The sequence below is a fragment of the Xylaria bambusicola genome (genome assembly GCF_022495145.1).
Source record: "Xylaria bambusicola strain CBS 139988 unplaced genomic scaffold F5B22scaffold_2, whole genome shotgun sequence".
NCBI lineage: Eukaryota > Fungi > Ascomycota > Sordariomycetes > Xylariales > Xylariaceae > Xylaria > Xylaria bambusicola.
Window position 1 is genome coordinate 462,650 of NW_025953555.1, and position 116,630 is coordinate 579,279.

Genomic DNA, 116,630 nt, shown 5'->3' on the forward strand with positions numbered 1-116,630 from the left:
CAGACCAGCTCAGCTTCTGCACTTCTAGCGTCTTTAGAAGTCCTCCATTGGATATACAGGCCATTGGGTATGATTCGCATTCTCGAACAAGGTATGAAAAAGCACTTAGTGCAAATTCACCTGCAGCCCAAACTGTTAAGGCATTGCACGACTCCGAGGAGGAGGAGGTGGCAATGTGTCGGCCAAATTTATTGGGCTGATTTGACTTAGCAATGCCTATATTGGATCGACCTGCCGCATTCGGGCAGAGTTAACAGCAGCTCATGCAAACTGCATTTGTGAGTGGTGACATTGGAATTTGAGCTCATCCACTTCCCTAGCCTGACCTAATGAACTTACATTGCTAGTTAGTCTTTCAAAGCGACCGCTAATATAGAAGAGCACATGTTGTCCGCGGAATTTACGTAAGATAGTCTGGCGTCAGCGTCCTCATCAACAGTTGTGTAGTAGTTCGACCAAGATCAGTCTGTTGTTGATCAGGTGAGATAGATGGGACGACTGAGCTTCACGAAGCCCGGGCGGTTGCAGAAAGCTGTTCATCGAAGGCATAAGCGTGAAAGATATCAAGTATGATACAAATTTTCGTGAGTGATATTATAGATTAGTATCGTGAGTAGGTATAAGTGATCTATCTGCTATTCAGAACCAGGGCCCTTAAATTTTCCCAAGTTTTGGTTACTCACGCAGGTCCTCGGTTATTCGATAGCCTCGAGGCTCCTTGTTCAGAGGAAGCTACGAAGGCATCTTGTATTGTACATCATCTAGTAGACATAGGGTACAATATGGTATTTGACTTGCTTCTTGTACTTGACCCAGTCGTCACCGTACTTCTTCGCACACGCAACGTCGTCTCTGCCTTCACGATGAATGAGGAGAACAGCAAAGTAGAGGACGTAGAAGTACGTAAAAATAATACCCCAGCCCCTCGCCTGATCCTGAACAACAATGCGCCCATCAAGCATCTTGGTAGCATGAGCAGTTGCGACGGTGCTGCCAGCAGAAAGAATGGTGTAACCGGAAATACCCGTCGGCAGGCTGAATGGAGATGCTTGCAACCAGTCTCCGAAGTAGTTGATGTGGCGAGACTTACCCCACCAGCCGTCAGTGAGAAGCTTTGTGCCTCGCTTGGTTTGAAGATATGACATCTTGGCCACTTTAGGATCGTTCGGGTTACCGCGGAAGAGATTCTTCTGAGAGTTCGCAGCTCGGAAGATATATAGACCAGTAGCAAACACAGCGCTAGCAGCAGCAACACCCGTCCACCCAAGGTGAACTGGGTAGATGGATAAGTAGCGCGCCTGGGTCGAATATAGGAAAGGCACCCAAGCAAGGTCACCAAATGACAGCATATAGCCGAAACCGTCAGTAGTGATATCCATCATGGTCATAATTCCACCCTCAAGATACTGTCCATCGAGCACATAGAAAGCCTGGAAAGCAGAGACAAAGATGATGCTATCGGAAACATAGCCATAAGTCCGATATTGCTTGGCAATGAAGGCCAAGTCCATGATAATCCACCCAGTAAGTCCCTGGCGCATCTCGTTGAATGTCTTTAGATCAATCTCGCCAAAGAAGGGCAGCGTAACACGGGGGTTCAATTCACGGCCGATGTAGAAATCGTAGATTAGATTCCCAGTGTGACCACCAGCGGCAAGCTCGCGCATGTCCTTGTTTGGGTAGTTGGTGTCGACGCTGAAACTCTTAACGTAAACAAAAATAGCTTGCACGGTTGAAATGAGGATGTTAGCGGTCAGCAACTGAACATAATTGTCGGCTATGTAAGTCCAGACAATGAAGTCGGCACCCTTGAGATATGTACCGACGGCACATATGGCCAGGTGAACGAGAGTGGATGAGAAAGCTATGGGGTTTAGTAAGCGACTGCGTTAAACATGCTGCATAATGAAGTACAGACCGTTCATGCGATATTTCAATGGACGGCCATGTTGCACCAACTTGGTTCCAATCACCTCTTCTGCAGGCAGGATCCTCCATAATAGCAAGCTGAAGAAATGATATCCGAGAGTGACGCCAGTAACTTCCCAGCTGTGGAGGCCGCTGAAGCCGGGCCAGCCCACTTCGGCCTTGAACTGTTCAAGACTGAAGCTGCTAGGATTCAGCAGGGACGGAGCTGGACAGCCGGAAATATCATTGCAAGCAAATGCGAACGTGTAAAGAAGCAATGGGAGCCCAAACACGATGCCGGCGGCGCCAATTCTGAGGTTCTGTGTGAGCAAAGGCAGACGTCATGAGGAGATTCCAGCACTTACGGGCCGCCAAACTCGTACTGAGGCGCCATGGTAAGGTCAATTAAGTCGACTCGGGCACGATATAGACCAGACAGACAGGTTCCTCTACTTGGAGCGCAGATGTTCTTGAGTTGGTGATGGGGACACGACGATTGACGGAGACAGGCTTTGCTTAAATGTTGCAGCGCAATAAGGGGGGAGAAGGAACGCGATCCGCCTAAGAGGCTTGGCGCGCGTACAGCTCGATCTCGTACTCGTACCGATCATCGTCGTACGTGACGGAAGAGTAGCTTTCCGGTGGTGATGACAATTACAGTGACAATTACAGGATTACAGGTGTCCCTAGGGCCCATTAGGGTCCAATTACAGTGAAGGTTTTCTGAATACGCCGTGTTCATTGGCTGCAATAACTGGAATACCGGCAATTGGTGGGTGGTGAATTAAAAATCACCACCTAAGCCACACTCTGTCAGGTACCTACAGGTGTACTCCGTACATTAGTAGGTACCCACCTACCTAGTACTGTAGATACCCGCTAACGCATCGACCGCAGTATATTTCTCTTTTCGGTCTGGTGTTTGTTAGTAAGAAGCTGCTTAGTCAAAGATAGCGACGATGCCATCGTCACAAAGCTAGAAGAGTTGAGTTTCGACGCAGGAACCGCTGTATGTTCCCCTTTTGGGCAACCCTATATACACTGCTTAGTTATTGAAGGACGTCATGTCTATTATGAATGGGCACACAATGCCATGGCGTATACTAGAAAGATTGAGTATATAAGGGGGGAAAATGGTCACTGAGGATGTGTCTTCAAAGTTGCATGGACTCGAGCCACAACAAGAACGTCCCAAACTGACAATTCTTCATTCGATCACCTCGGAAACTTCCATAAAACATGTCTTATAATCAAACCCATGATGGTCTTGTTCTCGTTGGAACTCGAGTTCCATACGAAGTCCGCCAATTTCCAACAATACCACCAAAGGGGGACGAGATCAGAGTCAACATCAAGTGGACGGCTTCTACACCCCTCGACCTTCACCAGGCCGATGGTGGACTCCTCGTCGAGCCCCCGATGAGGACAGGATCGACCGGCGCCGGTATCGTCGTCGAAATCGGCCCTGACGTCAAGCATTTCCAGGTCGGCGATAGGGTTTTTGGGTTTGCACACCAAAAGCCCGAATGGAAGACCCATCAAGAGTACGTTACTGCGCCTGAATGGGTGTTTGGAAAGGTAAGCAAGCTCGTCCTAACCCTTGAATACACGAGAAAGTAAAAAGGAAAACGAAACTCGTATTCGGGAGGCTCATCAAGCGGGACTAGGTACCAGAAGGCTTTTCACTTGAACAAGCTGTCACATTACCTGAGAACTTAGTTACGGCATTTAATACCGTCTCCACAGACTTGAAGCTGCCAACCCCATGGCCCAAACCATTGGGATACTCGCCTCCTCGGGCCAACGATCGCATTCTTATCTGGGGCGCTGCCTCCTCGGTAGGACAGCTCATCATCCAAGTACTCAAGTACTACGGATACAAGCACATTGTCGGCACCGCTTCACCTATCCACCACGCCTACCTGAAGAGAATTGGCGCAGCAGAGATCTATGACTACAAAAGTCCCACGGTCGTCGACGATCTGCTACGAAGTGCACAAGGGGGCGAATCTCCGGCCTTCCCGCTCATCGTCGACTGCATCGGCTCACAGGAGCGGACCCTAACACCCATATCCAAAGTCGCGCAGAGCGGCAGCACGGTCGCCGTCATGCTTCCTGTGATCTTGAAGCACGCCAGCGACGAGAATGCCCCCGAGTACTCGATGGACGCCGGGGCTAGCGCTGCGTGGGCGACGGGTGTGCACGTATCAGGCGTCAGGACTCATTACTACTGGAAGGTGAGTTCCCGATCCTGCCAACAAGACCGAGTTGGCCTGAACCACCATTGGGCTCTATTGGAATCCTTTTCCCTCAGTTGTGAGTGATGATAGCTAACCAGGAGGTCGCCACAGAACGAGATGTTCCGGGAGAAGCTTCAGATCGAGATTATGCCTACCTTGCTCGCCCAAGGCATCGTGGAACCTAATCGGTACCGAATTGCAGATGGCAAGACGCTGTTGGAGAGGGCAACGAAGGGATTGAATGCTATGCGGGAGGGCGCGAGCGGCGAGAAGGTCATTTGGAGAGTGTCCGATGAATGAGAGGGGTCGGCCACGCATCAGGGGGAATGAACAATAGTAAACTTGTGTATCATGCCGGTCGGGTCGGTAGTCTTGAAGCTGTATACTCATCCAGGCATCCATTAATATGCGAACCAGCTATCGTTCGCCGAGATAGGCGTTGCCTTGTCGTATGATCATTACAAAAGTCTGGCCATCATTTCTATTCTCTTCTCCCCTTTTTCTTTACATTACCATATATCCTACCGCTTCTCTTGAATTAGGTGTTCTATGACATTCCGGATGAGTCGACGGGGATCTGCATGTCTCAGCCGTTTTATCTCGGTACACTAGATCCTGCATCAGGCTTCTTCATGCTCTTCTAGCTTTCCGCATCCGCATCCCCCATGCCGTCCGTCCAACATATCACATGTGCGCCCCTCCCCACACCTTACCTCCGTTCGGAGCCATCTCTGCAACTCAATTGCGAGACATGTCTGGGTAGCTTACTGTTAATCTCAATAACATTTAAATGGAGCTGTACGATGTGATTTTCATGCTAAGTTACGACATAACGAAAAAAAAAAAAAAAAAAAAAAAAGGTAAGTTTTTGGGAGAATGACAACTGGATGTCACAATCGCATTGCAAATTATGCTATTACTATGTATCCTCGTGACCCCTATATGCACAGGTTTCCGCTCTCCCTTATCTTTCGTAAGACTGTTGTCGTACTGTTAATGTTTCACGTCATAAGACCCTGTGTTTGCGTATTGTTCTGCCTGTTCTAGACATTCCAAGTAACGATACGATTATACAATATCCGTGACAGTGTATACCTCCCTGTTTTGCAACTCATGATACAGACCCTGTCGTACAAGCTATTCGCGTCTCCGGAGAAAGCAAAAGTGCGCTACATACGCCTCAAGGCGTGCGAGGGATGTTGACTCTCTGGCCGCTCCCAGGTATTGCTAGGATCATGGGTAAAGGAAACGTCGTCCAGCGAGTACACGATGTATATCTTGTGGCTTGCCTGGATCATATGACTTCTTGATACGACACGGCAAGCTATACCAGCGAAGGTATGGTGACAATGGCCAAACACAGAAGGGCGTAACCTACGTTAAGCTTAGGAAAGCTGTGCCAATAAGTTGCCACCACCGTTATCGAACGATGCTTGCTTCAGGCCACGTTCCAATCCTTAGTCATCGCCGAATCATGGACAGATTTCCCCTGGGTTAGTATGTAATCTAATAGGTAAGTCGGCTGCCTAGAAGAGAGTCTCGTAGTACATAGTATATCGGGTGCGAGAGGCTCAGTGTGGGTGGGTAAGGTGTGTCTGGGTCGCATAGTAGGCTACCTATGAGGAAATCTCTGACCGTTCCCTATCTCCCACCGAGCGTGTGATAAGTAAGGGTTGACGATGTATTCAAGAACAGTGCCGTTGTGTCTAGCTCGGCACGGACCTTAATGACGGCATTTGGTCATCGGACACCCTGCACAACCAGATGAAGCAAGGCAGGTGGCATCAAGATTTCGAGGCCGCCAGAGGGAATGTGGAAAAACAAAGTCCTAGATATGGAGAAGGGTTTGGGGATAGGTGTCTGCCCACTTGCCAGATGCAGATCGAATACATGGCCTGGACGACGTTCTGGAACCGGGGATGACTGTGGGCATCTCATAAGGCAGACGAGCCGCGGACTACGCCAAGGTGCTTTGATGCAATGGGAACTACCCACTACGCGGAAGAGTCATACTTAATAGTCGGTATGATCACCCGTGCGATTACGGCGGGGTCAAGGGTCCGCGGGGCACACGATCGCTTGTGTCTCCGTACAGTGGCCGGCGCATTCATTGTTGTTTTATGACCACAGATGGTCGTAGATGGTCGCACGCAATTGGGTGTAGAGGATGCGATTGATTGATGGCGGGATGATACAGTAGAAGAATACTTTATCGTACCGTACAGTGCGCACTGTAATGGAAGGGTGTACTTACTTGATCCCTTGGTGGCATAGAGGTACTGCTGCAGTACCGATGACAGCAGTAATAACAGCGCGTCAACCAAGGACTTGGCGTGCGGCTACTAGCTGGGTACTTGGAGGACGCCTAGAGAACCTACCAGTACATAGTACTACGTACTCTCGTTATGCCTTAGGTACTCGACCCTCTTGGCAGCCTATCGTCGACCACCAAAAACAGGCAGCAATGGTAGTGGCTGTGCGAGGATCCAATCAGCATCGCCAATTCCGCCGCCCTCAGGATCGTCTGCGATAGGCAGCCAACCCTCGACTCCAACCCTCAGAACGAATGTCATGTCATGTCACGCTCAGACATGCGGGCGGGATTGTCGATGGCAGCACCCCGCAACCGTCTTTGGCGGGGTTCAACTTTTTTCTCCAATTGACTCATTGACTTTGATTTAGCGTCTAACCGTCCATGTTGCGACAAGCCAAGCGTCTTGCGCGACTGACTTGAGTTGAGTTGAGAATCAATGGGCATATCACAGCATCATTGGGAATCAAATCTCCAAATTAATTTTCTTGATTGATATCGTTAACTGCTCGCTTCGCTACTAACCAGACAGCTCAGCTAACATGACACAGAATCTATACATATGCTCGTAGCCCAATGCCTTTCCTTCCACACACTGGTATAATTGGTATCATCTAATACGCGCCTGTTGTTGCAAATCCAAAGAAACCCGATATTTGGGGGCAGTGAACATGACCAATTGCTAACCAAACGCCCAAAAGTTCCCATCTAGTATAGTAAAACATCGCAATATGCTGAATATCTGTGTGTGTGTGTGTGTGTGTGTGTGTGTGTGTTTTTTCATGTGATTTTGTGGTTTTACTTGTTTTTTTTTTCTTTTGTTGAGTTTAGCGATACTGCTTAAACTCGAAGCGATCCTTCAGTCGCCTCCGCTGAGCTTCGAGTTCACGCTCTCGTTCGCGTTCTAGTGCTGCCTCCTCTTTCATGCGCATGCGCTCTTGCACCGCGATGGTGGGAACAATGGCTACCGAGCCACGTCGGTAGCGGGGTGGGCTAGATGGAACCTGTGGTACTGGCGTTCGGTTTGCGATTGCTTCATTCTGGCGTGCAATCTCGGTTTCCTTCTTGCGTAGCCGGTGTTGGTCCCCATGGTGTACACTAGAGGATCGCCGTGGGCGACGCTCTTCTCCCGACGAGCTTGTTTTGGATGAGCCCTGTCGGCGGTGGCTCTTGGGGCGTTCGTTAATGATCTCTACGTGGACCGAAGCCGGGCGCTCGCGTGAGCGTTCGTTGTCATCAGCGTCGCGGTAGTTAGGCTCGTATGTGTCGTAGACGCCTGATACAGGGCTTTGTGGTACATTGTGCTGGTAGAGTGGTGGTGTCCGTGATAGTGGTGAGCTACCGAGATATACTAGACGATCCCCGCTGCCGTCTCTCTTGTGTTTTGACGACCGTCTCCGGCTGACCTCTACTAGATTGTGGTCGTTAATGTAGGTGCCAGATCGGCGCTTGCTAGAACGGTCTGAGTCGGAAGTATAGTCTGAGTGGTAGGACAATGGGGGCGTTGGCGGCAATTGGCCATGGCTATATGTTGAGACTCTAGGTTCGCTTCGTCGATATCCTGGGGGGTGGCGCAACTCCTTCGTTTTCTCGCAGAACTGTCCGCGATGTGATTTGTGGCAGAAGTCTCCCTCGGTCCAGGTGAAGATGCGACCATCTGGCCGCATCTCGGAGAAGATCTCCTTCACGCACATTGTGTTTTTGGGTGTGATGTGGTCCTGTGTGGTGTTGTTGGGTGGATGGGGCTGAATCACCCGTGGACGCGGTCGTGAGGTTCGAGGGGAACGAGGTGGGTAGGGATGCGATTCAAAAGTAGGTTCTTGTTGATCGCGTTTCTGTCTTTGTTTGTATACCGAGTTGTTGATGGTTACTCTCGGTGCCGAAGCCACGACAGCGTCGGGAAACAGTCGCTGGGAGGTCAGGTCGGTGGTCGGGGGTCGGTATCCGAAGGGGGCAAGCCGGAAGACACGCGAGCAGACGATCCTTTCTGTCGACTAGGAGTGTAGAAGTGTAGAGATGGGAGTATTTGGTATACTAGTAGTAGTAGTATAGGAAGCTGTTGGCTGTGGTTATGAGATTGGGTAGACAGGATGGGTAGAGGGGGAAGCGGGCCTGACCCTGAATTAAATATCAGAGACGAGGAGGAGGAGGCCATCTTGTAATTTAGTATTTTTCGCGCGCAGCAGCAGCAGGTCAGGCAGGTCAGGTTGCAGGTGAAAGTGTAAGAAGCAGGGGTTCACTTTCGTTCGCTACCTGAGCTCCCTGGTTGACCCATGCTCTCGATGCTGGACGCTTGGATGCCTGGGAGAGGCCCCCCTGTCAGGCAGTGTACCTAGCGCAGTACCTTGCTGCACTAGCACTGGCAGGTACGTACTAGTACACTAAAAGAGAACGACACTAGGCAGGGCAGAGCAGAGCAGGGGTTGATGGATGCACTAGCATGGGTCTGCGCACCACTGTACAGACTGTAAATAGGTACATCAGTACGCTACCTAGGTACCTAGTGGACCGCAGCACCGAGCTAACGGAAACGGAAAGGTGCATTGAAATGGACAGAACCGGGAAAATACATAGTAAACAGATAGACGGACAACACCCACCACCACAGCCATGCGGCGGTGCTCACCTCACCTGGCTGTCTCTGTACTTACTTACACACAGAGCAAGGAGGGCCGGCCGCTGGGAAGTATCCGTACACCAAATCTAGTATGTCGGGATACTTACCACGACCCTGGCGAGCCCTGGGCGTCCAAACACCGGCGGCCTGGCGGAACGTCATGCAACGGGTACATCGTAGTAATGATAGAAGACCGAATATTGGGGGGGATTCCAATTCCCTGGCCGTGGAATAGCGTGCTGTAGAAACAAGAAACATTCTGGACGAGTTCCGAAAGCCAATACCTAGCATGTGATTCATGTTACCTAGTGCGAAAATGGACAATTAGAGAAAGACAAAAACTGCCAAAGTACGCACAGTAGGTAGGTACCTACCTAGGTACTGTGCTCTAGGCCGAATTCAACACAGATGCATCCCCAGTCCCGTCCTGACTAACCATCGGTGTTGACTCACACCCGCCGCCTCTGTTCCAAGATTCGACTTCGTATCGTATGTCAGTCGTCAGTATGGATGTAAGTAAGTGGGTGCAGGTGGCGCGCACAACCTCCCGCTCTGAACTACCTACCTTACTTGCCTACTACTAGTATGTAAGGGATGTAAGGGATGTGTGTTGACTCGACTACTGTCGATATGCAGCCGAACACTCATTCGGTCGGACAACGAGCAGTGAGTGGTGCCCATGCTCTCCATGTGCAGGGCGATATATTGCAAGTCGTGTGGTGCATCGTGTAGTGCATCGGTTCGCAGCATTAGGGCAGTATGCCTACACCTACATACCTACCTACCTACCTACGACGTACTTACGTAGTACAGTGATGCTGAGTTTCACCCTTGATGTAGCATCGAGATCAAAGCGAGTGTCACCGCGGCTCGATCGAGAGACCAGAGAGGGCTAGACGACGAGATGGTATCATTGATATGGTACTGGGAGGTGGGTATGGCAGAGTATGGCATGCAGCGACGCTGGCCTGGCAACATCCGTCATTCTGCATCGTCGTCGACTGCCATACCGCACCTAGACAGTGATCGCGTACCAGTGCAACGGGTGGCAGCGTCGCGCCGTGATTTGCTGGGTGGGTGGAGGAATGTGGAGGAATGCACAGCCAACCCGCGATCGAGGAACGACGATGGCGTCAATTGTTGGTTCGAGATTCTGTAGACGCAGTTTCACTCTACTGTACTGTCCGCCGACTCGAGTCCTGCCTAACCTACTCACTCATACGAAGTAGTACATTTTGCATACAGTACAGACATACTGCCTACTTACAGTGCAATGCACAAAGGCCAACACTGCCCCCGCCACGATAAGTCAGCTAATAGACCAGGTTCGCAGAGCCGCAAATCAGACGAAACATGCTGTGAGCCGTAGTAGGTAACTCTAATGCTCCATGCTCAAGTAATTCTATCAGGTCCTTCGAATTGGCAAGCGCCCATCCTGCGGCCAACTGACGAGACCACCGTGCTGTATTGGCCACCTGCTTTCTCGCATCAAAAAAGAGAGCCGAGCAGAAGGAAGGGCGGGTGCCTAGTTGGGAGCAGCGCAGATGGGGCCATAATAGGCATTACCTATTCTACCTATTCTAGTTTCCTCACGTGGGCCGCTCGAACAGTGATCACCGTAAGAGGACGGATTGGAAGTCTACCGGTACTTTTTTTAATACTTATGCAGGTAGCATTTGGCGGACTTTTCTCTGATTTGCACGCATGAGTACTGTAGGTGCATGTCTTAGTAGCATTACTACGTAGGTATGATTAGGTTGTGTGTTATTACATGCATCCCCTTTCATATTTGGGCAGCCAATTGATCATGGATGAAAGGGTATCTGAGCAATAAAAACGATTCATATGGTTATGCATAACAAAACCACTGGCATCATGCAGCTCCTACAGTAATTGCGTGTATGTTTATTTCCTAGGTTAGCTGCCTGCACATGACTCTACATAGCTGTGGCTTCGTGTAAATGGTTTGTGCTACCTGGTCAATTCGGCTGATCCCCTGTTTGGTGGAATCGGAACTCTGTTGAGGTTGATCTCATACTACCTACCAGAGTACCTACCTTGCCGGCAGACAGACGTGGTAGCAATTATTACTGATTCTAAGTGGCTATTGCATAACAAAGGAGCACTGGTGTTCCTTGGAACTTGTGCAGCGTTGTGTGTGTGGCGTCATGTGTGTCGTCGAGCCGTCAAGTCGTCGTCAAGTCGTCGCCGACGTATATGCATCGTGCAACCAGTTTCTGGCCGTGGAAATGTTTGCCTATCTGGATGCCTTGCGGCTACTCCATTCTCCTTGCACTTAGTCCCGCGTCATTAATTGCCACTTCTCACCAAATAAGTACCCTTGGACCCATTAGGTGCATCGGATGGGTATCACGTTGAAGATACTCGGACGGACTCGGAGAGCCGAATACTACACGTAGACGCATATCGATAGTTGCTGTGTCGCGAAGAATGAACTTGCGTACTTGGACATGGGGTATGTCATAGGCCTCGGTTGGTGGTATTCAAAGCTCACTGACGACCCGACCCTCGACTTATCCAAGGGTTGATGGCAGTCATACAGGCAAGTGCCGCCACCAATGGAACAATGAGGCTTTGCTCGCAGCGAAGGATTCCTGCGGCCCCCAAAAGCTGACAGCATGGCCATTAGCTAACCATTGGCGCCCTCCCTTCACCCCATTATTTCGCATGGGCGCCACGATTGAGAGGCAGCCGACGATCGTGAATAGCCATGTTCATTTCAGAAGACAGAAATAAAGCGATTTCTTTTTTTGAATCTAGATGAATATCAAGTTCTTGTTGTTTGCTCGTCTTCGAAACGAAGATGGACGGGGGAGGGTTCTGGAACTCCACCAATTCCATGCGGAGACGAGATTCAGCCCTGCTAGGCTGATTTCACTCCATTAATAATCATGGTAGGTATTACATAACAATACCTTTTCCCAGTATGTACTTCGTACTTACATACCTACCGTATGTACACATGCTCGACATGCTAGGGACAATTTCGGTTCATGCGCCAGCATCCAAGCGGTCTAGTCCCAGTGGGTGGACCGACGAAAAGAACTTGGCAGATCATCAAAGTAGGTACCTAGGTATGTATGTTTTGCATAGAGGCTGAGCATAGGTTCTGTAAAATAAACAAACTGCTGCTTGTCTACATAGTAGTCCAGTATCGAATTCCCATTGCCCAATCGTGTGTAGCTTCATGGCCAACCATGGCCTCGTGTTTTGCAAAGCGCCGTGTTGGTTTCAATGTGGCTTCCCAAAAGGCCCAGCCGGCCGGCCAATTCTGATCATCGCTCACCGATCACCAGCATTTTGCACATCTAAGTACGCTTCTTCTCGACTACCCGCAGTGCCGTGGTTGCATGATTGTCTCTCATCGGCATCGCACCCCGAGCTAATCAAAGATCACAGGACTTTGACCTAAACGACCCTATAGCGTGGTGCCAGCGTTTCTGTCTTGTGATACAGCATCACTAGTCCACACGTCTCGTTGCGTCCAGATTTCCAAGTCAACTGTCTCTCAGCTCACTTACGCGTCATCATAATCTACAAAGTGTAAAATCCTACTCGCCTTTAATACCTTCTACATGGTCGCCGGTCTTTGGCTAGGCTGCCAGCCATGTACCGTCTAGTCGCACATTTGCCACCCGTATCAATGGGTTCGGACAGTGGAAATTTCCATGTTAGCCTGTTTGCCTTGGAACTTCTAGCGGTCAATGATGAGGCTGCCCCCTTTGATATTCCTTGGCAAGTAACTATCCGGACCCGGATCTACCTCTAATGTCTAGTACATACACAAATAACAACATATGAGTTCGGGAGGCGGCATCCCGAAGCCTCCTTTTCACAGATACGATCGGTAGCATGGAATGCCACCGCAAAAGTTGTCCAGAAGTCCCCTACATGCAACGTCCCTTCCAACTCTAGACGCTTGTGCCGCTGTACTGTCTGGAGTCATATCTGCTTAGTTTCAACCGCAACAGCTCGGCAAGCAGCATAATCTTCGTCAACATGGCTAAGTCGAACTCAACTCCACGCAAGACTCGCCTCACTTCAACGTCTGGTGATTTTTGGGCTTAATTGAGGTTACCTTACTCCCGTGACAACCACAAAGTCGAAAGCTGTCAAACGTGATACCTAGTACCTGGATCCGGAACCGCACACACGTCCCTTTGCTAAAGACGCGCGTTTGTGATATGATGGTCAGCCTCCTGAAAACGTAGATGTAGCTACTTCGAGATAAAAGAAAGCGCACCAAAACGCCGTAGCATCAGCTCTCGCTGACGGCATGCAAGGCGAACCCCGAGGTGAGATACAGTGTCTGGAAATATGCATCTATTATCGTGGCAGACTTGCCTCCATGATGTCTCAATAGTGTTACATGTTGTCTGACAATCTATCTACGTATCAGGAGTTAGTGAGGAATCTAGACGCCGAATGCAATATACATTAAGCCTTTGTGATTGATCTTCTCGATTCGGCTGAAGACGAAGTTGCAGGTTCAATGATCCCTTGGGGGTTGGTCTGAGAGCCGCAGTCTCCGAAGCATGCTGGAAAACTAACTTCCGACCATCTGTTGGAAGCTGAGAGCTGAGACAGATCAAATTTCTATTACATACACACAGTCAACGCAGGCTCGTGATGAGTTGCTTGGGTTAAACCAGAGTCTACTTGTATGAAGCGTTTACGCTACTAGTTCCCTGCCAGTGTTTATACCTATAATCCGCCCATATTTCATGTACGAGTACATAATAGAGAATCCTACATTCTAACATTACTGCTAAATTTGCATCGAGAAATCTCGGTGTGGCTTATGGACATTGAGTTTGTATATCGAAACTGGGAGGCTAGATTGTCAACAAAAAAGTTCCATTGGTCGTCTGTCGGCATCCCCTTAAAACCATGATTATATAGAACTATGCACATGCACATCACCACCCCTGGCAATGGATGATTCGTGCTTGAGAGTCTCCAAGAGGAATTTGAACCTATGAAGGAACACCCCAACTGCGTGCTCCGCACCCCTCGAAATACTACTTGGCGGTCTCTGGAGTTCAACCCCACGGCGAGGCGCAAACCGACATCTCAGGGCTCTAGAACTCCCACACAGGCATCTATACCCGCATCTTCTCTCCAACTCTGCCCTCTCACCGCTATTGATGGCAAGAGCCGATAGGCGCGAAAGTTTCTGGCACTAAACTGACTGCATTCAATGTAAACATACGGGTTTCCCAAGAAGCACTCCAATGTTTCGCGAATAATACCCCCGGCTTCCCCGGAGCAATATAGCCCTTTCCTCACCCGTTGGCTACTCGCACGGATATCCTCTCTCAGCAGTCGAACGCATATTCTTCATTGGAGGTCGGTGGGGAAGGTTGAGTTGCTATCCCCATTCCGATCTTAGCATGATAATAAGGGCTACGAGGAGGAGCATGTGTGTTCCTCGTCCGTGCGTCATGTATAGGATGGATCAGGTAAAGATCCAAAGGCCACGGAAACATGAAAGATCCTGATGGCGATATTCCCGATGGACTACATGCCCTATTTCGAGCCATTGAATGGTTCGCGCCCTGTTTGCGAAGAAGGCAGATGACCAACGCACTGCAGTAGTATTGCATCAGCACATGTTCCTAAAAACCCTGTTCTTGTTCTTGACCTGTGTATATTGAAGAGTAGTTGGACTCAGCAGCTTCCGCTTCTTCGATCCCTGTACTTCGCCAAAACGAGTCAATATGTCTGCTATAATTCGTCTTGCGCCGAAGCTCCTGTTCGCAGTGCCACACGTATTTGTCAGCTACTCTGATTTATTCCTAGCGTCAAACACTGCTCGATGAGGCTTTCTTCTTGGTTGCCATTTCCATGCCTGAACTAGGCCATTTTGTTTGCTACGGTATTTTCGTCGTTGGTGATATAGACCAGCTCTTGTCTACTTATTAGCCTGAAACCCTTTTAGTAAATTTGATTGATCCTTCGTCCTTTTCACGCAAGGATTAGACGCATGGGAAATGAAGCTGGGTTCTGTGACAAATCTCGGCTTTGTATAAGTAGTACCGGTAAGTTGCAACTACGTGCTTACTCACCCAGATCTTCAAGGAGATTGATGGTTACGCAACGCCACATGTGGCGTTCGAGAAGAATGTTGTGGCGTGACCTCACGCTCACATCGAAAGCGTTACCTAACATCAGCTTCAGCCAGTACCAGGTCGTACTCCTCACCAAAAGACTTCAGATGATGCGCTGGCAGATTTTTGTCGATGCTTTTTAGTGAGTTACATTATGTCATCTTTACTGGAGACATTGGGTTCCCCTTTCGATGTCAGTTTCTCAGAGTGTCTTCGTCATGAGATCTTCCACTCTAACTCATTTCAGCACAATAAACTCCGATGCTAGATGAGTTAGCACCGAAGCGTCTTACTGACAAAGCGCGCGGAAAGCGCTTGGCGAAGCCAACAATCGTCCGGCTTTAAGTAACGGTCATAGGCGATTCAGGCGATGCCAAGCAACCGACGCCGCCCATGGCACCAAAGGTAACCCGGCTTTACGTCACCTTAACCCCGGACGCAGGGAGATGCTTAAGGGATAGCTTACTTAGATATACAGTTCCCGAGAGAGCGGGAAGATTGGTAATGGTGTCATCCAAGGAACAAGTAGATCGATTGAATGACCTTAACTCCGTGTTTGATGTCTCAAAATATAGTAATTCATATTCAATATACAGCTGTATAAATATGTTAAGAGCAGCACGAAGATGTAGACATTACGTGCACAGAAGCAAACCAGTTTAGCTCAGAGACTAGAGAATCAGCTGTTCTTGTTACAATCAATACTTTGACAAAATGGCGAGCACGATAGTACTTGTTTCAGGTTCGTTCTGGAGTTTTTCCCAGCATGCCCGAGTGGACCAAGCTAACTAGATATTAAAGGCGGCAACAGAGGCATCGGCCTACAAATCGTCAAGGTACTGCTCGAATCAAATACAAGCAGTGACGGTACACCATACCACGTCTACCTCGGCAGTCGTGATCTGCAGAGAGGTAAAGACATTGCAGCAGGACTGTCAACTAGCCATGGAAACACCGTTACGGCAATACAGTTGGATATCACATCCCCCGAGTCTGTCAACGCCGCCGCCGCCACAGTGAAGGCGGAGTCCGGACGTCTGGACGTCCTGATTAACAATGCGGGCGTGAACTACCACGATATCGAAGACGAGGCCACCAAGATGCGCACACTTTACGACATCAACGTGATAGGAACTTCCAGGGTGACCGATGCATTCAAGCCTCTCCTGCTCACCCAGCCAGCCGAGTCGAAGAAACAGAAGCGGATCATCCACGTTACAAGTAGCATGGGATCCATCGCGTCGCGGTTTAACCCGGATTTCGAGTTCTATCACCAACCATATACGGCATATCGGTGTACGAAGGCGGCGCTGGGCATGCTTACTGCCTGCCATGCCTATGAGCTTAAGGACCACGGGGTTAAAGTCCACGCGATGTGTCCAGGTTGGGCGGCGACTGAATTCGGCGGTGGTGATCCTGCGGTAACTAAGGAACTAGGTGCTATCGATCCAAGGGTGTCGGGCCTCACCTGTCTGAGTATCGTGGAAGGCAAGAGGGATCACGAGAGCGAAGTTATAGTTAGCAATAATGGCGAAACCTTTCCATGGTGAAGCACACTAGAGCACCATCAGTCCCGACAAGCTAGCATCTCTACCATCTATAAATAAAACTTCAAGAGTTGTTACGTTACACTCTAGCGGAAGTTGAAGAGTTTACCGCGCCAATGCTCTTCGGGGTAGTTACTCTCGCATGCTGAAAGTGATGATGAACATCGAATCAGGCTGTGAGGGGTCGTTAAAGTTCATAGACTTTATTCAGTTACCAGCGTGATCCAAATGTATCGATAAGACTAGCTAGAACGACACCAATCTCCCGAGCCTGATGATCTAGATAAATATGAACATTAGATACCTATGTAGGCTATTCCGAGCGTCGCTCCTAGTCACGTTCTGCAATAGGAAGTGTCTCATGTTTATGCTTCGAACACTTTACTCCATTACTGCTCCTAGAATATGCAAATTTACTGATTGAGTATTGTTCTAGCTCATGTGGTCGAAGCTATAAATAGTCGACTCTTAGTCTCGGGCCTCATCCTACTTGTAGCGCAACAGGTAACTTAGGCGGCTCAAACCCCGAAGGCCGTGGTCTCAGAAAAAGGTTATGTGGTAGCAATATTTTCATATTAGTCTACACATGATAGCCACTGAGGATCTGTATGTTCTAATGTATATAATCCAACGCTACGCTAGGGGTACATGCCAGCCTCCAAGGGACAATCCATTTCGTGTCTGCATTAACATGACGTGCTGGGTTGTTACCACAATACCTGTATATTTTCCAGGCACGTATAGTTTACACCTCCTCATTGGCGACTGCCTCATATTCACCTCTCCTTCGTGCAGTGCCTAGCCCCATTGCAGATGGACTCTCATAGACTTCCGTGTAGTTGATGCGCTCTCCCCCCAACATGGCGTCGCCGTTTTCCCTACGTCCAAACATGGGTGAGGAATCGCACCAGAAATCGCTACAATTTTGCAAGTAGCCCTTGCTGTATGGGTTCTTCTTTCGGCGCATTTTATTTCCTGTTGCGGCGCCACGGCCGGTAGCAGTTTCAATGAAAGTATCAACGCCAAGTATCCGACTCCATTGCTGCAGGAAGCCTCGATGATGTTTGTGCCCTTTGCGTGCTCCAAGTGGATCATCTGCCGCTGATGGGGGAGCCCCAAAGTTTGGATGGCTGGGGTCTAACGGTGCACCTGTGCTCGTGAAGGCCGAGCCATGTGCCCCGGCACTTCCGTCTTGAATGCCGTACATATTTTCATAGGTTGTCATTGCTCGCGCAACTTGTATGAATTGTACGAATATGAGCATGCTGACCCATGTGAGCTGCGCAGTCGCCCAAAACCCCATCAAGACCGTGTATGGATCGGCGTTGACAACTTTACAAAGAGATTCAGCCAGGACCAGACATTCAGATGACGCGGACTTCGACACTTCTGCGAAGTAATAGTACAACAGCCAATCGAACGCGAGGATGCCGAAGATCAAGCTGACTAAGTAAATAAAGAAGTGGCGGTGATTATTAATGCCAACACAATTGTTGACCCAAGGGCAATGACTAGTAAGGAGTTAGTTCAATATCGCGATAGTGTTTTATCATAGGTCAAACTCACTGATCGTGCTTTGCAACACACCGCTGACACCGCCTGCAATGTTTACTTCGAAGAGGTGTGCGTATCATACAAGTTACACAGAAATTCGATTCATCAAATTTCCATAAGTGTAATAGCTCATCGATCACGGCCTTCTGCTCCGCAATGCCATTAAGTTTAGGGACAAAGCCGGGATCGAACGTCATGGAAGCGGTATAGAAATAGGCTGTAAGTGAATAAAATATCAAGAATAATAGGTTGATGAGTGGGTGGCTGGCATACGTCGCTGATCTATGTTAGCCTCTCTACATGAACGGGAAGCGATAGATGAACATACCTGAAACTACAACTAGTAGCCATTGAACACCAAGCAAGAACAGAGAAGCAGCGAAGATTCCTGCTAGCCATGGCTAAACCCAAGTTAGTGCGTGATAAAATAATTTTGAGATGGGAAGAAACATACCGTTTTATGAAGCTGTCTCATATCTGGGGGCGCATATGCCAATACTTGATTTACAGCCCATTGGATACCGAAAACGACGAACAACGCGAGGAATACGGATATGAATATTGGCAAACGCGACAATATCATAAACTCAACCCAGAGCATGAGTGTTGGCAAGAGAAACAAGAATTTGCTCATGAAACTTCGCTTGTCTTTGAGAAAAAAAGACGAGCCAGGCCACCACGGAACTGCTGCATGTCCGTCTTCATCATAGCCACACTCTCTCAACGCACGATGCCAAGCACCAGAAGTGTTCAAGTCCTTTGCTGTTATCGCAGGGGTCTTGCCTGTCTGCGTTTTGGCGAACCGATCTGAACCGTACTCGACGAGCTTGAGAATGCACTGGAGCGACCCTTTAACCAGTGCCCAATGTAGTGCCGTGAATCCCTGCTCATCGGTCGCGTGCACACTCGCGCCCCATCGCAAAAACAGGTCGACGCATTGTGGGAATCCCTTATACGCAGCCCACATTAGACTCGTATGTCCATATGCATCGGCCACGTCGACCGGTATTCCCTGGTGTAACATGAGAACCACCAGTAACACATTGCCGTTAAACGTGGATATGTGTAGGGTATTGTAGCCTTGCGCGTCTGTGATTAGGGGGTCGGCCCCATGCTGGAGTAGTAGGTCTACGGTGTAGTAATTGGAACGCTGTGCAGCCCATTGGAGCGGTGTCGCAATGGAGTCGCCTCCTTTCTTGTTGATATCGGCGCCCTTCTCAATCAAGAACTTGCATAAGGCATACTGGTTGTTGATGGCAGCCCACTAAGTAGTCTAGGTTAGCGACACTGGTCTGGGGATGGACGGACGAGGGAGTACTACATACGTGGAGAGGTGTTATGCCTTCTTCGTCGGTGTAGGTAGCATCGTACTCGGAAGACTCAAATAGTTTCTCCATGCCTGCTACATCCCCAACGCGGGCGAGGTGCATTATATCAGGCTGCGCAGGAGGCGCATCGCCTCCTGGAAGGTTGCCCATTTCCATGTCTTGCGAACTCAGCTTCGGGGTCACTGCGCTGCCTTTCGCAGAAGGCTGCGCAGGTGCGCCAACCGAAGCACCGTTCGGCAACGCACTTTGTGCCATGAGCTTTTGAGCGGCCTCGTCGGAGGGTGCTGGAGGGTGTTGATAGTTGATCAGGTCGAAGCACGGATTCTAGAATGACTGGGATTCACACGAGGTTGGAGCTACGGGCGGTCGTCAGTGACGCTATCGGTTCGAGGTTTGATAGCACAACGTTCTTGGCGTGGTCGGCAGGATTAGATATGATATGTTAACAATTGGTATTTGGCCATGTACAGAGAAGATGACAAGCAGGCGGCAATGCGGAAGCGGTATGCGACATGCGAAATGCTACGCTTATGATTAGGTTGGTGATGCCGTGGGAACAAACGAATACAATGCTTTAGGAGGATTACAATGCCCTCGGCGTAAGCAGAAAGAGGCTGGGAAGAAAGAGTCAACAACAACACCCTCGGAACGCTTACTGCTCATGAAGATCAGAAATAAAGAAACATCAAACGCGAGTTAGGATCATAAAATCTTACAGTACCTACGGTAGTCTGTTCAAGATAGCAGCAAGGGCCTACCTAGGTTGTTACGTAGGTACGTGGTGCTGTGCTAAGCCACTCCTCTCCGGGTGCAACGGCACAGCCGCCTGCAAGCTAGAATAATACCTACCTATGTACTAGGTAGCTAGAATTAGGTAGGTACATACCTAGCACATGGTCTTTCGTACCCTGGGCGACTTGGTCCCTGAAAATCGCCATTGTTTCATTTAAGGCTGCTGCTCGAGTCCCCAGAAAGTGCCATCTATTTTCACTTGTACCTCCATGTACGTAGTACTTACTAGTAGTGTACCTATCTGATTAGGGGAGTACCTAGGTACCTAGGGATTGGACAGTGTTTGACAGTGCATATACAGTGTTAATAACGGCTCTGAAGAATGCCGCCTTGGCACCGATAAATATCGATAAGTCCATTCATCAATCAGGTCATTGATTAATTCATTATCAGCATGTTCCACTTCCCACCACGTCACCGACATCTTTCGACATGGCCATATGTTGAGATTGCGATTCCTAAATCACTTTTGACGCGAACAGGCATGAGCAGCTCAATCTGCTCCTCAGCCGAAGCCCATAAAAGGAACGGATACCCACGCCCTATATTGTTTGCCTTGGGTAGTTAGAGCGCCAGATTCCATCTCTCACTATCCCCTCAATCCGGGTGACTTCAGCCAACATGTCGTCCTCACCCTCAATGCTGGAGCACCTGAAACAGGCGCTGGAATACATCCTCACGCCATCAGTGCCCGTAATAAGCATAGGGCTATTGATAGTCTTCATCGTGCCGATCCTCGTCCATATCTTCATTACACGTCAAACGCCGTACACGAGCTTACCCTACGTCCTCCTCGCGGGCCCAGCAGGCGGCGGCAAGACCTCGCTGCTAACACTCCTCGAACGCGGCGATGCAGCTGCCGAAACGCATACCTCGCAGGCGCCACATGCCGTCGAGCTCACCGCATCCCAGGACGCCGGCGCATCGACATTCCGGGAGGCGGCGCGCGAAGACGCACCAGGCTCGCACAAGAAGTTCCATCTCGTCGACACCCCGGGTCACGGCAAACTCCGAGGCGCCGCCCTCGATCAATTAGGCGGGGATGGCAAGACCGGCAAGCCACAGTTCGGCGACTCAACCATGCTGCGAGGCGTCATCTACATGCTCGATGCCGCGACGCTGGAGGACACACTCGCAGACGCCGCGACGTATCTGTACCAGGTGCTGCTCACTTTGCAAAAGCGCACAGGGTCTGGTCACACTTCGCGGGCGCCGAACGCCGTACATGTCCTCATTGCCGCGAACAAGCTGGATCTGTTCACGGCGCTGCCGGCATCGCTCGTGCGCAGCAACCTCGAGTCCGAGCTAGGACGGATACGACAGTCGCGCAGCAAGGGACTGTTGGACTCGGGCGTCGGCACCGATGAGATTGGATCAGAAGAGCAGGACAGTTGGTTGGGCGAGTACGGATCGGAAAAGTTCACGTTTGCCCAGATGAGAGAGTTTGATATCGAGATCGACGTCATTGGTGGCAGCGTCTTGGAGGCCAATGTCGACAAGTGGTGGGATTGGATTGTAGGCCGTATTTAGGGTCATGATGTGGTGAAGTCTCACCCAGTCCGAGAATAATTAATTAATTAAGAGCCGGAGAGCATAATCATAATTACCTAGTGCGAGCATGAAACCTTCCAATTATCGCGTGATATGTGATATTCAGTCACACGTCGACTACCATTAAAAACGACATGATTCTATTTAACCACCGCTTGGGTTGCTAGAGGCTCAAAGTGAGCTATACCTATTATAAAAGCTGTCGCGCTACAGTAAAATCTTTTTGTGCAGAGGTTGAGTCTGCTCTCTATGATGACTTGGTGTGAACCAGCCAATCTAGATCTGCGAGTTGATGCCACTAGAAAACTCCATATCCCAATCTACTCCTGTTGTATACCATGCATTCCTAAACTCCAAAGCTTGCATACCCCGCCACTGTTTCCGGAACACCGATTAAGCCACGCGTAGAGTGGCAGAAATAGTACCAAAAACGAGAAGAAGAGGAGAAATGATTCGAATTTTTAACACCCAGGCAGTATGACTAAAGTCTTACGCCTTAACTTGTTTGACCATCCAAGTGAGGAGATCAACTTTTGTAACGATAGCCACAGGCTTACTGAGAACCTGGCCCTTGCCACCGCTGGCCTCCGTGACGACAGCGGCACTGTTCCATTCGAAGAAGTTGCTGAGCTCCGTAAGCGGGGTGTCGAGGGTGATCTCAACAAAGTTGCGCCTCTTAGCTCCCTTGCCTTCGCGAGAATCCGTCACGACCTCGTCAATCTCTGAGAAGTCGAACATGATGTCGCTGACGGGACTCTGCCCTGTGGCTCGACCCCGTGAGATGTAGCTCAACAAGTTGCCCAATGTGACGAGTCCCACGAGCTTGCCACCGGGACCAGATAAGACCGGGAGCTGGTCGAAACCTCGGTCTCGCATCGTCTCAATTGCCTCGGCGCACACGGTTGTGGACAAAACTGACGTCACGGGTTTCAGGCGCAGGGATCGGATTGTAGCGCCGGCATATGGGTCGCCAGACTTCTTCGTGGCAGTAGATTTATCACTACCGCCGTTTTCGGCAACGGCAGACTTGGCTGCATCATCCGCGGGTAACAGGAGATCGTTGGCCGCGAGCCAGTCATCGTCAGCGAATTTGGTCAGGTAGCTGCGGATGCTGTCTGGGAGCACGACAACAACTACATCGTCCTTGCCAAGCTCGAGGTCTTTCGCCGCCCTTAACATGGCAGCCATGGCACTCCCCGAACTTCCGCCAACAAGCAAGCCTTCCTCTGCAATCAGACGGCGGGCAAGCTGGAAGGACTCCTTATCCTCCGTCTTATACCACTTGTCGACCTTGTTCTGGTCCAAAACAGCTGGGATGAAGTCATAACCTATACCCTCAACCTTGTACGGATCATCCCGGTGCTCATCATTCAGAGCCTCTGGCAAAGCGAGAATGCTACCTTGGGGATCGGCCGCCACGACCTTGATGTCCTTGTTATGCTTGCGCAACCCATTGGCCAATCCCGTGATGGTACCACCAGTTCCGGCACCGGCGACAATACAGGTGATCTTTCCGCCAGTCTGGGCCCAGATCTCTTCGGCAGTACCGAACTCGTGGGCGAGCGGGTTGTTCTCGTTAGAATACTGATCGAGTATGTGTGCGTTCGGGATCTCTTTAACGAGGCGTCGCGCAACTCCAATGTGACTCTCGGGGGCATCCCAGGCGGCCTGGGTGGGTGTGCGGATGATGGTGGCGCCGAGGGCTTTGAGGACTGAGACCTTCTCGGCGGACATCTTCTCGGGGAGTGTGATGATAGTCTTGTATCCCTTCACGGCACCGACGAGGGCCAGTCCAATTCCGGTGTTGCCGCTTGTGGGCTCGATCAAGGTGTCCCCGGGCTTGATACGTCCGCTGCGCTCGGCTTCTTCGATCATACGCAGGGCGATGCGGTCTTTCACGCTACCACCGGCACTGAAGAGCTCGACTTTCGCGTAGACCTGGCACTGGATACCGTATGATTGGGGGATCTTGTTCAGCCGTACGAGAGGCGTGTTTCCTATGATCTCGGTTGCCGACTGAACGGTTGCAGGGCGAGGGAGAACATGAGCAATGCTCGCGCCGGAAGCGCTTGTACCATTGGCGGAAACCATTGCTTCGTCTTGATGTGTTAGAGCAGGTATCCAATAGATGGATTAATTGGATGCGGTGAATAGGCGGGAACGAATAAGCATCGATCGAAAGAGAAACTGATATATCTAAGTACCTAGGTGAGTATTGGACCTCAAGACCCTCCAGGTTATATATGAGAAGACCGAGACTGGGATAAAGTTGTGGTAGTGCAGCTCCTATCAAGAGTCAGGTGAAAAATGCCATCTTCAGGTGAAATGGCGAGCATCTGAAAATGGCTCAGGGAACCGCCACCTGCTAGGAAAAGCAGGTCAGTAGCAGGTGATGAATGACCAGCAAAACTTACGAATGCCGAGACAGTACCCCGCCAAAAGCCGTCAATATGCGAGCCATGGGCAGAATAGAAGCAGAACTTACTATACATACGGGTACATCAGGTGGGGTCCGGGAGGTGAATTTCTCTTGGCCGTAGGGGTTCATTCTCCACTGTATTATATGTATCCGATAGGTATCTTGATAGGTAAATTATTGCCCGTATGTACCTAATGTACCTCATCTACATGTATGGACTTGAACTGCCCAGTCTTCCCACCTTGGGCCGAAACGATGAATATCAGAAGTTTAGACATTATATACACACTACTTACTTAATCTTCACCAGACTAAAATCCTACTATGTGCTTAACTACACATGTAGGTAGGTAACGTAACATAAAACTGTTTAAGTGACACTTGAAAAGGATTTCCTGGATAATAAAGCACAACTGTCTCCATTCAACTAGGTACCTACCTAAGTAATTAGTCCCGAGTCTAATAGTATTAGACTGAGATTGTCTGAGACACCTACTACTTAGGTACTCATGGTTGCGATCGAACTTCACAAGATGATTCGCGTCTTGCAAGATATGATCGAGGCACCCGCAGAAACATTGATTAGACTAAAGGGGGTTTGTTCTAGGAACTTCATGCTGTTGCTTGTGAGTAAAACAAGTATGACCTATGGTTTCGACGTCATCTCTTGTTGCACTTTCCAAGGGACTATATTAAAATATAGTCTCTTTGAAATGTCCTAATGCGGTCAACGTGCAACTGCCATTGTTAAGGCTGTTTGGACTGCCATTGCGAGATTGGTCCTATGATTCCATAGATATACAATACTCTCTCTCTATTCTACGTCCGTACTCGCACTCCATATAGCTGACGTTGTTCACGAAGACCAACATACGAGGGAGTGGAACAATATCGTGGCTCGAATGTCCCCTGACCTACGCAGCTACTTGGAGTACTGGCATCACTGGTACAACATCATTGTCCATCGTGGAGCAAATGTCATACCACGAGTGACGCCCCAATACCCAGTAGATTTTATATCCGACGACATCAGATCCCCGCCCTATCCCCGAGATATCAGCGACACGTGGTATTGCGCAGCACTCATCGCACTGATACTAGCTATCCAGCATGGCGCTGATAATGCTTGGCTATTTGAGGCGGCCTTCCCCTATCCGCTATGGGCAGGACGTGTTGTTGGCAGAGCTCTTCTGACTGTAGGCGCTGCGGTTCTGAGCACTCTGAGCTTCGAGATTATCGGCAGCTTGCTAAGCACTAGATTCCTTGTAGTCATGACGAGAATCGAGGATTGGGTTTCGAGTCTTCTCATCAAGCACCTGCGGTGGGGAGAGGTTGATGAAAACGGTGAACCCCAGCGAGATGAGAATAATAATTTCATCTGGGTCATAGACCCAACGAACCAAAAGGAATCCATACGAGACGCAGTCCAGGCACTAATATTCTTTGCGTTCGATTATTTTACTACATCATCCCTCGAGATGGGCAACCAGATAACCCGATTATTTGTTGAACGAGTTATTGGTCCGGTCCTATACTTTCTTTGCTCAATACCCGTGAACTTTGTGCCCAACCTCCTCTCGTGGTTATTTCTTCCAACCCCAGGCTTAGACTCGATTCGAGATCCAAGGACGCTCTGGTATGAATACGGGATACCTGTTTTGATCCAATTCTTGCCGTTGGTACTCCTGTGGCTTCTTGAGATTCTATATATGGCCAAGACCGAAAGATTGGCTATGGCAGGCTTACGTGTAATCGATCCTTTGATGACCATCAAATGGCATCTTTTCAGGGCGACAGAAATGCACTTGTTGTCCTACACAGTCTATCAGCTAGTCTGTGGTTGCATGGTATTACTGAAATCGGTTCTACCCCAGGATAGCTGGTACATCACATTTATCGACGGCCCAGCGATACCCTTTCTTAGGAAGATCATTCCCAACGGCAAAATCCTTGCCGCTGCGTTACTATTATATTCAACGATATCTAAACTATATTTGCAAGTTGTTTCAACTTGTCAGAATCAGGCAACCTCAGAACTGAAAATCTGACCAGTTCCAATATATCTGTGTACCTATATACCAGACTGTACTAATGAAGCTTATCGCATAATGTTTAGCCAAACATTTTGCCCCTTACTTCTAAAGGAATACCATCATACACAACTCTTTCAGGGCTTGAAATGCATAATTACCGGGATACTTGATTATCACCTCATACTACTTTAACGAACTTGAAATCTTGTTCGTAGATAAGGATAAATGGCACTTGAAATTCAAATATTATCATCTATTATTCGTTCTCAAAAATCGACACAATGTAAAATTCAGAATAATGCCCTCTTACCAACCTCATAATCTCCCGATATTTACATCTCATCATGTCGCACCCACTCATACGGATACATTCCACCTCTTCGCGACCCTCCCGACCGAACTTAGGATTGCGAGAAACGAATCTAGGAGGTAGTAGTTGGGACTCTTAGGGGTGGCGGCGGCGGGATATTAAATAAGCAGATAGAAACGGCTTTCGGCTTCTGACTATTTCCTACATTGTCGTTTTGTTCACTTCCTGAACCCGATAAACCATTGAGAAGTAATTCGCTGCAATTCATGGATTTCCGAGAGCGTTGGCTAGATCTAGCGGTGTCGGACCTCTGGTGATATACCCGTTTCTTTATCAGTTGGACTAACAAAATTTTGACATCTCTCGCTTCACGTTTCAATGACACTGCCTTATAATATCCACATCGCGGCTGCTCAAAGAGAATTATGTGCCCATAGAAGTTTTACGTAATTGAGGTTTTGGTTGCGTACCTATGTAACTTGTTCACATGATCTATTTAACAACTGCCACAATAAGGGGATGGCACCATCGCTATAAACCAAGGTATACACTCCCCAAAGAGACACAAATACAAACGAAATGCTGGTGATTATATCCAAAGACTTGTAGAAAGAGAAGCCACACGAATGCTTCATTATCCAATTCGCTTGTGTCCCGTGTCATTCCTTTTCATTACCATATACCCCTAATCCAACGCCCAAACTTCGCCTAAAATTCCGCATAACCTAACACGTGAATCTCCTAATATGAAGACTTGATCACTATCTTAACGAGTCCCGAAACTGCCCACAACCCTTGTGAAGCCCTTCAATTTCTTCTTATTTTCTGATCGGGACATTGACAGAGTGATTGTAGTAGCGGCGATTGCAATGGATAACGGCAGGGAGGTCGCGAAATACACTTTGAAGGTATAGCCACTGATTTCATTCACGTTTGACTGCATCGAGAGAATACCGGCAATGAGACTTAGTGGAATGAAGAAGGTTGCCAACCATGTTAGGCGACCGATGTTTCGGTTATCTTGCAAGCTGCGCTGCGAGTTATCGATTGATATGACAGCGGTGACAACAGCTGTAAGTTGGTCGATCCGGGTCTGGTATTCCTCTAGCTGTTCCTTGATGCGTTTGAAGTCAGCGTCGTAATGGCTGATCAAAGTCCGCTGTGCTTGATTTGGCATGCAGTTGACCGTCGTCGGAGAATTGGTTCGGCTTGATCCTTCAGTTGAAATACTCTCTAGGGTAGCCACAAGTGTCTCAATTCGACTGGAGAATTGATCGATGTGCCGCGTTGTTTCGGAAACCATCTCACGGTAAAGCGGTACGAGCCGCCTCCACATGTGTAGCTTTTCTAACATATTCGCAACTCCCACTTTGCTAAGCCTGAAAAATTCAGGCTTGATGATCTCCCAGTCCAATTGGTTCAGCCTTGTCTTGATGTAGTCCGACATGGTGATCCACTCGGAACAGATAAGATGTAGCAGAACTTGAATAGGGACAAGCGCTTGTGAGGTATCATTAGCAGTGCCATTTGGGCATAGGTCCTTTTGCTGAGCCCAAAATAGAAAATCTTCAAAGAAGTCATCTTGCGCGGGAGGCTTTGGAGCTCCCGGCTGATCGTATGCGGCCGATACTGGCCAGAGTGGACGACGACCACGCCATAACGGAACTCCTTGAGTGACAGTCGGATCCAACAGAAGTATGCCTAATACCCAATCTCAATCGTTATGCACTTAAAGACAGGATTGAAATAACTACTCACCCACGGCCATTCCCTGCTGGAGATGTTGGGGCTGTATCCAAAACGTTGCCCTCGATCTTGTCAATCCCACGATTGCTCCGTCTTTGTCCCAAACCGACTTGTTACTCAAGTCGTCATCTACCCTGCGCATGATGTTGAAGTTATCTGCCTCCTTCGTTGCTGCTTTGAAGCTCTCTTGGCGATTCTTGTGACGGTATTCCTCGTTGACATCGAAGTATCGAGCAGTAACGTATCTTAGCTGCGTCCAGTTCTGGCACCTGCTCACAATATCGAGCATTGGTGGATTTCTCCAGCGATCGCGGACATTATACCAGGCAAAGTCTGCAATGTGCGCTCGAAAAAAGTCTGGCTCAATATCAACTATAGTGGTGAGTAGTCAGCAGTTATTTCTGCAATACTGTTACGAGGGTTTGGATGGACGATGGTCTAATGAACCAATAGTCGCAAAAATCTCTGCAGGACCAGGTCCAGCTAGATACCTACATTTCTGACCCAAGATCTCAATAACGTCCCTTGAGAGATCCTCCACTACATATAGCTTGAACTTGAGACTGCTGTCCTCATCGTCACTATTCAAGCTGTCTCTCAAAGCTTGGGCAGAAGTATAATTCTCTCGCTTCACGCCAGTAGCGTGGTAGTTCAAAACTGCAATATTAGTCTTCTCAATGCGCCTCTTACGCTCTTCCTCTCTGCTTGATATGTCTGCAGGGCTCAACACCATATCAGTCTCTAGATCTTTCCAGCGCTGGGGGACTGTTCCAATGGACATGAACTCAGTCAAGAGTCTAAGGTGGATCCATCCAGCTTCGGATAGTCGTTTGACTCGCGCCAAGTATGGGTAACGACTTAGCGTCTTCCTAAAGAGTTCGCATTTGTGAGTGCTAAGTCGAATGAGATGGGGTTGCGCACGTACTCGTCTACAGCCCACCTCGCTGCGAGCTCAAGGTACGTTTTTTCGTCATCGTGGGCTTCTCCAATTCCGTCGGCGTTGGCTTTGAGCTCGGGCCTCCACCAAGGATCAGATTGGATACCGTTTCTGTGTCGCAAAACTCCCATTGTGGCCCTTCAGATACCAACATATTCGAGAAGATTACATCTAGACACGTAAGGACTGGTGTTGAATATCCAGAGGCTTATTTGTAATTTCAGGCCTTCAGTCGATCCATCCCGTCGGTTCGCCTGCTAGGTACATAATAGTAAGAGCGGCGTGCAGCCACAGTCATCAGGGATTGATCGTTCGCTCGCTGCTGGTTCCCTCTCGAGTGGCTTGGGGGCGGCCACTGCGTAAGAGTGCAACGCTGGGCTGGCGAATTAGGAACGCTCACGTGTTAGCCATGGCCCCCTTTCTGATAGAAAGAAGACACAGAGCCTCACGCTGTTTCAGCTTTTGCATGATTGAGGCGCCACGAGAGCAAATGAAAACCACCCCCTGTCGGTCACATTGACCATCTAATTCTAGGTACCTACAGTAGGTATGTAGCACGCTGGGCTGTCGAAACAAACTGTCGAGAACTGTCAAGACTCAATAGCGTCTATTAATAGTTTCTATACTGCCCGCACACTGTGTTTGTATGTTACGACGTACAGCCGGCCTCCCTTCTCCCTCGAGCTCCTACGTGCGCAGATATGATATGTACTTACCTAAGGTTAGGAGGTAGTCATGCAGTCCGGTCAGGCGGCAGCGAGCCCGTTCGAGACACAATATATCGTCTCAAAGCCGACGTTTTCTGTTGGTTGGGGTTTTGGCGCGTCTATCTCTTGGTACACAGCCTGTAAGTAGGATCAAGTACCCCTCAGTCACATTAGCGTCCGTTTCGCGCCTCTTTACCTCTTCCAAATGCCGGGAAAGGAATTGGTAATTAGATAAGACTACAAGCAGACGATATATCATCAGAACAAATATGTTATAAAATGGCAATCCTGCCTACCTACGTTTCGCAAATACTCATATAGTAGTCAACTGAAGCACCTAGCCTACCTAGGATACCATATGTCGCTTGTCGTGTGTATCGTGACATGTCTAATACTTCGTAAAGTAACCCCTCAATTCAGATGACACCGACCTTGGGCATTTCCTACACGCTGTTTCGATGCGAGTTGATGTACAACCGCGACAGAATCACATTGGCCTCTAGATAATTGGATACTTACTGATCTCATTTATCCGCTCTAAGAACGCTGTTCAATGAGTTAGTGGCTCTTAGGGCCCTGTTCTCTGTACCCGACGTCTATCTTAGTGACTGGAAACGCGACTGCGCTAAGTAAAGCAAACACCACTTACAGGTAGGTAATATCGGGAGGGAATCAAGTCTGGCGAAATGTGATCATGTTCCACTTGGGCAATGAGCTGAGATGACTGGCTGTTGCTTTGTGACAGCCCAATATCAACGCCACACGTAGTGTAGAACGCCACCAGGTACCTACAACGACTCAAACATCTAGACCTCAACAAGACGTCGATTTTTGCAAAGGAAAAAATGGATGAACGATGGACTTGGCTCACGGTCTTCTCTTACGACTGCACTCTAGTGTACTAGTATACCTATATATACGAAGTAAGATTTAGTACAGGTATCTATCGTCTATCACGGCCTAGACTGCGAGCTGAAACTGCCATATCGCGTATCAGACGATCACATGTCCTCATGCAGATTGAGTGATAGTTTGACTCAAAGCAACAACCAAGCGGCCTCGCTATTCATTCCCCCTTTCTGCGGCTATTGTAGACCTTCGGATGATGAGACGGCTCTAGGTTGAGACACCTTCAGCTCGTGGCCGCCCTGAAGCATCTTTATGCAGCTGGCTGCACTGCGCCTCAGTCCCATTTGACCTGCAGAGTAAGTACCTACCTACTGTAAGGTAATGAGAATACCTATAGCTGGGTGCCGTGAGAGAGGCATCATAACAAACCTATAGTACTGGTAATGACGATCGCAGACTTGCACATATCCTTAATTGCAATGCGTGGGCGCACCAACTCTATATATAACATCACTATCAATCGGGTTGACTTCTGAGTCTTGGAATCTGGAGTGATGCACTAGTGTCGAAAATTCATCCGTGCTTACCTACCTTGAAGTAAACCTTGCCATTTCGAGACGTGGTGGGATTTTGGGCAGCATTTGATTTACTATGTAAGAAACAAAACCACGATGCTTCGTTGCCCACAGCAGTGTTCCCACATATCATCCGCTCGGTTGCTTTTTGAATCTCGAGATGTGGCATATACCACAATAGAACTTCATGCCATCTGTATAGGTAGCACTAAACTGGCGCTCCTTGTACAAGCTGCGGAACGTACCCACGTTGGTGATGTTTACCTACCTACCGGTATGTAGAAAACACCTGGTATAGTACATAGCGCAACCGCATTTACTTGCTCATTCAAAGGACCCAAAGTCCAAACTCGGCTGTCTGGACCTTTACAGATCAATTGACCTAAACTCGACCGAACCGCCCTCCCTGGTCAGTTATACATGTGAATTCTGCCCTGCCAAGGCGCCTCTGTGGTCTTCTCGCTTCATGTGCCAACATGAGTGGTTGCGCGAGCTGAACGACTGCTGAAAAGGGCATGAAGCAGTCGTCCAGCCTACATATCGCACGAAATTGACCGGTCCTGCTAGTGCCTGCAAGTCAACATGGCAAGCAAGCCCATCCATGAGTTCGAACTGCGGCTGAGGCGCTAGTCGATCAGCTAGGCAAGCCTTCAACTCGTCTCATTCCCATATGCTCGTTCTCGTTCGCTGTCGGACTGCCTTATTGCCGGCCGGCGTATCATGCCAAGTCCCAGATGGGATAAGGTACATGAGCGGTTCTATTCGATCTTGCCTGCGGATGGGCTGACAAGTCGTTGGGGTTCTCGTACAAATAAAGCGAGGCTCGCTGCTTGGCTCCGTTGGCGTTCGGGAGCTATCACTTCTCAAGTACATGAGCCTACCAGCAGATAACGGAGCGCAGTTTTAGACAGGTCAACACACGAAACACACACCATCATTCGAGTGAACAGACTTCGATCACAATGGAGTCAGTCAAGAAGGGTGAAACCCTCATCGCGACTCCCAAATGGTTCATCGGCCTGCGAGTTGCGCAGATAGTCATTTCTTTGATCATTGTAGCCTTGGCTGGCTTCTTCATCCACGGCTACTATCATGATGCTTTAGGTATTGCGATAGCGTCTGTAAGTAGCACGTTTGCATGCCAACCTCATTACTAAGGAGCAGCCAAAGAAAGACATCTGCGATCAGTGGCTAACCGTTCGTCTTCTATTAGGGTGTTTTGACGTGGATCATCGCGCTGTATGCGATCCTCACCGAACATTCGGCTGGGTGTCGCCCAGGTTACAACACGTGGGCGGTTCTGTCTTTGGACTTCCTCATGATCGTTCTCTGGTTGGCAAGCTTAGGAGCCAACGCTGCCTTCCGAAGCAGTTTCATTTATTCAGTTAATGCCGATTGCTACTCGGATGGCTCGACCATAAACTCTGGGCACTGTGTTGTCTACAAGCGTGCAGCTGTCGCAACTCCAACGGGCCTCGCTGTGCTCTCATCTGTGGCCGGTGTCAGCGCCATCCCACTTCTCCTCTTCGTCGTCACTTTCGCCTATGTTGCTCATTTCTTCCGTTTGGAATGGGCAAAGTACAGCAGCGATGTCGAAAAGGCCTCCGGTCTTCCTACTGCCACTCCCGTCCAAGCCGCTCAATCCCAAGCCTTTATTCCCCAGCAGCAACAGGCGCAACCTCAGTGGGCTCAGCAACAACACCAGCCCACCAACTATGCTGCGCAGAATCCTGCTTATGACCCCTATATGCCACAGCAGAACACCGGATACGCCGGCGCTCATTACAACCAGCCCGCAGCGCAAGAAGTGCAGGGCAGCCCTTATACCCCTCAAGGCACACCAGCTCCAGGTCAACCATACTACCCTCCGCAGTAAACTTTATTGGAGCTTTTGGTTTCTCGACTAGGGTTGGCGAAAATATGCATAATGTTTCCTTCAATTTATCAGATTAGACGCATCGCTACTTATAAACGCATGATGCTAGCAAGGCGTTGGGGTGATCACAGTTGTATGGCTAATAATTACTAAGTAAAAAACAATGAAAACAGTTCAAATACAATGGCCATTAATAAGAGCTGTCATCTCAGTCTATTGTCTAGTAATGTTTCACATCTAATCAGGATAATGCAGGTCAGGTAGTGTCTTGTCGTATGGGAGTAACACAGAGCAATCTATGTGTAAGGATCACATGACTCTCTTAACTCTACAATCTGAGACCTCACTTTAGACCTTGACGGGACTCTATCCAAGCTATGTGATGTTTTTGCTGTGAAGTTTTAACAGTAATCTGTATTGAGGGACGAATACCCTCCGTCCGCTAGTAGTGCTTGGCTCGACACTCCAACGTTCGTCTTACATTTTAGAAGATTCATCACACCAATGATCAAGCTGAAGTCATAGAAGTATGACACCCCCAGTTCTTGGCGGCGTATTCATAAAAACGATTCAACTCTAGCCGGTCTTTATAGTCCATATCAGTTTGGCAGAGTCTATCTTTGAACTCATCGAACGAGAGGTAAGGATATAACATGAACGTTCTCGTGAGGTTGACTCAAAGTATGTTTCCACTATGATGTGGTGTATGAGACGAATGGTGAAAATCACATCTTCTGAGTCGACCAGGCCGGCACAAATCAAGATCAACAACTCCTCACTGTAATTAGAGATTGTAGATCATAACATCGGTAACGAAATCTACGAGTTTCTCGTTGGTTACGTGTGATGTTGGAGATACAGGCTAGGAATGGTGTAAGTGACTTTAGAATGTAAAATGGGATCAAAGAGCAGTTTTCTTCTACGCAAATGTCTCTATAGGCTTTGCGGATAGATCGCAGCTCCATCCCTAACACAAAGCTCTTAGTTATCATGTAATCTTGCAATAGATAGTAGTAATGATTGAAAGAGAAAAAAAAGTTGTTAAGAAAATTCCCTAGCCATGTGTTACTACACAGATTCTGTGAAACGATGTAGATCCTGATTCCCCTGGTCTTATTATAAAGACCATATACTATATAGGAGACACATAGAGGTAATTTAATTCACCATGGAAATGCCATAAACTATGATTGATATTTAGAAAAATCAAACATTATTATGATAGCAAGAAAGATCTGCGTATTGACACAGCAGCCATACTGATATCACACTTATTTCCCATAGATACCCTTGGTCTTAACGTGGGATTGTTAATTTAACGATTTATTCAGTGAAGGTTGTAGATGACTGGTTCTGATAGGGTAATTGGGGGAGGAGTTCCAATCGTCCGGAAATGGGAAGCAGCGGTGTACATATTGCGGCTTTTGACACAAGCCAAAAAGCTGCTGAATCATAAGTGACTAGATCTCATCCAAATCTATGTTGTATCCGCATATATTAGTCCGCCGCATCCCACTATTCAGTCTTGATAGTGTCCCTTCCAATTACCGGTTGACGGGATTCCAGCTGAAGTATACGGGATAGGTTATGAAGCATCCGTGCTCAGGGAGGTATGTGCCGGTCTGGAGTGAGGTGCATCCTCGACCAGAATATGCCCAGGTACCACCGCTGATAACCTTAGCGCTGCCACGAATCTCGACATCCTGGCATCCAGTAGTCGTCAAAACGATCTTCTCTCCCGTACAATCCTCGCTGTTGGGGTAGAGCTCAATATTGATTTCTGCGGTGGCGTAACCGAAAAGGGCCAGAACAGCCGCGGTTATGAAGGTTTGCGTGCGCATGATGATTGGCAGAATGTTTGACAATGTTGTTCGAAGTGCGAGTTTGATTACATGCAAGTGATTGACTCCGCGACGGCCAAGATAGAAAAATGATAGTGCTTCCAGGCAGTTTATAATGACTAGGTTCGAGAGATGGCTATAGAGGAATCGCTTTTCCTTTCCTACGTGAGATTTGCTTGTCCTTGAGGAATAAACGTGTGCGCCCTTATATACATCACTATGAAACTTGGTTCACTGATGGCTAACATCCTTCGCTGCTTGGCATGTTAATGCTTGAACAAATGCCACCGTTTACTCCGCATTGACTGTTGCCTCCTCAGGTAGGTATTTGGTAAGGATGGAATTACACGACAGCAGGCTCTTGATTATCGGTCTTGCCGGTGCGTATCTACCGATTCCTTTCCGTCGCGGTGAGGAAACATTTAACATATTGAGTAATTTTACCTCGTAGTGATTCCACTTAGGAAGAGACTAAACTAGGCCGTCTTAAGCTTTCTTATTGATTGATTTGTAAGTATAAGCAGGGTATCAACCTGGCTAGTCATGGTCCTTATCGTCTCCATCTTGAGGAATTTTCGTTACAGATTGTCTTTCGGTGTAAAAACCCTGCTTTGAGCGGAACGGGTGATACACACCGGGAGACAGCATGCTGGACCTATTGCAAGGCCTTCAATTTCAACCAGTACAAAAGCAAGGATTCGGAGGGAGTGTCATTATTAGTGTTATAAATAAGGTATAATCACTAATTAGCTATTAAATAACTAGGCGGTAAAAGGACTTAATGAAGTTATAACTAACATACAACAATGGCTTAATTATTAACGAAGAAACAGTCTTGATGTAAAAAGAGAAGTACTAAGCTAACGTTGAAGACCCCGAAGGGGGTATAGAATAGAAATTCCTATATACATGCAATATTCCACCGGGCATGGACACCGCGCCGGCCTCTCCTAACTGATCAGTTCGAGCGACGCCTCATTTTTTCATTGGCAAGCCTGTTATAAGCTCCCCCCATTACCGATTCCGGTTGATATCGACAATGATATTGCTCTGACGCTGTAGGACAAGAATGCTCATCATACCATGAAGGTTAATGAGGTAGATTCTCCCTGCAGTATTGTCTATTCGGATTCTGGTTGGTGACTTGCATGGAAAATGGAAGGCACCGATTCGAAACCCACAGAGGTAGGCGGGCATGAAATGACGAACGTCGAGGGGTTTGCTTAAAATAAATGGCAAGAATATAACACTAGAGATATTGATGTAAATATGTTCCGCAATCCCTCAGTCCCCCAGGAGTTTTCGTGTAAAGTACAACACGTTTGTTCGAAGGGATTCTTGCAGGCGAGCATTCCTCATGCTAAGGCAGAAGCTAGCCTCGAATTCCCTGATCAAGTTCTGGACTGACTCGAGAATGAATCCGTATATCAAGGCAGCTGAAACTTCAGCAACTTGACTAGGGGCAAGGGTGTCCTCATCAGGACCTAACTTGGCATCAAGGACTCACGCAACGGTGATGTAACGATCAGCAGATTTGGTAGCACGATAGTTGAATAGATGAATATCATGGAGATAATGACCACTTTGGTCACGTCACGCTCATGCTTGTTTCCCAAGGCATCTCTTCCTTACCTCAATTCGCTCGACCTGTAACAAGAGTTGGCATCTGGATTTGGAATTGGCTCTACTCAAATACAATAAGTTTACTTAACGGCTGCTAAGGTCTACTTGAATGTTCTATCCATGATCTTGGCCTGCTTATGTGCAATAGGGCCAGTGAACATATTCTTGACAGGTTCTCGGGGCCTGCACGTAAAAGGTGGACAGGGTATTCGGTGCGTGCAACACGAATCCGCTTGCATTACGTGTATCCCACACACACGTCGTTGTATACATTTTGCTCAAGCCCGGCAGCATCAGTGGGGATGTAGTTGAGGTAAGTAGCGTAGGAGTACGTCCACCTCGGGTCGTCCAACTCAGTCTTCCACATCCAATAAACCCAGCCCGACATTCCCGGCTTTTCGTAGAGCTGTTGCTGGGCAGTCCAGAACTTCTTAAAGAAGTCGGCATCTTGCCACTCGACGCCGCTCGTCATACTCCACTCCCCCGTGATCTCGAATGATTCGCCATTCACGACACGTGAGTCTCGGCATGCGCTCTGCATCAACGCGTCTCGGTTTCCGTTATCGCTAACTCCGAATCCTATGTAGTTGTGGTCGTCGAAGCCTGTCATGCTGTCGCCTGCTACGACTGAGTTGCTGCGCGGGTCACCTGACGACCACTTGGACGACATGAATTGCACGTGCAACTTGCGGTCGTTTGACACGCCCAGTGCAGCCTCTTCAGAGCGCACGGCCTGGAGCGCACCGGGATAGAATGAATCGATCATGCCTGGAACCTATAATACACGTTAGAGTCAGTAATTTCCAGATATGGAAGGGGTTCGTGTTTCGGGAGCATGTAGGAGTAATAAGGACCGAAACTGGTGGGAGGAGGAAATATATGACTCCATAGGGAACTAACCTGACCAGGGGCAGGGTACCGTCCGCCGCCATCGTGCATTGAGACAGGTTCGTTGAGCACTTCAAGCATACCAACAGTCGAGTACGCTGGGTTTGTGTGGATGCGGTTTGTCATCCACGTGAGCCACCTCTTTGCGCGGTCATAGTTGTAATCATTGAAAAAACCGGCTGGCGATGGGTTTTGGCCGGTAAACACATCTTGCTGTTGACCGCCGGGTGCACCGTGCAAATCAATGATGACATAGATGCCCAGATCGGCGGCCTTCTGCACGACGGCATCAAGGTAAGGTAGCATCCGGTTGCCATCAGCGAAAGGCTCGCTGGCCGCATCTACAATGTCTGTGTACGACCAGTAGCCAATGGGAATGCGTATCGTGTTAAGACCAACATCGTGGACTGACTGCACCGTGTCGGGAGTGATCCAGGTAGCCCAGTGCTTCTCGAAGGCGGCGTTGCCGGCCTCGCGGTTCCCTCCCGAGTAGTGTTCCCGCATACAATCAAACTCGCTGACCGAAGATCCACACCCCATGACGTTGGACCATTCGTTGTGCATGAAGAATGGCTCTGAGATCAGCCATGCTAAGGTTGTGTGAGTTTTCAGAGAGGTTTTTTGGTAAAGTTCATCGGCTAGCATCACTTACTCCCCAAGTTGACGCCACGAATCTTGGTTACACCACCTGGAAGAGAGGGCTGGAATCGCTTGCCCAATTTCTCGAATTGTGCCGTCATATTGAAGGCGGCGAGATCGCGGTCCTCGGGCAGCCACGCATAGGCGGCGCCCACCAGGAAAAGGGGAGCAAGTTGTGAGCAGCGCATAGTGATCCTAACTGCTGAGGGCTTGATGCTTCTGAAGCAGACAACTAGTAGACATGGATGCGACTGTCGTCCCTTTTATATCAGATGTCACGGCTATACGCGTTCTCCAACATATGCCATCTCGGTCCGACTGTAAGGCTACGTTAGCCAAATGACATATTCTAGCTTCCGTATTCAGGACAGCCTTTCCCCAAGCTTGGGGCTACCCTTTTAGGTTACCCCAGTTTACGGATTGTAGAAGGTGGCTTTCAATGCCTTACTTACATCAGTCATGATCAGCGGGCCTAAGGATATACTAGGAGCAGAACGGCAACTTCAACTACTATGATGAAAAGCGACAAAGAGGTTACTGGCATGTGATGGCGCCAACTTGCTTACTGCGATGCCCCTGATAATGTCAAGGCCTTTGGCTGCGAAACAAATCTAATGGCTACAACAAGAAGGTGGTCAGGGAAGTTGAAACTTGGTATGACGGCACCGCCACAAATTACAGAGCGGTGTTGTTTGGGCTGGCGCCACTTGTTAGTCCCCTGAGCAATTAGGTACCGGTACTACGTACTACACTCCATCATGAATAATAAAGCCAATTTCAGCCTGGATTAAAGGAATAAAGATGTTATAATTTTTTTTATAGTGATTTAGGTATCGGTCCTTGAATTGTGTCAAGGTTTCTCACTTGTACATGGTAAGCCACATTATGCGCCTAGGTAGGTACGTACCTTACCTAGCCACATCTATGTGATGGCCGTCTGTTTACAGGTAAAGGTCATGTTTTGCAGTCCTGACCTGTGTGTTGACATAAAATCTTGTAGGAGTAGAAAGTTCATTGTAAATGCCAAATCGCGAGATTCCAGCCGCCGTAAAAGCCAGCCGACGAGGTTGGTACCGATGTGCTTCTGTTCTCTTACAAGACGTATCATTTTTGGTCAACTCCAAGATGCCTCCTCTGTGGTCGTGTGATTGGGTGGGTTGCCAAACCCCAGCCGTTCAACGGGCCGGGGATTGTTTGCTCTGCGACAGGCATCTTTGCCAGACTCACTTGCGGGACCAGTGGCATACGTGTCCGAAGCCAGAGGTAAATGCTTTCAGCACCTGAAAGTCCTTGCTCTGCTCCATAAAATTATTATTGATCATCGCGATCAGACGAACTGGAACGAGTACAGCGCTCGGTATGCAGCAGCAGAGCCCCGGCGGCTGGAGGAGTTGTGTCGGCGGATCGACGGCGGGAAGCTATGCGCGCGCGCGTCACAAGTGCGCAGTGACACCAACGTGCCATGCGCAATTGACCTCTCCCCGAAGAACCTTTCGACCATGATGGGCGGGCAGAACTGCCATGCCGAGGTTGTGTTCGCGGACGGCGTGGTGTGGCTCGCGCGATTCCGGCTGTCCAGCCCCGTATCGCCGCCGCTAGAGGTGCGTGACTACGTGCTGCGGAGCGAGGCCACAACCATGGAGTTTCTGCAGCGCCACACACGTATCCCCTCTCCGCGCGTGTTCGACTGGGCCTGCGAGTCCGATCCGGCGAATACGGTAGGCGTTGGCTATATCCTGATGGAGAAGCTGCATGGCACGCCGCTGGACTGGCAGGGCGCAACGACTGCGCAGAGGGAGAAGGTCGTGCGGCAGCTTGCAGACATCATGCTCGAGATCGAAAGGCACCCTTTTGACAGGCTCGGATCGCTCGTGGCGACGACGGCAATGTCTGAAGGCGAGATGGCACCGCCGGCGGCGGCGGCGGAGCCCCAGATACAGGTGCAGGGTCTGGCGCAACATTCCACGTTCCGGTCGGGCGAGGACGATCGGCCGCTAGGGCCGTTCCGCTCGTCGCGGGAGGCCTCGCATGCCCTCGTAGAGGCACACCTCCGGATGATCGCTGGCGGTGAGATTGGGACGGCCGAGAACGCGGCGGACGTGTTTCTGGCCCACCGGTTCCGACTCGACGTTCTGGATAGAGTCTGACCACAGCAGTAGTGGAGGAGGACGAGAAGTTCTTCCTAAAGCACGCGGACGACAAGGGCGACCACATCTTCGTAAACGCCGACTTCGATATCGTGGGCGTCATCGACTGGGAGTGGTGTAGCACCGCGTCGAAGGAGGAGGCCTTCTCCTCGCCGTGCATGATGTGGCCGGTCGCAGCGTTCTACGACGGCTCGAACGAGCTGGCGGACGAAGAGCTGCTCCTGGCCCGCGTGTTCTGCGAGAGGGGCCGCGAGGACCTCGCCCGCTGCGTGCTCGACGGGCGGAAGGTGCAGAGGTTTTTGTTCGCACTCGGTCCTGGCGGGGCGTCACACGAGGACAGGAGAACGTTTGCCTGTCTTTTCATGGGTCTCAAGCAGGCATTCGATCCGGGGCATGGTGGCAAAGAAGAAAAGCGAGGGAGAGAGGAAGAGTGGGAGGTGTGGAGAGCAAGAGCGCTTGTGAAGTGGGAACATGACGGTTTGTTGCAGGCTATACTAAAGAGGAAATGACAAGTCGCCGAACGATGTTTAATTGTCAAAAAGAGAGCAAGAAGTAGAATACATCAAGACCCTACCTAGTCTTTGTCTGCGATGTCCTGTAGTGGCATGACTATCTGTTTGCTGGCGCACATCCCTAAATCGGAAGCCTCGACAACACACGCCTGTGGACAGCCAATACTCAGTTGCTGGAAATGATGTAGTGAAGGCAAGGCGATCGAATCAAGTGTCATCTCGCCGAGAAATAAGGCATAACGGATCCTGCCAAAAACCCTGGACATAGGCCCATGTCCTTGTCCGTCATTGGCGCCTGTCTCGTTCAACCTGCGTCACGAACCTTGACATGCTTGTCCACTGGTCCGCCATGTGCCTATTGGTTGGACAGAGCCTTTTTTTGGCTCGGTGATAAGGCACACGCCATGCTTAGATATCGGACCTAGCCTTGGAGACTCCTCTCCTGTTGGAGATCACGAAACCGACCAACAGAAGAGATGACATTGTATGCTTGATGCCCAGCTAGGCAGCTACCTTATTACGATGCTGGCCCATTCTTCCAGCATCTTATGAACGCTTACCTCCTCTTCCCTAGCTGTTGAGAAATATCTTGCCCTTAAGCGTATTCGGAAGCTAGTTAAGCAAACCGTAGGCACTTTATCGTTCGAGAGCTCCAATTGCTTTTCACACGGCCGGGGAGTTAATATTTAAATAGGAGTAGCATGTAGTATCTGTTATTTGGTTAGATTTGGAAGCTGGCTATGGTTGGGAGGGGTTTTACCTCGTGTCCGTGAGATTTCTTCGGTTACCAATGCCGACATATGTGCGGCATTTCTGCCATTGGTTGGGATATGTGCGATCGAAGCGAGAGGAAATGAAAGGAACGAGGGGGAGGAGGATGAAATGCAGAGTCGAGGCCTCGGGGCAGAGCCATGGAAAGTATTTATCATGAACAATTGACCTCGCGAGTCGAGCAGTTGGTACGGGCAGTATACGGGGGTTGCCGGGGTTGCCGGGGTCAAGGGACAAGGGGGGCCGTGCACCGGGTTTTGATTGGCGGAGAAAGGGGCTGGCTGGACCGAGGCCGACCACTCAGAAAACGGAAGCGTCGACATACACTCTTGCCATAAGACCCTAGGTACGTTTACAGAGCCGTCTTAAGATATATCGCTTCCATTTTATAGTCGTGTTGTCATACAAGTCACAAACTGGGCGCTCTTTTATATGAGTATGTTATGAGTTACTAATGATCAATAACCAAGTAAAGGAAGCTTAGGAGCCCGTGAAACTCTATAAAACTGATGCCAATTGCCCGAGCCGTATTCGCGCTCAGCTAGGCTTCCCGGAGGTCTCGATTGAAGAACACTGCAGCAGAAGTGCAACATCCCAGCGGCTCAAACATACCATTTTATAATGAAGAATGTCAGGGCAAAGATCCATTCTTTTCATCAGAATGGTCTCTCGTCGGAAAGATATTGTCGCAAAACATAAGTAGTAGCTCAACTTTGCACGAGATCGAGGTAGATATCACCTCAAGTCACATACTCAACAACCTATATCTTCTTTTTTTACGCCGCAGCTGGTTTTTCAATTCGATACAGCACTTTTGCCGTGTTGAAGTAGCCCACGTATTCTACGTCTTCGTCGGAGCCCTCAATATCGTAGTGGTAATGACCTCCAGCGTTCCGTCCCGGTACCGGGGAGAATGCATGTGTATGTTCCATTCGAAGATCAAGGTTACCACCTGGATCGGCCGAGTGTAGGACTGATAGACACACGATAGGGCCATCGAAAGTGTGATACGTCAACCAGTTATTCAGCTTCTCGTGATTCTCAAATGGCAGGTCCTCTTCTTTTGGGAAGTCTGGCATGATGTGGTAGCGTGCCTTGCCTGAATTCACCACAAAAGCGCCACCAAGACTAATGATATTCGAATCGCCGTAAGCTGCAGAGAGTGCGTTTCGAATGCACTCAGTGAAGCTCTTGCCAGCCCCGATTCGTTTCCGTGCCATAATCTTGAGCACGGGTCCGGGCTCGCCGAGTGACCCGAACAAATTGACCATCAAAGCACAGTCTGCAGACAAGCTTCTCTCAACGGTAACGGTGCCATCGGCTATCTTTGCAAGCCGTGTTTGATTGTCGATGTTCACAAACTGACCCTCCCACTTCAGATTTGGAGCAAGTTCACAGTTCTGACCCACTACATGGAATGGACCAGCGCCGGCCCCGATCAAACTCCCTCTCTCTTGGCTCATTTCCATAGCCGAAGCAATCTCAGTTAAGGACCAGGTGGTATTGAACCTAGGACGAGGGAATAGATTCTGTCGGCCTCCAACATCTGCTACTTTCTCATCTCCCGAGAGGCCTTCGGTAGCTAAGTAAAAGGGAGCATCCCGGAGATCAGGGCATTGGACCACTCTTACGGTGGAGACCTCATAGTTAGAGGCGAGAGGCACCTTGAGCTTCTCCGCGAGCTCATCGAGCCCAGGAGGTGATAATAAATACTTTTGAGCGTCCATTTCGCATTCGGGATAGGTACAGCAAGTTTCTAACACGGCGGTATGGTGTGCACGGAGTCGGGATTTGTGTATAATACCGACGATGCCCGTTCTGTACCAATGCAATGGAAAGATTGACCAGCTCTAACCCGGAGTAGCGTCCCCGCAGAACTTCGTTCCGCATAGCATTATCGACGTTAAGAGCCCGCCAAGCCCGCCCGAGATATCCTAGAGTTTCGGCTGAGCGGTGGACCTTTCCGGACCTCCTCAACGCTGGTCTTCCCGTGTAAATGAAGCCGTCTTGATGTAGATGCAGCCTCACATACATCCGTCATTCCACCGAATTTCTTACACCTTGCATGGTGCCACGCCACGCCAAGTCAACAGGCCTACGCAACTCACTACGTCTAGGGTGGTCAGAGAGACAACGATTAATGTGCTTGCTTGGTTCTATCAGTCAGTGATTCGTATGTCTAATCACCTGCCCAACACCACGCTCCGAATCGGTGGGTGATTGAACTCATAACTGTAGAGACCATTACGGAGTATAGCGACGAGGTAAACAAAATAAAGTTGCACCAGGATGGCATCAGGCAGACACCTCCCAAGCCACCAGTTTCTAATTTCTGCACCCCTGGTGGGGCAGCTGGATTCGGAGCGCCGCCTGTGCTACCTTGTTGATATCGCGTCGGTGTGCAGTATTCAGCTCCAGGTTTCCTTTAATAACATCTCAAACCCCCAGAATTTCAAGGTGTGCTGAGACGCGACGACTTATTCACAGTCTCTGGCTATCACCGAGTAGTTAATCAGTTGATCTATGCAGTGATCGTAACAACGCGCGCCATCTAAGATGCAGTCAGGCGGCGAAAACGATGGGCTAGGTCTTCGTTATCTGCTGTGTCAGTACCCCATACGAAGCTGCATTTTCCGTTATTTAGACACGAGGAGCATTCTCAATCTGTGTCGAACCTCATCGGCTTTTCGCGGAGATATTTACAGTTACCTTTGGGACATCAATGAGAAACTGGAACGCTTTTTCAGGAATCCTACGGCTTTCCGGACCGCGCTTGGGCGCGCCGACGGCCTGATAGCAGGTAGCTTCGCGCTGCAATTCTTCGCCAACAGGTTCTGGCCTGAGTCGGACCTGGATATCAACCTTCGCGACGGTGAGGGGGTCGAAATTTTGGGCAAGTATTTGGTCGAGGCCGAAGGCTACGAGATGGTCCGAAACCAAGACCTTGAAGTCATCGACTACGATCAATTCATCCGGCTGAGAGATATAGAGAAAGTTTGTCTCATTCGTAGCTCCGAAGCTTTTCTCTGCAGTGCTTGCTAACGGCTTCACAGATCATCACCTTCGCCAAAAGTAGGGACGGCAACGGCTCCTCACCGGAGCTCAAAGTGCAGCTGGTTGCTACTAAGAATCACCCTATAGTGGCTATTCTAGGCACCTATTATACGTCGTGCATCGTGAATTTCATCTCCTGGAACAAGGCTTACTGCATATTCCCTCGCGCGACGCTGCTCTACGGCGAAACGGTGCCGTTGACAGAGCCGTGCGACTACGACGTCGCGCTGCACAACAAGTATTCAAAGCGCGGCTGGAGAGTGCGTACCCGTTCCGTGAACTTCAAACCAGGTAGCGCAAACCTCCTACGCGGGGATCTTCATCCACTTGGAACCTGTCTCAACGTGGACCGGCGCATCGGCGGCAGCGATACGTGGACGATGAAGCTCGGCACTGCTGGTGTGGCGCCACCACCACAGCCGGATTCGGTGCTCGACTACTCTAGCTTTTCCCTTTGGGTGACAGGGGGGGTGCAGTTAGACGATCCTTTAGCAGGTACGTGGGTTGAAAACAAGCCCCTTTTGACCCCCGTAGAATAGACATGACAGGCGATATGAGTAAGAGATAGAGCACAGCATTTACCTACTATTCCCGTGCGCTCATATTCCAAGAAGCTTCAACATCACTCGATCCAGAACACGCACTAACACCAGTACCTGAACAGATGGCTGCAGGGTTACCATTAACATAGAGATATTCAAATCACCGTCCTTGCGCTACCAGCACACATATGGCAGTCTTCGGCCATTTTGGTCCTTTGTGGGCGACGTCTTGGTGGGGAATCTACACGGGCAGCTGAAGACCAAGATGATTCGAAGTACAGCCGAATCTATAATATCTACATCATGGAGAGTCTGGGATTGCGAATTCGTAAAACCTGATGGTTGGGATTATTGGGACGACTGGATTCCTGAAGCATTTGAAGCGTTCAACGCCACCTCATGAACGTGGCTTGACCGATGACCTTGAAACACCCTGGTCGCGGGCCTGGAATCGTTTAATATAATGATTTTGCATACTTTGTGCGTTGACAAGCCATAATTTAGGGGATACTGTGTCAGATGAAAGATGGGAGTGCCACAAGGATATTCTGTCAACGAGACGATTCTGAATGGGTAGTTCCTTTTCTAGCAAATTTGTACGTGAACCCTATAGAGGTCTAGTACGACTGGAATTCCAAAGAGCTAGCGGATGGGATTACGCAGAACTTCTCCCGAGCTTGGAATTCCAACATGAAAACGACGCCTCCGGTCACTATTGATACACTATCCACCAATATCCTACCGTCCTAATACTCCAAAGCACAAACAGCACACCCTATAGCAACCAAGCCTGTGCTGTCTAGTTGACAGGCTACCACTCCATGTTCGTTGCTGTAAGTTGGGTGAAGCAGTAAGAGTGGCGGGATCAGAACGCCAACTCAACCAATACCAATACCAATACCCACCGTCAATGTATAACGCAGCGAGCCCATATCTTTGTTCAAATGTGAATTTCTTGGACTGGCATGGCTTATATTATGTAGCATCATTTTTAGATGTTGCTGTGTCGAGCTCGTTTGCGTCCACTTGCAGTTCCAGGAGTCATCTTTTCGTTTCGCTCGCGCTTGAGCTTCTCGTCGAGAACACGAGCTAAAAAGAGATTAGTATTAAACTTCAACGTACTGCTACTGCAGCTTGGCTCGCTACCGTGATAGCAGAGCAAGACTTACTAAGTATATCGTATCCAAACTGGGGGAATTCCAAGCAAAGCGCGCGGAACTCGTCTTCGGCTTCGGCGCGAAGAGTGTGACTGCGAGTGGCCCAGAAGTTTGCGACCGGTGCGCGGACCGTAGTATCGTCTTTGCTGGTATACTGGTAAATGTAGCGAGCGTAGGTGATCTCGCCCTTGGCAGTCGAATTGACGCAGTGGATCTTGCTGCTCGCTAAGCTCTTCAGTTTATCTACGCCGAACTTCTCGGCTATCGTATACACGCGCGCGTGCTTGAGCAGCTGTTCACCGGTTTCGTCGACGGCCGGCAGGGAGGGATCCTGCTCGAGCAGGCGCTGGCCTGGCAGCTTCTTGGGGAAGTAATCGCCAGTGTACAAGTACTCGAGGAAGCAGCCAACGGCATCAATTTCATCATTAGAGAGCTCAATTTGTCGCGGCTAAGGAAAAAGGCGGGCATTAGCGTGGCGCAGGCGCAACGCAGTCATCGCGCACAAGGAATATACCTAATAGAGGTATAGGGGCACTACTTACACTTCCGTCATCGGCAAAGGCGGCACATGTATCGGCGAAAAAGGGACTCTGAACCAAGAGGGCTTGGTGTGCAGTAAGAATAGTTTCATTCTCAGCGCTCCCAACGATCAAGGTAACGACAGGGCTGGTCAAGTAGCTGATGAAGGTAGTGCGCGGCTCCGACTCGCCTCCCTCGGCGAAGGGGAGCACTGTTCCTTCGTCACCGGCAGCTTCGTCCTCGGCGCCCTCAGCCATCTCGACATCGCCGCCGGGATTGGGCTGCTGCTCCAAGATATCTTCGGGGTAATCGTCGGCCATAGCAACGAATCAAACGACGTTCAACGGGGATGGAGAGGGTTATGCGCCGACGGCTTTGAATGTGGGGGGTAGAAGGGAATGTGGTGTCAGATTGCGACGAGTACTTCAACTCGCAGGCGCCTCGCAGACAATTCAGGATATGGTCAAATGACGGGGTATATTTGAAGGAAATGAATATGATTCAGATGCGACCTCATCTAGGACCAGGACAACTAGTTGTATCTGGGGAAAGAATGTGTAAAATGGGTAGAATGAGAGTGATACTAGGTTTGTGATAGCATGCGACTAGTGAATGACTGTAGTAGAAGAGGTGCAGTACACTGCCTTGTTTTGCCTTGTCTTTGCCTACCTACGCCAACAATAAGATTACGACACAGACACAGACACAGACACAAACGAGGCTCTTGAAGGAGCTGGCAGCGGGAGCTTGGACGATTGTGGATTGGATTGGCCAATGTCCGCGTCGCACACGTTGGCCGGACAAAATGGAGCGGTTGAGAGCTTCACGCGTTTCCATTGGCCTGTACCTCGAAGGGGGACGGACGTACCCGAGCAGGTGCTCACCTATGTACATGTACCTACGTGTACAGCATTGATAGAGAATGGGCGGCCGTAGCCAATACTTTATGCTGTAGCCAGCTAGAAATGAACCTTGGAAGGTTGTAGGTGGCCAGGTTGGTGGCCAAGGCCCTAGTCAAGCCCACTATCCGTTTGCACCCCCAGTACATACATATACATATGTATGTATGTAGGCACCTACGAGTAAGTAAGTGCTCACAGAATTAGAAGTAGCTAGCTGACAGCTGTGCCAGCTGTCTGCCACTTCGTCCTTCCATTGCCCATATGGACTGTTACATCTTTTGCAGTTTGCAGTGCTCAGGAGAGTTCCTGATGAAAGACTATGGTAGAGCAATGGCTGCATTGCATAGATGCCTAGCAGTCATGACTGACTACCTTGCTATACCTTCGGGGTCTCTGAAGTTGTATTGTAATGTCCAACACACAGAAATATAGATAAGAGGCAATATCAGCTTCATTCATCAATTGAAGACACGTCTTGGCCAAACAACATGTGATGGTCATAAAAATAGCCAAGGTTGGAAAGGAATCGATTACCCCACGCCTCAGCTGCTAGATCGCTTAGGTAGATAAAACGGCATATGAAACTTGCACTTGCGGGCTAAGAGGAAGATTTCGTGTCATCCAGTAGAAGATCTTGGGCCTATAAAAAGGGTTACAGGCATGGGCAGTGCAATCCACCGGCTCCCAAGGTAGGAGACCAATCCTTTGGGAGGACCCCAAGTGACAGTAGAGGCTGTCTTATCTTGCTGTATTTACACTCTTTCTCTCACTGGTTTCTCAAATTCACTGATCTGCCTGGCCAGTCAAAAGGGTGATGGGCCAGAAATATATTGTATCTAAGTGTACAATAGAGACTGCGGAGATAGGAGACACCCATTTTCAGAATACAGTTGTAGGTAGTTGGTTTGTGTTGATGAAAGACGTCATACCTTCAATTGTTTCTTTTGAACACATGTGATCAGTGCTTGTCAGTAGGCATGTACAGATGTAACTAGATACCTAGGTACATGCACAAAATGCAATGTCTTATAGATTATCAGAAGATTAGTTTTACACCTTTTTCTCTCTCTCTCTCTTTTTTCAATTTTAAAGCTATCCTTTCATAATGGTCTCCTTTATTGCTAAGGATCTTTATGATGACTAACCTGCCCACTGTACCTAAAAGTGGAAATCTTACACACATTGTGGTTGAACTAATTATAGTGGGATACTTCCAGTGGGTAGTAGGACCTAAATTGGTTAAGGCATTCAAGTTGGTTAAATTTGCACAATGCTCCAGTGTCGCACATGCGCTAGATGTCCCCTGTCTTGCGCACATCTGAGTTGGCAGGCGGCACTCACTCCCATTGTGTAACTTGGAACCCCCAGTTGTGTTTTATACTTAAAGTAGCAACTATCACCATTTCCTTTTTGATAGTGAGACATTTCATACACATTTAACTTCGTGAGATAAGACATGCTTAATGATACCTATCTTTATGTAGATAGTGAATTGGTATATGCATTAAACAAAGTCTAATCTTTTGTACATACCCTCCTGGATGTACTGGGTACCTCCTACTGTCTACATAGAGTTCCAGCAAGCACTTACATGTAAGTACCTACCTCGTACCAACTACTTCCCACCAACTTCTCACCTAATACCTCTCGCTCTTTCCCACAACTGTACAACTCCCTAAGCCTACCTAAGTACAGTAAGTAGGTCCCTTAGTCCGCCTACCTACCTAATCTACATACATTACAGTGGGTAGGTACCACTAACTGTGCCTGATCTCTCCTGTAGGACTCCACCTCGGGATGCACCCCTTCTTAGTCTGCTTTGACTTCGGTCTCTTATTTTCTTCATACTTTCACCTGCCATCGTTGCGTCTTCCCCTTCCTGCACACACCCAAGTCCAAGGTGCAATTTGCACTTTGTCCGGTCCTGCTCCGCCGCGCCCTTCTACATCACCTACTATTATCATCAAGCCGACCACCTTTCATTCTCTCTTGTATTTATGAACACGTGACTGTTGACGCTGTCACAACCCGCCATCAGTCATGGCTTCAGAAGATGGCGGCCCGTCTTGGAAAGATCGGGCGGAGTGGAAACAGCAGGTTTGGAGCAAATGGATGGAGCCAGTCGTAAGTTAAGCCTCATTTCCCAACGTAACAAGCGTATAGGTCTCTAATACGCCCTGTTGAAGGTGATTGTGATTGTCCTTTTGACGGCCATGTACTTCACACGACGCAAGAACTACTCCATTTTTCGTAGATCTCCGGAGGAAAGCGCACAGTCACTACTGAGCCCAGAATCCCAGAGATCATCCAGCAGCGACTGGGAACGACCCCAAGACATGTCCGCCCTTCACCCTCCCAAAACCCGCCGAATCCTAGGTCGCTGGACTGTTCGGACTCCCAACTCGAGCCGATTTGCCAGACACTTTCACTCGAGAATCCTGCAGAAGTTCCCCTTCCTTGTTGAGATGTTCTACTGGGCCATTGCATTGGTTCTCTACCGCGGAACTATATTGATTACGAGTCATTGGTATGGCGGTAGCCAGGGTCTTTGGGATATCGCTCAACACCATGGTACATCGATTCTGGAGTTTGAGGCTTGGGTCTCTGGAATGTCTAATGTCAAAACAAATAGTCGGTTCGTAGAATGGAGAATACAGCAGTGGTTCCTAACCGGTGCCAGCGTGGGCGACTGGAGGGGGTCTGCGCTGGCATTTCTCAATCGGGTGTATGCTCTTATTCACATCCCCGGAACAGCCGCGTAAGTTCAATCTCTGTTCTGCAACTGTCTGAGAACCCAAAGGTGTACTAAATATGTTTCAGTTTTATTGCCTACTACTACGCTACGGCACCAACCCATAGACGGTTCTGCATTGCACGGCGCACTCTTTCACTATCGAATTTCGTCGCCTTCTTCGTTTTCTCTCTCTACCCATGCATGCCCCCACGACTTCTTCCCAAGGAGTACGGGTTCATTGATACCGTCGAGGCTGAGGATGCTAGTAGCGTTTGGATGAAAGGAGACTATGTCAACGCACTTGCAGCCATGCCAAGCATGCATTTTGGATATGCTTTCGCCATTGGCTGCACATTGGTCTACGAGAGCGGATTTTTGCGCCATCTTCATCCCCTTGGCGACAACACCACGGATGATCTCGAGATGAATGGCATCCTTAAACAAGAGAATGGAGATGTACCGCGTTCGGTTGCCTCTCGCACCATCCTCCTTGTTTTAGGCATCTTCTATCCGGCTTTGATCCTACTTGCTATCATCTCTACAGCCAACCACTATGTCCTCGATGCATTTGCCGGAGCTGTTGTTGTGGGGTTTTCGTTCCTCTGCAACCGATTCCTACTCAACTTTCTCGTATTTGAAGACTGGCTGCTATGGGCTTGGCGATTGGAGAAACCAGTGCCTACCACAGGATATGCTGCGCAGTCCAAATAGGTGCAGATTATTAGCATTCCTGGGAAGCTAATCCGCATGTCAGTTTGCATTGAAAATAATGAGTACAAGTACATAATGTGAATTACAATAATGTAATATGATCAGACCCTCATGAACCCTGATTTCCTTCGCTACTAGACTAGTCGTGTTTTATGTTGATTTTTATGGCAATATCCTTCACCTGCCACTAGTTTCACTAGGCCCCTCTGCATATCAAGCTTTTTCGTCAGTTTCAGCTGTTACTCTAGGTCAGTTGTGCAGTAGCTTCATTTCTAAATATTTAGACAACTCTCGTCTAGAGGCCATAACTTTACGAATGCTATGTCATGTCAGGGACAAAGGAACTAAGCCAGAAGGTTTGCTTTGCCTTGTTCATAGAGCACGTCGTGCACCGTCTTCAGAACTATATCATGCACGCCCCTTGGCGCAGCGACGAAACCATGATTTCCAGTCAACTTACGCCCTGCAGTCAAGTCAATGTCTTTCCCATCTACATCTGTGATCTTGCCACCAATTTCCTCGAAGAGTAACATGGCCCCAGCGTGATCCCAAACTTTACCGGTCCGTTCACGTTTCCTGTACACCCAAACTGTGATGTTTGCTAGACCGATCCCAAGCGTGACCCAGCGTAGGACCCAGGCAAGGAAGTCGCAGCCCCTGGTAGTGATGCCAAGTCTAGTAAAAATCGCCTCATGTGCTTCGTCTACTCCAGAGTCTAACATATGGTAGCATGAGACAGGGCGCAAGTCTGCAAGAGACATAGATGCCGCGAATGGCTCGATTCTTCGGACCAAGATGTCCTCGCCCGCTGTCTCAACAAGGGCACGAATGTAGGTTCCATGACCTTTCACGGCAAAGACAATAGACCCCGTTGGGTCAAAGGTAGTGTTGTCAATACACCCAGTGGCGTTTGCCGGCAGTGTTGGGCAGCCGACAACGCTGAGAACTTGCTTGCCACCCTCAAGAAGCGCGACGTTGATGGCATATGCTTCACGCCGTACAAAAGTCTTGGTCCCATCGATAGGGTCGAAGACTACGTGATTAAGGCTGGATTAGTCGAGACCAATAAAATTCAATCATCTCCTTCGAATCTGATAAACAGAAAGACCAGGACATCAGCCTGATGCATATGGGGAGGTTTCACTACGTACCCCAAATTCGGCCAGATTCCGAGCCACCAGGCTCGCCAAAGCCGCACCTGTCTATCATTTCGCACATTTCTTCAGGCGACCGGGGCAGTTTACACAAAGACCTGGCTTCGTCATCCTGCAGTCGGAGAAGAAGCTCCCAGACACGGTTTAGAAGAAGTGGGTTGTCCCGAAGCTCTGCGGCCGACTCTTCCCCGACGAACTTATCATCCGGGAAAATGGCATATACGGTGCTTGTCAAGAGGGCCTGGATGGCGAAATCGGCAATGGTAACGGGGCTCAGGTCATCTTTCTCGACGGTGCCTTTGTCGTCGGACGATAGAACCCATTGACTGATCTTGGCTGCTGACTGCACCGCGCGAATCGCTATTTGCAGCTCGTGGGAGAACGGGCTATCCATGGCTTGCCTTTCTATCTATGGCTTTTCGAGATTTGCTTCCTAAAACGTATTCGATATGCTTAAGACCATAGACTTATAAGCCAGCGGATCACGGTGAATTATTTTTGGGTATCGGTGGGTACCTACATAGTAAAACCCACGGCACCCGGCACACAGCCGCCAGTTGGTTTAGTCCTTGGACTGTCCTTCAATTATGTTGTCACGTAAAATATCTTTGCTTACTTTCGTGATTCGCGTTCCTTGACAAATGTGCAACTCAAGGGGACATCTATCTAATTGTCTGCGGCATAAGGTATGCTGTCCCGACTAAGCATCGGGTTCTAGGATTAAATGCCGAGGTCCTTTCAACATCAAGGTGGTAGCACTTTATGTCAAAGCCAGAAAGCCAAATGACAGCAACGACTTCTTCCAATACTATTAATGCCTCATTTTGAGATGGCGTCAAGAGCTAGTTGCTTTGAAATTACTCTTAGTTTTTTTCCTCGTGAAAATTGGCTGCTATTAGCGCTAAAATGTGCCAACGGATTCTGCCTAGGGACGACAAGGCGAATTTCCAGTATCTAGCTCTGCCGCCAGAAAGGGCCGCAAGGGAGCATTAGGCATCACTCAAGCAGGCTTTTTTCCTCAGGTAATCCGTACTTACAGGCGTCGTAAGGCATGATCACACAGTTTGTTTTGTATCTTTTTATTTTAGATGACCGCTCAACTTTGGCGCTCCCAATAACACCCCAATCTTTGATATACACCTTCCAATTGTGATGGCATCTCCAAACAACAACCGACAGCTTGAGCTCACGACCATTGAAGCCGACGCAGTTCGGAAGGCGCTGCATTATTGGTTAAGCTCCAAACTCGTCCCATCAAATCTCCTCAACGATCTTCTAGCGACCGTCCAGGTCGTGGAGGAACAACACCATAGCTTCGATTGGGACAAGTTCGCCAAGTACACCTTCAGATTGGCCGTCATTTGCTTAACCATCGCCATTCTCAGTCTCATATTTGACGATGTCGTGCCGAAAATCATCAAGCGTATCTTAGCACTGCCGTCGCCTGTGCGCATCGCTGTCACCAGCGCTCTCGCCATCGTGACACATATATGGGGGTATCAACGATCTCTGGTGGCGCCGAAACAGCTCTATTCCAATGAGGCGATTCATAGTCTCGGCGCTCTGCTTTTTGGTCTCACGGCAGTGCAACTCGTCACCGCCCTAGAAGCGGATAAGAAAGAGAACGTGCATATCTTCCACAACATCGTACTATCGCTAGCCCTTGTCTATGGGGTCTCTGCCGCGCTGGTGCAGTCGACGTTCATCTGGTCTTGCGGTATGATTGTCTTCGGCATCTGGTTTGGAACTTGGACCGCCTATGGCAGCGGAACGTACTATCTTGGCATGAACTACCCACTGCGGTTTGTTCTCTTTGGCGCGGGGCTCATCGCTGTGTCTGGTTACATGCGCAATTTATCCCTCATAGCTACACTATGGTCGCCAACGCGAACCTGGGGGATGCTCTACCTATTCATTGCACTTTGGATACTTTCACTATTTGGGAACGATAAGTTACGTGGAGACAATGTCCTGACCCATGGCGGCATGGGCAGGGTCGCGATCTGGTCGATTGGGTTTCTCTGCGCCGCTACAGCAGCTATCTGGCACGGCTTGCGATACGGGGATTCTACTACGAAAGGCTTCGGACTGACCTTCCTCGGCATCAATCTTTACACCAAATTTTTCGAGTTCTGCTGGTCCAAGTGGTATAAGTCGGTGTTCTTTGCTGTGATGGCGCTTTCTCTAGCACTGGTCGGAAGATATGCAGAAACCGTCAACGTAGTACTACATGAGCAATACTTCAGCCCCTCCAGCCAGATATGAATGAGTTAAGGAAAGGTATCAGATACACCCTAGTACGAGTTCGAAAATACAATAGCAAATGACCTGTTATCCTTTCTGGGATAGTCCACCCAAGCCCATTGTTCTCTCTCCCTAAACCGATCTAGAATATAATCAGAACTGACAACAACTTCAAGCACATACGACCATAGGATCTAGAAAACGCGGGGTCCCGTCCGCTCCCCCAGAGCCAAGCTAGATACCGCCAGACCAGTAGTTGGGTCGGTGACGACCAGCGAATCCCTGGTGTTGTATGTTTTGCTTCATCTTCGTATTTTTTTGACCGCTGTAGTAACACAAGGGTTTACTTAGATTAGAGTACATTAGTATGGAGTTTCACTCAAAGCTTTCGGGTTGTAGAAGCCAAGGTCGATAGTCACAACCAAGTTGACATTGCTAGCCTCAATGTGTGTCAATATCTTGCGTCAGCAAGGGTACGTCATACGAATTCTGTAAGATTATCATGAGCTAATGGTCTTGAATGCTTATCACCAGCCACTGTAGGTATCTCGATGCTCCTGCCAGTGATCACGGTAGGAGCTTTTGAGAGAGCTCAGGGGCAAGTATGCGCCGGTGTCTCGACCAAATTGATAAATTGCAACGAGTTCTTGCAGTGTTAACTCCGTTATGTAAGCTGTTGCATTGTCAGAAACCTCTCGGCCCTCCAGTGACTGGAGATGGCCATCTAGCAATGCATACATTTATAAATCTCGTGATACTGGATGTTATATGTACCACCGCTCTGGTTGGAGACCAGGCCAAGCCCAGCAATACTGTAACGATATGCCTTATATCGCCACCCTTCAAACTCAACCGAGTATCTTTATGCTGTTGTAGACACGTATGACCGAAGTTGTTCGGCTAGAATCGGTTGGTGCTTGTATTATATTTCCCATTGCTCATTGACATTTAAGCTTCCTAGAAAGTGGCAGGAATAAGATCGGAATAGATCCTATAACGTATTCAATCAACACAATATTCTATGCCAATGCAACCCTCCGAGAGCAAAGTTGCGAAGAAGCTAGTCATAAGCCTACTCCCATTCTTAAATTCGAAGCTTTTCGGTCTGAATCCTCCATGTTGCTGACCGATTTCATCATGAGCTGAGCCCAGAGTCCTTAATGAAGAAAGAGGGAAGAACTGTCACGGAACAGGAATATAGGGGTGTAGTACTATAACCGTTACGCTACCAAAAGGTAAGCAAAGTTATCAGGTCGAGACGCTGCATCGCTACACTCAACTATATGGTACTGTAACAGAACGACGGCAAGTGTACAAATACTAGACATTGGCTTTCCTATTAGGCTATAATACCAAGGCAGATATTCGACAGGGAAACCTAGGCAGTCAACTGATGTAATGCAAACACACAAACACAACTACACAAACATAATTACGCAAACACGATCTTAAGCAGCTAGTTAGGTGGCATCCATTCAGAAATAGAATATCATGATAGTTGGGATAAATTGGAGACGATGCTAGACGGACTGGGTGGTGGGCAGGGGTTTCGTCATATAATTGGCGATTTATATACCTCTACTTGGGGGTTTGAATGATGTGGTATGTTGAAGTTTCAATAACCGTTGCATAGGTATTGTTCTTGAACTCGGTAGCTTCTTGGTACGATGTGTTATGGAATTTATTGCATGTGCTCGTTCCAACTCTGACTAATGCCGGATCGCCAGTTCGTCACAGCTGACAGAGGACCGCTCAGCATAAAGTGCCCAGACGGATTGGGTAGTAATAGGTATCACCACAAATCATGGGGTGATGTGATGGGGCTTAGGTAGTCCTGCATTCCAGGCATTTTCCGTGTCAGCTTGCGGCATTTCGATAGACTGCCTACGCATCGGCATCTCCCTTGCGTCTTTCGGAGTTCCTTGCCTCTCGCCAGGGAGTACCGTGCATAAATACCTACTTACCCTTTAGGGCCTCGATGAAGCCTTATATTCTCTCCATCTCTCTCCTGCTCTGTCTATCTCAAGTTCCACTGCATGTGCATAAAGGAAAGGCAACACACCACGCAGATGCGCCAGGTCGTCATTCTATCACGCAAGTGCATTTTGGCCGCCTCATCTTCACTCCGCCTCCACTGCCACCCTTATTCTCATCGGCGATAATCACTGCCACTCGCCAGGCTGTAATTACAGGCTGCTCTTCATCCTTTTCCTTTCGTTCGCGCTCGTCTGTAGCCATCATGGTACGCTAACTAATACTCATTATTCTACCTCCTCTCCCAGTAGTACTGATCTAGTAATACTAGGGTTATGTTACCGTCCTCTATTGTGTAGGTCGCCTACTCAAACTAGACCTATATGAATCTTTACTAAGATACCTAGTGTAACTGTGCCGAGGGCCCGTGGGACTTGAGAGTAACCCAGTATTGCCAAACTTGCAATCATATTTTATGTGGCTTCTGTCGTCACGAAACCGTCCAAACAAAGAGCGCTACCCAGAAATGCGATTCAGACGCGTGCTGTATGATTTATGAGAGAAAGCCGTTAGCTTTTCAGCCCCAGCAAGATGGCACTGCGCTCTTGGGAGGTCGACTTTGGACGACGCAAACCAGCTCGCACATATCTTTTAGAGAATAAAGCGCACTTTCGTCACTTGCATGAGATCTCTGGTCACAGAGGTTCCTTTATCCGGATGGCCATGAAAGATTCCCGTGACTCCCAGCGTCTTGTCGTATGTAACCATTGGACTCATTTTCTTCCTGTTCTAGTTACCCCAAAGGCCATACTTGCTTGCCTATTAGAGCACAAATGTGTCTCGGGAGAATGCAGACCTCTCAATCTTTTTTTCTGGAAGAGTAATTACTGACTCAAGCGGTTAAAGTACCGGGCTGACCGTATTGAGAGTTTTTGCGGTAACTTGAGTATTGATGCACTGCTAAATGCCTCTTCTGGCTTGGCTGTGCAACCAATTGCTCTTCTGGACGACAGGAAAGCGGACCTGGTTGATATGATCAAGGAGACAGGAATCTGTCGTACGCAAAAAGGGCCCCTCGATCCGAAGCATTTGCATATGGAACTAAAGAAACCGGTATGGTCACAGTTTGAAGTAGTCAAATTACCAAACCTAAACTTGAAGCTCATTTGAACTAGAGATATAGCACGACAAACACCGGAACGCCCAGTACAGGCACAGCAATAGGTGGTAGTGTTCCCACAACAGAGCCCGATGCTGAGAGGCGATTGATGTCAGCGCAAACTTATCTGTAATGCTTCGAAATATCAACTAATTGTCTATAGCTATATAACTGACCTTAACCGTTACACTATCCTTGTTCTACTTGAGACTGCGTCTAGTCAACAAGCATACTTTCTTCGCGATTTTATATACAACCACCTTGCTTTTGCGCCAAGTATAGGAGTGACAATCCCAGTACGACATGTCCTCACCTGATCAATTATTTAGAAGCATGTCATAAACTGATACATAATCTAGTTTACCTCCTTCAAGAGCTTTGCTTTTGCATTTCACTTCCCATATTATGCTTGGAGAAAGGGCCCGCTATATTTCCAGGACGAGCGACGCATGAACGATGGACGGTCCTTGAGACGCAGTCAGCGCCTAGGATTCCTTAACGAGACCCCATGGGGCAATTGCGAGGAAGAGGCCGAGGACTGCATCTATGAGGCTCAGATATCATGTCTTGTGGCTGGGCTAGATGACTCCTCTTATATCGGATATGGTTTTGTTGACACATATCATAATGGCCCCGAGAGTAAAGGGAGCGTCAAAGAGTATCATGAGACATCTAACACGCCGGGACACTATCCCAGTAAGCTACCCTCACGTTAATCTCTCTCCATTGTGGTTATCTTGAGCATAAAAGCTGGTTCCCTGATTAAAATCATGAATGATTGATTCCCTGTGATTCTGAAATACCCACAGACCATAGACAAGATTGCAATTACTGATCCTGAGTGTTGCAGTGGACCCGCTAAGTGGCGGGATGCTTCGTGCGAACCGTCCTATTTGGAGCCCTCGCCTATATTTTTTGCGAGTACTGGAGCTCAGAATCGAGGAGGTCAAAGAAGAATGGGCGAATTCCGTTTTTATGCTCCAGAAGAAAACGCGTGCTTATGTAGGTGCGGTTCCAGATATTCAAGAACCTTGCCGGCTCCCTATGGAGTTCTGATGCATACTAAGACAATTACAGATACAAGACTACCAGATCCCCCAGGTTGTCTATCTATCTTCAGATATAGAAGGCCGGGGAGAGCGGTTGAGGCGTTTCCATGACTGGACGGGAAGTACAGTTCGACTTGTAATGGACCTAATCCATATCTTATCGAAGACCTTACACGCCTGCGACAGGTTTCAGAGCCAGGACTGTGGGTTCTTCCAAGATGACAATGCGTTTCACAAGGACACAATAATGCCATCCCTGTGCCTCGCCGTGATCGCAAAGCATGTCGAGGAGATGAAAGACCAGCTGCAAACTTTACAGCACTTAGAGAAGGTGTGCAATAATATTTCCCGTGAGGTATGGTGGACACCAATCTAGCACAGTTGGGATATCCTTATTTCGAAAGCTTCCTGGTACACGCAGGGAGACAGAAAGCTAATATATGATTGAGGCTCTAGCTAGAAGCGTATATTGCGCTCGAGGATCGAAATGTCACGATGATTCAAACCCGGACGAACGAAAGTGTCAAAGCTATCACATTTCTCGCATTCGTAGGCGTCTCTATCCCACTTCCTCGTGTATGTTATATCAAAATGTGCTAATTCATCACTGCCAAGCTCGTCTCGCCTCCTGCGGTAACCTCGGCCTTATATAGTATGCAAGACGAGGTGTTGCCATGGCCAGTTGACACGCGTAGCTGGGGCTTCACAATTGGTTTCTTTTACCTATCGCTTGGTCTAGTCCTATGGTTTCTTCTGAAGAGGTCCGATAGGAAGAGAGATCTGGCCCTCCGAGGGCAGAAATGTGCATCGCAATTACCGACGCCTGCAAGAACTTATCGCATGCTATGGATCAAACGCTTCTGGGCGCGATGCAGGGCCCAGGTTTCTAGGTTAGACGTTAGCTCCCCAGTATCATTCGAAGGGGACGACAGATTCATTGATGATGAGGAAACAGAGCTGAGCGACCTTAGTACACAACCTCAACCTACAGGCTTCCTATAACGTACAAAAGTATAACGATTTCGGTTACGATCACTAGGTGCAAGTGTATTTTATGCTCTCATCAGCCACTTTTTGTCGTGCAAAAGGCTGCATAAGTTACTTAAATATCGATTACAATGAATAAATCACTATACTGACAGTATTATCCGCCGTGATACAGAGACACACCCTAGCGATGTGGATTCGCCGAGACTCAACAGTGTTCGTTCTTTTGGTTGCGTTTTCCCGCTTGCCCATTCACCTTTCATATCAAGGACACTGTGGTTCTGGCCAGTGAAAAATCCCACCAATTGTCACATACGTAATATTCACGATCGAGGGCGTTCAACCTAGCATATCTCCGTGGGGCATTCGCAATCAGCTTGCATGAGATCTAGCGAGCGCTTCGTGGAAGAGGCCTTTGCGTGCGAATCTGCGTTGTCACATTATAAATGACAATATCCTTAGTCACCTTGGCCTGTCCGAGTCCCAACTGATCTAACGGGAAAATAGACTCCCCGGAAACTGAGTGGAGCGGGTGTGTTTTTCCACCCATTAGATCATAAGCGAATGCAGCCTCGTACTGGTATTTTGTACCGCGCCGACTATCAGCAAGACATTTTCCTGTTATAGAACCTTGCTAGCCTAGATGTAGCATCAACAAGCGGTACTTGGGACGTTAATTCCATAGGTTATTCAATGTATACATGTTCCCCAACTTACATGTTTACCTACAACATGCCGAGTAGCTTAGCGACAACGCGAAATGGGATATATGAGGGCCACGAATTACGAGCAATGCGTTTCTATTGCTTTCTATTCCTAATTGCAACTATATGGCAATTATGAAGCTTATTTTGCCATTACTTGAGGCCGGAGCGGCCGTGGCCACACCTCTGGCCATCATGGCCGACTCTTTCATCGCGCGTGGGGTGTCTTCTTCTATTAACTATAGTTATATGGTGCTCTATGATGGGATCCAGCTAGCATATAACTTCACGGGTGAAGAAAAGTATCTCTCATGGTATCGCGGCCAAATCGACCAGCTCATACTTGACGACGGTACTATCGAAGGTTGGGACTACGAGAAGTACTCTCTTGACAATTATCGGATGGGCAACAACCTTCTCTTCTTTTATGAGACAACGGGTGAGAAGAAGTATAAGGACGCAGCGTTCATCATCCGGGAGCAAATCAACCGACACCCGAGAACAGTGACTGGAGGTTTCTGGCACCGTAACCCCGAGTATCCCAACCAGATGTGGCTGGATGGCAGTGAGTGAATTCCTGTATCGATCCTTATTATTTTCATATCCCCAAGACTGTGGAATGCATAAATTTGCTTTGAGTTTAGTATGAAGTGTTACAGGCACCAGACTTTCGGCGCGCGCCCCTGAATACTGACGTAAAGTGCTGTAGTTTTCATGGCCGATTCGTTCTATGCGAAATTTACCAAGGCCTTTGATAACGGTAATACGACGGCATGGGACGACATTGCCCTCCAATACGACAACATTGAGGCCCATACGCGGAATGCGACGTCCGGTCTCCTAGTTCACGGCTACGACGAGAGCAAGGCGGCTGTGTGGGCTGACCCTGTGACGGGCGGTGCACCACTAGTATGGAATAGAGCCGATGGCTGGTACTTCATGTCGTTGTTGGAGGTGATCCCGGTTTGGCCCGAGACTCATCCAGCACGAGAAACGCTCATCGGCTACTTCACGACCCTCGCTACTGCTTTGTTGAGAACACAGGACGAGTCGGGTGGGTGGTGGTTGATCATGAGCGAGCCGTATATCGGTGCGCAGGGAAATTACATTGAAAGCAGCGGGTCGGCTATGTTCACCTATGGTTTCCTAAAGGGCATCAGGTTTGGCTTGTTGGATAGCGATAAATATCTCGCAGCTGCACTAAAAGGCTACGATTTGTTGGCTAGCGAGTTCGTCACTGAGAATAATGACGGGACTGTCGACTGACAAGGAACAGTTGAGGTTGGTTCTCTCAGCAGCAACGGTTCATTTGAGGTGGGTTTCAATGCAAAGATATTTATTGACGTTGATAAGAAGACTAACATTCCGTAGTACTAGATTTCCGTGCCTCTGGCCGTTAACGACTACAAAGGAGCCGGACCATTCATGTATGCATCTTGGGAGATAGAAGCACTGTAATGCTAGCCCTAGCTAGCTCCCGACTCGATAAGAGTCAACATCATCTCAACGGCCATTATGATGGCCAGCCCCTACCTCATACCTTCTACCAGTGCCCGAGTTCAGCTCGCCGCGGAATGAAAGGCAGCGCTCAAAAAAAAAAAAATCTCCATCATCAAGTTATTCCTTCACCAGCACCTATGGCCCACGCTTTCTAATTCCCTTCTCGATAGTCTCGCCGCGTAGCTTGTGCATATCCCACGAACATAAGCACCCTTTCTTTTTACCCTTCCGCCTCATCTTGAGTGAAGAGAAGAGAATAGCGCGTCTCTGCTAGCAACAAGGTGGTGCGCAGGAAAGCGGCGGGCTTGTTCGATGATGGCAATTTTCAACTCCATGTCATAATGCGCATCATAACTCGAGTAATTGATATACTGATCGGTGTCAGGTCCGTGTTGTGTGTTCTGTCCATCCTGTTGTTCCTCCTGTTGTTCCTCCTGTTGTTCCTCCTGTTGTTCCTCCTGTTGTTCCTCCTGTTGTTCCTCCTGTTGTTCCTCCTGTTGTTCATCCTGTTGTTCATCCTGTTGTTCATCCTGTTGTTCATCCTGTTGTTCATCCTGTTGTTCATCCTGTTGTTCATCCTGTTGTTCATCCTGCTTATCCCACTCCCACTCCCAAATACTAATATTGCGGTCTCCGAAAGGGCCTTCAGATATGTCGCTTTCAAAAGATGTCCTCACATCATCGATGATAGAATCAGTCTCGGCGCATATCCCGTCTTCATATGGGAATGGGAGGGTGTTTATCATGAACCAGTCATCACTTTGAGGTCGTGTCCCAGCTGGGTTCGAATGAACGATGTGGATCGAATGTTTGTCTTCGTTTGACGTGTGTACCATTACCACCTGGTGGTTCTGGGGCAAAAGAGGTTCATCCTCTAAGGCTGAATGATTACCTTGTTTAGCAGGCGTGTTGTCTTCATCTGGGAATGGAAGGGTGTTTATCATGAACCAGTCATCGCTTTGAGGTCGTGTCCCAGCTGGGTTTGAATGAACGATGTGGATCGAATGTTTGTCTTCGTTTGACGTGTGTACCATTACCACCTGGTGGTTCTTGGACAAAAGAGGTTCATCCTCCAAGGTTGAATGATCATCTCGTTCAGCAGGCGTGTCGTCTTCAAAGCTCGCTGTTTCATGTTGATCTTGGCTCTTAGATTTTTTCGACCGGCGACGATGAAGGGTCTTAGCAGATTCAGTAGTTTTCAAAGGACCGAAGGAATCAGAGTGCTGCTGGTGGTGGCTGCAATCCTTGGATTTTCCAAGCTTCATGACAGTCCGAATGCCTCGGCTTAGACGATCTGGCACGCGAGAGATCCATTTTTTCATGGCTCTTGCGTGCAGCTTGACGGGCTCCTTGATACACATTGTTAGGAGTCTGGGATATAGCGAAGCCTTGAAAAAAAGTGTGAGCAAGACTCAGTTTACGATGACGAAGAAGAGGATTGAATTGTGACAGATACTTGGTTGCTAGAGGATCATAAGAAAAGAGTCAAGAAGACAAAGCTATCGATCGTTGTGTCTATCATTGAGATATATATAGGAATTGTCTGTAAAGAGATGCACACTCACAATACAAGAGCCAACATTGTACAAATGTAGCCAGTATTCCATTCTCAGTATCGATAGCATCAATGGCCATTGTGGCTCAATAGACTTTGCCCTATTCAACATTGTTGCAATATCAATGGGGAAAGTTTGTCAATATGCCCATTGTGAACTCTGACGATGTATCTGGTCCGTGAGCTTGACGGCGCGTTTGCTCATAGATGATATTAGTACCCGAGGAATAGAAAGATAGGCCATTCAGATATACACACCTACTCTGCTTGTTTCAGACATTGTACCGTATTATGCATGTTTATCTAATCCATTTGCCTCAATAGGACCTACGACATGTTCCGCGTGCCTCTTCACAACCCTATGAAATGACCATGCATACCCCAAGCTCAAAGTTTAGACCGCCTTGAGAGGGTTTATCACAATGCCTGGCGAAAATAACATTACATTAGCTCAATGAAGATGACAAGTAGGTATGGATAGAGCTTGTCTATTATACAGTACAACAGAGTCAACGCGTACTCTGATATCTTTACGACCGAACATGCACCTAAAAAAAACCTAAACTTTTATAGTACCTAACCCCCAACCTACCCAATTTTCCGTGACCAACAATGCGAACAGTTTGTACAGAGCGAAAAATTCTCAGCATGGCCCAGACCCAGCGCGTTCCAGCAAGGGGCGGTGGTCCCACAGACTATCATTCTCGTTCTCCCCGTCATCTACAGCCTCGTTCCTATTCCTCTCCGATTCATCTTGGTCGTAAATAAAGAACTGCGCAAAAATGCTCAAGTCAAGGAGCAAAGTGCCAAGGCTTCCAGCCAACCAAGACGCATTGACGAGCAGATACTTGGCATATATCTGACGTGCTTCGGCAGGTTCGCATTCTGCCTTGCGGCACACGGGCTCGTAGGCGAAGATGCTTAGGACATAGGTGAGGTTGCCGAGGCAGGCGAAAAGAAAGAAGAGGACGCTGATGCCCTCAGTGGACTTGCGACGGAAGTTTAGGAGGAGCTGGGGCAGTCGAGACCCCAGGTATAGCACAGCACACAGCCATCCAAATATCTGTCCCCAGAGATCGAGCACAGGGTAGTCATCCGCAGGTATGGCGGGTTTGCCACTCGTGTATCCTCTGCTTAGAAACCAGCCGGCCACGCCGGCTGCACAGACCATTAGGATAGCTACAGAGTTCCACAGGAAAGACTGCCACCTCGTGGGGGTCGGTAAAGGGGTAGCAAGTTGTTCAGGCATCATCGGTACCGCTGGGGAAAGATGCGACCACCCACTGCCTCTTCTTTCGCGTTCGGCGAAGTGATCGGTCAGAAGCGCAGACCTCTCCGTTGGTGTACCGCCGTTCGCATGACCGTTATTAGAGGGTTTCGGCGGCGGCGCGGCGTCGTCCCTCCACGTAAACCCCTTGTAGTAGAAGCATTGCCCTAGGAGAACGACGTCGGCAATAGTATAGTATATGGCGAGAATAAGCATTGTCGGCAAAACACCCTGGAAAAGGGCGCCGAGCACATTAAATACGTCGCCCAGTAGCCAGGCAATGATGAATTGAACCGAAAGACCGTCGGCGGAGCTCCGTCTAAAATTCTCTATGATCTGTGGGGAGAAAACTATAACCCAAGCGACCAGGGAGATGGATCTGAGTCGAGGAAAGACGAGTGTCAGTGAACGTTACGATAGTAAAAGACAGAGCCGATGATGGGGTTATCAGGTTTCCATCCATGAGGGAAAGCAATGAATTATCTTACCCGCATATACCTGATATCGCCTCGACATCCAAATGCAGAGGCGCGGTGGGAGGCGCCATCTTGGCAATTGATAAAATAATAATAGTAATAGTATAAGTTAAGATGAAGACGTTTAGAGCGCGGCCCTCAATGTTAAACAGAAAACATGCCTCGCTGTTGCGGTACAATGTAACCCAGATAGCCTGCAAATAATACCACGAGCCCAAATTTGCTCATGAATTGTACAGATTGATGGCCAGGAGAGGATGGATGAAGAGATCGTCTGGATGGAGGCAGGACATGGGACTTTGCGATGATGCCCGTCATCACCTAGCCCTAAAGTTAAAAATAACACCATGCAAATTCTAGAAAAGCTGCCTCGGGAAAACACCCAACAAGGCTATCTACAGCTGCTAGGCTCAAGGAATTTTCTCTACATTCGCTAGTTGCGAGCTAAGAATGGTCAGTTGTTCCATCTAGATTCGATCAGCTACTCCAAACACGGCAAGGAGTCCAGAGATCAGTAGCCCATGTCAGCCTACATCATACTATATGACGCACTACCTCTTGTCCCGGACTAATCCTGGCTAGTCCTGGCTGCCCCAGGTCCAGGTTGGTTGCGTGCTGATTGCGGGGAACCTCTTTTAACTGACCGACTGAGGGACTGTCAAGACGAGACAAGACGTCTAGGGATCTGGCCTGGGTAAGAGAATGCCTCGAATGCCTCGTGTGTAGCCCAGTCCTCTTACATAGTATGTGCATATACCTACATTGGCCCGTGTCTCAGGCTGACAGGTAGGCCTACCGGCTGGATGTCGGCATCGCCATCTGTTAGATGCACTAGATAGATATTAGTATTCCTCGGTGTTTCGGTGGCAAGACCAGAAGGATTATATGATCATGCATTGTGCTGTTGCCGCGCTCCAATACACGCAAATGTCTTTGTCAACCGAGTTAATCAATTGGTGGTCGTGATTGTACCTGAATCAACATGGCCTCTGGCCTGCGATGTTCCATGTGGTCATTTGTACCGCACGGAGATAATATGCTGCGGGATATTCTATGTGTACTTGCAACAGTACGACCAGTATCAGCTTGTGAGATATGTGTGTATGGAGGTGATTCCTCGTGGTGGATTGGTAATCCATTTGGCGATGGTATATGATTCGTATCGTGAGAAGGCCCCCCACCCAGGTAAATCCACTTAGCAGGAGGAGGCCGTCGGATATAAACGCGACCCAAAATGGAATATGCCCAACGTCCATCTACACTAATCGTTCTCCTGCTTATGGACGCCATATATGAACTACTTCGATTCGTTTTGCGCTCTTTCCCAGTCGTCTCTTGAGCTCCACGGTCTTGGTCTTCCACAGTAGCATTTGCTTATCTGATTGACTCATCGATCGGCTATATCTCCGGCTGTTCATACGTCGTCCAGACAAGTTACTTACAGTAGCGCAAGACCTCACTAGGAACTAGTGAGAAACCCCATTTCAAGCAGGAAACCTCGAAATATCGCGGTGATGAGCACGGCAATCCCGGACCTGCCGCTTCTAGCCACAGACGACTCTATGTTGTCACGCAAGTTCGGCCGCGAAGTCGCTAATTACTTTTCTGGTAGCCCGCTGAACCGAGTGTCATTCTTGCGGGCAGATCACGCCTTTTTGAACGCAGCATTTGCTCATCCATCAACATGCTTCTTGCTCCTAGATAACTACTCGCCACTGGCTAAGGACACTACTACGCTCGCCTACGTCAACAAAGAAGACATTGCGCCCTTGACTGGCCTGGAGCCTTTTAAAAAGGCTGAAGAGGAGCAGATCAAGGGCTTCAACTCCGCCATTACTCAGCCTATTATATTATTTCTCGGTCTTGATGAGAAGAAGACTGGCTTTGAGTACCGCGACTATAAGGGCAACCCTTACTTTGCCGTTGACGTCACGCCCAAGGGGTCAATTGAAGAGAAAGCGAAGGGTGTGATTGAAGCCGTCAAGGCGAAGCATGGAGTATCGTTCATCCCGGGAGCTAGGCTCCTTACCTTGAATGCCCCTGAAGGTACGCGCAGCATCGGTCCCATGCCTAACTATATTGGGCGACACTGATGGTTACAATAGCTGCAATCTATGCCCAAGCACGTGCACTGCTGGACTGGAATGCACGGAATCCTTTCTGTGGTGGCTGCGGTGAACGGACCATGTCCATCAACGCGGGCACGAAGCGAGTATGTCCACCCACAGATCTCGCGGGGGTTCCCGAGGGTGGCGAGCCCAAGCAACGCGCAGACTGCCCTACAAGACACGGCATCAGTAATCTCAGCTTCCCACGAACGGACCCCACAGTGATTATGGCGATTGTGTCAGCCGACGGCACAAAGCTGCTCCTCGGCCGAGGGAAGAGGTATCCTCCCGGGTGGTATAGCACACTCGCAGGTTTCCTGGAGCCCGGGGAGTCGATCGAGGAAGCGGTACGCCGCGAGACGTGGGAGGAAAGCGGTGTTCATGTGTCGAGAGTTGTTATTCACAGCTCCCAGCCCTGGCCGTATCCAGCCAACTTAATGATCGGCGCGATAGGCCAAGCCGCACCGAATGGCGAGACTATTAATCTGGGAAACGACCCGGAGCTCGAAGACGCCAAGTGGTACACATTCGATGAAGTCAGGGAAGCGATGAGTGTCAGCTCCGTTGGGTTTGGAGACCCGGTGTCCGAGAAACGAAAACTGCGCATACCGCCCCAAACTGCCATTGCGAATCGGTTGATGGCAGCTGTCCTTGATGGATACTTGAGTGCTTCGCCAAAGATCTAATCCTCCCAGCATGATGAGAAAGGCATCGTGTTATATCAAGCTATAGAAAAGAGTACGTCCCATAGAGAATATGCCGAAAGTCAGGTTCTAGGTTAGAATGTTTGGATAGAGTGGGGGTTTAAATATCTATCTATGAATAGAATAGAACCTGAACAACGAGACAATGACAACAAATTCAAGCTATGTCTCATCTTTCTCCTTACCTAACTACAGGTAGCGTACCTATGTGTTATGTAGTACTACAGGAAATTAGGTACCTAGGTACCTACCACCATACAGATTCCAGCCACATTGCCTACACACAAGCCACACGGCAAAGGAGAGAAAAAAAAAAAAAGCTCGTCCCCCACCAGCCAGCCAATCGCAGCGCCCCCGCACTAGGGTGTATAAATCCGCGTTTAGCCTTCCAAATTTTCCTTCCTGTTTTCTCTTCTTTTCTTTCCTCATCATCAGTATGGGATAAATCTATCATCGTCAAATGTTAAATTTATTTCTACAAAGAAGGCTCCGCTACGGCGGCTTGCTGAGGGTTATTCTTATTTCTTTCAATGAGTTTCCTTCCGTTCCCGGCCTCCTCCAGAAAATACCAATAAGGCATCCTTCCTAACCAGCCGCCGACGCCATCTCTTCCAGGTTCGGGACTGTGGGGTGCTTCGTACATAATACTTAGAACGTGATAATTGCTTGTAGCAACCTCGAATATGATTTAATGGAATGCATGACATGTTAAAGTTCGTGCCATTTTCGACTCGGCACTTTTACATTTGGTTGAATGTCCTTCAAGGTTGTGCACCGCGACCGTTGGACCGAGGCAGTTGGTGAGCTTCAAAGTCTTGCGGAGTCAAATAACACATAAACAGGTCCTAGGTATCGCATGCGTGAGGACTATGGCAAACCCCAATAATACTACGCAGCTGTAATTTACGGATGTTTGACGTGGAGTCCAATCACAGCACAAATTTCAATCAATATGTTCTGGAGGTTCGTTATAATTCACTATCTAGTGTCTGCTCCATGCCCACAAGTCATAGATCGTAGCACCACTAAGACTACATCCTCCAGTAGCGAAAAACCGCTTAGTAGAGACGTCGGGGAGGCGACATGGTAGCCTTGATAGTAAGGCTACCAACGTTCTGCCAGCCCTTCTTCAGAAGAGAGACAAGGTAGTTGATGGCCAACATAATGTTGGCGACCAGCTCGTCCTGAGTCATACCGACATTGCCGACAGCGACACCCATGCAAAGCACCTTCTTGAGCTGGAACTTGATGGTGGACTTGACCTCGTTAAGCTTGCCAGTGAGGTCATCGGCGTGAGAGACTGGTGTAGGGAACTTGCCAGCTGTAAAGAAATGCGTTAGTTTACGCAAGTAACAGATGGAAGGAGCTGAGGCTTACCCTTGGACAGACCGGGACCGAGGAGACGGGGAATCTGCTTGATCAGGGCCTCAGATGCGACGAATGCATCGTACTTGCGGGCAAGCTTCTTGATCAACTTCTTGTTCTTGTTGAGCTCTATCACACGTTCAAATTAGTGGCTGCCAGACAAAGTCACACATTGCCCCAAGCTTCATAACCTCGATCATCCATCCTAATCTGCCATCGCACCTACGAGACACGAGGCAGGAAAATAGGAACGGAAAGGTATTGGAAATTGGGGGTTAGATTCGAAAAGACTTACTCTTCAAGTCATCAGAAGACATAGCATCGACACCACCGTGCTTGGCACGGTCAATATCGTGCTGGTCACCGAGAATGCAGATGCTCATGTTGGGCCGGGGGACCGAGGGCAGCTTGATGGTGCCGCTGAAACGCTTGTCACGCTCTATATTGTGTTAGGCGAGCTTTGGATATGTTTATCGGGTCAACGCACGAGGGTCATAGTTCTTGAGGCCGATCTGAAGCTCAACGGTCTCGAGGAAGTTTCGCTTCTTCTCGTTGAGGGAGTAGTTGAGGAGTTCCTCAATTTGGGAACGCACTCCGGCTGTCGCGAAGTCAGTAGTGGATAAGCTACATGGGAGCGGGAGTACGAACCGACTGTGATCTTAGACATGTTGACAGTCTTCCAATAGATACGGCTCTAATGGTGTGGATTGCTGCGTTCGTTGATGATTTGGGGAGGAGAGGATATATCCAAGCCAGGTTCGTGGTGAAACTGAATTTACCTACACTGAGCCAACTCACCCACAAAACTATTTGTGTGGGCCCCACTCTTATCGTAGGCGCTAGTGCTAGAAGGGAAGAGGGGTTGTCGAGATAAGTTGAGCCACAAGGAAGAACTCGGCCAAGCCACAGACATACATACGAACCTCGCAATGCCATATCGAAAGAGGAAAGGCCATCCATGGCCTTGAGTTGAATAACCAGCGATTTCGTCGTTTGAAAGCCCAAGGACAGGCCTATCTGGCAGTTTTGTGGAAAGTGTCAAATGGCCTCCCGCAGCTAAAGTCAAGTAGCTGTGAGACGACGGCTTTCCAACTACCTAACCATACGTAGTGTGCTCACAACGCCATCAATTCACATCAGAGGCAAGCCTTGCCGGGAGAGGTCTGAGCGCAACTAGCTACATCGCTAGTTCTTATGATACCTATCGTGTTAGATTACCTCGTCCATCCGAAAAAACTTCGCAGCTTCGAGGTCCAGAGCCCCCAGTCAAGCCACGGCCAGCTCCATGCCCAGGTCAAAGACATGCGTTATTATGCACCTACGGTCACAGCTGAGGAAGTTAACAGAGTACCTAATTGGCTGTACAGCCACCTAGAGCAAGCCTATACTGCAATCCGATTATCAACGTCACCTCACTCACACCCCGTGAAACATTTCCCGCTTCGCTAAGTCCCGAATACAACGTAAACAGGATGTATCATATATGGTCTGCTCGTGCTGGACTAGGGCAGGGAATGATCACGAATAGTGAAGTAGGGCCACCCACTGTGTCCGTCTTCTCATGCAAAGCGGGAAACTCTTCAGTTCGAAGCTCCCGCGAAACCGGGTTCAGTTCTCCTCACGTTCCGGTAGAAAGCATGATCGCCGCCCAGAAATGATCGCAACGCGTGCTTCGGGATGTTTCTGACGGTTCGACTATGCATCTCGGCCAATGGAAAGCAAGAGCTGCAACTTGGTTATCCCCTGGTATTTGATACGATTTGCCGTATGCAGCATGCTATAATATTCTCCTTGGCCCAGACATGAGAGAACGTGGCTGTTGACTATTCCTTGTTTAGAATGGCGTTGATATAATAAACATTCCCCAATTGTGATATCTCAGATAATCTCGACTAGGTCTCTCTTCACTAGAGACGTAGACTTGTGGGAGCTATCCTCATACTCCGGTGACTGCAAGTTTTCTCTCTACTTTACGGGCGGTCAAGAACAGTCATAAATATATATATAATGAGGATACCTCCCCTCGAGGTCATTGCCAGCTGGCCAAAGCCCAACTACATTAACCCGGAGTCGAGGGCGCCTGTCGGGCGAGTCGTCGGGTCGTCACTCTTAATAATTGTCACCCTCATTTTGCTTATTCGACTATACTCGCGCAAACAACTAACTAAGGGATGTGGCCTTGACGACGCACTGATTTGCTTAGCATATGTACGTTAGGCACCTCGGCCACAAAGAGTGTTTTGCGGTCACACTAAGGTGGACGAATAGTTACCCGCGACAGCATTCACCGTCACTGGAATTATCACACAAGAAGATTTCCAATGGGGCCGCCATATATGGGACGTCGAACCCAAATTCTACAGATCGAATCTCGTCCTTACGTACTGTGTTCCTTTCAACTCTTGGTCGAGTCAATATCCCGCTCACATCGTATAGGTTGGTGCACCTATTCTTATTTGACTTGGCAACAAGCCTTACCAAGCTATCCATGCTCGCAATGGTCCGACGTTTAACGACAGCCTCGAATAACAAAGTCGAGAACGCCATTGTCTTAGCCCTGGCAGTATTGATCACCACCAACTGCTTCATCTTCATCATGGTAGAAACGTTCCAGTGCCGGTACGTCAGCTATCCTCCGCAACGACCGGCCAAATGTCAATGATCATCTTACAGGTAAATTGCCAGGCCGGTATCATATGGCTGGACTTTACACAGAGCGCAGGGTAACTGTATTAACGAGGAGGCTCACATCTTCTCCGCGGGCATCATCAACACGGTCACGGATTTCGCTGTAGTGCTACTTCCTATCCGGACGGCAATGAGAATACAGCTGTCGCCCAGACAGCGGGTCATCGTGGCTAGTCTCTTTGGTATCGGGCTAGTCGCGAGCGCCGCAGGTATTGCAAGGACCGTTTTCACATGGCTCTTGCTAAATGCGTCGGACTATGATGAGACGTGGAGGTCATGGTACGTATGGCTCACCAGCCTCATAGAACTTCACCTAGGGATCGTAAGTACTCGTTTTCTTAACCCGAATACAGATGGATATGCGTTAGAGACATCAAATTAACCCGACTCTTTGGCAAGATATGCGCCTCTGCCCCGGCTACAAAGCCTTTCTTTACCCAGAAGCGACGCGAGGCATCCCGCGTGCTACCTTCACATTTCCCGCCGCCCCCGTTGTATGGAGAGGAGGACAGCTTAGGAATGCATTCGCTGCTCAACACCGGCAAGGACACGTCCTTCCGAGGTTCCTCTGCCTCATTTGCGGACACAAGTACTACACATTCACCGCATCAGAGCCGTCACGTATATATGTCGCCCGGCCCCTCTCGCCAGGTTTGAATGTGGCGCTGTCGAAATTCGGACATCTCGAAGTGCTTTGAGCTGCGTCACGGCATCCTAGAAATTTACAAGCAAGTTCTATCTAGATACATAGTTCTCTAATTGTGCAATGATCCTTTTACTGAGATATGCTGGGGGAAGAATGGTGCTACGCTGAGGTAGTGCCCCCCTTGTTTATGCGTTCAAATGAAGACACAGTTAATGTGTTATACGAGGAAACTTGTCGGTATTTATAAGAATAATTATATAAAGGCGCGTGTCTCATCATTGCACAGGTTGTGGTCAATAACATAAGGGACAATTTTTTTTTTCAATCAGCAAAGCTAAACTAGCTCATGTCATAATCCAACAAGAAACGCCATTCCAAACAAAACCAATATGAGTAAACACCCAGTCCAAGTAACATCCATATCGCATTTGCATGCAGACCTGTAAATAAACAAAGCAAATCATAAATAAACGAAAAATCCCCAGCACGAAAGAGCGGAAGCGACCGAGATAGCTGTCATTAGCTTAGCCATGGGTCTCACAACCGATAGTTCAATTGCAAAAACGTCAAGAATCTCTGGGCCTCCTAGGATGAATATCACTCAGCAATCAACGACAAAAAATACAGCTGCCACCGCGGCGCTGGTTCCTCTCCTAGTAGGCAGGTCACTATCGCTGATCCCGGATAGCGATTGATGACCTGTGGTTCCGGTTTTCCCGCCCCGGGCCTGGGGCATCTTTCTTTGGGCTTCCTGGTTTGAATCCAGAATGCTCTACAGCAAGGGGCTGTAGTCCCGTGGTCCTTAGTCTACTACCGATCCATTCGGTTCAGCGACCATCGCTGATGAGACACTGCTACAAGTTTCCACATCCGGCCAACAGGCCAGGTAGGAAGGAATAGGTATCATGTGCACTTGCAACCCAAAGGCTGAGTTAGCTCACATTGGGCGCTTGATCGCAGAACGAAGATGTTGGGTGTGCAACGAGTGAAGTGGCGAGTGATGTGATTATGTCCAGTTCATTTACCCAGTGTGGTGTCCGTACGATCGTCGATACGTCTCCCGAGCACTCTTCTTGGTCTGGAGCAATTTCTTTGAAATCTTTCCCATGGCTTCCATGTGGTCTGTGGCATCACCAAGTGTGTGGACATGATCGAAGGCATCCGGGCTGTTGTATGCCTGCAAGTACGTTTGCAGGGCCTTTTGGTGCTGGTACCATTCATCAATTAGAGGTTGCTCAGCGGCCTTGGCAGCGGCGGCGGCTTCAGCTGCTTGAGCTGACTTGGATGCCTGCTTGCGACTACTAGAGCTGGAGTCCACAGAGTCCTTGCTCTTTCGCTTTCGACCCTTGGCTGAATGAGTCGAAGATGCGTGGCTGGTTTGAGAGGGACCTGTATGTGCGGCAAGGGAGTTGCCATTGTCATTGTGTACACGACGCATATGGTCTCTTAGATTCCATTGGCGCGGAAATCCGTTCCCTGGAATGGCACGTTCGCATCCTTCGTATGTGCAAAGATAAGGCTTATCGCCGTGACCGTGCATGGCATGTGCCTCTCGTTCATGGCGCAAAAGACACGCGGTAGACGAGAATCGGGCATTCTCGCAAGCCTCTGCCTTGCATCGATATGGCTTGAGGTGGGAGTCAACGAATTTGCTGTGGCATTAAGAGTTAGATTGTATAAAACACGGTTGCAACAGTGAAGGGGCCATACTCATAGTTGCACTTGAGCTTCTCGGGCTTGTGGTTGCAGCTGGCCTGGCCCTCCCATGGACAGTGGAAAAGTCCATCGGGCTTTGGGAACGCATTCTTATACAAGGGGTGATCCCTGGCGGAAGATTCTCCCTCACCACTCGAACGACGGGTAAAGGAGGGTGGTAGAGCGAACATATCTTCCGCAAGTATGTGTCCATTGAGATCATCAGTGGTCATCATGCCCATTTGGCGATCAAGGCTACAATGATACTACGTTAGATGGAATTCGGAGATATATAGACTTGGAAACTTACCTAGGCGACGTGCCGTCCATGACTGGAGAAGAGTCATTAGTGTGTGTTGGCGACGAACCTATGGGAACTGAAGAAGACCATGTATCCTCGGGAACTCCGGGCGAAGAGATGCGGGACTCTGGGCTAAGAGAACCCCACGAAGCACTGGGAGAATTACCTGCGACGCTTGGGTCGAATTTCAACTGCATGTGTACAGGATCAATATGCTGGTGCGCCAAACCTGACGCTAGCAGCGAGGGGGAATACGAAATTCCATCTGTAGGTAAGCCGTCCATGGGCAGGCCGACACTCATGGACAACGGGTAGTACATGGTGGACGAAGTCACAGACTGGGCGTCATCCTGAAGAAGATATCCATCCACTGACGGATTGCCAGTAATATCAAAATCAGGCAAGGGTTGGCCTTGGGACACAGTTGAGAGTATGCGAGGACGGCTCTTGTGTGAAGAGGCCTTGACAGTCCTGTGCTTAGAACTCCTGGACGAGCTTTGAGAGCTAATACGTCTCATGGGCTCAGGTGCAGGCATCGCCTGCTCTGTGGCAATCCATTTGCTAGTCATGTCATCTAGTGTTTCATTCTGGTCCTGTCCTCTGGGAGTAATCTGTCCATATGTAAAATGGAAATCTTCATCTCCATGAAAGTCCTGTGTGCCTTCTGTTGGAGTGTCCCATACTGAACCATTTAGGTCTGTATGTGCTGTTTGAGAATAAATGAAATGTCCGCTGGCAGTAGAGAGCATGTTTCCCTGGGAGTATGTGCTATAGTCACTGGGTTTAAGGTTAGTACTCTATTTCGCATTCCCAGTGGCGATATGAAAAGACAGCCAAAGCACACGACAAGAAAAGAAAAAATAAGTCCCAGTACGGCACAACTTTGCCCTGTTAGCAAGTCTGGTTAGCTCTAGTCACTATCAAGGAGGGTATGTTGGGCCATTATGTACAGACCGAACTGATTGATCATTGTGAACCTGACAGCTCATAGTAGAAGCTGGTCCTGGTCCATTCTCCAGTTGGAAAGACGGCCATGAATTCCTAGGTTGGCCCCGTGTCCGGCAAAAAGATACGATGAAAGAAATGAAAAGGGATTGACGTAGGTCCACGGCACTATCTAACTGGAATATGAAGCTAAAACGAGTCCTGGTTGCTGTATGTTGTCGCCTGGATGGTGAACAGACTCGAGGTGCACAGGCCATGGCAATCTGAAATCATTATTTTCTCTTCACAGATGTCTGCAGAGTTGGGTGGTGTCCTAAATGGCGTGGTGACTGGATCGTTTCGTGAATTGGCTCCATGTACACGGAAATGTGGTCAAAGTCCCGGGATTACAGAGCGGCCTGCTCAAAGTGTCCATAGATAACGTAGGTCCGGAAGGAATCGCATGCTTCATAGCATCATATTTTGATGATGAATATGATGAAGCAACGCAGATGTAGTAGGGAAGACAACGGCTTGTGGACGCAACGCGTCGTCGAAAGGAAAGACTGGCAGGTTCGTCGGCATGTCGAATAGTAGAACGGGATCCATACGGGTTTGCAATTATCCAGGCAGTGTCCACGGGTTATGTCACTAGGCAACTTGGGCTAATTTGGTCCTTGTCTTGTCGAGGGCACTCAGGCCAGTTGGTTGATTGACACCTACCGTTATGTAGACCTGACGGTCTTTTCAGTAATTTCTTGAATCCAGCTGCGAGGGTTTGCCAAGCATGCTGTTTATCCATTGTGGAAGCAAAGTCTCGGCATCTGAGACCTGGGTCGACCATGTGGGATGTCCGGGTAATACCATGATTCCTGGGTCGATGTTCAAACTCGGCTATCCTGGCAATTCCTAGGTTGCAAATGGAGTGTCCGGACATTGAAGAGCACTTGCGCCAATATGATCAAAGACAAATGAAAGGCTTGGTACATGATTTTCGGTCAACATCGAGATAGAAATACAGAGTAAGATCTGCCCAAAAACTCCGGTTGAAGACGAACAAGAAAAATCAATGCAAAATACCTCGCGGGAGTGTGGACATCGTCCAGATCTAAGGAGTTGAATGCAGCCATACTGTCTCGTGAGGCAAGCATTGTGGCCATGTCCCCTGGGATATCAAAGTGGTCCTGATCCTGTGGCAAAATCAAGGGCATCAATTTCTTGCGGTTTACGTGAGACTGGATGCTCAACCGTCGAGAACACTGATGTGGTAATCCTATGGGCTGTGTGAGACGGATATGTCGACGACCAAGGGGGTTGCAGGTAGCAAGAGTTCCGTGGATGTGGTAACACCTGAAGCACCTGAAGGGAATACGGCCTGAGGTCTGGGATCCTGTGGGTGGAGGGCCGACTGTCGTGTAATATTGGGATAATAACAGCAAGAAGGCAGTGGTAATATGTAATATGTGTGTGAGTGTGTGAGAAGGCGTCGAGGGCTTTGAGGGGGCCTGTTGTGAGTATGGCAGAGGATGAAGATAGAGTGGAGGGGCGTCAGGTATGATTGTTGGGCAGAAACAAAGCGTTGTTGGGCAGAGAAAAAGGAGGGAAGAAGCGAAGTTGGGCACAGAGAGGGACCACTGGGGGTTTTATTGTGTGTCCACAGACGCCAGCAACAGGGTCGTCGACGAGGGTTCGACGAGGGTCGACGATGGAGAGCGATGGAGAGCGATGGAGTGGGCGGAGATGATGCCAGCGCTGCCATTTGCGCGGCATGGCTCGGCAGGGTACGTCCCTGCTGGCCCCTGCTGGCCTTCGCTATAGTGGGCTACGATTGGCGGATTGTCGCTGACCGCACCGTTGGCGCGCTGCTTTGCTGGCCAGTCCCACGCTGTCTACAGGGGGCTGCCAGCGCTAAATGCTGCAGTGACGGTTGCGCTAACGCAGTGCCTTGATTTCCCTTGATTTCCCTCCCTCAACCTCGGGCAGACTCAGGCTCGCAACCAATGCCAGATAGAGGTAATTTGCAGACATCGTGTGCTAATCCTACGACGTCAGTAGCCCACATCTCCTACTAAGATTACTTTTCACTCCTCTCTCTACTTCGTAGGTAGATTTCAGTCCTCTTCTTGCGGTATCGTAGTGGACACAACATGCTACAGAGAGCGGTAGGCTCGGTCCCTTGTGCTGCTCCCCCTCACTTACTTCGTACTTTGTACACCATTCCTCGTCTTCTCGAGCCGGCGGCCATCACATTGGCCATGGCCCATGTCAGCTGAAGCAGAATCTGCGTCGACCCTCTCCTCTTCGGCATCTCTCGCAGCTCCTGCACTCGCCATAGGCTCTGGCGAAGAGCGGTGGACCGGGTCGTGTCCAGTGAGGGGGCAGGTGAGCCCCGTCCATGGCCAATCACTGCGTGATCAGGATCCATGGCTGCAGCGACAACACATCATTGCAGCACCGTCCAAGTTGCTAACCACTGGTACTCCCCGGATGTCCCCTCGACCGTGGCACACCTCCCTGCCTCAGTCTGCCCTGCTACTGAGGGAGCAAGTAGTCTGCCACGGCCTGCCTCACATTCAATACTCGGGCGAGTGACGAGTGACGAGTATCGCAAGGCATGGCGTCCTTCACCTGCATCTCTCGTCTCATACCCACTTTCTCCTTGCGATGCTGCCGGCATATGTTGATTTCCATTGTGTAATTAATCTCAACTTGTTTGGTGATGGTGGTTACTTTAGTGTTATGCTTTGTTGGCAATGAGGGGGGACGTGACCACGAAAACGACGTCAAAAACAAACATCATAGAAATCGAAAAGTCGGTGAGGGAGTTGTGCCGGTCCCTTTGCTCACGTTTTCCTCTACTACCGGCAGCATCATTATTTTCCTGCATTGCCGCGTTGCTCTCCATGTCATATTTCTTGGTTTCAATATGGAATGGGTGTGCGCCCTTGCCTGTTGGCTCGCCCTCCATCTCGAAGAGATGGCTCTTCGATTTGTATTCGAGTTTCAGAAGAGCTAAGTGTACACATCGTAGGATTTCGGCAAATTCGACACGCGAAAATAATCGTATTTGTCCAAGAGCAAAAGCATTACATAGTAATCATGCTGACAGCATTTGGCGATCAATTAGGGGCTGATCGTGTGTTTCTTTGTACATAAGAGCCTCTATCTACAATGCAGTTTATCCTGTTTTCTTGTAGCGTGCTGGCCAAGTCAGTTGGCAGACAGATTGCCTCGCACAACGTAGGCCATGGCAGTTTGGAGCCCACCAGGTCTGGGCTGGACGTTCAGGCTCTTCGGTGTTTTTCGTGGCCATTGCGGGCCGGCCTCGTATCACACGTTGTCTTATTTCGCAGTTCTCTCTTCTTATTACCCCCCTTGTTCACGTTGCTATGCCCGTCTCGCCCGGACGCAAGGCTACTGTATAATCCATATGTTTCGTTCTAGGTCGTTTCCCATTGTCTCCCCACACTGCTTCCTCCCAAATCATTTGTACTTCTGACTCCCCGTTAAAGCTATCCTCCCAAGCAAAAAGTCGTAGTATCGATTTTGCCCCTTCCCAATTCCTTATCCTCAAGAGCTGGCTGACTAAGCTAATCTTGTCGAGATAGATATTCTTCAGCATCTTCATGTGAGACTGTTCTGAGTCCGAGTAGTTCTTGGTCGTGTGGGCTGCACAAGCCCCGAACATGACTGTCCAGAACCAGAGCGACTGGCTATATTGACCTTTCTGCATAAGGGCCTCGGTACGACACACATCAGCCAGCAGCTGTTCTATGAACCATTCTACGAGGAACGAGTCCACGTTATTTTCACGGAGTATCATGTAGAGGTAAAAGTAGCAAGTGAGAAACTCCGATCTACTAGTATCAACCGTCCTATGTGTTGGTATCGTATGGATATCGCTTGTGCGGGGATGTGGCGTCTTCTTTGCGAGAACCTCTGCTAACGGTTCTTCGGGGTCCTCGACGCCGCTAAGAGTAGGTATGCTGTAGATGGGCCGCAATGCTATGCGAAGAAGTGAAATGATGACTGATTGGTGCACATCATCCGTGCGGCTGATGTTCAGCATGTCCCAGACCGGCCGGCTTGACACGCTCCGAGCTGCCCTGAGATATCTTGTTAGGGCCAGTGATGTTTTGAATGAAAACCCATTACTCACATGGCTATCATGCGCTGCAGGAGACCCATGTTTTTGGGCCGTCTTTCCTCGCCTTGTAGTTCCTTGATCCTTGCAAGGCCTTGCAAATGTGAGGATACCGCTTCGGTTGATCCGAGCGAATTCTTAAGGACGTTAGCAGTCTTCATGAAGCACACTTAGACCACATAGCATACCTCCATAACTGCGAGACTCGCCACCACGGCTATGGTACCATCGCTAGCAGCGGTTTCCGGGTTTTGCAGCTGCTCATTGACGAATCGAATAGCTTGCACCTTGTGGTAAAGATATGGGACACGAAACTGCTCTACATCCCCTGTATGCCAGGCCCAGTGTAAGGTCGTCAGGAGCAAAGCAGCGTGAAGAAAGCCTGGGTGTGATAAAGCTCGATGTACACTACACACGACAGTCAGTCATTATGGTTCGGTAGAAGGAACAGTTGAGGCAGGGTTATATACAGAAACGAGTCTTGATTCCTTTCGACACGAGATCTATATAACACGCGGGTGCTAGCAACTGCATGCGTTGTTAGTAGCGTTCTTCCCCCATTAAGTGGTTTGTTATGTATGCGTAGCCACCAGGCTTAACTTACACAGATAGAAGAGAGGCCGTGACTTATAGGGCATTTCATACTGAGTGCCAACAAAAGGGTCCATCGAGATATCATGGATATGAATGGGAGCCAAGCTCCCTGCTATGGTTGGGTCAAGAGGCTCTTCGTTTGTGGATACAGGCTTTTGTGTGGTTGGTGCATTCGTGGAGCTTGAGTTGCTTTCGGTTAGGTATTGACAAGATCCACCATGTCGAAGACAAAATGTGCTACATCCGTGTTAGCAATTGTCAAGCGATGTGATATGTGCATAATTAGCAGGGGGGAAGAGTCCAAGGCCAGAGGCTCTTGGACGGCTGAGAATATACGAAGGTGGGATTATCCGAAGCGTAAGGCCGCGCCCCAAATAGTTTGCACGGGCATTGGGATCTTGGTTCTTACCAAAGCGGTTTTCTCTCGTCACATCGTATATGTTTAGCTTTACACTGAAGAGACTCGTCAGTATCTCCTGCTTCTTGCACTCTACCTCGATTGATCCGTGGAAAATCGCACAGATCTGAATTGTGTTGCAGGTGGGCGGTACCAGTTCCGTGAATGGTCGAGAAAGAAAAGGAAGAAAGACCTCAGGATGGAACTCACTGTTGCACATCCATTACGTGACCTCCGATGGAATCTCCTCTGGCGCTGCCGCTGGAACATGTTTGTCGACCCTTCGGCCGTCATGGCGGATAGACCAAGGCACTTCGACAATATCGGTCCCTAGGATAGCAGATAAGGAGACGGGCGTCTGTCGTTGCCTTTATCGTCTTCGAGGATGTTACTCGCTCCCAGCAAGGAGAAACCGTTGCGTCCTAAGGGCCGAGGAAATTCAAGCCGGCCCTAGAAACGTTTGGCGTGTGCTAAATCCTAAGGTCGCTCCAGAGTGGCTTCGAGGCAGGTAAAAATGCCGTCGCGGGGACGATTTCATCAGATTCTAATCAGGGAACTATCTGGGTCCTGCGGAGACAGCTGGTAACGTCTCAGACACGGGCAATTTTCAGGAGGCGATTTGATAGGGTATCAATATCCGCGTGGATATGTTGTGTCGCCTGCGCTTTTAGGGGAGGTTCACAAAACAAAAGTACTGGGTATACTATCTAGGCAGAAGCTTCACAGACAACTTCATTCGGCAGCTGTCCAATGGATTACCTAGTAGAGAGGCAAGTGTAGGTACATGAACGGTGGGATGTTCTTCGCGAGAAACCATTGCGAGGGGTGGGTGGAGTGATGGTAATAATAGTAAGACCCCAGATATTTCGTACACTAACTAGACCGCAGGCGTCGACGCTACCTGGTCTACCCTGGTGTAGTCGTTTTTGAATCGGGGCCCTCGGATTTTGATGACAGATTCAGCCTATGTTCCAGGTACAGTAGATATGGCCCAGGGCCACATTCTAAAGGGCACATGAAGGAAGCAGAGCATAATCCCAATATGAGCATCTCTGGTGTACCTAAGTTTAAGCAACACTCTCGGTACTCGGAGTCGGATATTCCATTTGTCCTCTAATTCCGAGTCCAGCCGGCAAGAATATGAAGAGTAGCACTCCGTAGCGGCTGTCAAGCCGGTCAATTCCACCAGTTGATCAACAATGTATTAGCCGGAATGACGAACCGCAGCCGTTACTTGTACGATGCACTCGTTGGGACTCCACTTCTGTCACCAACCGGTAGTACCTAGTACGTGCGCGTTGTATGTAACTCAACGAGCTTCAGCCCTACTTGGTACTTTGTTCCCGTGCTGTGTTGCTGCTGCCACTGCTGATGGTCATGGTGGTGTTGATGACATTATCATCACCCCTGTTGCCTATGATCCCTCCTTCAATCGGCCAAAGGACTTGACCTACAGGTAATACTAGACATCTTCTGCTTCAAGGAATAGAACACGGTTGATTAGACAATCAGCGACCTATTGTCGTTCTTGACCAAGTCTTTATTATTCGACAACGCAAGGCTTCAAGTACTTTAGCATTCACCGTGTTATTAGATAGAAAGCAGACCATTTACCTCATCCAAACAGAGCTTCTACAGTGTGAGGTTTACACTCCCGCACCCGGCTCGGGTAGTATCCGAAGCTTACCAGGTTCTTGGCAGGTTATCGTCATGGCAGATGCTGTGATGATTAGCCCACCGAGTAGTGTAGTGTAGGTGTGTCATTGAAGCCCTGACAAGGGCGTGGCCTTGCTCAGGTGTGGTTGTGATCACAGGTGATTTGAATCTAACATGGAACCATCCTCGCGGAGTACGCGACAGCGTCGACTTCCAATTTAAGTTGAGAGCCTGTAACTTGAGGACATATAGGCACATGGAGATTCTCCTTGGCACGAGTAGGCGAGCGACTCAGGATCATCATGCAGCCCTGCGATACCTATTCCAAAAAGGCAGCATAGCATATTTGCCGCTCCTAAATCCTCGACTCATTTTCTTTTACCTTGAACATCGTTAGTACCGTCGTTCCCAGTGCCATTTCATCATGCCTACGTTATCCCTGGCAATCTTATTGGCTGTGGCGGGGTGTAGGCACAGCATCGTCGCAGAAAGACCTGTGACTTCTCTCTGTCTGACTTACAGTTATAACACCTCGGTATATCCGTACCCTAACTGCTGTCCGGAGCACATACAGCAGTTTTGAAGATATGACGTTTGATACTGAGACTACAAGTCGACGCTCAGCATCGCATCGCCCGACAAGTCCCTCGGACTCAGGACCCGCTCGGGGTCATTTGGGAAGATAGTGAGAAGCTGTGCCGCACGCTTACCCCGTAAGGCCATACTGTAACAGGTCAATAGGGGTTATTATACAGTATAAGTACAGGATGATAAGCATGAATATACTATGTATGTGTAGCCTCAATGAGCCATACTGTGCAGTGTATTATGTGATAAGTAAGTTGAAAGTAGAGTTTATAGGTATGAGAAGCCTAGGCGGTTGTATGAAACCTACTTCTCAAAACACGGCATCTTCAATCTGCCTCGCGGCTTGAATTGAATTGGCATGTTGTGTGTGAGGGATTGAGGCTGCGCTAAATGTAATATGTACTATGTAGGTACTTTAATAGCCTATCTACTAGTTGCAGAAAGTTTCTCTCACCCCCTCCCAAGTTACGGCAACCAGAGAGGAGTTGTGACTTCTTGCTGCACTTATTTGCAACAAGACGATTCTACTGGCAGGGGTGCGTGTGGAATTTCCCGTCCGGCGGTTGTGTAGAGCTAGAACTTCTAACCCAGTGTAGTGCAAGTGCCAGTAGCGCTGAGTAAGACCGGACATTTATAGCTGTTTATATCAGGTATTGCGATGAACACAGCCCACAGTTGATGACATACCGACCCTCGGGCTCCCCCCTCGAAGGGAGGGTTGGGGTCTTGAATTCCAGTCAATTCGATAAAATCTAGGTACTTAGTTCTATATATGATTCTTACCAAAAATGAAAGTAGTTCTGCTTTAGCCAATTCCACTTTATATAAAGATTGACAACTTGAATTTGAAGACAGAAAAAAAAAATAGATAACCGCCTTCTAGCTTACTTAACACCTTCAATCTTCAACAACTTCTACACCTTTAATGCCTTCTTTATCAATCGCTAATGTTACCTGGGGGGAGCCTGAGGGTCGGTTGATGACGGAAGTGGAGTCCCAACGAGTCCAGTGCAAGAGCCTGAAACTGGATTTCAAAGCTTACCGACGATTAGATATGCCTTTTGTAGGCGTCACTTGTTGTTGGCAACCTCTTTCATCATCAAGCATTGACGCGCGCGGGCTATCCCGTCGCCACCAAGTCAGGAGGAGATACCGGCCGAGTTTCTACCCCCGGCTACATAGTAGTACCTACTTAGCAATACTATGTATTTGATACCTAGTTATTGGGAAACCCATCGTGCGCTATGCCACCGCATATCCTTACTTATTCTTGCGCCTACCTGCTATATGTACCTAAGCTAAGTCAGCTTGTACGTGTCTTCTGCGCTTTGGCCTGGCCTGGCCAAGTCTGATCTGGTCTGTCAGGTCTGTCAGGTCTGTCAGTGCCATATCTCGTCATCCATCTGATGGCGGCGATGTCTTCACAGCATAGGTACCCCCGCCCCGGCCGGCCCAATTCTCTCTTACCAAGTAACTAATGTGCATATCATTCGCCTCTCTCGCTATGCAGTTATGCGACTTGTCTGGGGTGCATGGCATACCGGTACTTACAGGAGAGACTTTGCCTTAGGTGGTGCCGATGGAAAGCGGTAGTAATATTGATGTCATGAACCAAGAACGGCTCCGAATCGTCCCAGCATGTTGGGTTGCTCCCGTGCAAACCACGAGATGCCCGGTAAGTCACTATCCAGTGTAGATGGCGGGGGATGGAACTTCTGGAATCGGCAGCCATCAACCATTGACTGCCTTGCTATTGACCAGCCACATGATAGGTCCTCTTTACCGGTCGGTCCAATCCAGCCTTGTCTGGATGGATGGTTGGGCTTTTACCTGGGACCTAATCTTTTTTCCTCTCTGACATTCGTGCCCAATCCAGGCCCACCCTTCTCGCCAGCAGCCAGCACGCGCCCACCGCTCTTGTTTTGGTAAGGGATCCCCTGGTAATGCAACACGATCGTTCGCGACATGTAGGCAGGCTCGGCAGGATGTAGGTAATAGGGCCCTGATACCGTTCAGTGCCGGGCGTTGGCTGAACATTCCCGTTCGGGATGCTCAGTGCCTAATGGTGCCCTACTCGCCCAGCGGCGTGTCGTCGGTCGCCTGGTGCCCAATCAATGGCAGCTCCCGCAATTCCACACGGCCGCGCTCCTGTCATGCTATGAGAGTTGTCTATGGGCCTGATAGAGTGTTCGCCTCGGTGCGTGTACACGTTGGCATAGTTCGATGCAGGGTCATTCCCAGTGTCCTCCAGAGGGTTGCACATACCGTAGGTCGTGCAGTTTGGTAGCCAGATCATGTTAGCAGATCTTCGCCGGAAGTGGAGCGGCTGGATTCACCGGCTTTGGGACGACAAGACGGAGCCTTTCGACTCATGGCAGCGCATGATAGCCCATATTGTCTGGGCCATGTTACCAAACTCATTGCCGCCCTGCTTAGTATGCCCCCAGGAGATGTGGGCGACAAGTGTCCCCCGCGGGTGAAGCCATTTTGCACGACTTTGCCTCTCTAGGATACTACCTGGTCATGGTGGCAAAACTCTGCCATCAGCATCACGACATAAAAAAGCCCTTGCTGGCTGGATATCTCAGAAACAGCGATTACCCCCAACCGTGGAACTTCATCAGAGGTGAGCGACAGAGCACAACGCCCAATGTTTGAGAGAACTCAGTAGTCACCGGGGTTGCGTTTATTTGCCGGACACATATAACGCCTCTGCTAGTGATTTAGTTGACGGCTAGTCCCTTTCCTTTCCTCTCCCAGAGAACAGCCGATGCATCCAGGATAAAGCGCATCGCGGATATTTGAATCAGGATACCACAACCCAGTGGCCAGGAACACACCGGACTTTTCTTTTTTCCCATACATCTAGAGGATCCCAAAGTCCAGTACCAGGATCGGCAGAGCCTCAGGACCATATTCATCTTGCTTGCTTGCTTTTTTTTCTGTTTCTTGCCGTGGATTTCATTTATCGAAGGACTTCTTCTCAAGGGTTGAGGTGTTGACATGGCGCCCGTCATGTCCAACGAGTATTGGCCAACTTCTCGCAGGTGCGAACTTTCGATATGACTTTGTTCGTTATCGTCAACAGTCAAGCTAACCTCCTGAAGCGTAATTTATAATGACGGCTTGTTGTCAGAATCCTCTGATCACCCTGGCTACCAACCATCGAGGTAAGGTTGTGAAGCAAATCCCTTCTCACGAACTAGTAGGAATAACAATGTTGTGCGAAGAATGACGAGTTTCCCATCCGGAGCGATACCAGTGTATGGTGTAGCAACAACATCAGCAACAGGCCCAAGCACCTCGCTCACACGGCTTGAGCCTTTCCTTCCCACTGCGCCTCATTACGTATCGACCCCAACGTCGGTGTCTCATAATGCCTCCGGGCCGGTGTACGGCTCCTATACCAGCTCTAGCTCTCCGAGTTGGCCAGTTCAGGGTAAATATTCGCCTATAGATTCTGCAGATGAATTGGTCCACACTCCAGACTACAGGCGAAATAGTATTGCTAGCACTTCTCCACCTTCAGGGTCGAGTAGAAACGTTGGCAAGGGTCGACCTCAGAGGAAACCTTCGAACAGAGACGAGTTCGATGGGCCACAAGTGCAGTTCCTCGCGCGACCCCCATCTGATTATATCGCAATGCAAGAACGGGAGATGCCCCATCTTCCCACGAATCTGCTAGTGTCAGAGCAAGATCAAGTTCTGGCTGCAGTTAATGACCGATTATCGCAATGCGCATTCGATTTTGTTGCAAAGTATCAGTTTCCTATACCGCTCACTCAAGAGTACGTGCATGTTCGCTTGAACAAGATTCTCTCGGGCGAGAAATCACCCCTTAGAGCCACAACGCGCTAACACTTCAACCTATGTAGCATGCGTCCTGTTGAGCGACCCCAGGATCGAGAATGGACGGAATGGGTGTACTTACTAAAGCGTCTCGCAACGAAGAGGCGGATCCCGGCACGCGTTATCTACAATGGACAGATCAAACAGTTCGCCACCATTCTGGAGAACTCGCTCGAGATGCGACATGCTGCGAAGCATCAGTCGCGGCCATTGAAAGATGACCGCAACGTCTTACAGCTCATTAGCGCCGGAATTCAGGTTGCCAAGATCCTGAAGGATGCAGCAGCTATGGATTATCTGGACAGACTTGTAAGTAATATCGGCACGCAAACTTTTCCCATAATATCCAAGAGTATTAGGAATGGCTCGTTTATCGATTCTTCGAGCAGTTCTATACATACTTTCAAGCTCTCGGTGGGCTTTGGATCGAAATCGAACTTGGGCGCTGACTATCTATTGTAGTACGTTTCAACTGAACAACAGATTCAAGACCGAACGGCGGCCTCGGCGGCGCGGTTCCGCTGAGCATATCCGCATGCATAGTTACGTTATACGTTATACCGACTCTCTCAGAAGAGTAGATGTGCCAGTGAGCAAAGGAAACAACAATATATGTTAACAAGTTCAACTTCAACCGCTGTCGCGGTGTGTGACGAGATACGACTTTTGACGTTTCAAACAAATTGCAGGGAAAAAAAGAAATAAAGAGTTATTTCGCAGATCGCTGGAAAGCCAGCTCAGAATGACAGGTTTTATGACGAAAGCGCGGCAGTGGGCAGGAAGCCTCTTGATATTGGGTTTTCACATGTACGTAGCTAGGTTTTGGTGCTGGGGTATCGGGGTGCAAACCAGCTTATTGCCGCTTGAATGCGTTGTACGAGACGGGTTTTCCTCCTAATGTATAGGCATATACATATACATATATATATACACACTCTCGCACTGCTCGCTCACTGCACTCCCGTCTTTTCGCATGTCTACAACATCGACACGACAGGAAGAGACAGGGAGCAGACAATATGGATGTCTCGGATCTCCCCACGTTGCATTGCTTATTTAGTATGCTAGATTTCACGTATGACTTGTGATCCCAGGAAACCAACAGCTGGCGCCCCAACCCAAGGCTTGAAGGCTTGGGCTGCAACCTTGGGCAGCAGGTCGGGCACAAAAGGCCTACTAACATCACCCGTTCGCGATGTGCCTCATCATGTAACATTTTCCCAATTTATCTAGCTCATCTGCTTTATTTGCCCATACAGGAGTTCTAGGGGGCCACCTACATGCTTTACCGTCGGATTGCGTTCTAAACAGCCATGCCACTTTTAAAGCGAAACTAAACATACCTAGCCAGCCAGTTCCGGCATCCAACCCTACCCTTCCTAAAAGCCTCTACAGCCGGCGATGGCATCCTTTTTGGGGCTGCTTTTCAGGACCAGACTATGGAACGGAAACTACTCAGGTATAAGTAGGTACGCGTAGTTAATGTAGGTATGGATATATGCGCCGTAAGCCTTTAACGGACACCGAGTCTTCAATCGAGTAGCCTGCCAAGCACTCTCGGTATCCTTTTCAGCTTAGTCTCCCGTGGCTGAGCGGATGTTCAAAGGGCTGCACCTCTTGATTGTGCTCAAGCAAGCAGTCTGCCTACGCTATATTGCAGGCTGTCATGTTCTGTTTCAGCTCATGAAACTAATCTGCTCGTCGCTATTTAAATGTCTCTGTATCGTCTCCCATTGAAAGCAGTTTGGCAGTTTGGCAGTAGTGTTGTGATACGTGAAGGAAAAGGGTACGGCAATCGGACCTCGGGTGGGTTCTCTCTCACCAGCAGCTACGTATAGGTAGGACGCTGAGTGCGTCGGCCTACGAGCGACAGAGTGTCAACATCACTCATGAGAAACCATTACTGCATCGCAACCTGATACCTCGGACTCACCGCAGGACGATGATGGCTTCAGCGGTATCTGCTTCGCCATCGCGACAAGATTATCTGCGCGCTAATTCTACGGAAGATACCGATTCATGGCAGTATGTAGAGTCCAGCTCGCCTGGCTTCACCACAAGTCCAGGTTCCAGCTTCAACGGATGGGGTATCATTAGATACCCTCATAACTTGGGAGCATCACCACCGATTCTGTCACCCTTACCGCCTCCTACTTCACAGCCGAACCAACAAGGGCCATCGAGCATCACAGAAGAGGATTCCGAGAACCAGTTTCTATCTTTTTGGGATAACCAGCAGCTCATGGAAAACCACGAGCTTCTGTTCCCGGATCTGCTGAACAGTAGGTGCTTTTTTGTGAATAGAACGTATCAATGGTTGAACTAATAACCTAGGCACAATGGACACATATCAATTCCAACAAGGTGCTCAGGAAGGCAGCACCGGTGATATTGCGAGCTTTGAGGGAATGGACATCCAGACTCAGCCTGCCGACCTAGGGATCCCTCTACACTTCCAGCAAACTGGTAACGATGACCCGTGGGTGTCCGTGAGTTTACCAGACGACGAATTCATGTTCTTCGACATGGAAGATGCCAGCGCACAGATGTCTCGCACAATCTCGCATGAATCCGCAGCAAGCGGCTCTCTACGCTCAAGCCCAAGCATGCCCTCTGCGAAGCCCAGACACCCCAAGGACAACGATCCGATCAAGAAGGTCAGGGGCGGCGGGAGAGTTGAGAAGAAGAAGCACCCGGCGCCTACGTCGGATAACTTTGTCGTCTTCACGCCTAACAGTGTTAATCAACAGTCCGGCAAACCAAACCTTTTCGAATGTTTCGAGGTGGCAGGGGGGATTCAGCGTGGACGAAAAGGCCCTCTGGCATTTTCGGCGGCGGAGAGGGCGCGGAACATTAGGAGAAAGGGCGCTTGTTTCTGCTGTCGCAGGTAAGTCCCCCTATTCCCACCCTCATGTCAATCATTCTGACGAAAACCCCTTTAATCCACGTACAGCCGCAAAGTCAGCTGTGACGAAGAGCGACCTTGCAAGAACTGCAAGAAGATCTCGACGCAGCTGCCACAAGTCGTATGCTGGCAATTTTCAGACTTCCTCCCGGTTCTGTTCCCAGGCTTCATCAGGGGCCACTTCAAAAAGGACGCAATGACGCGCTTCATATCCGACAACGTCTCTAAATTCTACGGTGTCTCCTCCCCATCATCCTCGCCCTGGCTCATCGAGCTGTCCTCGGGCTCGCGGTTCAAGTCGACGCTGACCATCCCGGCCTCTTTCTGCGCGCCCAAGAGCGCCGAAATCCTGCACCACTGGCACGTCAGCACGGGTGTGAACCAGCTGGACCTGCACTCGCGGCCCGCCGTGCCCGTGGGCGTCGACCCGAAAGACAGGAACCAGCGCGAGGCCCTCAAGCGGCGCACGCGCGAGTACATCGCCAATCTAGTCGCCGAGCCGCAGTACGCCACTCAAGTCACGGACTCGCTCCGCGGAACACAGCTGCCGCGGCGCGTCCTCGAAATCGTGCAGCACTACGCGCAGAGCTCGCAATCCGTCATGGTGAAGCGCGCGCTCGGGGTCTACGTGACGCACTACGTGCTGACGCGCCAGCTCTGCCTCACGCCCTCCGCACTAGACCGCCTGCACCATCTACGGCAGACGCAGCCCGAGAAGCTGCCGTTCCTGTCGCCGGGCATAAGCGCGCACGCCACGACGCGCGTGCTCAACCGGCAGGTCAAGGCCGTGCTCGACGAGCACCTGCTCAAGGAGACGCAGTCCCTCTTCACGGCCTTCGGGTCCGCGCTGAAGCCGCGCTCGCGCGCCGAGTGGGCGTCCTGTCTCGCGTCGTTCCTGGTCCTCTGCCTCCTGTTCGAGGGCATCGAGACCGCGGCCGACATGTTCATGGTGTCTGAGGCCGAGGTCGCGCTGCGCTCGCGCCGGCGGAGTAACGCCAGCAGTGCCTTCGATGCTGCGTCGGACGCGAATAAGGCCGGTGGGTTCGCCGTCGGCGGTCGCAAGCAGGCGCTCGAGATGTGCCGTGAGATCGACAACCTCCCGTTCCGACAGGTTGCGTATCGCTTCCACGCCGTGTACCAGACGCATCATGTCCGCGAGCCCGGCGTCGGATGTACAGCGAGCGGCTCTTCAGCTGGCGGCAGCGGGAGTGGAGCGGGGAATGGCGCAGGCCTCACGTTTAATCCCCTAGTAGACCCAACCTTAGACGCGGACCTTGAGCCTGCAGCAGCCGAGATGGCCGCTTCGCTGCGCGCTCTGCTAGATATCGATGGCAGCTGTGAGTATACGCATGATGCTTTCCCCTCCCTTCATCCCCTCCCCCCCTCTTTCATGAACCGCCTCTTTGTATTAATGAGAGACGGCACTTTCTTGAATCACCCAAAACATTGATCTAATATATTTAAATTCCAGGGCACGAACTTGACTTCCTCGCTGCAGACCCGATCCTCCCGCAAGCAGAAGCACACCCCTACCCGCGCGACATCACGCTCGACTACACAGGGCGTTTACTCGCACGATTCCTGCTGTCCTTTACCGATGAAAGGTATCTTTTTGACGGACAGTATTAGTCCCAGTCTGGTATACATGTAGATTTAGCCTGCCATTTCTTCTACGTAGTTGATTTCAGATCCCTTCATCTATATGAATAGTTTTCATACGGAGTAGATAAAGGGTGACGCGAGTCTTTTTATGGAAATAGAGTGTTAGCGTCAAGATTTGATGTGGCTTTGGCATCTATGATACTGCAAGAACAAGGGATAACGATGAGGTTAATGAATTGGTCTTCACCTTCAAGGGTCAAGGACGCCCGCATGACACTCGAAATCTAGTCAGCATTCAAACGACACTAGAAGCATGACTCATCAATTAATATATTTAAAACTAGCTAAGTGTAACGCGTCCTTGTACGATAACGATGCGACTCATTCTATGATGCGTAGCATACATGATAAACCCAAACCAGAAGGTAAAACGAAGCGACGCGCCAGATGCTGTAGATGCCCGCTTAGCTAAATGAGGATTAAAAGAACAAACGCCAGATCCAGAAGCCAGCTGGCTTTCCGAATAATGCAAGCTAAAAGCACACAGCGACATAGGTATATGTAAGTACCAAACAGACGGTAGCAAACGCCTACGAATGAGAATCGCCAGAACTCACTAGCCCCCATGCCTGTTTGAAACCACCTCGATCTCTTCCGTCTCGGAAGCTGCCAAGTTGTGATGATATATTGTGATACAAAGGGGGCGCTACTTCATAGTAACCCAGAAGTAGCTCCCAAAGAAAAGGTAATCACATCGAAACCCACTTCATAGTTGGCCGTGATAACAAATGAGATCCGTGGATCAACGGATTTTGTGGGCGAGGAAGCAATGGTGCTCAGTGGAACGGTTCCGAGTTATCGCAATTAACACCCGCCATTAAGAATAGTTCCATAGAGATCCGCTGAGACCCCTGGTGAGTTTATTAGATGAATCCAGCATCACAGGCAACTTCATATTTTCTTGCGCTTTCGAGCAGATGAATATCTGGGATATCCGCTCCAAAGTCCATGATTAGAATCTTGGGGTCTTGGCCAGTGCTGATAATCCGTCGGTAATCGCACTTGGCACTTAATACCCAGCTGGCATGCCACCTCGGAAAGTTGAGTAGTTGCTCTCCAGTATCTATGTCAAAAACCTTGATGTCAGTGTCATAGCTTCCACTGATGAGGCGACCACTGATGCTGTCAAGATGTAGACTGCGCACGAGACTATCGTGCGCTGGGATGTCTCGGAGGCATTCCCCCGTATTAGCATCCCAGATACGAATAACTTTATCACTTCCCGCAGAAGCGATAAACCTCCCATCCTCCGAAAATTGACTGCAAGCAAGACCTTTAGTATGGCCTGCGAACTCTCGGATCGTCTTAGCACTGTCAATATTCCACAGTCTCACTGAAAAATCCCCAGAGCACGACACAATCGTGTTCCCACGCAACTGTACCGAATTCACGGGCCCAGTGTGGCCCCGTAATTGTTTGAGCAGCGCACCTGTTTCACGATCCCACACACAAATAGTAATGTCCTTGGAGCAAGTAACAATGTGCTTGTCGTCAAAAGCCAAATCGAGTACGGCTGCAGTGTGGCACTGAAGACGTCGAACAGGGCGATAACCTGACTTCACACTGTAGACTATGCAGGTAGAGTCTGAGGAACCAGTTACGAGTATCTCATCATCGTACTGAAGACAAAGAATTGAGGCCTTGTGATGAACTGGAAACGAGACAGTAACAGGCACTGATGGGTTGGAGCGGTGATTATCAATAGATGAAGCGTAATGTATCGGTTTGCCGTTCGGATCGAATAAGATAGAAGTCTCATTGACTACTTCCGGTGGTCCAATGACGAGGCGGCATTGTAGGGTGCGCATATCCCATATGCGAATTGTCTTATCCCGCGAACCCGTTATGATTTTATTCCTACTCAGATTAGTAACTTGACTTGATCACTGTAAAAGAAACGCGTACTCATCAAATTGCAGACAATATATACTGTCCAAGTGTCCGTTCAAATAAACTGCCCGAGCCTGTGTCCCAATCTTCCATTGTCGGTCAAGTTCTTCTCTCGCCCGGTAAACTCTCTGCCAATCGTTGCTAGGACGAAGAGAGGGCACACCAGCTCCAACTCCTGGCTGGACAGGTAGACTAGTAGCATAGGTATGAGTTTTCTCTCTCAGGAACGATTGTCGCCAAATATACTGGTCCTGAATTACCCGATTCCAAAGATTAGATACCCGGCTGGCGACGCCTAGCTGAGCAGCATCGAGATATGAAAGAATATGAATAGACAGCTCTTGAGGCAGTTCACGGATGAAGTCAACTCTGACGACGGTAGAGTTCTCGCTCATCATAGCATCACTATGAGCTTCGCTAGTGGTAACAGCGATTCCAATGCCGCTCTCACGGTCATTGAACTCGTCTGCGGAAAGATAGTGGTGCCGTGTGAACGTTAGGTACTCGTTCTGTATTGCAGCGGCAGCTTTGGCAGCAGCGCCTGTATGATGTGGAATAATCGGAGGCGCAAATCCGTGGCCAGGGACTGGATATGCTGGAAAGTTAGACTCGAGAGGCGAGTAGATAGTCTCAAGGACAGCTCGCTCATCATGGGATGTCTTTGGATGGCGAAAAGTAGTGGCTAGTCGTAACCGATTCCAGGCCGAATGTGCAGTTGTTGGCCGATCATCCTGGTAATCAACAGCCGTCTCCGAGCGTCTACGATCACGACCTACCATGCCCCTCATCAACGTCAAGGATGCCCTGCGGAACTTCTGCTTGAACGATGTACCGTGTCTAGACACGCCATTTTCTATTTCGTGTTTCTCCTCGACCACTAGCTCGCTAAAATTTTGGGCAAAGTCGCCATCACCCGAAAGGTTATCTCTCTGCTGATGTCGCCAAACCAGATAGCTACTCGCTCTGCGACCGGCGCGGGCTGGATTTGCCGTGACCGGTCTAAGAGGTTCTGAATTATAGTCGCCTGACTTCATTCCAGGACCGTGGGAGTATAAACTTGCGTCTGATGTCGAGGATCCGGGATACATGCCGACAGTAGGCACTGTCAGTAACGGGCCTTCAGCTGTCGCTGGGCCCATGGTGCCGGCTACCGTGGTTCAGGAAACAGTCGATGGACACTCGGACGACAGATTCTACGATGGAAATCGGCGGGTTGAAGCGCGGTACGCGGTGCGCAGCACACGGTGGAAAGCGAATGTGAAGAGAGTAACGAGCACGGGTCTCAAGATGGGGAATTGGGAAGCAATAGATCAGAGACGGTTCGGTAATCGGGTCGTCGGCTCGTCAATAAGTCGGGGCGATGTACCGGAGGTGAAAGAACGGCCGCCCGCGGAGTCGCGGAGTAACGAATGTAGGTGCACAGAAAATAATGTAAATCACAGCAAAAGCACCATACAGCCGGTTGTCTATGAAGTTATAAAGACTGGTCAGCTGACGACGCACGGTGTTGTCATGAGGAGGGATATTATTCTGCGTTGTGTTCGGCCACGTCCGGATTGCCCTCCCCACTCTCGGCCTTTTTTTTTTTCTTGACTCTAGATTTTGAGTCAGGCGAGTCAGGACTCCTGGCCTAAGACCCAGCTACAAGGAAAAGTGAAAGCAATGGCTGAAAAGGGATCTCAGCTGGGGCAAGCTTCCCAGCTAGGAGCCTACGGTAGTGTGAAAGGTTTTGGGGAGGGGGATTTCCTAACCCACCTGTAGAAACAAGAAAAAGGAAGTTTTGACTTTGTCTTCGCTCCTAGGTAGTTTGCTCCAAGATGATCTACGCTAAGTAGCTATTAAGGTTAGGTATGAGAGAAGAGGTTGGCCACGCGACTTGAAAGGGGCCGACTCTGGCGTATATAGAGTATGAGTATACTGTGAAAGCACGGTTCCTTATGAATGGTATAGGTAGGTATGGTATAAACAACGGGAAAGCTGCAAGCGCGCCGAGAGATATGATGGTTAGGGAGAGACCTGTGGTGGTCCGTCGTTTTGGATGGTCATGTACGGTCCTTAGGTATGTTGTGCTCCCGCACCCATGGGTGTGTACAGGAACAGCCGGTGGTCGGACGTGGTGGAATCGCACAATAGATTGTCGGTGACCGCCGCGACCTTCTGTAGGTCCGTCTTGAGCAGACCCTACTGAAGAGAGCGCAAAACACGTCTCACGAACAGGTCGTGGCAGACAGAGGCGGGAATGAGGGACAGGGACACGGCGAGTAGAGTAGCGAGAGTAAGGTCGGTATCTGGTCGGCACATACTACCTAGGTTAGGTAAGTACTGGGTAAGTAAGTAAGTATAAAGGATTGACAGATGGACTCTGCATATGATGTGTTGGCGCACAGACTGTTTGATAGCGAGGAAGCAGGGGTAAGGGATGGATCTGGGATGGACGGGATGGAGAAGAAGGGGAGGGAGAAGTGGGTAGCCAGAAAACCACTAGTTAATGGCAATTGTTTTAAGTTAGAGAAGAGAAGAGATAGGTACATATGCTGGGTGTTTCATCTACTATTCGTCATTCATCATCCATCGTTCACCATTCATCTGCCAATTCGTACCTCTTGACGACCGAGACAACAGCTGTTGAGGCCATGTATTGATTATCTACCTACATATGTAGATGCCTATATGTTATCAAGTGCGCAGCCGTCCTTCGAAGGTTGGGAACGATGGCAGTAGGTACCTACCGGTAGCTTGGGCCGGGGGTCAGCTACAAGTTGTTACAAAGTAGGATCAATGAACGACGACAACCGGAGGTGAATTTACAATGCTTATTGTTTGTTGCCGGTAGCTACCTACTCTTACTTACCCTTTCTGTACTTGGGCGTCACCTTCAAGTTTCTTACACTTCGGTACTGCCACTCTAGGGAGGTATCCATCTAGGTACACTCACTGGCTGTCCGCCTGTTTGGATTTGTACATTTTCATACCTGGTACCTAAGTAGGTACAATAACAAGACCCAGGTCCAGTATCCAGGTTTCAGAGACTCCCTTTTAAATATTAAACACCTGTTTTAGCTTGTGAATGTGGTTGTTATTCTTAAATGTCATTTGGGGACATACCCTAGGTAGTACTGTAGACCCAGGTTCAGATTACATGACGTACCTATCATATAGAGAAAGGTGCGCCCACAATTACGGTGATCCACCAGGTACGGAGTAGGTACAAACAAGCAAGGGTGCCTTGTGCCGGACCTTTTCCAACTCAGGCAACCTGTTCGGACCCGGGTAGCTAGCAGCCAACTATACCCATTGATACTACCATACACATACATATACACGCAACTTGATGATTCTAAAGTTGGAATCTGGTTACAAGAGGGCAGATATGGTTGGTTGGTTGGTTGGTGTGTTTGTGGACTTTTGAGAGTACCATTGCGACGCATGACGTTATCGGGTTACCGTCGACTAGGCGAATGCTACCTTGCTTGACCGCTCCGATATTGGCTGCGACATAACAACCACCCACTATAGCGTCCACGACCTGGACCAGTCTCGCCGTCCCGCGTCTCGTGCCAATTTATCATCGAATCTAGAGCCTTGCTGATATTAATTACAGACAACACCAAGGACCCAGCGGGATCGGTCTGGGATTTGGAGGTGTCGGTTTATATTGCGAGTCCACGTGTAGTGTAGGTTGTATACGAAATAATGGTGTGGTGTAGTGACATTCTGCTACCGAGGGGAAGAAAAAACTAAATTTAGATATAGGAAACCCAATCGTGTCATCGTGAACATCATCAAATCAATCATTCCTCCAATAGATACCATTGACCAACCAGCCACCTAACCGATACATCTCCGAGAAACAAATCATAGTCAGCCTCCTAATCCACCAACAAGCTACCAGAAATCAGAGTCCGAGGTGGCCATCGCCCTTGGTCTCCCCTCTCGAGTGTCCAATCTATCGCCCAACTTCCAAGTAAATCCCGGACTGCCAGCAGAGCTCAGTAGGTAGACTGGATCATAGACCCATCGGTGGTCGGGGTGCAGGAATGAAGGGATTGGCTGGTGGCGGCGGAGGCGGCGGATAGCGAGAATAGCGAGGACGAGCCCTGTCCATCTTCTTTATCATCTGTTTGTGCTGCTCTCGTGCCTCTTTCGTCTCGCGTTTGTCGGATTTCCACCATGGGTTCGAATATCTTGTAAATGTCTTCCAGCCACCGTCTTCTTTGGTCGATTTAACCTCCCGGCCGCGAAGTATCACGAACCACGTGCGGGTCACCGGTGGCTTCTTCTCCCGTGAAAAGATGCTCTTCCGCTTGCGTTCCGGTAAGAGATCCGTCATTTGGAACTCTCCGGGCTGCAGCATGATGAGACGCCATTCTCGCTTTCGATACGGGTTCTTGTTGGTTGCGAGGATCTTATCCTCAAGCAAGCTCTGTAGCCTATCGTAGACCTCGCTTGGGAGGTCGTACGCTCTGTTTGCAAGGTCTTGGTCGTAGGCCACCTTTTGGCTAGTCCCACGCTTGTTCTTGTGGCCTCGAATGGCATCCTCGTGCATGTCGGCCAACTCCCCTTGCTCGAAAGAGACAAGAGGGTTCATTAAGATGCACCCATCGTTCCGGCTGATCCATTTAGTGCCAACATTGATGCCGAAGACTGACTTCCAAGAATGGCGAACCTGTCCATCGTTTATGAGGCTCAATTCCCAGGCCTCGTAGACAGTCGTGACGTGATCATTGTTGATGTCGACCGCCGTGCGCCCCATGAAATCCGGCAAGCTCTCCATTGAGTTGATCGAGATAGAATCGGTGTCACGCCGCGGCGAGTCCAACTCCTCGTCAAAGACCGATACAGGAGAGGGTGATCGCTGACGATTCACTCGCGGAAGACCGCACCGAAGGGGCTTTGGTGGTGGCAGCGGCTCCATTGCTGGCATTGGTGTATGTCAACTGATGGCTGATAGAACGTCTGAGAATCGAATAAATGGGAGGCTTTCAAGGGGAAGGGACGAACTACTGAGAGAAGAGGTAGATCACATTAACGAGCGGCGGGGGCTTATATCCCTTTCCAAGAGACCAACCGCCCCCATCTGTATCACCCCTTGCGGCAGGCATCAGGACTCAGCCTGCAGTTCTGCCTGGTTTGGCCATATGAGGGCAGTCGTATAATTGGCTGCCACGATATTCACTCCCTTACTGCAGTACAACGAGGCGGCGGTGCACGAGCGAGTAGACCGCGGTCAACATCATTGACCCAACATCTAATTGGTTGATCGCAGGGTCAGCTGTAAGCACTTTGACGCTAAGTTGAAAGTCGTTCAGAGTCGTCCTACATATTCGGGTCTTCATCTGCACAGCATTACAGGGGGGCGCTGGTTTCTTGGCGGGCTGACTCATCTTGTCTAACGATTAGCTGCATGGCTTCAACGGCTTGCTCTAGACACCGCCACGATGTTGTGATAGGTTAGACTTGTTGAGGTTTACCCGATTTCGCTTGTTCGAAACCCAAGCCCGATATGATAATTTCACCATATAGTAAGTGAATCACTATAGTGAGGCATCGGCAACTCATTGTACTGGAAGAACGCCTCGCAGTCTCGCGCTCTTCCGCTGTTCTCGATCAAGACCAAATCCAATAAACAGAGGTTTTATATCCTGGCTTTGCTTGCATTGAAATTCGTTCCCCTTTGACAGTATGAAACGCCTTTTGCCTTCATACATAAGAGAGCGTCGAGACTTGGTTCTCGCCAGCGTAGCACAGCCTACCTGCATAAAATATCACGAAGCTGATATCCTGCAGCGACAGCAAACTTAAACATCCAGAAGAACAGAGGCTTGATATGATAGGGAAAAAAGTAGAAGTCGGTGGGAACACATCATCCCTTTCTCCCTTTCTCATTTATCCTTATTATTAATCTCTTTCCTACTGTGAACTTACGATTGATGAGGGATTCTATAGCAAACCCAAATCTGATCTCCCTAGGGCACGTAAAACCCTTTCAGTGCCTTGCTTCTAAAAATAATCAAACCATCTCGTTCGGTAGGGCACCTCGTCGTTCTTTCGGTTCCAGTGATGTGGCAATCTAGAGCGAATAATGAGACTCTAATAATTTCAAGACCAAGGGCGAGCTTGTCCCTTACTTCCAGATGGACAAACATTCGACAATACTCAATTCGTCGTACCGACTGACAGCGATATTGTCGCACTTTGCGCGATTGTGATTGTCCTGCCAACGCTACGTAACTTTTGGTATATCAACCTTGAGTCGAATGCTTGCCTATAAATTCTATGGACAGCCCTACAGAAAAAGCGAAGCCACCACTTTGAAGGCATAAGATCAAGCGACTCTTCTGAAGGCTTACCTTTTGTCAAGACGACGCCCCGAATATCAAGCGAATAATCACCGGTAACAGAGCGACAAGCAAGTACACTTTGACTGCAAAGATGTCCAACTCTGGCAGTAGCGGAGATGGACTGGGTATGCCCAACCTGGCGCTCCCAAACATACTATCCATCGCTCGCGAGATCATGAACCGACCGGTTGCAAACATCCATCAAAACAGCACCCAGGAGAGCGACGCGACTCCTTCCGGCGCATTTTCAAACGCAATTTTTGTCGGTAACACTACCACAGCTTTTGTGGCGGTCATCGGTGACATATCGGACACGCCTATCATAATCGACAGCACAGGCACACCACTACTCTCCGGTTCTCCCACGCCTACTACTCAAGAACCGCCCGTTGTGACTGTGTCGCTGGCCGCAAGCCTTCCGCGCAACGGTGATGATATTATCACGCCAGAACCTACGGCCACAGAGGAATCCGCGGAGGTGATGGTGGACAGTTCGCCAGTCAAGATCACGATCGAGACTGTTCGTGCGTCCATTGCCGCCGTGGTCACGACTCCAGTTGGACGTGCTTAGGAAAGAGGACAGGACACTAGGTGCTTTCCTCTAGCCCTCGCTAGACACAGCTGGCGGAGTCTGGGTTGTATCTTTCGGTTCTTCGAATCTTGGACTATACCAGAGGTTACTGTGTATCAGCCATTTGCAATGGATGAAGGTTTGGAAGTGTTGACGATGTTATGGTGCAATGGCCAAGCAGGAACGGTTATGAGCGAGACGACTAGTGGTGCTCACATGTGCTGATCATAAAGGACATTAGTCAGTTGACAACTATTGGGATAGAATTATAGGTGGTGTCTATCTTTACTGTCTCCCTACGAATTGGTAATGCCGGATATTCTTCTTCGGATGAATTACTCTGCTATATGTATAATAGGTGGCCAGATATGTTTCAATAAAGGAGCCTAGCTCAGAGCAGAAACTACATCCCGATGATACTCGTCTTAGAATTTGAAAAACTACCTGTTTGGTGTGTATATATCAAGATCAGATAGCCCGTCCATTTTTCCACTACCTAAACCACTTGGGTGATTGTCTAGTAGCCCTGAGAGATTACTGAGCACCTGACAAGTAAATACGTCCGCCATTCGGTTCTTCTTGTCTAGCAGGCTAAAATGATATATAGACATTAAGGTGACTGGTTCTGGAAGGCTTCAGTTGAGTCTACTTCCATTATCTTTCCAACTTGTGCTTTAATAAGTACCTAGGTAGGTATTTAGTAGGTACATACATACCGAGCATCTTTCTGTACCTTCCCGAGAAGTTGTCTTCACCTTCCAGACTTCTCTGTTTGTTTCCTTTTCAGCCACGCTGGGCGAAGCCAATCCGACTCAAGGCGCTTTCTGCACTTCCCATGTTAATTCTACAAACTTTCCACCCTGATTCACATCATTTGTTGGCTCTAAACACTCACATCTTGTATGTGCCTTCTACATTCTCACCTTCCTTTTATCCAATCATCGAGCCTTATAGCCGCTATTTCTCGGTTACGTCTATCAAGCAGCTTCCTAGATCCATTCCGGAACACGCCAACAACCTAGGCAGCTGCAATGGCTGTTATTGATGAAGTTCCTGGCATCAAGGTCACGGTACAGGTAAATGGCGAGGATGCTACTGAGTATATCGACCCTCATGCATCAGAGTCAGATATTGATGGTGATCCTGGATGTCCCGTCGTTTCGAGATACATTGAGTCCATTGACGATGTAGAGTTCTCGATCACCGTAGCCATAGACGACGATACATATGGCTGGAATGATGTCGAACATGATCATCTTGCTGCTGTTGTAGATGTCGATAAGCAACAGATTCTTCGACGAGTTATTAGACCAGGGTACAAAGCTCGGGTAGTGACTGGAGTCAAGTCATACTCGAAGGGATCTAACCAGTGGTATCGCAAACCACTTAAGTTTTCTGCAATAAGCATAGGTGCGGCTATCTCAACTTTTGCGTAGTGTTTGGCTAAATTTTCATCCAGTTGAGGACCAAAGCCCAAAGAAATCCAACCAAGACATGGAGATGGTTAAAAATGCTGGCCTCATCCAAATCGCGTTTGAACGCAAGATGAGAGGCAACAAAACCATTCCGTTGTCGCGTTCCTTTAAGGGCACCGGCACACTTGAAGTTGCAGAAAAGACACTCAAGAAAAGGTTCATTTCCCATTCGACGTCGTAAGTAATCTCTCAAACTAGATTGTCACACACATATTAATAATTCCTTTCAGCCTTGGCGAGACAGAAGTAATCAAGGAACCTATATGGTTTTCTTGCCCAAGAATACCCACGGATCATGGTCCAATCGCAGTTTTCCGCTTCATGTATAAATCTCGAGGTACGGGATTTCCCATCAAACTAGGCTCACTACTTACCCACACTTTTGTAGAGTGTTTAGAAGAGGAACTCATAATTCCGCGATCACTCGACTCCAATGCTAAGCTTGAGACTGGGCCAACCCGTTCCGCTACCTACCTATCTATCAGAGATCTATCTATGGCCGAGGTTCTGCGCCGTAAGTATAGCTTATCTTGGAATTTATAATGTCTATTACTCTTTCTCTTTAGAGAGTTGTCGGTAATGATCGTCAAGGAACTTTTTTTTATTTTTATTTTTTTGCGCTCGCTTACATTCGAGATCTCAACTGGGTTTGGCAATTCGCTAACAGTGTATGGCCCAGTTGCTCAAGAGAGACTTGATCAGATGAATGTATGCCATTGCCCTCAAGATAATGCTTGCCAGAACTAATTATATTACCTAGGGGATCGAGGCGAACAAATATAAATGTAGATCTATGAAGCGAGAAGCGGATGAAGTTATAGACATCGATCAAGAGGCGAGCAAGGGCCGAGCTGCGAAGCGCTCTACAGTGACGGTCGATCTAACCGAAGATTGACTTGTTTGATCTGGTCTCTGCACTTCACATTCAAGTGATTGAGGTCGAACAGGGACTACGCTTTTCGATCGTATACGACCACTTATACGAGGTTAAGCTCGGACAGTACGGTGGGCACCGCCAAGTGATAAATTGGTATGGATGTGTCTTCTAGGATTGAGAGAGACTTTACGTTGGCAAGAAGGCATATGATATGTGCGTCACTTTCCAACCTCGACGGTGGTTCATTAAGGACGATAAGGAATAAGATTAAGATATACCACTAGAAGAATGTGGCCTCGGAGGGGTCGTATTCAGTTATATATTATAAGGTAAACTCAATCCATAACATATACTAGCAGACACCTCGGTTGCGGATCCTTGATTTGTCTACTCTGGCGCGCGTTCCATCTGAAATTCAGAAGTGGGGATTGCTTCTAGAGTCCTTTTTGTAGGACTACGTTACCTGTCATGCTTACAAACGTAACGTACACGGTCAAATTGACTCTACATGGGTCTTCATTGTAGTCAAGCTGTTGTCTCGAACAGTAGAATACGTCACAGATAACTGACCGGGGATTCATTTACTGGCAAGAAGAAGACTCGAGCAGATGCAGGTGGGCGTTCAACATTGCAGACTTGTGTTTACGAAGCTTGAGGACGAGATGAAGGCTAGCAAGCGCAATACGGACGTATGCAAAGTTTTGAATAGAGGAGCTGGTAATCCGGGTCCGTCTAAGCAATCAGCCCAATTCATTGATGAATGAAGGCTGTCTTGTTGGTGGAAGCTGTAGATGATATGGGCAGAGTATGGGGTAGTAGATCTCAGTTGTCAAGATAAGTGGGCGGGTTACCCAGACAGGAAATTGCTTTGCTGGGATTTTCAACAACTGCCATGAACAGGGATCCTTTCCAGAGCTTAGCGCTAGCTTGGCCCCCAATGGTTTTCCCATCATCTTTTTATTGAAATTGACAAACTCCTATCTATCCCACTGCCCTACGTCACCAATCACCGGTTACACATTGCAGAATGGCCGACAAGACGCAAAAGCCGCCGCGGAAGCCGTCTCCCGTCAAGAACGGCTACCTTGTTCTCTACAATGCTGTGTCGGCCATCTTGTGGCTCACCGTTCTGGGGCGCATCGTGGGCGTGAATGCGCTACGCGGCCCACGTCTGGCGTATCCAGCCGTGGGCGAGTTCTGCAAGTGGACGCAGACACTCGCGGGCATGGAGGTATTGCACTCGCTGTTTGGTAAGCAGACGCCTCTTCAATTGCATCAATTGCGACGTCTAAGTCGGTCTTGGAGCTCAATGAAGCCCCTCCATCCCCCACCAAACCTATATCCATGGAGACGCTCTTGATCTCATACGACTGACTGCCCCATACAGGAATCGTCCGAGCCCCTATACTCACGACCTTTATGCAAGTCTTCAGCCGATACGCGATCGTATGGGGAATCACAGACCTGTTCCCCCAGCTCGGCGCCAGCCCGGCCTACAGCAGCATGTTGGTAGCGTGGTCGGCCACGGAGGTCATCCGGTACTCGTACTTCGCCCTGACGCTCTCGGGCTGGCAGCCGTCGGTGCTACATTGGTTGCGATATCACGCCTTCTTCATACTATATCCTCTCGGCATCTCCAGTGAGGCGTGGCTAATCTGGCGCGCTGTCGAGCCTGCAAAGAACGTGCATCCACTCTATAGCACTGCGCTGTGGGCCTACGTTGTATTTGTCTATCCTCCCTGTAAGTCTGCCAGTCTTTTTATGCCCGCTTGAATGGTGATGTTGGGAGTGATGTACTCCGAGGGTAAAAGTGGCTCGAAGCTAGAGGTATTTCCGAGATATGGGCTTTGCTGACAATTCTATTAAATTCTAGCTGCCTACATTCTATATACGCACATGATGGCGCAGCGGCGCAAGGTTCTGAAAGCATCTAACACAAAGGCTACACAATAAACGCCAACCTCCATAGACATGGTTTATAGGAGTGTGCACAATGGCTGGGAATGTCTACCAATAGCGCATATTACTATTATGTAAAACGAGGAGTTACTGAGTATCTACGGTGAGAAAATCAAAAGAGTCGAATAGAATACAAATGGTATATAGACAAACATGGAAAAGGGGGAATGAAGTCGAACTAAGACATATATACAAATAATTAAATTAATACTCTGTACCGCCGATTTATTCGAGATCCCCGCGCGTACTTGTCTCATACCAGTCGTTCTTTGACCAAGCCACAATCAAGTCCTTCGCGTCCTCAGATAATCGCCCATACCCTGGGTTCTCTTTCGCCTCGAACATGGCTAACAAGTCATATTAGCAAAGGATTGGCAGATAGGCCACATGGGCGGTGTTCAAACTTACTCATATGAGCCCCCGTTTCATCAGTGGCCGCATCATTGATCGCTTCTTTCCAAACACCAGCAGCTGATTTGGAGGGAAGATTGCAGAATGTCCTTTCTTTACCAAGCACCGTGCCCACCATACTAACCTGCTTCGGAGCGGCCGCCTTCCCAAGCCTCGTGTAAAGATTCGCAAACCCAATATCAAGCTCTTTATTCAGCCGTAACATGGTTCGGACTCGGTTCTTGAGCTCCTCTCCGCGGGCCAAGCAACCCACAAATTCGAGATGCGACGATACCCAGGACCATCCCGTTGTGATTTGTTCACGATTCACGTACGCAGCCGCGCTGCCGGCAGCAATTGCGCCGACTGCGCCCGCTGCCATTGCAATCTTGCCCCAGTTGCCCCATCCACCGCCTTTGGGTGCATTCGGCTTGTCGTTCGCCGGCGCAGGAAGCGCGGCCACGGGTTTTTTATTGCCTGGAGGAGACTGTTCTTTGTTGTCTGAGCTCCAAAATGCCGTTGAAAGTCCGCTGAGCTGTGACCACGCCGCCGCGGCGTTGTTGTAGTGATTTTCGGCGCCATGCGCTACGACGCCTGGCGCAATGCCCAGAAACGGCGTGTCGAAGGCCAGGATACCTTGTACGTAAGGGAACATCAAGCTATTTAAAGTTTCGGGAGAGGATTCTCGTTGGCGCCCTGATTCCGTGTCCTCTTTATCTTCCTCGCTGCCAGATCGATTATCTCCATCGTGCGGAATGGGCTTCTCGTTGGCAAGAGCGATGACAGCCTCGGCGGCTACGATACCGCCCATAGAATGCCCTATCAATATCGTGTGGACGGAAGGGTCCACAGTCGGTGAAGGTGTGCCATTCGCAACTTCGATGTCGATTACCCTCTCAAGAAGCCAGTCGCGAAATCGTGATACGCATTCGTGTAAGTCGCCCCTGGTCTCGTACTTGGGGTAAGTGACGGCTTGTACGTCGATCTTGGGAAGTGCTGCACTGAGTAGGGCGGCAAGATGCTGGGCAAACTCTGAATTGGCTCCGAAGGTGTCTTCACCCCCCTAGATGGTCGATATCTGAGCATGACATGATTAGGTAGGAAGAGGCTGGGGTCGCTCATACCTTGAAGCCGTGGATGAAGCACAGAAGCAGCGTCTTCTTCATCTTGCCCCATCGACAGTTTCAAAAACTGGGGGAAATAAAAGGAGAAACATCCGCTAGGTCACATGAATTCGACGAATAGAAGCCGATGTAGAGCACAAGCTAAACTCTCGAACAGCCTTACGGACTGGATGGAAGAGATGGATCTGAGATGGGATAAGGATATCTACTTGACAAGCCCCGCTATCACCCAATCTATGCCTGGTAACCGTCTGTTATAGCGAGCCCCTCTATAATGACGTTCGAGTAGCGCATTGCAGATCCCTGAAAAGGTCCCTACTGTAGAACAGGTACAGGTACATAGTATATAAGTACACTAACAGATACCCACATATGTAATATGTACCTACTGAAAACTGCCCAGATGACCATCTCCAGCCAGAATCTAGCCATGTTTTTACCTAGTATCACTCGCTCGCTCATTGAGTAAGTAGGAGGTAACAACTCTTCAAAGAGATATCCAAAAACCTTCAAGTTCTCCTAAGAAACGTGGTACCGACGACAATTTGCCCGACTAATAAGTAGCTGCCAATCTCTGGACCAGATAGTCTCCACTATTGATTCCCGGATACTTCCTGTCCTTTTCAGTCTTATATGTGCTCGGAATGGCCTCAATATGGCTCTTGAAGTTCGGGTTGCAGAAATACCTACTCTCTCTGGTTAGCTTTTCTCACATTCCGGGTTGACTTGTGACTTGTGACTTGTTGCAAGATAAGTACGTACGCGATGCTATATCGAGCAGGGTAGACATCGCCGTCACCCGCAGGCGGCTCGACAACGCGATGAATTGTGCTCTTGATGTTATCGTTGCTCCATCGTGCAAGAAGGTCGCCCGCATTCACCACACAGGTGTCTTCTATCGGTGTGGCGTCGACAAAGGCTCCCGTTGGACTCTGCACCTGCAAGCCACCTCTCGAATCCTGGAAGAGCAGCGTGATAGATCCGTAATCACTATGCGCACCGGCACGCACCTGCCCTGGGTTGATCGTGAAGGCGTCTTTCTTCACCTCGGGGTAGTGCAGCAAACGCAACGTGTTGTCGCCGACGTCTGTGAAATTATCGAACCAATGTTCGTCAATGCCTAAGCCGACAGCGATGGCACGCATCACCTCCATATGCAAGTCCTTGCATTTCTCATGGAACTCCAGCATTGTCTTTTTAAACCCTACAAGCTCACCTTCCTCTACGGGCCAGTGATTCGGATGTCCTGCTTCGCCTTCGCGGCCGATCTCCAGGCTTTCCTTGAGATCTGGGACGGCATCGCGTAGCTTCTTGACATCCTCTATATCTTTCAAGGTCGTAGTCTTTTCGCGTCCAGGAGCTGAGTAGCCACGGTTCGCCTCTGGGGTGGTCCAGCAATGCGACATTTTCGTGTCGATTGGTAGCCTGAAATACTTGGCCGAAGTCCCAAACAGATGTTTGCGATACTCTGAGGTGATGGGAAGCCCCTTCAAGTAGACAAAACCTGCTGTCTGAAACCCATGAAGAATCGCCTGAGCCGTCTCCTTTCGCTGTTCTGGCGTTCCGTCAAGGAATCGAGAGAAGTCAATGAGCTTTCAGAATGATCAGCAACCCGCGGGGCCTTTTCTCGTATTCAAGCAATAACAAATTTTTGACTTACAGGAATAACCAATCCCTCACTCTTCACTGCTGCTGACTCCATCCTTGTCTATAAGGATGATATAAACAGAGTCAGTTCAAGATTCAGGCGAGGCGCTTTGTTCCGATAAGCGCACAAGCTATGTAAGCCTCGAGATCATGCACCAATAAAGTCAACGATATCAAATAGGGGCTCCCGCTTCCGGTTCTATGGACACAGTATGGGGTATCAGAACCTGCTCGACCTGAAATTTAAAGACACTGGCACGTAGCTATTCGAATATACTGCACAACAGAAATCAAGATCATTGGATGTGCTTTATACTGGCACGTTGTAACCCCACCAGCAAGATAAGCGCCACGCGAAAAGGGAGGGGGAAGCATCAAGGCGGGGCAGATACAGCTACATCGTCCGACCTATCAGTAGGTAGGTCGTCGACTAAGAGGAGTCTAGGAAACCGATAGATAGTGACTTGCACGATTACGGTATCTAAAAACAGCTCAACCGTCTTGGAGTGACTTCACATCATAGTCTCGCAATTGTCAACCATTGCTACTTGGCCCTCCAGTTCAAAGAAGCCCGAGACTCAAAATATCTGCTCACTGGATGCCTTATTGGCTTGGATCGGCATAAAAAATGAGTTCGTTAGATTCCAAAGTGGTCGATATCCACACCCACATGTATCCTCCTGCCTATGTCGAACTTCTAGAGTCAAGAAAGACAATACCTCTGATCCGTCGGTTTGAGGGTGCCAAGGATCCTCGGTATATTATCCTACCAGCAGAGGCAGAGGCACTCGACAAGATAACAGCCTCTGATCCTAACACACTCCCTACAAACCTACCGGGCCGTCCCGTGACGACTCACTATTCATCACTGGCTCAGAAACTTCATTTCATGGACACGCACGGAATCGATATTTCCGTCATCTCACTTGCGAATCCGTGGTTGGACTTCGTGCCTTCCGAAACGGCAGGAGAGACAGCAAAGTCAGTCAACAGCGCTTTTAGTGAGATGTGTAGCACTGCACCGGGCCGACTGTTCTTCTTCGCCACGTTACCCCTGACCGCACCACCCGAGACCTTGCTCGCAGCCATCGGACATATCAAAGGCCTCAAGTACTGCCGCGGCGTGATATTAGGCACCTCAGGCTTGGGAAAGGGGCTCGACGACGCAGCGCTGATCCCCGTTTTCCGTGCCCTGGCCGCAAATAAGTTGACCATTTTCCTACACCCGCATTATGGCCTTCCAAGCGAGGTCTGGGGTCCACGCGCTACCGAGGAGTACGGACATGTCCTCCCTCTTGCTTTGGGCTTCCCCATGGAGACCACTATCGCCGTTGCCCGGATGTACCTGGCGGGGGTATTCGATGCTGTCCCGGACCTGCGCATGTTGCTCGCTCACAGTGGTGGGACACTTCCTTTTCTAGCTGGGCGTATTGAGAGTTGTATTGTGCACGATGGCCATCTCGTGCGTGAGGGAAAGGTCAAATCTACGCGCCGAACGATATGGCAGGTTTTAAAGGAGCAGGTATACCTCGATGCCGTCATTTACTCAGACGTCGGGCTCAAGGCCGCCATCGACGCGAGTGGTGTCGATAGGCTTATGTTTGGTACGGACCACCCGTTCTTCCCGCCACTGAATAGCGATGAGCAAGGCGAATGGGAGAGCATGACGTGGAATAAGGAGGCAGTGAGCAAGGCCCTAGGCGCAGACAGTGAGGCTGCGAGGGCGGTCATGGGTGGAAATGCTGTCGAGGTCCTGAAACTCTATGGAGATGATTAAGTGAACGAGCGAGAAAAAAATTCGAAATAACATAAATGATTATGAAATCAATGCGTCTTGAATACTGTGCTCTGTTTTCTGCTGATTTATAGCCCTAGCTTGCTCGGACTGAGATGTGGACTGTATACGCACATCACCTGTAAGTATATGAGTGCATGGGCAGAATTGGACATAACATCGATTTGCATCATCCACTCTGCTCACCCGTAGAAACGATAACTATGGGTATCCGCATACTTGCAAAATACACCTACTTAATGATTCACGATTCACAGTAATCGTGCCCACCACGGTTGTTGGTGCTTGTCGTGTATTGTTTTGCCCACAATCAGGCTCATACAACCGGTGTTCTTATCGATGCCATGTGTGGCTTGCCCATATCCCCGTGACTTCATTCGACGCCTCCATCAATCTTTCGAGAAAAAATAAGCATATGGATAACGCACCTTACCGTCAACCGGCAACTTGATGCAGGCTAAGGAGATTTGGTTGCTCATGTCCGACATAAACCTCTACTGGTGACGGGACAGAAAGCAGTCTGGTGTTACCACAGGCAAACTGCATGACCACCATACCTCGTACATCGGAGTACCTCAGTACTCCACAGCTCATTCACTCATGAAGAACGTCAGCTGCCTCTAGAAGCATCGTTACTTCCGAGTTTTGACTCATTCCTGTCCCATGATGTCTTGTAACGTTCGGCTATATCATGGGTACGTACATTCAGAGCAAACCAGGCAAAACTATATGGTATCGTAACCATTTTCCAAATCACTCTGTCTAATTCATCTTTCAAAAGAGCTATCAATATCAACTCGATCTATGTTTTTAAGAGCTTTGCCCACCATATCTCTTCCAATACATCGCGCGGCGAGGCTAATGTCAAACGAGTCTATCTACCCCTGACTCTACCTAGTACTAGCTGATGTCCAACAGTGCCCAGGAGACCAAAAAGGACAAAGTGAAGATAGTCCTAATTGACATCCGCGATGGACCCCTGGAGCTCTATCTTGGCTAAGCTCACGAAGCCCACATACTCGATCGAAGGCTGTTGGGGATCCGAGTGGTGGTACGTGCTCGGAAGCCACTTATCCACCACGCGCGGCTGCGCCATTACCGTAGCCTTGGTCGCGCAAATTCCCTTAGGATGTCAGACGTACAAGCTGGAGCTGGGAGGTAAAGACAGCGAGGCGATGACGATTCTCGCCTCGAGAATTCCGACGTCCATGGAAAGGAATAGCCAGGCATTTGAGTTCAAATACGAGAAGATCACATTCGCGTGGGTATACTATAGTAAGTCTCATATCCTTTCCTTGCCCTTTCGTTCTTGTGTGTTTCTTCTTTTCTCTCTCTACTACCTACGTGGGACAGAGTTGAGGGTCTTTCATGTATTAACGACTCGTGAAACATAGAGGATGACAGACCAACGGGGACGATGATGACTATACCTCTGTCGATGCATATTTAGTAAAGAAACTTTTTGAAGAAGAGACTATAGAACGTATCGAGCTGATCGAGCCTTTATCTGGCTGTCTATTATCACTTCGGTATACGTAGTAATCAGTCACTAGACACCTGATACGACGAAACTGCTAGGCTGCCTTTCCTCTTGCGGCGGCGAGGCACGATAATATTGGGGCATATATCTAGAAAGAGGAGTAGCTAGACGAAACTTACACAATGAGATCTCGAATTGAATATCAGGTGACGACACATGAGTTCTATTGAATCCAATTGCCAAGCCATATGAAGATGTCTTGAGCAATAAGTTATCCTTCGAAGCCCAACACCAGGTACCTAGGTACACGCCACGATGCCACAGCCACAGAAAGCCGTGGCTCGGTCCAACTCCACATCCACGCGGCGCCAAATTATTAGAAGACTTCTGTCTTGCGACTCTTCTTTCTCTTTCTTCTTTTCTTTCTTTTCAAGGCACTATTCCTTATCATCAAGACATTCTTTCATCCTTTTATTTTTCGTTTTGAAAAATATGCTGGACCCCTTCCCAATATTGTCCTGATCATTTACATGTGCCGAGAAGGAAATTCTTTTCAACGCAGTCTTTTTTCGCTAGCAGTACCTGCAGAAAATTTCATCACTGGGTCGCTGTTAGATAGATACTGCTGACATACCTTGTTATTTTGATTTGCGTTGCATTGATTTGTCTCTTTCGTAGTATGTGATATTGATATGTAGATATTTACTCACAGAAGGGTATGAATTGATGATTATGCTCTGCGTTCTTTTTTTCTTTCTTTTTTCTCCCTATTGATGTCTACATGGGTAAATGAACTAGACATTCTTCTACAGCCATGGGATATCGTTAGTCTCATGCAGACTCTGACAATACCGTGTTGCTATTACAGTCGGTTAGCCGCTATAAGTACATACAATAAATTCAAGCAAAGCCGATAGGATAGGCCTTTCGTTAGAGGATAGATGCATGCTTAAGATATTTGAGAATGCCTTTGTTAGAGTAAAGTCTTTTAACACGTTTTCAAAACCCATCCGTTCATTCGCTGAACCATCGATTTTAGGATGATGTAGTAAATCACTTTTGTTGTGAACCACCAGGTGGCATGATGTTGTCACTCAGCTAGCATAGATTCCCAAGAAATTCTTAGCGGGTAATATGAGTGCCTATGCTCAATCATGAGGGCATCTTAAGTATTGCGTAGACCAGACTACAATCAATGTCATTGCCAGGACAATTGTATTTATATTATGGGCTTTCCTCATTGAGCAGAGATTTCATGGGCACTGAAACAGTACGCGAGTCCAGATGGATAGCCAGCCCATCATCTGTAAATTCTATCAATGCCTGTAATACAAAAATAGCTAGAACATAGCCACTCCAGAGACTCGCCTGCTGCAACGCTGTTCATGTGAAACTCGTGTAAAATAATTGTGGAATCCGTCATGAGCGAGTTGTCTGCCAAGAAAAAAAAAAGTGGTATCAGTTTTTCAGTCGACACGCCAGTCTAAGATCACTATCATGTAATCTCCGACGGGAAGGATATCGTGGCCATATTGGTGGAGGACACCCAGGAGGTGTCAACGACCTAATGATTCATGTCCTTCCTGTTTTCTGCTTTCTCCGCCGCACACACACCGCATCTATTATTCAAGGCGTAAGAAACATAGACTCGGCAATTATAGACAGCTGATCTTTATTCTTTGATATGTCACGTCTTTGCACCTCCGCCCCCTGGGGCTTCTTCGTCACTATCGAGAGACCCGGTGCTACTTTTACTGGTCTCGGCGCGGAGCGCAGCGCCCTCATGCGATTCCATCTTTAGGAGTTTCTGCTTCTTTAGCAGATCGGCACCTGAAGTAACTTCGAATTCTTCATCTTCTTCCGACTCAGACTCTTCACCGGGCTTCTTTTCCACGGACAACGAACCCTTTGCGCGAGTCTTGGGCGGCTGTCGGCTAGATCTCCTAAACAAAGTCGAGGGTTCAAGGGGTTTGATTGTAGGGTCATAGGCAGCGGGAAGCCCGACAGCAACGGCCACACGATGTGCTTCCTCGTCGGCGGTAAGGTGGGGTTCAATTTCGTATACACTGCTGTTGTCCATATCGGCTTCATGCTTCTGACCTCCCAGTATATGGATATAGCCCTGCCGAGAGGGATCGCCAGCTCGCTTGGCCTTCTTTTTCTCCCGCTTCTCAGTAGGGCGTACCACAACAACGGGAACCGGGGAGTATTGGAGGCAATACTTGGAGAATGAACTACGGTTCACTAGGAAACCTTGGACGCCATCCATACTACGTCCTTTGGTCCCGACAATCAACATGGACGGCTGATATATTTTGATCTAATGGGCAACTTTGGTTAGTCAATCAGATCGAGAAGGCTAGACCTAGATAAACACTTACTAGATGTTGGAACGTGTTATGCAATTTCCCAACAGCATATTCCAAAACTAAACTAATAGCACGGTTCTGGGTATTTTTAGCTTGAATCGATTCCATCAAATTTTTGGCATCCTCTTGGTATGTCTTATCGGTTAAGCGAATTTGCGTTTCGATCACCCTGACGCACACTATCTCGTCGCCGTCGTCGACTAGCTCATCTAGAAGCCATTGGAGGGCGTGATCTGAATACGAGTTATCATCGACACCGACCATAAAGATACGGTGGCGGCGTCTGAATTGAAAGCCTGCATGTCGAACATTGAGGGTGAAGGAGATAGGATTGTATGGTGTAGGGTCGCCGAGGGGGATGTTGTCAAAAGCCACATGGGACTCGAACCTTTGCGAACGAGGAGACTGGGTCAGCGTTTCAGTTGCCATTAGGGACCTGTATGGCAGGAGGTATAAGATACACCCGCAATGCGCTCAAGAAAAGGTAGACGTAGAGTGAGACAGGTATATTCGGAGCTGCAAATAGGAGGAGACTGCGACGATGGACCTAGCCTCATCTGTTCTATCATGCCACTGCTTGGTGCCGAAAGAGGACAGAGCCCAGGGGTTCATTGGGGAAGAGGAGGGGGGTGGGGGAAAACAGGCAAGCGGGGTATCGTGGAGTGACTAGCGAATGGTTGTGGATGATAGTTGACGGAGCTCATCAGACGTCATGCGACCTAGCTTGGCGATAACCGAGAGATCTCGACTCTTTTGCCATTGGGACACTTGGAGGCCTCTGATCATGAACGCTTCATGCAGCGGGACTATTATGATTTCTAGAGAAGCGAATTGCAAAGCTTATGCCGGGTGTTACTAATCAGGCTGCGGCCTGTTTCGGTTTATCTTACTTCAGGTGTCTGGGCCGATGCAGAATTCCATTGAACGGTGAATTGTCCGAGACCAACAGCCCAGATTGCATCATAGCATCTGCACCCTCTTGGTTGCGAGCCCATCCACGTAGCCAGGCAGGGACGAAAGAAGACCGTGGAAACGACAAGGGCAGAAAAAAAGCAAAAGAGATGTAATTGACTCACCTGCGATGAGGCGGCGAGGCGTCTCTGATACGACTTCCACCGTGGGGCTTCTTTAATCCCTGCGGGAGTGATGGGTTATGGGGCGCTCGAAAGGTGACGTTGCCGAGGGAGCCCTTCCTCGAGTTAGGCGCACTACTACCTGAACTAGAGGCGGTCTCACCAGGCGTCGTTGCGCTCGCATCCCCAGTATTATCCGTCTCTTTCCCCTGATTTCCGACATCGAACGTTACAAGATGCTTGGTCTCGGGATGGGATGCGGAGGTGTTTCGCTTTGCACCGTCACCGGCGACGGGCGCTTGTTTCTTCGCGAGGCTAAAGTAGTCGCCCTTGGGGGTTGGTTGCGACTTGGGTGAGACATCGCTCTCGGGGCTTGCGACTGGGTTCAACTTGTCGCCCGACATGCTGGTCGATGACGACGGTCTGGAGTGCTTTCGGCGAGATAGCTGATGTTGAATAATATGTCTAGACCTAACTCACGTAGCCTCAAGTGGAGGGCGGAGGAGGCAAACCCGAATCGAACAGCATTGAGGGAGAAGGGCTGCGGAAGAGACCAAAGAAGCCTTGCGGCCAGCTCGACGAAAGGTTAGATGAGGCGTGCGGGAAGTAGAAAGGGCCCGGGGTGCTCACGTCAAGGCAAAAGCTGCGTGGACTGGAGATGTTTAAACCGAAAAAGGTGAAAAGAACTTCGTGGATGGGCGGCCCTGGCGGGTCTTCGGTTTACCACAACCTGGTGATCGTCGGGTGATAGCCAGGTGTTGAGGCGACCAGGTTCCGTAGGTTCGGTAAGTAGATAGTGCTGTAGCGTCGTTGGGAAGGGTTGTATGGATAGATAGATGCTGTTGAGGTGTGGGTTGGTGATAAGAATGTAGCGCGAATGCGGCGAAAAGCAGCAAGAAGCTCGGGCTAGAAAGACATGGACCTCTTTGGCTGTACAAAACGAGTAAGTCTCCTTCTACGTAATTCCAAGCTCGACACAACTACAACACAGTCGACACGCGTGCACCAAGACGGGTACAGGTGATGGAGATAGTTGCACGGTTCACGGTTCCCAGCTTGTATCATATGTTGCTGAGGTTTCCTGGAAGGCCAGCTTTGCGCCAGCACAGAAAAAAAGAAAACTCCTTAGAAGAGGCGTAGGCGAAGGGGGGACCGGATTCCATAAAGGAAGGGAACAAAGCAACAGGAGAAAAGGTGAAGAAGTGTAAAAGTGTGTCTGGGGTAGGTACCTCCTTACATGTGTGGAATTTCAGTTGAGTCGAGACCACGTTATGGACCAAGTTAAGTATGCATTAGACTGAAGGGCACAACCCACCTTATTTTAAGTCGGGCCCCCTCTCTCTACATAGAGACTCGACATACAGAGGTGTCCTCGTAGAGTGATAACAACCTATGAAGAGGGGGTGGATATTCCAACAAAAGCGGTTCTGGAACAATAGCACAAGACCTAATGTTTCGAAGAACCCTACGTACCTAAGGCTAAGTGCCCAGGTGCCCAGGGAAGGGAGATGGCTCGGGCCGTACAAGTAGTGCGAGTAGTAGTGTGAGTACGTAGAAAAGCAGAAAAGTCGAAGGTGAAGTGGGCAAGGCAGGGGAGAGATGAGAGAGGTGGGCTGAGGAGGAGGTTTCTACGTGGTTGCATCTCGAACATTATCAATACGTATAATTACAAACCGGTTCGCGCAGGACGAGGCAGGGTAGGGGATCCTTGAATATGTCATAATACTAAGTAATTCAGCTGAGAAACGCGCGAAAGCCAAGAGGGCTGGGGGGGGGGGGGGGGGGGGGGGGGGGGGGGGGGGGGGGGGGCGGGGTGGGCGGCGGGGGGGGGGGGGGCGGGGGGGGGGGGTGGGGGGGGGGGGGGGGGGGGGTT

The 116,630-nt window shown here is 49.1% G+C and overlaps 40 protein-coding genes across 40 annotated transcripts in view; 19 read left to right on the forward strand and 21 right to left on the reverse strand.

The window, feature by feature from the left end:
- Window positions 1-761: 761 nt before the first annotated feature.
- F5B22DRAFT_632800 (putative C-14 sterol reductase) lies at window positions 762-2,302 on the reverse strand (the record flags this gene model as incomplete). Its single annotated transcript, XM_047976740.1, has 3 exons — window positions 762-1,864; window positions 1,919-2,220; window positions 2,274-2,302. 3 exons carry the CDS (start codon window positions 2,300-2,302, stop codon window positions 762-764), a joined length of 1,434 nt encoding a protein of 477 aa, XP_047835630.1.
- Window positions 2,303-3,147: 845 nt separating this feature from the next.
- F5B22DRAFT_655483 (GroES-like protein) lies at window positions 3,148-4,787 on the forward strand (the record flags this gene model as incomplete). Its single annotated transcript, XM_047979886.1, has 3 exons — window positions 3,148-3,486; window positions 3,576-4,145; window positions 4,260-4,787. 3 exons carry the CDS (start codon window positions 3,148-3,150, stop codon window positions 4,446-4,448), a joined length of 1,098 nt encoding a protein of 365 aa, XP_047835631.1. The 3' UTR covers window positions 4,449-4,787.
- Window positions 4,788-7,069: 2,282 nt separating this feature from the next.
- Window positions 7,070-8,629, reverse strand: F5B22DRAFT_150451 (uncharacterized protein). Its single transcript, XM_047969134.1, has 2 exons — window positions 7,195-8,629; window positions 7,070-7,141 (listed from the first exon to the last, which is right to left on the reverse strand). The coding sequence occupies exon 1, from the start codon at window positions 8,151-8,153 to the stop codon at window positions 7,287-7,289; it is 867 nt and encodes a 288-aa protein (XP_047835632.1). The 5' UTR covers window positions 8,154-8,629; the 3' UTR covers window positions 7,070-7,141; window positions 7,195-7,286.
- Window positions 8,630-15,636: 7,007 nt separating this feature from the next.
- F5B22DRAFT_150480 (NAD(P)-binding protein) lies at window positions 15,637-16,895 on the forward strand. Its single transcript, XM_047969135.1, has 2 exons — window positions 15,637-15,949; window positions 16,009-16,895. Exons 1-2 carry the CDS (start codon window positions 15,922-15,924, stop codon window positions 16,755-16,757), a joined length of 777 nt encoding a protein of 258 aa, XP_047835633.1. The 5' UTR covers window positions 15,637-15,921; the 3' UTR covers window positions 16,758-16,895.
- Window positions 16,896-17,130: 235 nt separating this feature from the next.
- On the reverse strand, window positions 17,131-20,405 carry F5B22DRAFT_585123 (uncharacterized protein). The gene is made up of 5 exons (XM_047973473.1): window positions 19,634-20,405; window positions 18,763-19,572; window positions 18,637-18,709; window positions 18,321-18,585; window positions 17,131-18,265 (listed from the first exon to the last, which is right to left on the reverse strand). The coding sequence occupies exons 1-5, from the start codon at window positions 19,889-19,891 to the stop codon at window positions 17,500-17,502; spliced, it is 2,172 nt and encodes a 723-aa protein (XP_047835634.1). The 5' UTR covers window positions 19,892-20,405; the 3' UTR covers window positions 17,131-17,499.
- Window positions 20,406-20,569: 164 nt separating this feature from the next.
- Window positions 20,570-22,090, forward strand: F5B22DRAFT_585125 (signal recognition particle receptor beta subunit-domain-containing protein). Its single transcript, XM_047973474.1, has one exon. It carries the CDS (start codon window positions 21,050-21,052, stop codon window positions 21,956-21,958), a length of 909 nt encoding a protein of 302 aa, XP_047835635.1. The 5' UTR covers window positions 20,570-21,049; the 3' UTR covers window positions 21,959-22,090.
- F5B22DRAFT_585126 (putative cystathionine beta-synthase) lies at window positions 22,091-24,331 on the reverse strand. The gene has a single exon (XM_047973475.1). The coding sequence runs from the start codon at window positions 24,068-24,070 to the stop codon at window positions 22,469-22,471; it is 1,602 nt and encodes a 533-aa protein (XP_047835636.1). The 5' UTR covers window positions 24,071-24,331; the 3' UTR covers window positions 22,091-22,468.
- A 346-nt stretch (window positions 24,332-24,677) lies between these two features.
- F5B22DRAFT_585128 (uncharacterized protein) lies at window positions 24,678-26,661 on the forward strand. Its single transcript, XM_047973476.1, has one exon. The coding sequence runs from the start codon at window positions 25,301-25,303 to the stop codon at window positions 26,444-26,446; it is 1,146 nt and encodes a 381-aa protein (XP_047835637.1). The 5' UTR covers window positions 24,678-25,300; the 3' UTR covers window positions 26,447-26,661.
- A 509-nt stretch (window positions 26,662-27,170) lies between these two features.
- Window positions 27,171-29,434, reverse strand: F5B22DRAFT_585130 (uncharacterized protein). Its single transcript, XM_047973477.1, has 3 exons — window positions 28,983-29,434; window positions 28,500-28,859; window positions 27,171-28,442 (listed from the first exon to the last, which is right to left on the reverse strand). The coding sequence occupies exons 1-3, from the start codon at window positions 29,266-29,268 to the stop codon at window positions 27,508-27,510; spliced, it is 1,581 nt and encodes a 526-aa protein (XP_047835638.1). The 5' UTR covers window positions 29,269-29,434; the 3' UTR covers window positions 27,171-27,507.
- Window positions 29,435-32,338: 2,904 nt separating this feature from the next.
- F5B22DRAFT_150654 (uncharacterized protein) lies at window positions 32,339-33,697 on the forward strand. The gene is made up of 2 exons (XM_047969136.1): window positions 32,339-32,676; window positions 32,769-33,697. Exons 1-2 carry the CDS (start codon window positions 32,518-32,520, stop codon window positions 33,429-33,431), a joined length of 822 nt encoding a protein of 273 aa, XP_047835639.1. The 5' UTR covers window positions 32,339-32,517; the 3' UTR covers window positions 33,432-33,697.
- A 1,061-nt stretch (window positions 33,698-34,758) lies between these two features.
- Window positions 34,759-35,301, reverse strand: F5B22DRAFT_655487 (uncharacterized protein; the record flags this gene model as incomplete). The annotated part of the gene is made up of 2 exons (XM_047979887.1): window positions 34,980-35,301; window positions 34,759-34,873 (listed from the first exon to the last, which is right to left on the reverse strand). The coding sequence occupies exons 1-2, from the start codon at window positions 35,270-35,272 to the stop codon at window positions 34,759-34,761; spliced, it is 408 nt and encodes a 135-aa protein (XP_047835640.1). The 5' UTR covers window positions 35,273-35,301.
- A 1,500-nt stretch (window positions 35,302-36,801) lies between these two features.
- Window positions 36,802-39,068, reverse strand: F5B22DRAFT_150721 (beta-1,6-glucanase). The gene is made up of 4 exons (XM_047969139.1): window positions 38,875-39,068; window positions 38,436-38,740; window positions 37,796-38,373; window positions 36,802-37,670 (listed from the first exon to the last, which is right to left on the reverse strand). Exons 2-4 carry the CDS (start codon window positions 38,608-38,610, stop codon window positions 37,134-37,136), a joined length of 1,290 nt encoding a protein of 429 aa, XP_047835641.1. The 5' UTR covers window positions 38,611-38,740; window positions 38,875-39,068; the 3' UTR covers window positions 36,802-37,133.
- A 479-nt stretch (window positions 39,069-39,547) lies between these two features.
- F5B22DRAFT_655497 (uncharacterized protein) lies at window positions 39,548-41,571 on the forward strand (the record flags this gene model as incomplete). Its single annotated transcript, XM_047979888.1, has 3 exons — window positions 39,548-39,685; window positions 39,754-40,563; window positions 40,596-41,571. The coding sequence occupies 3 exons, from the start codon at window positions 39,548-39,550 to the stop codon at window positions 41,076-41,078; spliced, it is 1,431 nt and encodes a 476-aa protein (XP_047835642.1). The 3' UTR covers window positions 41,079-41,571.
- An 830-nt stretch (window positions 41,572-42,401) lies between these two features.
- F5B22DRAFT_150682 (DUF1907-domain-containing protein) lies at window positions 42,402-44,150 on the reverse strand. Its single transcript, XM_047969138.1, has one exon. It carries the CDS (start codon window positions 43,577-43,579, stop codon window positions 42,629-42,631), a length of 951 nt encoding a protein of 316 aa, XP_047835643.1. The 5' UTR covers window positions 43,580-44,150; the 3' UTR covers window positions 42,402-42,628.
- Window positions 43,926-46,105, forward strand: F5B22DRAFT_150776 (uncharacterized protein). Its single transcript, XM_047969140.1, has 5 exons — window positions 43,926-44,025; window positions 44,091-44,309; window positions 44,382-44,846; window positions 44,906-45,401; window positions 45,571-46,105. Exons 3-5 carry the CDS (start codon window positions 44,409-44,411, stop codon window positions 45,849-45,851), a joined length of 1,215 nt encoding a protein of 404 aa, XP_047835644.1. The 5' UTR covers window positions 43,926-44,025; window positions 44,091-44,309; window positions 44,382-44,408; the 3' UTR covers window positions 45,852-46,105.
- F5B22DRAFT_150679 (uncharacterized protein) lies at window positions 45,943-47,618 on the reverse strand. The gene is made up of 3 exons (XM_047969137.1): window positions 47,148-47,618; window positions 46,618-47,053; window positions 45,943-46,537 (listed from the first exon to the last, which is right to left on the reverse strand). The coding sequence occupies exons 1-3, from the start codon at window positions 47,442-47,444 to the stop codon at window positions 46,440-46,442; spliced, it is 831 nt and encodes a 276-aa protein (XP_047835645.1). The 5' UTR covers window positions 47,445-47,618; the 3' UTR covers window positions 45,943-46,439.
- Window positions 47,619-50,155: 2,537 nt separating this feature from the next.
- F5B22DRAFT_150825 (uncharacterized protein) lies at window positions 50,156-51,643 on the forward strand. The gene is made up of 2 exons (XM_047969141.1): window positions 50,156-50,784; window positions 50,847-51,643. Exons 1-2 carry the CDS (start codon window positions 50,240-50,242, stop codon window positions 51,469-51,471), a joined length of 1,170 nt encoding a protein of 389 aa, XP_047835646.1. The 5' UTR covers window positions 50,156-50,239; the 3' UTR covers window positions 51,472-51,643.
- F5B22DRAFT_150831 (carbohydrate phosphatase) lies at window positions 51,644-53,432 on the reverse strand. The gene is made up of 3 exons (XM_047969142.1): window positions 53,146-53,432; window positions 52,623-53,077; window positions 51,644-52,504 (listed from the first exon to the last, which is right to left on the reverse strand). Exons 2-3 carry the CDS (start codon window positions 53,017-53,019, stop codon window positions 51,816-51,818), a joined length of 1,086 nt encoding a protein of 361 aa, XP_047835647.1. The 5' UTR covers window positions 53,020-53,077; window positions 53,146-53,432; the 3' UTR covers window positions 51,644-51,815.
- On the forward strand, window positions 53,399-55,244 carry F5B22DRAFT_150838 (uncharacterized protein). Its single transcript, XM_047969143.1, has 3 exons — window positions 53,399-54,905; window positions 55,046-55,159; window positions 55,221-55,244. The coding sequence occupies exon 1, from the start codon at window positions 53,778-53,780 to the stop codon at window positions 54,888-54,890; it is 1,113 nt and encodes a 370-aa protein (XP_047835648.1). The 5' UTR covers window positions 53,399-53,777; the 3' UTR covers window positions 54,891-54,905; window positions 55,046-55,159; window positions 55,221-55,244.
- Window positions 55,245-56,713: 1,469 nt separating this feature from the next.
- On the forward strand, window positions 56,714-57,303 carry F5B22DRAFT_150914 (uncharacterized protein). Its single transcript, XM_047969144.1, has 2 exons — window positions 56,714-57,198; window positions 57,251-57,303. Exon 1 carries the CDS (start codon window positions 56,848-56,850, stop codon window positions 57,118-57,120), a length of 273 nt encoding a protein of 90 aa, XP_047835650.1. The 5' UTR covers window positions 56,714-56,847; the 3' UTR covers window positions 57,121-57,198; window positions 57,251-57,303.
- On the forward strand, window positions 56,714-60,290 carry F5B22DRAFT_585158 (uncharacterized protein). Its single transcript, XM_047973478.1, has 10 exons — window positions 56,714-57,111; window positions 57,175-57,599; window positions 57,750-57,956; window positions 58,019-58,113; window positions 58,166-58,298; window positions 58,362-58,698; window positions 58,853-59,004; window positions 59,080-59,406; window positions 59,508-59,600; window positions 59,667-60,290. Exons 2-10 carry the CDS (start codon window positions 57,435-57,437, stop codon window positions 60,051-60,053), a joined length of 1,896 nt encoding a protein of 631 aa, XP_047835649.1. The 5' UTR covers window positions 56,714-57,111; window positions 57,175-57,434; the 3' UTR covers window positions 60,054-60,290.
- Window positions 60,291-60,877: 587 nt separating this feature from the next.
- On the forward strand, window positions 60,878-62,200 carry F5B22DRAFT_632812 (cell wall glycosyl hydrolase YteR; the record flags this gene model as incomplete). Its single annotated transcript, XM_047976741.1, has 3 exons — window positions 60,878-61,307; window positions 61,452-61,999; window positions 62,120-62,200. The coding sequence occupies 3 exons, from the start codon at window positions 60,878-60,880 to the stop codon at window positions 62,198-62,200; spliced, it is 1,059 nt and encodes a 352-aa protein (XP_047835651.1).
- A 70-nt stretch (window positions 62,201-62,270) lies between these two features.
- Window positions 62,271-63,810, reverse strand: F5B22DRAFT_150992 (uncharacterized protein). Its single transcript, XM_047969145.1, has one exon. It carries the CDS (start codon window positions 63,601-63,603, stop codon window positions 62,476-62,478), a length of 1,128 nt encoding a protein of 375 aa, XP_047835652.1. The 5' UTR covers window positions 63,604-63,810; the 3' UTR covers window positions 62,271-62,475.
- A 491-nt stretch (window positions 63,811-64,301) lies between these two features.
- F5B22DRAFT_151047 (PQ loop repeat-domain-containing protein) lies at window positions 64,302-66,020 on the reverse strand. Its single transcript, XM_047969146.1, has 2 exons — window positions 65,553-66,020; window positions 64,302-65,443 (listed from the first exon to the last, which is right to left on the reverse strand). Exons 1-2 carry the CDS (start codon window positions 65,609-65,611, stop codon window positions 64,441-64,443), a joined length of 1,062 nt encoding a protein of 353 aa, XP_047835653.1. The 5' UTR covers window positions 65,612-66,020; the 3' UTR covers window positions 64,302-64,440.
- Window positions 66,021-67,054: 1,034 nt separating this feature from the next.
- F5B22DRAFT_641441 (NUDIX hydrolase domain-like protein) lies at window positions 67,055-68,334 on the forward strand (the record flags this gene model as incomplete). The annotated part of the gene is made up of 2 exons (XM_047977989.1): window positions 67,055-67,586; window positions 67,646-68,334. The coding sequence occupies 2 exons, from the start codon at window positions 67,055-67,057 to the stop codon at window positions 68,332-68,334; spliced, it is 1,221 nt and encodes a 406-aa protein (XP_047835654.1).
- Window positions 68,335-69,410: 1,076 nt separating this feature from the next.
- Window positions 69,411-70,794, reverse strand: F5B22DRAFT_655505 (ribosomal protein L1p/L10e family protein; the record flags this gene model as incomplete). Its single annotated transcript, XM_047979890.1, has 5 exons — window positions 70,366-70,794; window positions 70,205-70,315; window positions 70,013-70,156; window positions 69,730-69,846; window positions 69,411-69,673 (listed from the first exon to the last, which is right to left on the reverse strand). Exons 1-5 carry the CDS (start codon window positions 70,382-70,384, stop codon window positions 69,411-69,413), a joined length of 654 nt encoding a protein of 217 aa, XP_047835655.1. The 5' UTR covers window positions 70,385-70,794.
- A 930-nt stretch (window positions 70,795-71,724) lies between these two features.
- Window positions 71,725-73,062, forward strand: F5B22DRAFT_641443 (uncharacterized protein; the record flags this gene model as incomplete). Its single annotated transcript, XM_047977990.1, has 5 exons — window positions 71,725-71,925; window positions 71,986-72,098; window positions 72,154-72,336; window positions 72,403-72,727; window positions 72,805-73,062. The coding sequence occupies 5 exons, from the start codon at window positions 71,725-71,727 to the stop codon at window positions 73,060-73,062; spliced, it is 1,080 nt and encodes a 359-aa protein (XP_047835656.1).
- A 331-nt stretch (window positions 73,063-73,393) lies between these two features.
- On the reverse strand, window positions 73,394-77,599 carry F5B22DRAFT_585187 (uncharacterized protein). Its single transcript, XM_047973479.1, has 4 exons — window positions 77,052-77,599; window positions 75,057-75,824; window positions 74,762-75,001; window positions 73,394-74,703 (listed from the first exon to the last, which is right to left on the reverse strand). The coding sequence occupies exons 1-4, from the start codon at window positions 77,180-77,182 to the stop codon at window positions 74,073-74,075; spliced, it is 1,770 nt and encodes a 589-aa protein (XP_047835657.1). The 5' UTR covers window positions 77,183-77,599; the 3' UTR covers window positions 73,394-74,072.
- A 1,628-nt stretch (window positions 77,600-79,227) lies between these two features.
- Window positions 79,228-81,400, reverse strand: F5B22DRAFT_655513 (uncharacterized protein; the record flags this gene model as incomplete). Its single annotated transcript, XM_047979891.1, has 7 exons — window positions 79,228-80,077; window positions 80,131-80,252; window positions 80,304-80,523; window positions 80,586-80,643; window positions 80,720-80,946; window positions 81,119-81,162; window positions 81,317-81,400. The coding sequence occupies 7 exons, from the start codon at window positions 81,398-81,400 to the stop codon at window positions 79,351-79,353; spliced, it is 1,482 nt and encodes a 493-aa protein (XP_047835658.1). The 3' UTR covers window positions 79,228-79,350.
- A 4,684-nt stretch (window positions 81,401-86,084) lies between these two features.
- Window positions 86,085-87,833, forward strand: F5B22DRAFT_151790 (uncharacterized protein). Its single transcript, XM_047969148.1, has 4 exons — window positions 86,085-86,520; window positions 86,581-87,138; window positions 87,226-87,508; window positions 87,662-87,833. Exons 2-4 carry the CDS (start codon window positions 86,582-86,584, stop codon window positions 87,722-87,724), a joined length of 903 nt encoding a protein of 300 aa, XP_047835659.1. The 5' UTR covers window positions 86,085-86,520; window position 86,581; the 3' UTR covers window positions 87,725-87,833.
- A 1,311-nt stretch (window positions 87,834-89,144) lies between these two features.
- F5B22DRAFT_641447 (uncharacterized protein) lies at window positions 89,145-91,733 on the forward strand (the record flags this gene model as incomplete). The annotated part of the gene is made up of 4 exons (XM_047977991.1): window positions 89,145-89,481; window positions 89,534-90,086; window positions 90,153-91,441; window positions 91,576-91,733. The coding sequence occupies 4 exons, from the start codon at window positions 89,145-89,147 to the stop codon at window positions 91,731-91,733; spliced, it is 2,337 nt and encodes a 778-aa protein (XP_047835660.1).
- Window positions 91,734-92,629: 896 nt separating this feature from the next.
- On the reverse strand, window positions 92,630-94,690 carry F5B22DRAFT_632820 (quinon protein alcohol dehydrogenase-like superfamily; the record flags this gene model as incomplete). The annotated part of the gene is made up of 2 exons (XM_047976742.1): window positions 92,630-93,623; window positions 93,672-94,690. 2 exons carry the CDS (start codon window positions 94,688-94,690, stop codon window positions 92,630-92,632), a joined length of 2,013 nt encoding a protein of 670 aa, XP_047835661.1.
- A 2,667-nt stretch (window positions 94,691-97,357) lies between these two features.
- On the reverse strand, window positions 97,358-98,708 carry F5B22DRAFT_152145 (uncharacterized protein). The gene is made up of 2 exons (XM_047969149.1): window positions 97,485-98,708; window positions 97,358-97,453 (listed from the first exon to the last, which is right to left on the reverse strand). The coding sequence occupies exon 1, from the start codon at window positions 98,578-98,580 to the stop codon at window positions 97,663-97,665; it is 918 nt and encodes a 305-aa protein (XP_047835662.1). The 5' UTR covers window positions 98,581-98,708; the 3' UTR covers window positions 97,358-97,453; window positions 97,485-97,662.
- Window positions 98,709-101,599: 2,891 nt separating this feature from the next.
- F5B22DRAFT_641451 (uncharacterized protein) lies at window positions 101,600-102,938 on the forward strand (the record flags this gene model as incomplete). Its single annotated transcript, XM_047977992.1, has 6 exons — window positions 101,600-101,978; window positions 102,028-102,220; window positions 102,274-102,380; window positions 102,432-102,557; window positions 102,723-102,751; window positions 102,804-102,938. The coding sequence occupies 6 exons, from the start codon at window positions 101,600-101,602 to the stop codon at window positions 102,936-102,938; spliced, it is 969 nt and encodes a 322-aa protein (XP_047835663.1).
- Window positions 102,939-103,860: 922 nt separating this feature from the next.
- Window positions 103,861-105,054, forward strand: F5B22DRAFT_152203 (tyrosine phosphatase-like protein). The gene is made up of 3 exons (XM_047969151.1): window positions 103,861-104,170; window positions 104,308-104,661; window positions 104,794-105,054. The coding sequence occupies exons 1-3, from the start codon at window positions 103,948-103,950 to the stop codon at window positions 104,871-104,873; spliced, it is 657 nt and encodes a 218-aa protein (XP_047835664.1). The 5' UTR covers window positions 103,861-103,947; the 3' UTR covers window positions 104,874-105,054.
- Window positions 104,899-106,690, reverse strand: F5B22DRAFT_152194 (uncharacterized protein). The gene is made up of 3 exons (XM_047969150.1): window positions 106,394-106,690; window positions 105,288-106,332; window positions 104,899-105,226 (listed from the first exon to the last, which is right to left on the reverse strand). The coding sequence occupies exons 1-3, from the start codon at window positions 106,433-106,435 to the stop codon at window positions 105,105-105,107; spliced, it is 1,209 nt and encodes a 402-aa protein (XP_047835665.1). The 5' UTR covers window positions 106,436-106,690; the 3' UTR covers window positions 104,899-105,104.
- On the reverse strand, window positions 106,596-108,481 carry F5B22DRAFT_585230 (thymine dioxygenase). The gene is made up of 3 exons (XM_047973480.1): window positions 108,054-108,481; window positions 107,156-107,985; window positions 106,596-107,079 (listed from the first exon to the last, which is right to left on the reverse strand). The coding sequence occupies exons 1-3, from the start codon at window positions 108,093-108,095 to the stop codon at window positions 106,947-106,949; spliced, it is 1,005 nt and encodes a 334-aa protein (XP_047835666.1). The 5' UTR covers window positions 108,096-108,481; the 3' UTR covers window positions 106,596-106,946.
- On the forward strand, window positions 108,482-109,864 carry F5B22DRAFT_585231 (uracil-5-carboxylate decarboxylase). The gene has a single exon (XM_047973481.1). The coding sequence runs from the start codon at window positions 108,669-108,671 to the stop codon at window positions 109,815-109,817; it is 1,149 nt and encodes a 382-aa protein (XP_047835667.1). The 5' UTR covers window positions 108,482-108,668; the 3' UTR covers window positions 109,818-109,864.
- A 3,138-nt stretch (window positions 109,865-113,002) lies between these two features.
- Window positions 113,003-114,113, reverse strand: F5B22DRAFT_632824 (uncharacterized protein; the record flags this gene model as incomplete). The annotated part of the gene is made up of 2 exons (XM_047976743.1): window positions 113,003-113,635; window positions 113,697-114,113. The coding sequence occupies 2 exons, from the start codon at window positions 114,111-114,113 to the stop codon at window positions 113,003-113,005; spliced, it is 1,050 nt and encodes a 349-aa protein (XP_047835668.1).
- Window positions 114,114-115,241: 1,128 nt separating this feature from the next.
- F5B22DRAFT_152493 (uncharacterized protein) overlaps window positions 115,242-116,630 on the reverse strand; it is a 1,569-nt gene continuing 180 nt past the window's right edge. The window contains exons 2-4 of the mRNA XM_047969154.1: window positions 116,231-116,482; window positions 115,388-115,687; window positions 115,242-115,320 (exon numbers count right to left, since the gene is read on the reverse strand). Coding sequence (XP_047835669.1) covers window positions 115,389-115,687; window positions 116,231-116,408 — 477 coding nt within the window. The 5' untranslated portion in view covers window positions 116,409-116,482 and the 3' untranslated portion in view covers window positions 115,242-115,320; window position 115,388. The remainder of the gene's footprint in view (window positions 115,321-115,387; window positions 115,688-116,230; window positions 116,483-116,630) is intronic.

Bases quoted from the DNA above. Each gene is read 5' to 3' on its own strand.
- F5B22DRAFT_150451 (XM_047969134.1), bottom strand. From the start codon at position 8,153: ATGTGCGTGAAGGAGATCTTCTCCGAGATGCGGCCAGATGGTCGCATC.
- F5B22DRAFT_150480 (XM_047969135.1), top strand. From the start codon at position 15,922: ATGGCGAGCACGATAGTACTTGTTTCAG. The intron at 15,950-16,008 runs GTTCGTTCTGGA...TAGATATTAAAG, and splicing joins CACGATAGTACTTGTTTCAG to GCGGCAACAGAGGCATCGGC.
- F5B22DRAFT_585123 (XM_047973473.1), bottom strand. From the start codon at position 19,891: ATGGCACAAAGTGCGTTGCCGAACGGTGCTTCGGTTGGCGCACCTGCG. The intron at 18,586-18,636 runs GTATGTTCATCT...AACATAGATCAG, and splicing joins GCTACTAGTTGTAGTTTCAG to CGACGTATGCCAGCCACCCA. The intron at 18,266-18,320 runs GTGAGTTTGACC...ACTCCTTACTAG, and splicing joins TGTGTTGCAAAGCACGATCA to TCATTGCCCTTGGGTCAACA.
- F5B22DRAFT_585125 (XM_047973474.1), top strand. From the start codon at position 21,050: ATGTCGTCCTCACCCTCAATGCTGGAGCACCTGAAACAGGCGCTGGAA.
- F5B22DRAFT_585126 (XM_047973475.1), bottom strand. From the start codon at position 24,070: ATGGTTTCCGCCAATGGTACAAGCGCTTCCGGCGCGAGCATTGCTCAT.
- F5B22DRAFT_585128 (XM_047973476.1), top strand. From the start codon at position 25,301: ATGTCCCCTGACCTACGCAGCTACTTGGAGTACTGGCATCACTGGTAC.
- F5B22DRAFT_585130 (XM_047973477.1), bottom strand. From the start codon at position 29,268: ATGTCCATTGGAACAGTCCCCCAGCGCTGGAAAGATCTAGAGACTGAT. The intron at 28,860-28,982 runs GTAGGTATCTAG...TCACCACTATAG, and splicing joins TGAGATCTTGGGTCAGAAAT to TTGATATTGAGCCAGACTTT. The intron at 28,443-28,499 runs GTGAGTAGTTAT...ATTGGGTATTAG, and splicing joins CCAGCAGGGAATGGCCGTGG to GCATACTTCTGTTGGATCCG.
- F5B22DRAFT_150654 (XM_047969136.1), top strand. From the start codon at position 32,518: ATGGAGTCAGTCAAGAAGGGTGAAACCCTCATCGCGACTCCCAAATGG. The intron at 32,677-32,768 runs GTAAGTAGCACG...GTCTTCTATTAG, and splicing joins TAGGTATTGCGATAGCGTCT to GGTGTTTTGACGTGGATCAT.
- F5B22DRAFT_150721 (XM_047969139.1), bottom strand. From the start codon at position 38,610: ATGCGCTGCTCACAACTTGCTCCCCTTTTCCTGGTGGGCGCCGCCTAT. The intron at 38,374-38,435 runs GTAAGTGATGCT...ACACAACCTTAG, and splicing joins TCGTGGCGTCAACTTGGGGA to CATGGCTGATCTCAGAGCCA. The intron at 37,671-37,795 runs GTTAGTTCCCTA...CGTGTATTATAG, and splicing joins GGTACCCTGCCCCTGGTCAG to GTTCCAGGCATGATCGATTC.
- F5B22DRAFT_150682 (XM_047969138.1), bottom strand. From the start codon at position 43,579: ATGGACGCTCAAAAGTATTTATTATCACCTCCTGGGCTCGATGAGCTC.
- F5B22DRAFT_150776 (XM_047969140.1), top strand. From the start codon at position 44,409: ATGCAGTCAGGCGGCGAAAACGATGGGCTAGGTCTTCGTTATCTGCTG. The intron at 44,847-44,905 runs GTTTGTCTCATT...ACGGCTTCACAG, and splicing joins GGCTGAGAGATATAGAGAAA to ATCATCACCTTCGCCAAAAG. The intron at 45,402-45,570 runs GTACGTGGGTTG...GTACCTGAACAG, and splicing joins GTTAGACGATCCTTTAGCAG to ATGGCTGCAGGGTTACCATT.
- F5B22DRAFT_150679 (XM_047969137.1), bottom strand. From the start codon at position 47,444: ATGGCCGACGATTACCCCGAAGATATCTTGGAGCAGCAGCCCAATCCC. The intron at 47,054-47,147 runs GTAAGTAGTGCC...CTTTTTCCTTAG, and splicing joins CCTTTGCCGATGACGGAAGT to CCGCGACAAATTGAGCTCTC. The intron at 46,538-46,617 runs GTAAGTCTTGCT...ATCTCTTTTTAG, and splicing joins GTTTGGATACGATATACTTA to CTCGTGTTCTCGACGAGAAG.
- F5B22DRAFT_150825 (XM_047969141.1), top strand. From the start codon at position 50,240: ATGTACTTCACACGACGCAAGAACTACTCCATTTTTCGTAGATCTCCG. The intron at 50,785-50,846 runs GTAAGTTCAATC...AATATGTTTCAG, and splicing joins CACATCCCCGGAACAGCCGC to TTTTATTGCCTACTACTACG.
- F5B22DRAFT_150831 (XM_047969142.1), bottom strand. From the start codon at position 53,019: ATGGATAGCCCGTTCTCCCACGAGCTGCAAATAGCGATTCGCGCGGTG. The intron at 52,505-52,622 runs GTACGTAGTGAA...TTAATCACGTAG, and splicing joins GGAATCTGGCCGAATTTGGG to TCTTCGACCCTATCGATGGG.
- F5B22DRAFT_150838 (XM_047969143.1), top strand. From the start codon at position 53,778: ATGGCATCTCCAAACAACAACCGACAGCTTGAGCTCACGACCATTGAA.
- F5B22DRAFT_150914 (XM_047969144.1), top strand. From the start codon at position 56,848: ATGAAGCCTTATATTCTCTCCATCTCTCTCCTGCTCTGTCTATCTCAA.
- F5B22DRAFT_585158 (XM_047973478.1), top strand. From the start codon at position 57,435: ATGGCACTGCGCTCTTGGGAGGTCGACTTTGGACGACGCAAACCAGCT. The intron at 57,600-57,749 runs GTATGTAACCAT...AAGCGGTTAAAG, and splicing joins GTGACTCCCAGCGTCTTGTC to TACCGGGCTGACCGTATTGA. The intron at 58,299-58,361 runs GTACGACATGTC...TACATAATCTAG, and splicing joins GTATAGGAGTGACAATCCCA to TTTACCTCCTTCAAGAGCTT.
- F5B22DRAFT_150992 (XM_047969145.1), bottom strand. From the start codon at position 63,603: ATGTGTATCAAGGAGCCCGTCAAGCTGCACGCAAGAGCCATGAAAAAA.
- F5B22DRAFT_151047 (XM_047969146.1), bottom strand. From the start codon at position 65,611: ATGGCGCCTCCCACCGCGCCTCTGCATTTGGATGTCGAGGCGATATCA. The intron at 65,444-65,552 runs GTAAGATAATTC...TCCTCGACTCAG, and splicing joins GCGATATCAGGTATATGCGG to ATCCATCTCCCTGGTCGCTT.
- F5B22DRAFT_585187 (XM_047973479.1), bottom strand. From the start codon at position 77,182: ATGCCCTTGATTTTGCCACAGGATCAGGACCACTTTGATATCCCAGGG. The intron at 75,825-77,051 runs GTATTTTGCATT...CCTTAAACCCAG, and splicing joins GATGTCCACACTCCCGCGAG to TGACTATAGCACATACTCCC. The intron at 74,704-74,761 runs GTATGGCCCCTT...TTAATGCCACAG, and splicing joins AAGCTCAAGTGCAACTATGA to CAAATTCGTTGACTCCCACC.
- F5B22DRAFT_151790 (XM_047969148.1), top strand. From the start codon at position 86,582: ATGACGAGTTTCCCATCCGGAGCGATACCAGTGTATGGTGTAGCAACA. The intron at 87,139-87,225 runs GTACGTGCATGT...CAACCTATGTAG, and splicing joins CCTATACCGCTCACTCAAGA to CATGCGTCCTGTTGAGCGAC. The intron at 87,509-87,661 runs GTAAGTAATATC...TATCTATTGTAG, and splicing joins TGGATTATCTGGACAGACTT to TACGTTTCAACTGAACAACA.
- F5B22DRAFT_152145 (XM_047969149.1), bottom strand. From the start codon at position 98,580: ATGCCAGCAATGGAGCCGCTGCCACCACCAAAGCCCCTTCGGTGCGGT.
- F5B22DRAFT_152203 (XM_047969151.1), top strand. From the start codon at position 103,948: ATGGCCGACAAGACGCAAAAGCCGCCGCGGAAGCCGTCTCCCGTCAAG. The intron at 104,171-104,307 runs GTAAGCAGACGC...TGCCCCATACAG, and splicing joins GGTATTGCACTCGCTGTTTG to GAATCGTCCGAGCCCCTATA. The intron at 104,662-104,793 runs GTAAGTCTGCCA...ATTAAATTCTAG, and splicing joins TGTATTTGTCTATCCTCCCT to CTGCCTACATTCTATATACG.
- F5B22DRAFT_152194 (XM_047969150.1), bottom strand. From the start codon at position 106,435: ATGAAGAAGACGCTGCTTCTGTGCTTCATCCACGGCTTCAAG. The intron at 106,333-106,393 runs GTATGAGCGACC...TCGACCATCTAG, and splicing joins GCTTCATCCACGGCTTCAAG to GGGGGTGAAGACACCTTCGG. The intron at 105,227-105,287 runs GTAAGTTTGAAC...ATGACTTGTTAG, and splicing joins TGAAACGGGGGCTCATATGA to CCATGTTCGAGGCGAAAGAG.
- F5B22DRAFT_585230 (XM_047973480.1), bottom strand. From the start codon at position 108,095: ATGGAGTCAGCAGCAGTGAAGAGTGAGGGATTGGTTATTCCT. The intron at 107,986-108,053 runs GTAAGTCAAAAA...TCATTCTGAAAG, and splicing joins GTGAGGGATTGGTTATTCCT to CTCATTGACTTCTCTCGATT. The intron at 107,080-107,155 runs GTACGTACTTAT...CAGAGAGAGTAG, and splicing joins CCTGCTCGATATAGCATCGC to GTATTTCTGCAACCCGAACT.
- F5B22DRAFT_585231 (XM_047973481.1), top strand. From the start codon at position 108,669: ATGAGTTCGTTAGATTCCAAAGTGGTCGATATCCACACCCACATGTAT.